Source organism: Chlorocebus sabaeus, chromosome 10 (assembly GCF_047675955.1).
Source record: "Chlorocebus sabaeus isolate Y175 chromosome 10, mChlSab1.0.hap1, whole genome shotgun sequence".
Lineage (NCBI taxonomy): Eukaryota > Metazoa > Chordata > Mammalia > Primates > Cercopithecidae > Chlorocebus > Chlorocebus sabaeus.
This window is the reverse complement of record NC_132913.1, coordinates 89654239-89783244: the sequence shown is the minus strand read 5'-3', so window position 1 is coordinate 89783244 and position 129006 is coordinate 89654239. Positions and strand designations below refer to the sequence as shown.

Genomic DNA, 129006 nt, shown 5'->3' with positions numbered 1-129006 from the left:
AAACATATACTTAGAAAATTCTGGAAAAATGTAAATCAGGCAGGAGAATCGCTTGAACCCGGGAGGTGGAGGTTGCAGTGAGCCAAGATCACGCCACCGCACTCCAGCCTGGGAAACAAGAGCGAAATTCTGTCTCAAAAAAAGAATTGTTTTTACATTAAAAAAAAAAAAAAAGTCATGATTCCTATTGCTTATAGCCAGAATGTAGAAGCTGGAGATTTTTCCATTTAAACATGGATCCTAATATGATCAGAAAATATGATTTTTCCTTTATGACTCCCCAAAAGGTCTGAATCACACCTTGTAATTTACATAGAAGTACTATGACTTAATAAAAGTTGTTAATCAGCAAGCATGCATTTATTGAATCCCTTCTGGGTATGTAACTTTGTACAAATGCTATATCAATATTAATATTTTTCTTTTCTTTTCTTTTTTTTATTTTTTTTGGAGACGCAGTCTTGCTGTCATCCAGGCTGGAGTGCAGTGGCACAATCTCAGCTCACTGCAACCTCCGCCTCTCAGGTCCAAGCAATTCTTCTGCCTCAGCCTTTTTTTTTTTTTTTTTTTTTAGTACAGACGTGGTTTCACCATATTGGCCAGGGTGGTCTTGAACTCCTGACCACCTCAGCCTCCCAAAGTGGTAGGATCACAGACGTGAGTCACCGCTCTTGGCCCAATATTAATCTCTAAAAGCTCTGTATTACAGTATGATGAGCATAGCATAGTCATCTAAAGAGAAGTGATAAAATCATAAAGCATTTTTCTGTCATTATTTCATGTACAATTATTTAATGTGTGAAAATCTTATTTCCACAGAAAGATTTATAATATCAGAGATTGATGACTAAATCATATACTGCTAAATACCCTGAAAATGTTCACAGCCACTGAAGTGAAAAGCCAGCCAGGGCCAGGCGTGGTGGCTCACGCCTACAATCCCAGCACTTTGGGAGGCCGAGGTGGGTGGATCACAAGGTCAGGAGTTCAAGACCAGCCTGGCCAAGATGGTGAAACGCCATGTCTACTAAAAACTAAAAAAATTAGCCAAGTGTGGTGGCAGCCGCCTGTAATCCCAGCTACTTGGGAGGCTGAGGCAGGAGAATTGCTTGAACCCAGGCGGCAGAGGTTGCAGTGAGCCAAGATCACACCACTGCACTCCAGCCTGGGTGACAGAGTGAGACTCTGTCTCAAAAAAAAAAAAAAAAAAAAGCCAGCCAATTGAAGACACAAAACAAGGCAAATATTTGATCCTGTGTAGGCTTATATTTCTATCTTCAGGATTAGAAAAAATCATAATGAATGTGAATAATATCATGTACTGCACATTATACAAACCTTTAATACCTTTTCAATACTTTTGCCAGTTCTTAAGCATGTCTACATTTGTCTTACTTAGCAGGTAAGGCTGTTGCATAAGCATATGAAATACATTGAAGTCAGTAAACAAGACCTTTTTGGCTGGGCGCAGTGGCTCACACCTGTAATCCCAGCACTTTGGGAGGCTGAGGCGGGCAGATCACCTGAGGTTGGGAGTTTGAGACCAGCCTGACCAACGTGGAGAAACCCCCATCTCTACTAAAAATACAAAATTAGCCAGGCGTGGTGGCGCATACCTGTAATTCCAGCTATTCAGGAGGCTGAGGCCGGAGAATCACTTGAACCCAGGAAGCATGTGTTTCGGTGAGCCAAGATCAGGCCATTGCACTTCAGCCTGGGCAACCAGAGCTAAACACTATCTCAAAAAAAAAAAAAAAAAAGGAAACAAGACCTTCTTAGGGCCTTGCTTTCTAGTTTTTCTGGCTTTCGGTAATATTTATCTGGCCCTTCATAGTGACCTCCAAATAACTGCACTGGGCTATCTGCTTGCAAAAATTACACAAATAATTTCAAGAGCAGGATTTGTGTAATAATGAAGCTACTGTAATACTCACTCTCACAGCCTTCACCCCGTGTAAGATAAGTACATATTCATCCTTTTGGAGGCCCCTGAAACACAGAAACACCCATGTCAAAACTTACTTTCTTCTTTCTTAATCTAGAATTTCCCTAGTTAAAACCGATTAGATATTTGGAGCTGAAATGTAATGGTTTTATTTTCCAAATACAAAACTAATCATGATTTAAAATTTGAACCTCTTCCACTTGAATGTATTCCTTTTCCCTTAAAATAAAAGCTGATTTTAAAACCCATGTTGCAGTAGGAAATCAAATCATACAACAAATTTAGGATAAAACTTTTGTCTAGGTTTGGTCTCAACCTTTTTCAAAAAAGCAAGATAACCTTCCACACCTCTTTATAGAGAAAAATACAAGTTTTAACTATAAAAATAATGATTAGGCTGGGAATGATGTTCACGCCTCTAATCCCAGCACTTTGGGAGGCCAGGCAGGTAGATCTCTTGAGCCTAGGAGTTCCAGACCAGCCTAGGTAACATGGCAAAACCCGTCTCTACCAAAAAAAAAAAAAAAAAAAAAGTCAGCAGGGTGTGGTGGCATGTGCCTATAGTCCTAGCTACTTGGGAGGCTGAGGTGGGAGGATTGCTTGAGTCTTGGAGGCAGAGGTTGTAGTGAGCCCAGATCGCACCACTGCATTCCTGCCTGGGCAATGGAGTGAAACCCTGTCTCAAATAATAATAATAATGATTAAAAAGAGGGCTAATCATTAGCCTCCTTTTAGGCATTTTAGGACATGTCTCTATTTAACCCAGCATGAGACTTACTGTATGTCTGGCATTTTTGGCATTCTTTTCCTTCAGAACTATGATTACCTTTTACTTACTGACTCATCCTCCTAGGGGGATTTTTCCCCATTATATAGTTATCAATCTAACCAGTTTTTTCAGTGTATATCTGTCAGAGACATTGGAACCAGAGCAACTCCATCCTAAATAGGGGCTGGGTGGCCAGGTGCAGTGGCTCACACCTGTAATCCCAGCACTTTGGGAGGCCGAGGCAGGCGGATCACGAGGTCAGGAGATCGAGACCAGCCTGACCAACAAGGTGAAACCCTGTCTCTACTAAAAATACAAAAATTAGCCAGGTGTGGTGGCCTGTGCCTGTAATCCCAGCTACTCAGGAGGCTGAGGCAGGAGAATCACTAGAACCCGAGAGGCGGAGGTTGCAGTGAGCCAAGATCGCCCCACTGCATGCCAGCCTGGGCGACAGTGCAAAACTCCCTCTGGGGGAAAAAAAAAAGCGGCGGGGGAAGCTGGGTAAAATGACGATGAGACCTGCTGGGCTGCATTCCCAGACGGTTAAGGCATTCTAAGTTACAGGATGAGATGAGATAGAAGGTTAGCACAAGATACAGGTCATAAAGACCTTGCTGATAAAACAGATTGCAGTAAAGAAGCCAGCTAAAACCCAACAAAACCAAAGTGGTGACAAGAGTGACCTCTGGTCGTCCTTACTGCTATATTCCCACCAGTGCCAGGACAGTTTACAACTGCCACCGTAATGTCAGGAAGTTACCCTATATGGTCTAAAAAGGGGAGACATGAATAATCTACCCCTCGTTTAGCATATAATCAAGAAATAGGGCCGTTGAGGTAGCTCATGCCTGGAATTCCAGCACTTTGGGAGGTCAGGGTAGGTGGATCACCTGAGGTGAACAGTTCGAGACCAGCCTGGCCAACATGGTGAAACCCCATCTCTACGGAAAATACAAAAATTAGCCGGGTGTGGTTGCGGGTGCCTGTAATCTCAGCCACTCAGGAGGCTGAAGGAGGAGAATCGCTCGGACCAGGGAGGCGGAGGTTGCAATGAGCCGAGATCATGCCACTGCACTGTAGCCTGGGCAACAGAGCGAGACTCCATCTCAAAAAAAATCTATAAAAGGCCGGTCGTGGTGATTCATGCCTGTAATCCCAGCACTTTGGGAGGCCGAGGCAGGTGGATCACGAGGTCAGGAGATCAAGACCATCCTGGCTAAGACAGTGAAACCCCGTCGCTACTAAAAATACAAAGAATTAGACAGGTGTGGTGGTGGGCGCCTATAGTCCCAGCTACTCGGGAGGCTGAGGCAGGAGAATGGTGTGAACCCAGGAGGCGGAGCTTGCAGTGAGCAGAGATCACGCTACTGCACTCCAGCCTGGGTGACAGAGTGAGACTCCGTCTCAAAAAAAAAAAAATCTATAAAAATGGACAACCAGCAACCTTTGGGGCTGCTCTGTCTATGGAGTAGCCATTCTTTTATTCCTCTACGTTCTTAATAAACTTGCTTTCACTTTACGGATTCGCCCTGAATTTTTTCTTGCCGCAGATCCAAGAACCCTCTCTAGGGGTCTGGATCGGAACCCCTTTCCTATAACATGTCTGCTACCATCCAGAAACAGACTCCATACATTTACCCTTCATAAAGTGCAGAATAAAAAATGGAACTATCAGAACTGTGAGGTGTTTTTTTTCCCCTTTCAAATATTACAGAATAATCTTTCCATACGCCAAAAATAAATGTCTTTAAGAAAATGCACCTAACACAAACTATTACGAGAATGGTTTCACAGCTAAGGATTACTCATATGCATTCTGTTTGCCAAATCTTTGTGTAGAACATCTGTAAGACATCTTATTTTTTGTCAGGGAGAAGGGAATTTTTTTCTACGTCTTAAAAGTTTCAAGTCCGCTGAAATAAACTGACAATAGATTAATAGGAGAAAAGGCAAACAGATTTATTAACATGCAAATGTGCACAGGAGCCATACAAAATATGAAACTCAAAGAAGGGCCAGATGGCTGAAGCTTTATAAGGGAGAGGGAGAAGGGAGACGGGAAAAATGTCGGCAATTTTGAGAGGTAGTAAATGATTTTGGAGAGAGCTGACTGGACCCAAAGAATAGGCAATCATTTGTAAATCATTCTATTTGAAAAGTGAATGGGACCTGAAGAACAGACAATGGCTTGTGACAAAGCCTGTCTAGATGAGGTGACTTTCCTCAGTCTTCCTTCCTGCTCTATGAGTTTCATCCTCTCTGTTTTGAAATTTCAGTGATCAAAGGCAACTATATTCCTTCTGGAGGAGCTTCAGATAAGGGAGCTTCAGAACAGGAGACATAAAGTTCTTGGTTCTGAGGCTGCTTCTAAGGCCTTTTAATTTCCTTTAGTTCAAAATGCTCAGCATGCCAAAGCACCATACTTTGGGGTATTGTTTTCTGAGCCCCAACATTTGCCATTATCTTGTCTTCTTGCATCCTCCTATAAGGATTTTTTTTTTTTCCTAACCATCAACTTTGGTCACAGAAAAATGAGGACGTAGAGGAAAATCTAGTGGGGTGATTAAGCTAAGTAACAATTTTCTTTTCCTTTTTTTTTTTTGAGACTGAGTCTCACTCTGTCGCCCAGACTGGATGGAGTGCAGTGGTGCGATCTCGCCTCATTGCCAGCTCTGCCTCCTGGGTTCATGCCATTCTCCTGCCTCAGCCTCCCGAGTAGCTGGACTACAGGTGCCCACCACGCCCAGCTAATGTTTTTGTATTTTTAGTAGAGACGGGGTTTCACCATCTTAACCAGGATGGTCTCGATCTCCTAACCTCCTGATTTGCCCGCCTTGGCCTCCCGAATTGCTGGGATTACAGGCATGAGCCACCACACCCGGCCGGGCTAAGTAACAATTTTCTAGTTAAGGGGTTAAAGAACATGCTTCCAGTTGTCAATTACCTTGCCTATCTCAGTATAACTAAGGACAATCCTACAGAAAGCAGCCCAATTCCTTAGCTTTATGAACAAAGGTCTTCACACTTTTTCCAACCGTATCCCCCTCTTTTACCTCTTATAGTCTAGACACACTGAACCTCTTAGAGTTCTCAGAATGTATCAGGCTCTTTCCCAAAGTTTATCTTCTTTCTAATTAAAGAAAAAAAGAGAGTGATTCTATCATTTCCTACTGACTATTCCCTCTGCCTTCAGTGCCTTTCCCTGCCCCTTCTCCAGGCTAAAGCCAGCATTAATTGTCACCTCCCAACTGGAGAACGTTAAGCATTCTCCAATTCCCCAGTCACCATTACTTGCCTTGTCCTCTATGTTCCCAAAGAGATTTGTTCACACTCTGGAGTAGTATAACATTCCTCTCCTATGGTTTTGGTTTGGGGAGGAAAAGAATTACGGGTGACTTTAAATATTATTTTCTTCTTTATTCTTTTTTATATGTTTTAATGTCCTAGAATTTATTTTTAGAAACAGGGTCTCACCTGGCTGGGCACGGTGGCTCACACCTGTAATCTCAGTACTTTGGGCGGCCAAGGCTGGCAGATCGCCTGAGGTCAGGAGTTCGAAACCAGCCTGGCCAACATGGTGAAACCCCGTCTCTACTTAAAATATATAAAAATTAGCTGGGCGTGGTGGTATGCACCTGTAATCCCAGCTACTCGGGAGGCTGAAGCAGGAGAATCGCTTGAACCCGGGAGGTGGAAGTTGCAGTGAGCCAAGATCATGCCATTGCACTCCAGCCTGGGGGACAAGAGCGAGACTTCGTCTCCAAAAAAAAAAAAAAAAAAAAAGAAGAAGAAAAAAGAAAAAGAAATAGGGTCTCACTTTGTCATTCAGGCTGGAGTACAGTGGCATGATCACGGGAACTTGAACTCCTGCACTCAAGAGATCTTTCCGCCTTGGCCTCCTACAGTGTTGTTTTGTTTTGCTTTGTTTTCTGAGACAGAGTCTTGCTCTCTCGCCCAGGCTGGAGTGCAGGGGCGCGATCTCGGCTCACTGCAACCTCCACCTCCCAGGTTCAAGCAATTCTCCTGCCTCAGCCTCCCATGTAGCTGGGATTACATGTGCCTGACACTGTGCCCGGCTAATTTTTGCATTTTTAGTAGAGACAGGGTTTCTCTATCTTGGCCAGACTGGTCTCAAACTCCTGACCTCGTGATCCACCTACTTGGGCCTCCCAAAGTGCTGGGATTACAGGCGTGAGTCACCGAGCCGGCCTGCTTTTCTTTTTAGACAGAGTTTCTCTCTTGTTGCCCAGGCTGGAGTGCAATGGCACGATCTTGGCTCACTGCAACCTCCGCCTCCCGAGTTCGAGTGATTCTCCTGCCTCAGCCTTCTGAGTAGCTGGGATTACAGGCGCCTGCCACCATGTGCGGCTAATTTATTTTTAGTAGAGACGGGGTTTTGCCCTGTTGGTCAGGCTGGTCTTGAACTCCTGACCTCAGGTGATCGCCCACCTCAACCTCCCAAAGTGCTGGGATTACAGGCGTGAGCCACTGCACCTGGCCTCAGAACAAAAATTATACTCAAGGTAAGGAAATTAAAAAAAAAAAATTGTGTAAACTCTGTTCATTATAAAAATACAAATTACTTCACAGATGACACTTTATTATCAGCACTAAATCTTCATATTTATTGAAGCCTCCAGGATATGTTAATATTCTATTTAGCACTCTGGTTTATCATAGATTAGGTTTGAAATGACTTTTTTCAAAAAATCATATTGTATCATTCTAGTAAGCCTCCTTGGGCCCTTGGTGGAATAGAGAGGGTTTAAATAAGCCATTCCAGGAACCAGAATTTTGATTGTCCCTAGTGGATTCCACAAGATTAACATATTTCGCTGGAATGGGAATGCTTCCTTAGAGCAAGACTTTATGAAGACAGCAAAAATGACTAACCAAGTGTCTAAAATCTGCAGTATAAAAGAGCTCTGGGTTGGGCATGGTGGCTCACGCCTGTAATCCTAGCACTTTGGGAGGCCGAGGCGGGTGGATCACCTGAGGTTAGGAGTTTGAGACCAGCCTGGCCCACATGGTGAAACCCCATGTTTACTAAAATTACAAAAATTAGCCGGGCGTGGTGACAGGCTCCTGTAATCCCAGATACTCAGGAGGCTGAGGCAGGAGAATCACTTGAACCCAGGAGGCAGAGGTTGCAGTGAGCCGAGATCATGCTATTGCACTCCAGCCTGGGCTACAGAGCAAGACTGTCTCAAAAAAAAAAAAAGAAAGAAAAAAGGCCAGGCACAGTGGCTCACGCCTGTAATCCCAGCACTTTGAGAGGCTGAGGCAGGCAGATCACGAGGTCTGGAGATCGAGACCATCCTGGCTAACATACAGAAACCTTGTCTCTACTAAAAATACAAAAAATTAGCCGGGCGTGGTGGCAGGCGCCAGTAGTCCCAGTTACATGGGAGGCTGAAGCAGGAGAATGGCATGAACCCGGGAGGCAGAGCTTGCAGTGAGCTGAGATCGGGCCACTGCACTCTAGCCTGGGTGACAGAGCGAGACTCCATCTCAAAGGAAAAAAAAAAAAGCTCTCACTTGCAGTCCACACAAACATGTCTATATGCAACATAAACAATATGCAGAAGGTTATGATATTTTGATATTTATTTTCATTTTTCTCTTCATTACAGAACAGTGAGCTGGATGTGGTGGTGCATGCCTGTAAGTTCCAGCTACCCAGGAGGCTGAGGCAGGAGGATGGCTTGAGCACAGGAGTTCTGGGCTATAGCGTGTGCTGTGCCGATCAGGTGTCAGCATAAGTTCTACATCAATATGGTGACCACCTAGGAGTGGGGACCACCAGGTTACCTAAGGAGGGGTGAAATGGCCCAGGTCAGAAATGGAGCAGGTCAAAAACTCCCTGCTAGGCCGGGCGTGGTGGCTCATGCCTGTAATCCCAGCACTTTGGGAGGCCAAGGTGGGCAGATCATGAGATCAAGAGATCGAGACCATCCTGGCCAACATGGTGAAACCCTGTCTCTACTAAAAATTTATAAATTAGCTGGGCGTGGTGGCAGGTGCCTTAAATCCCAGTTACTGGGGAGGCTGAGACAGGAGAATCACTTGCACCAGGAGGCGGAGGTTGCAGTGAGCCAAGATCACGCCACTGCACTCCAGCCTGGGTGACAGAGCAAGACTCTGTCTCAAAAAAAACAAAAAACAAAAAACAGCCCTGCTGATCAGTAGTGGTATTGTGTCTGTGAATAGCCACTGCACTCCAGCCTGGGCAACATAGTGAGACCCTGTCTCTAAAAATAAAAAATACAAATAAAAAGGAAAAAGAAAAAGAACTGTGAAAGCCCTTAGCCATACATGCCTAAGTTGTGTTTTCTATTTTAATTTCTCTTCTTGTATAGTCCAGTGATTATTTTCTTTCATGTGTCCTGTTCTCTTGCACCATATGCAGGTCTGGCTAGGATGCAAGGGGACTTCCGAGGTCAGTTCCTTTATTACTATTTGCAAAAACAGTGATACTTTATCAACCTGTAATTTCCAAATGATTACTTCAAATAAAGATTTTATGAACTGCATTGCTGAAGAGGCTTAGGCAGTGCTCTACAAAAGTTCCCAGTTTTACTTAGTACTGGGAAATTGCCTTCGTTCTGTTTGTTCTGTTCTGCAAGCTCTGCTCTAAGGCCAGCACCTCTTACTCAGCTGTCTTCATGTTTGATGTGATCAGTGTTTTCTGTACTGTGGTGACTGGTGAGAGATTAAATTTGTATACTTTGACTTTTTCCACCTTGCACAAAAACTCCATTGTATTATATCTGTAATGTTAGTTAAAACCTTCTTGTTCGTATCCCCACAGGGGTTTTGCTGTTAAGCCATTTTAATCTACTGTGAGGCCTACAACAGTATTTACAGCATTGTGTTGCAAAACATCTCCTTAGGAAGAGAGATGGTGAATTCCTTAAGGTCTCCAACTGTCGCCCAAATATTTAGTCTAAGTTGGATATATATTAGGTCCTCAATAAATGTAGTGCTTATTTGAATAAACAATGATCTAATACAAAACATACTTTCTAAGGAGCAGAGAAGCATCAGGAGAAATTATCAAATGAGTTGAATATATTAATAGAATATCCTGAACTAAAAGTGAAAATCCAAGTTAAAAATGGACAAATGGGGCCAGGCACAGTGACTCATCCTTGTAATCCCAGCACTTTGGGAAGCTGAGGTGGGAGGATTGCTTCAGCCCAGGAGTTCCAGGCTGCAGTGAGCTATGATCACACCACTACTCCAACCTGGGCAACAAGGTAAGACCTGGTTTCTAAAAAATAAAAAATAAAGATAAAATGGACAAAATATCTGAATAGACATTTCTCTAAAGAAGGATATACAAATGGCCAATAAACACATTAAAAAAAGATGCTTAACATCTTTAGCCATTAGGAAAATCAAGACTATAATGAGATACCACTTTACACTCATTAAGATGGCTAAACTAAGGCTGGGCGTGGTTGCTCACGCCTGTAATCCCGGGACTTTGGGAGGCCAAGGCAGCAGGATCACCTGGGGTCGGGAGTTTGAGACCAACCTGACCAACATGGTGAAACCTCGTCTCTACTAAAAAATACAAAATTAGCCATTGAGATTTTAGAACTTGAACTGGCTTCCTTGCTTCTCAACTTGCAGGCGGCCTATCGTGGGACTTCACCTTGTGATCATTGTGAGTTAACGCTCCCTAATAAACTCCCCTTCATATATACATCTGTCCTATTAGTTCTGTCCCTCTAGAGAACCCTAATACAACCTCATCTTTAAAAAAATTTTCTTGACCAGGCACAGTGGCTCATGCCCATAATCCCAGCACTTTGGGAGGCTGAGGCAGGCGGATCACCTGAGGTTGGGAGTTCAAGACCAGCCTGACCAACATGGAGAAACCCTGTCTCTACTAAAAATACAAAATTAGCCAGGCATGGTGGCACATGCCTGTTGCTACTCGGGAGGCTGAGGCAGGAGAATCACTTGAAACAGCGTGGTGGAGAATGCAGTGAGCCGAGACCGCGCCACTGCACTCCAGCCTGGGCAAAATTCCATCTCAAAAAACAAAACAAAACCAAAAAAAAACCTTTCAGGGGTGCATTAGGCAAGAGACAGAGAGCTATGATAAGAGGAGATTTTCCTATAATAATAGTGTACCTGCACTCTTGCTGAGACAAAATCCATTTGGTAATGGGCTTGTTTTAATTTTTCTCAAGAACTGCCAGCCAGTAATGCTATTTCACTCAATCCTATGCAACAGTTACAGCAACCAAGATGATGAAACGGATAACCAATAGTAAAGAACCCATTAGAGTGCCAAAGCTGGTGTCTATATCACAAAGGATTTCAATGCTAGGGCTAGAGAAAGAAAAATTAATGAGGCTGGACTAGAAAACAAATGACAAGACAGCAGTGAGTAAAGTGTTACTAGGATATACTTAGAAATCAGTTGACGTCTGCAACCATGTATTTTTTTATTTTTTATTTATTTTTTTTATTTTTTTTTTATTTTTTTGAGACAGAGTCTCGCTCTGCCGCCCAGGCTGGAGTGCAGTGGCCGGATCTCAGCTCACTGCAAGCTCCGCCTCCCGGGTTTACGCCATTCTCCTGCCTCAGCCTCCCGAGTAGCTGGGACTACAGGCGCCCACCACCTCGCCCGGCTAGGTTTTTGTATTTTTTACAAAAGAGACGGGGTTTCACTGTGTTAGCCAGGATGGTCTTGATCTCCTGACTTCGTGATCCTCCCATCTCGGCCTCCCAAAGTGCTGGGATTACAGGCTTGAGCCACCACGCCCGGCCCCATGTATTTTTTTAATGTCCTTACAAGAATGAATTTATTTTTAATTAAAAAATTTTCTTTTGGAGACAGCGTCTTGCAACTAAGTTGCTCAGGCTGACCTCAAACTCCTGGGCTCCTAAGGGAGCCTCCTGCCTCAGCCTTCGCAGTAGCTGGGACTACAAGTGCCTGCCAATCCTGGCTGCAAGCATATTTGCAAATAACACCACAGCAGGAACAGGAAGGTGCTTGCCTTTCAGAAGAGTTTCAGAGGATGGATTTTTACAACTTATTTTAACAATTAGTAAAAAGATATTTATTTAACTTTCACGGATTACAAATCACTGTCACATCTTTCTACACTGGAGCCTCCTGAGAGGGGGCTAAAGCAGGTATTAGTTGTCTCATCATCACTATCATAAAAAATGACGTTTATTGAATTCTTTTTTCTTTTCCTTCGTTCTTCTTTTTTTTTTTTTTTTTTGTAGAGATGGGGTCTTGATACATTGCTCTTGCCCTAGCTGGTCTTGAACTCCTGGGTTCAAGAGATACTCCTGTGCTGGCCTCCTAAAGTGCTGAGATTACAGGCGCGAGTCGTTGTGCCCAGCCTGAATTCTTATATCCCAGGCAAAAAAGAATGTTTTGACCCTACCATGTTAATCCAATGAATGTTTTGACTGTCAGAGGAAAAACTCAAATTTCATAGAAATAACAGCTATAAAAGAAGGTTCACAATAGCAGTAGTTAAAATGGACAGAGTTTGATGAGGATAAAAACCTAATGTCTAAAATAGCCCAGCATAAAGGTGCATGCCTATAGTCCCAGCTACTTTTGGAGGCTGAGGCAGGAGGCTCCCTTGAGGCCAGGGGTTCGAGGCTCTCCTGCACTATGATGGTGCCTGTGACACCCATCTCTAAATCACAAAAAAAAAGACCTAATGACTGAAATGAATCTTATTTTTAAATGCACATGGAAAAAATTTATCCTGAGCATAATTTTGGTAAAATAAAAACGAGAATAGAGACTGGGCGCAGTGGCTCTCACCTGTAGTCCCAGCACTTTGGGAGGCAAGGAAGGTGTATCATGAGGTCAGGAGTTTGAGACCAGCCTGGCCAACATGGTGAAACCCCATCTCTACTAAAAATACAAAAATTAGCTGGGCATGGTGCATGCCTGTAGTCCCAACTACTCAGGAGGCTGAGGTGGCAGAATTGCTCGAACCTGGGAGGCGGAGGTTGGAGTGAGCTGAGGTCAGGCCACTGCACTCCAGCCTGGGCAACAGAGTGAAACTCTGTCTCAAAAAAAAAAAAAAAAAAGGAAGAAAAAAAATGAGAATAGAAAAAAAATTGGAAATAGTTTCACTGTACTGCAGAGAAATTTGATCAAGAATTAAACTGGTTATAACAATAGTTTACATGGGTATATTCATAAATACAGGTTCAAAATGGCAGGTCAAAATCACATATGTGATTCAAGTTCAGAGTGCAAAAAATGAGGTGAAAATAGCAAGATCAAAATGGCATTATTGACTTGATGTTTAGAATCCTGCCTAACTTCTTACCTCCTATGTAATGTTAAATAAGTCTCACTATTGGGCTCTCTCTTTATCTGTAAAATGAGAAATATAATAGCTGAAACTACCTCACCATGTTGCGGATTGAACGAGATAATATATATAAAGTGGTTAGCATAGTGTGTGGCACCAGTGAAAGACATTTAAACCCTGTCTGTTCCAAAAATGTATCATACTCTTATAGTGTGCCAGGACAGGATCTTTAAAAATAGGTCTCCTAGTCACTAAACCACATTACTTATCTGTAAGTACATTTCTTATAATTAAAGAAATATTCAAAGCAAATCTCAGGTGAAGCTACTGCAGAGCTACTCTGATTATTTCTTTATTTTATAATATATTTTAATTTAGAAAACATTGTCCTGGCGGGGCATGGTGGCTCATGCCTGTAATCCCAACACTTTGGGAGGCCAGGGCAGGAGAATCATTTGAACTCAAGAGCTCCAGACCTTTGTGGGCAACATGGTGAAACCCCATCTCTACAGGAAAATACAAAAATGAGCCAGGTGTGGCAGCCTGTGCCTATAGTCCCAGCTATTCAGGAGGCTGAGGCAGGAGGATGACTTGAGCGTGGGCAGTCGAGGCTGCAGTGAGTCCTGTTCATGCTGCTGTGCTCCAGCTTGGGTGATAGAGCAAGACCTTGTCTCAAAAAGTGGGGAAAAAAAAAAAGAAAGAAAGAAAAAAGAAAAGAAAATGTTGTCCCAATCAACTATTTGGGTATAGGGTAAATTAAAAATGTTAAAGACTGCTTAGAAAGTCCAAAAAATAAAAATACTATCCTTGTGTGTGTGTGTGTGTGTGTGTTTTGAGACGGAGTCTTGTTCTGTCCCCCAGGGTGGAGTGCAGTGGCACAGTCTCGGCTCACTGCAACCTCTGCCACCTGGGTTCACGCCATTCTCCTGCCTCAGCCTCCCAAGTAGCTGGGACTATAGGCCCTTGCCACTATGCCCGGTTAATTTTTTGTATTCTTTAGTAGAGACGGGGTTTTACCGTGTTAGCCAGGATGGTCTCGATCTCCTGACCTCGTAATCCGCCTGCCTCGACTTCCCAAAGTGCTGGGATTACAGGCGTGAGCCACTGCGCCCGGCCTGTCCTTGTGTTTTAAAAATATTTGACAGCCGGGCGCGGTGGCTCACGCCTGTAATCCCAGCACTTTGGGAGGCCGAGGCGGGCGGATCACGAGGTCAGGAGATCGAGACCATCCTGGCTAACACGGTGAAACCCCGTCTCTACTAAAAATGCAAAAAAAATTAGCCGGGCGAGGTGGCGGGCGCCTGTAGTCCCGGCTACCCGGGAGGCTGAGGCAGGAGAATGGCGTGAACCCGGGAGGCGGAGCTTGCAGTGAGCCGAGATCGCGCCACTGCACTCCAGCCTGGGCGACTGAGCCAGACTCCGTCTCAAAAAAATAAATAAATAAATAAATAAATAAATAAATAAAAATAAAAATAAAAATAAAAATATTTGACATGTACGCCGGGCACAGTGGCTCACGCCTGTAATCCCAGCACTTTGGGAGGCCGAGACGGGCGGTTCACGAGGTCAGGAAATCGAGACCATCCTGGCTAATATGGTGAAACCCCGTCTCTACTAAAAATACAAAACAATTAGCCAGGCGTAGCGGCCTGGTGCCTGCAGTCCCAGCTACTCAGGAGGCTGAGGCAGGAGAATGGCGTGAATCCGGGAGGCGGAGCTTGCAGTGAGCCGAGATCGCGCCACCGCACTCCAGCCTGGGCGACTGAGCAAGACTCCGTCTCAAAAAAAAAAAAAAAATTTGACATGTGGCTGGGCACAGAGGCTCACACCTGTAATTCCATCACTGTGGGAGGCCAAGGCGGGTGGATCACCTCAAGTCAGGCGTCTGAGACCAACCTGGCCAACATGGTGAAACCCCTCCTCTACTAAAAATACAAACATTAGCAGGGCACGGTGGCACACCCCAGCTACTCTGGAGGAGGCTGCAGTGAGCCAAGAACATGCCATTGCACTCCAGCCTGGGCGACAGAGCAAGACTCTGTGTCCAAAAAAAAAAAAAAAAAAAAAAAAGACATGCAAATAGCTATTTTTGTTTGGTTTATTGACCCAACGTTGCTTTATCACTTCTCAAGGAAAAAAAAGCGGCCAATGAAGCAATAACAGTCTTAGTTTCAAAAATAATGGAGTACAGAATACCAGGAAACCATTTAGCCTGTCGGTTCTCTCACGTGAAAATAGGTATGATAAAATACACACACTTCACAGAGTTATTATGAGGACTAATTATTGCCCTTAAACTCTTTGAAATTCCCATGTGAAAGACATTTAACCTGATCTTTTCTAGGAGCAGATAGGTAAGGCATATATACATATGGGAAGACAACATTCATCCAAAAGTTAAAATAGGCTCTTGCTCGTGTAACTTGAATTTCTACTTGGCAAGAATGTAATTTAGCAGAGGGAATGCTATTATATAATTTTTTAAATACATGTTTCAAAAGCATATAATAGTCATTCATCTTTTTCATGATTTCATCCTCACATAGTATCTATATAGCAACAATAGTTACACAAAGTGCTCAATTCAGTATTCACACATATATAGCATATCAAATACTTTTGTATGGTCATGCTATTATTATTATTATTATTATTATTTTTTTTTTTTAGACGGAGTTTTGCTCTTGTTGCCCAGGCTGGAGTGCAATGGTGCGATCTTGGCTTACCGCAACCTCTGCCTCCCGGGTTCAAGCAATTCTGTCTCAGCCACTACGCCTGGCTAATTTTGTGTGCGTGTGTGTTTTTTAGTAGAGATGGAATTTCTCCATGTTGGTCAGGCTGGTCTCAAACTCCCGACCTCAAGTTACCGCCCGCCTCGGCCTCACAAAGTGCTGGGATTACAGGTGTAAGCCACCGTCCCTGGCCCATGCTATTATTTTTAAAACCTTTCTTGTTTTTTAGTATAACCAAAAAATATGTAATTGTTAATTGCTTTTTAACACAAGACTTCTGAAGTATTGATATGGTTTGGCTCTGTGCCCCCACCCAAATCTCATTTCAAATTGTAATCTCCACATCAAAGGAGGGACTTGGTGGAAGGTGATTGAATCATGGGGGCGGTTTCACCCATGCTGTTCCTTTTTTTGTTTTTAGATAGTGTCTCGCTCTGTTGCCCAGACTGTAGTGCAGTAGCTCGATCTTGGCTCACTGCAACCTCTGCCTCCCAGGTTCAAGTGATTCTCGTGCCTCAGCCTCTCCAATAGGTGGGACTACAGGACAAGCCACTACACCCGGCTAATTTTTATTTTATTTATTTATTTATTTATTTGAGACGGAGTCTTGCTGTGTCACCCAGGCTGGAGGGCAGTCCCGCAATCTTGGCTCACTGCAAGCTCCGCCTCCTGGGTTCACGCCATTCTCCTGCCTCAGCCTCCCCAGCAGCTGGGACTACAGGTGCCCGCCACCATGCCTGGCTAATTTTTTGTATCTTTAGTAGAGACAGGGTTTCACCATGTTAGCCAGGATGGTCTCGATCTCCTGATCTCGTGATCCACCCGCCTTGGCCTCCCAAAGTGCTGGGATTACAGGTGTGAGCCACCACGTCCAGCCTAATTTTTACATTTTTAGTAGAGAAGGGGTTTCACCATGTTGCCAGGTGGGTCTCGAACTCCTGACCTCAAGTGATCCACCCACTTCAGCCTCCCAAAGCGCAGCAATTACAGGGGTGAGCCACTGTGCCCAGTCATGCTGTTCTGATAGTGAGTTATTACAAGATCTGATGGCTTAAAAGTGGCTGTTTCTCCTGCCCGCTTGTGAAGAAGGTGTCTTGCTTCCCCTTGTGCCATGATTGTTTCCTGAGGCCTCCCCAGGCAGGCAGAACTGTGAGTCAATTAAACCTCTCTTGTTTATAAATACCTAGTCTCAGATAGTATATTTATAGCAGTGTGAAAATGGACTAATGCAAGTATATAAGAAAGTGAAACCCCCCATAATCCCATACCACAGAAATGTGATTGCTAATAGTTTGGTATCTAGTCTTCCAATATTTTCCCTTTCACTAATGTGTATATAAGCAATAAATGTTATATAACCTATATATAATAAAACTAATGTATAAATATACATATGTATATGCTATCCCAAAAGTGTGTACTGATTTATACAATTACATATATTTATTTATTTAAATAATTATTACATATAGATATGTGGTTCTATAATGCACACTATTCTGCAGGGCTGAGAGTGAGGCAACAGAAGAGAGACTAGGACGTACTATTTAAGGAGGCACTCACTCACAGGGACTGACTCTGCACTTGTACCACCCTGATTGTGAGTGTCACCTTAAGCACTGTACTGTAGGCCAAGGCCTTGCCACACCTTAGTCCCAGTCCTGCCAGCAACTGGCTTTTTATTTTTCCCACTCAAATCTTGAAAATCTTTCCATGTAGATCTATCTCTTCAGTGGCATTATAATCTTCCACTTTATGAATAGATCATAACTTACTGATCCAATCATTTTTGAAGGACATTTATTTCCAGTTTTCTGATGAACATCCTTGTGTATACATCTGTGCTCACTTTTACTAGAATTTTGGTATGCCAAATTTCTTTTTTTTTTTTTTTTTTTTTTAGACAGAGTCTCGCTATGTCACCAGGCTGGAGTGCAGTGACCTGATCTCGGCTCACTGCAACCTCCACCTCCCGGTTCAAGTGATTCTCCTGCCTCATCCTCCCCAGTAGCTGGGACTACAGGCACGCACCACCATGCCCAGCTAATTTTTGTATTTTTAGTAGAGACGGGGTTTCACCATGTTGGTCAGGATGGTCTTGATCTCTTGACCACGTGATCCACCTGCCTCGGCCTCCCAAAGTGTTGGGATTGCAGGTATGAGCCACTGCGCCCAGCCCGTACTTTCTTTTTATAACAGAAGTCACTTTGTCCTTAAAAATATTTCTACTAATTTGCATTACCATCAAAAGTGCCTTTTTCTTAACTCTCTGACCAATACTGAGTATTATAAAATGTTTAAAGCTTCGGCAGTTAGTACGTAAAAATAATTGTTTATTTTGGTTTTATTTTATTTTTATTTATTTATTTTTTGAGACAGAGTCTTGCTCTGTCGCCCAGGCTGGAATGCACTGGTGCAATCTCAGCTCACTGCAGCCTCCACCTCCTGGGTTCAGGCAATTCTCTTGCCTCAGTCTCCCGAGTAACTGGGATTATAGGCATGCACCGCCACACCTGGCAAATTTTTGTATTTTTTGTAGAGACGAAGTTTCACCATGTTGGCCAGGCCAGTCTCGAACTCCTGACCTCAGGTGATCCACCCACCTCAGCCTCCAAACGTGCCGGGATTACAGGTGTGAGCCACTGAACCTGGCCTGTTTTGGTTTTAATTTGCATTTTTTAAAGTGATGTAGGGGCATTTCTCTCTCTTAAATATTTGTAGGAGCCAGTCACGGTGGTGAGCCTGCAGTCTAGATGATCCCTTGAGACCAGGAGTGAGAGGCTGTGTTTTTATGGAGTCCAACATATCAGTCTTTTATGGCTTCTCGGTTATGTGTTCGGAGAGCCCTTCTTCATTCAAAACAATTGTTATGACAGCTTTATTGAGATATAATTCATATTTCATAAGATTCGCCTTTTTGAAGTACACATTTCAGAGGTTTTTATATAATCTATAATTCAACCTTCACCACTAATTTTAGAACACTTCATTACTGCAAAAAGGAACCCCTTACCCATTAGCAATCACTCCCCAGTGCCCCCTCCCTCTAGCCCCTGATAATCATCAACCTACTTCTGTCTCTATGGATTTGCCTACCCTGGACATTTTATATAGATGGAATTACACAATATATGGCTGCTTGTGATTGGCTTCTCTCACTTTGCATGTTTCAAGGTTCATCCATGTTGTGGCATGTATCTATACTTAATTCTCTTTTCTTTTCTTTCTTTTTTTTTTTTTTTTTTGAGACTGAGTCTCACTCTGTGAGTCTCACTCCAAGCTGGAGTGCAGTGGCGTAATCTCGGTTCACTGCAACCTCCACCTCCCGGGTTCAAGTGATTCTCCTGCCTCAGCCTCCCACGTATCCGGGATTACAGTCGCCTGCCACCACGCCCAGCTAATTTTTGTATTTTTAGTAGAGACGAGGTTTCACTATGTTGGCCAGGCTGGTCTTGAACTCCTGACCTTGTGATCCACCCACCTCGGCCTCCCAAAGTGCTGGGATTATAGGCGTGAGCCACCGTGCCCAGCCACTTAGTTCTTTATGATTGAATAATATCGTTTATCCACCTGTTCATTGATGGACAATTTTTTTTTCCAGTTTTTTAGCTATTACAAATACTCTTGCCATAAACATTTGTATATTAGTTTTTATTTGAACACCTGTTTTTAGTTCTTTAGGGCGTATACCTAGAAGCAGTATTGTTGGCTCATTTGGTAATTCTGTTTGACATTTTAAGGAACTTCCTGTTTTCCGAAGGAGCCATACCATTTTACAATTTCACCAGCAATATGTAACAGTTCCAATTTCTCCACATCCTTCTCAATACTTGTTATTGTCTATCACTTTTATTTTAGCCACCCTAGTGGGTATGAATGGGGATCTCACTGTGGCTTTGATTTACATGTCCCTAATGGTTAATGATGTTAAGGATCATTTCATGTGCTTATTGGCCATTTGTATACCTTCTTTGGAGAAATGTTACTTCTTTATTGGTTGCGCGTGGTGGCTCACACCTGTAATCCCAGCACTTTGGGAGGCCAAGGCAGGCAGATAACTTGAGGTCAGGTGTTCAAGACCAGCCTGGCCAACATGGGGAAACCTCATCTCTACTAAAATGCAAACATTAACCGGGCGTGGTGGTGCACGCCTGTAGTCCCAGTTACTTGGGAGGCTGAGGCAGGAGAATCACTTGAACCCCAGAGGTAGAGGTTGCAGCAGTGAGCCAAGATCGTGCTACTTCACTCCAGCCTGGGTAACACAGCGAGACTTCATTTCAAACAAACAAACAAACATATAACTTAACACTGTTGTCATTAAATAATTAACTGTGATTAGATTATAATGAACATAACAGGCACTCAAATACTTGTTTAATAAAAAAAGAATGAATTGAAGGAGAATAAAGCAGAGAGACTTTTTTTGGCAGTTGCTTACCAAAAAAACCAAAGTGAGAACCGATAAAGGTCTGAGCTAAGGCCGAAAGGATGGATTCTCAGATATTTGGGGAGTAGAATCTACTCCTCTTGCATTATTAAAACTTTTAGGTCAACTTTGTCCAATTCACAATGCCCTCAAGACCAAAGCAGCTCCCTCATTCACAGTGATAAGTTTTTATGTTCCAGGTATTGTTCTAAGTAATTTGCATGTGTAACTCATTTAATACTCACAGCAACTTTTCAATCCATGCTGTTGGCCAGAACTAAATCACATGGGGTTTCTATGGCCAAAGAAGGGGAGAGTAGATATTTGGACTACCAGACTCAACTACAGGCTAGCAGCCTTGTGTTTCCTGTGTGTGTTAGTCTTTGCTCTTACTTTGGAAATTAAGCTCGGCCGGGTGTGGTGGCTCAAGCCTGTAATCCCAGCACTTTGGGAGGCCGAGACGGGCGGATCACGAGGTCAGGAGATCGAGACCATCCTGGCTAACCTGGTGAAACCCCGTCTCTACTAAAAAATACAAAAAACTAGCCGGGCAAGGTGGCGGGCACCTGTAGTCCCAGCTACTCGGGAGGCTGAGGCAGGAGAATGGTGTAAACCCAGGAGGCGGAGCTTGCAGTGAGCTGAGATCCGGCCACTGCACTCTAGCCTGGGCGACAGAGCGAGACTCCGTCTCAAAAAAAAAAAAAAAAAAAAGAAATTAAGCTCAAAGTTAGCTGGAAAGCAATTTCAGGGAAAAAGCGTCAAACGTATTGTATAGGCGGCTGACTAAACATCAGGTAAAGTCATGAGCCTGGTGTGTGTGTATAAGCAAGCATGTGATGAGGAGGGTAATATATACTTGGTTTTCTAGTTACCATTGTTGCTCAACAAACTATCCCAAATCTTTGTGTCTTAAAATAATAATAATCCATGTATTTTGCTCACAAATCTGTAATTGGAGGAGGGCTCAGTAGGGATGGCTTATCTATGCTCTAGGATATCTAGAGACTCAACTAGGAAGACTTCAGGGCTGAGGGTGACTTGGCAGCTGGGACTGGAATTGTCTGAAGGCTTGTTTACTCACATGTGTGGTGGTCGATGCTGCCCCTCAGACTGGACCTTAGTTTGTGCTGTCATGTGGCTTTTCCGTGGAGTTGCTTGGATTTCCTCTCATCATAATGGCTAAGTTCTAAAAGTGAGCATGCCAAGAGGCCAAGTTGGAAGCTGCATGACATTTTCATAATCTAGCCTTGCAACACATGTAGAGTCATGATGCAGTCACAAAGACCCTCCAAGTTCAAGGAAAGGAGACAAAGACCACCACTCAATGAGTAGTTTCAAAAAACTGGGGAATATGTTTTAAAATCACCAAAACTTAGTGTATACATATACACAGCAGCCTCAAAGCCCTTTTTAGCCCTCTATTAATGGTTCAGTACAGAAAAATGGTCTCCAGAGTGTGGTAGCCACTATGAAGTCTGGATTCTTAGGTGTCCTAGCCAGACTAGCTGTACCAGCATGGCATTGAACTTTCCCAACTAACTGTAAAAGTTGCTTCAACTGAGCCTTCACAAAAACTCAGTTGCGGTAACATAGATAAATGATTAAGTATATGGGCCCTGAAATTAGATCACCTGAATTAAAGTCTCAGTTCTGTCATTTTCTAGTTTTGTGACCTTGAAAAAGTCAGTTAGCCTGTTTTTAAGTTTTGGGTTTTTGTTTTTGTTGTTTTGGAGACACGTTCTTGCCCTGTTGTCTCAGCTGGAGTGCAGTGGCATGATCATCAGTCACTGCCGTCTCAACCTCCCAGACTCAAGCATCCCAAGTAGCTGGGACTCCAGGTGGGTGACACCATGTCTGGCTAATTTTTAATTTTTTTTTTTTTTTTTTTTTTTTTTTGTAGAAAGAACGTCTTACTACATTGCCTAGGCCAGTCTCAAACTCTTGGGCTCAAGCGGTCCTCCCATCTCAGCCTCTGAACCACCAAGCCCTGACTGCTTTAAGTTCTTTATATGAAAAGTAGAGATAATGGAGGCCGGGCGCGGTGGTTCATGCCTGTAATCCCAGCACTTTGGGAGGTCAAGGCGGGCGAATCACGAGGTCAGGAAATCGAGACCATCCTAGCTAAGGGTGAAACCCCGTCTCTACTAAACATACAAAAAAATTAGCCGGGTGTGGTGGCAGGCGCCTGTAGTCCCAGCTACTCGGGAGGCTGAGGCAGAAGAATGGCATCAACCCGGGAGGCAGAGCTTGCAGTGAGCCTAGATCGCGCCACTGCGCTCCAGCCTGGGCGACAGAACAAGATGCCATCTCAAACAAAAAACAGAAAGAAAAAAAGAAAAAAGTAAAGATAATGGGTCGGGCGCAGTGGCTCATGCCTGTAATCTCAGCTCTTTGGGAGGCTGAGGTGGGCGGATCACAAGGTCAGGAGTTTTGAGACCAGCCTGACCAACATGGTGAAATCCCATCTCTACTAAAAATACAAAATTGGCCAGGCGTGGTGGCAGGCACCTGTAATCCCAGTACTTAGGAGGCTGAGGCAGGAGAATCACATGAACCCTGGAAGCGGAGGTTGCAGTGAGCTGAGATCACGCCATTGTGAGAGGTGACAGCATGCTGGCAGCCCTCGCTCGCTCTGGGCGCCTCCTCGACCCCGTCGCCCACTATGGCCGCGCTTGAGGAGCCCTTCAGCCTGCCGCTGCACTGTGGGAGCCTCTCTCCGGGCTGGCCGAGGCTGAAGCCAGCTCCCTCTGCTTGCGGAGAGGTGTGGAGGGAGAGGTGCAGGCGGAAACCGAGGCTGCGCAAGGCGCCGGCGGGCCAGCGTGAGTTCCGGGTGGGCGCGGGCTGGCGGGCCCGCACTCAGAGCAGCCGGCTGACGCTGCGCTGCGGGCCCCAGGCAGTAAGGGGCTTAGCACCAGGGCCAGCAGCTGCGGAGGGTGCGCCCGATCCCACAGGAGTGCCGGCCCTCCCGCGCAGCCTGCCGCTGCCCGAGGGCCCCCCCACCCCCGCGCCGCCACCCCTACCTGTGGGCTCCCACGAGGCCTGGCCCTCCTCCAAGGGCGGCGGCCGCGGCTCCCTGGTGCCCGCTCCCATCCACCGCCCAAGGGCTGAGAAGTGCAGGCCCACAGGTGGCGGGCAGCTCCACCTGCGGCCCAGCGTGCGAGCCACTAGGTGAAGCAAGCTGCGCCCCTTAGTGGGGACTTGGAGAACCTTTATGTCTAGCTAAGGGATTGTGAATACACCAATCAACACTCTGTGTCTAGCTCAAGGCTTGTAAACACACCAATCAGCACCCTGTGTCTAGCTCAAGGTTCGTAAATACACCTATCAGTACTCTGTATCTAGCTAATCTAGCCGGGACTTGGAGAACTTTTCTGTCTGGCACTCTGTGTCTAGCTAAAGGATTGTAAATGCACCAATCAGCACTCTGTGTCTAACTCAGGGATTGTAAATGCACCAATCAGCACTCTGTCAAAATGGACCAATCAGCTCTCCGTAAAATGGACCAATCAGCAGGATGTGGGTGGGGTCAAATAAGGGAATAAAGGCAGGCTGCCTGAGCTTCCTCTACAAAGTGGCAATTTGCTTCCGCATGGTGGCATGCTTGTTGTGGTTTTTGCAATATAGTTTGCTGCTACTCACTGGGTTCATGCCACATTTGTGGGCTGTAACACTCACCGTGAGGGTCTGTAGTTTCACGCCTGAGGCCCGTGAAACCACGAACCCACTGGGAGGAATGAGTACCTCCAGAGACGCTGCCTTAAGATTTGGAACACTCACCGCAAAGGTCTGCAGCCTCACTCGTAAAGACAGTGTAGACCGTGAACCCACTAGAAAGAAGAAACTCAACACGTCTGAATATCAGGAGGAGCAAACTCCAGACACACCATTTTTAAGAACTGTAACAGTCATCGTGAGGGTTTGTGGTTTCATTCTTGAAGTCAGTGAGACCAAGAACCCACCAATTCCGGACACAATTGCACTGCAACCTGGGCAACAAGAGTGAGACTGCATCTCAAAGAAACGAAAAAAAAAAAAAATTAGCTGGGTGTGGTGGTGGGCGCCCATAATCCCAGCTACTCAGGTGCCTGAGGCACAAGAATCGTTCGAACCCTGGAGATGGAAGTTGCAGTAAGCTGAAATTGTGCCACTGCACTTCAGCTTGGGCAACAGAGGGAGACTATCTCAAAAAACAAAACGAAACAAAAAACTAAGGCAAGCTCAGGGAGGACAAACCTCCCGTGGAGCAGAATAGCAAAAGCCCGTTTCATTTTGATTTTCAGTATGAATACAGTCTGTGAAAGCAGCATCTCACGAAAAAAAAAAAGTATAGATAAATATTATCTTCCTCATGGGCTTATGATAAAGGTTAAATTAATACATGTAAAACATTTAGAAGAATTCCTGGCATGTAGAATTACTGAATAGATGTTAGTCATTATTATCAAGGCTGCTTAACTTGGAATGTATAGAGGAACTTTTTGAATGCTCTGAAAATATTTTAAATACATTGAATAGATACGTTAAATATCCATCATCATTATTTTAAAATAGTCTGGACTGGAAGGGAACACACCAATAAATATTAATGAGAGTTATCGTGAAGTATTTGTTCATTGGTTATTTTAAATTTTATACTTTACATTTTCTGTACTTTCCAAATGTTTGGTAATCTCCAATCTTTAATAGTCAAGAGTGTTAACTATTTTAAGGACAGAAAAAAGAAATCTCAGATATTGAGACACTTTAAAAAGACTACATCAGAGAAAATAAAATATCATCATACTTCTCCACTTAAACACCAAGTGCCAAAATACGGCGAAGTAACATCTGCGAAGTTTGAGGGAAAATGATTGTGACCTAAGAATCCTATATCCAGTTAAGCTGTACTTCTCATGCAGTACCATAGAAAGTACTGTCACACCTTCATTCATTCAAGGACCCAAAGTATAGTACCCATGTATACTTTATAGAAAAATATTGTTCAGAGAAGTACTCTAGTAGACCTCCTAATTTGGAGGTTAAGTTAAATAATTTTTTAACTTAAAAAATGCTTGAAGTGAGTCGTAGTGGCTCATGCCTGTAATAATGCTAGCACTTTGGGAGGCTGAGGTGGGGGGATAACTTGAGGCCAGGAATTCAAGGCTGCAGTGAGCTATGATCATGCCACTGCATTCCAGCCTGGGTGACAGAGTGAGACCCTGTCTGTAATAAAGCAAACAAACAATGTTTGAACAGGGAAAGCTATAATAAAATAAATGGAAGTAAACAATGATCAATGCCAGGCATGGTGGTGGCTCAGGCCTGTAAGCCCAGCGCTTTGGAAAACCAAGGCAGGAGGATCACTTGAGTCCAGGAGTTCCAGACCAGCCTAAGCAGCATAGCAAAAATCTCTACCAAAAAAAAGAAAAAAAAAAAAACAGCCCGGGCACGGTGGCTCATCCCTGTAATCCCAACACTTTTGGAGACCGAGGTGGGTTGATCACCTGAGGTCAAGAGACCAAGACCACCCTGGCCGACATGGTGAAACCCTGTCTCTACTAAAATACAAAAAATTAGCCGGGCATGGTGGTGCGTGCCAGTAGTCCCAGCTATTTGGGAGTTTCAGGCAGGAGAACTGCTTGAACCCGGGAGGTAGAGGTTGCAGTAAGCCGAGATTGCGCCCCTGCACTCCAGCCTGGCAGCAGAACGAGACTCTGTCTCCAAAAAAAAAAAAAAAAAAAAAAAAAAATTAGCCAGGCATAGTGTCACATGCCTGTAGTCCCAGCTACTCAGGAGGCTGAAGTGGGAGGATCGTTTGAAACCAGGAGGTCAAGGCTGCAGTGAGCCATGAACGTGCCACTGCACTGCAGCCTGGGTGACAGAGTAAGCCTCTGTCTCGAAAAAAGAAAATAATCAAGTAATACAGACTTTAACCCAAACAAGTTATAATAAAAAAATTCAACTAAGTTTCCCCACTTATTTACTCAAAGTTTCTTGAGAAAAAGAAACAGGATAACAAAGAAAGAAACAAGGACTCCTTTGCTGTCTGCTAGGCATTTTTCAGTGAAGCTCCTTCTCAGCAAATAACACCCACTCGCTCACTCAAGAAATTTTCGTCGTAAAGCAGAAGTGGGAAGAAATCAGCCCTCAGGTGTTTGGGCTGCACTACAGCTGCTGATCAACTGCCTTTAGTGACTCAAGCCAAGTTACAAACAAAGGGTGAACCTCAATGTCTGTGCAGTACTCAACTTGATAGGAAATCAAGGGAATTCAAAAACAATCATCCAACATTACATGGTTTGGCCCTTTGTTTTTCAGAAAGCTGTACTTTTTCACAATCTTTGCCTGGAACTATTGGCTATATCCCTTCCTGTAGATTCTATTAAAAGTCTCTGATTGTCACCCTGAGGGTTAATTTGTTCCAGAAGAACAAGGAAAATAATGCTAGACCTCATCAGGATGCTTGGATTCTAGTCCAGCTTTACTCATTAGGAGAGTGATCCGTGAATTAGTGATCAAAATATTTTTGAGTCTTAGTGTCTTTATGTCTAACTACTTCAGTCAGGGTCAGGTAAATTAACGAATGCAAAAATGTCCACTGAACATTCTAAAATTCTATATGGTATGGTTTGGCTCTGTGTCCTCACCCAAATCTTATGTTGAATTATGACCTTTAGTGTTGGAGGAGGAGTCTGGTGGGAGGTGACTGGATCATGGTGTGATTGGATCAGATTTCTTTTTCTTTTTCTTTTTGAGACGGAGTCTTGCTGTGTCGCCCAGGCTGAAGTGCAGTGGCTCAATCTTGGCTCACTGCAACCTCCGCCTTCCAGGTTCAAGCAATTCTCCCTGCCTCGGCCTCTCGAGTAGCTGGGATTATAGGTGCCTGTCACCACACCCGGCTGATTTTTGTATTTTTTAGTACAGATGCGGTTTTGCCATGTTGGCCAGGCTGGTCTTGAACTCCTGACCTCAGGTGAACCGCCTGTCTCGGCCTCCCAAAGTGCTGGAATTATTGGCATGAGCCACCACGGCCCAGCCTGAATCAGATTTCCCCCTTGCTGTTCTTGTGATAGTGAGTTCTCAAGAGTTCTGGTTGTTTAAAAGTGTGTAGCACTTCCCCTTTCGCACTCTCTTGCTGCACCGTGTGAAGATTATGCCTGCTTCCCCTTCACCCTTCTGTCATGATTGTAAGTTTCCTGAGGACTCCTCAGCCATCCCTCCTGTAAACTGGGTCAACTGTGAGTCAACTGAGTCAATTTATTTTCTTTATAAATTACCCAATCTCAGGTAGTTCTTTATAAGTAGTGTGAGAACAGACTAATACACTATATAAATGTAAAATACTATTGTTACTTTTTCACTTTGGAATCATCATTATTAAAACAGTCTTGATAGGGTGATCTTGGCTCACTGCAGCCTCCACCTCCTGGGTTCAAGCGATTCCCCTGCCTCAGCCTCCCGAGTAGCTGGGACTACAGGCACGTGCCATCATTTTCACCATGTTGGCCAGGATGGTCTCAATCTCTTGAGATCCACCCGCCTCAGCTTCCCAAAGTGCTGGGATTACAGACATGAGCCACCACGCCCGGCCATCCTTAACTGGAATATTTCTATTTCAAAAAGAAATTTTATAATTAAATAAAGTTCATGCTATTCCCTCCACCTGGAAAAACCTTTTTGTTTTCACCTGGCAAAATTCTAACCATCCTTCAAATCCCAGTTATCCTGCAACCTTCCCAGTGAACCCTTTCTAGACTTGTTTAAGAGAGTTGCCATTCCCTCCTGTGGATCTCCACTCCCCTTTGCACATATCTTTTATACTTACCAATTTAGGGTTCACATATATGTTATGATGGGAAAATATTATATATGGAACAGCTGCCCCAGTATTCCTGGGGGTGAAAGGAGTAGGAGGGTTTGAGGGGGAGACCTTGAGAAGTCTGAGTGCAGGTAGAACTGTTATCCACCAAACAAAGACTGGAGTTTGTAGTAAAGTTTTCTCCAGAGAAACGAGGCAAGTAAAGGAGATACTTTTAAATAAGAAAGCATATCTGATGCTCTTCAAATCACATCGATGAGCACTGTTCCTATATAATCTTGCCTGGAATCCTCTGGCTTTTCTATAGGGACAAATTAGGATGCGGAGGACAAAATACTTTACTATTATTATTATTATTTTGAGACAGAGTTTTGCTCTTGTCACTCAGGCTGGAGTGCAATGGCACGATCTTGGCTCATTGCAACCTCTCCCTCCCAGATTCAAGCGATTCTTGTGCCTCAGCCTCCCGAGTAGCTGGGATTATAGGCATGCACCACCACACCCAGCTAATTTTGTATTTTTTCAGTAGAGACAGGGTTTCTCCATGTTGGTCAGGCTGGTCTTGAACTCCCAATCTCAGATGATCCGCCCACCTAGGTGTCCCAAAGTGCTGGGATTACAGGCGTGAGCCACCGCACCCAGCCATTTATTTATTTATTTATTTATTTGAGACAGGGTCTCACTCTGTTGCCCAGGCTGGAGTGCAGTGGCAAGATCTCAGCCCACTGCAACCTCCATCTCCTGGATTCAAGCAATTCTCCTGCCTCAGCCTCCCAAGTAGCTGGGACTATTGGTGCACACCACTACGCCCAGGTAATTTTTGTGGGGTTTTTTTTTGTCTTTTTTTTTTTGAGACAGAGTTTCACTCTTGTTGCCCAGGCTGGTGTGCAATAGCATGATCTCAGCTCACCTCAACCTCCGCCTACCAGGTTCAAGTGATTCTCCTGCCTCAGCCTCCCAAGTAGCTGGGATTACAGGCATGCGCCACCATGCCCACCTAATTTTGTATTTTTAGTAGAGATGGGGTTTCTCCATGTTGGTCAGGTAAGTCTCAAACTCCTGATGACATCAGGTGATCTGCTTGCCTCGGCCTTCCATAGTGCTGAGATTACAGGTGTGAGCCACTGCACTCGGCCTAATTTTTGTATTTTTAGTAGAGATGGGGTTTCACCATGTTGGCCAGGTTGGTCTCGAACTTCTGATCTCAAGTGATCCACCTGCCTCGGCCTCCCGAAGTGCTGGGATTACAGGTGGGAGCCACCATGCCTGGCCCCAAAACTTTAATATCTAAACACTCTCTTTTGCTGGAGGTTGCAGTGAGATCACATCACTGCACTCCAGCCTGGGCAACAGATCAAGACTCTGTCTCAAAAAAATTTTTAAAATAAAATAAACATTCTCTTTTTTAAAATTAAAAAGGTAAAGTAACCTCATTAAAGAAAATTTATAGGCCAGGCGTGGTGGCTCACCCCTGTAATCCCAGCACTTTTGGGAGGCCAAGGTGGGCGGATCACGAGGTCAGGAGATTGAGACCATCCTGGCCAACATGGTGAAACCTTATTTGTACTAAAAATACAAAAATTAAGCCAGGCACAGTGGCTCACGCCTGTAATTCCATCCCTTTGGGAGGCGGAGGCGGGCTGATCTTGAGGTCAAGAGGTCAAGACCATCCTGGCCAACATGGTGAAACCCAGTCTCCACTAAAAATACAAAAATTAGCTGGGCATGGTGGCATGCACCTGTAGTCCCAGCACTTTTGGGAGGCCAAGGCATGCGGACCATGAGGTTAGGAGATTGAGACCATCCTGGCTAGCATGGTGAAACCCCATCTCTACTAAAAATACAAAAATTAGCTGGGCATAGTGGCACGCACCTGTAGTCCCAGCTACTTGGAAGACTGAGGCAGAATTGCTTGAACGCGGGAGGTGGAGGTTGAAGTGAGCTGAGATCATGCCACCGCACTCCAGCCTGACGACAGAGCGAGACTTTGTCTCAAAAAAAACAAAACAAAACAAAAATTAACTGGGTGTGGTGGCACACACCTGTAATCCCAGCTACTTGGGAGGCTAAAGCAGGAGAATTGCTTGAACCCAGGAGGCAGAGATTGCAGTGAGCCGAGATCATGCTACTGCACTCCAGCCTGGCGACAGAGCAAGATTCCGTCTCAAGAGGAAAAAAAAAAACGCAGAAAATTTATATATGTATATTTTTTGAGATGGAGTCTCGCTCTGTCACCTAGGCTGGAGTGCAGTGACGTGATCTCAGCTCACTGCAAGCTCTGCCTCCTGGGTTCACGCCTTTTTTCTGCCTCAGCCTCCAGAGTAGCTGGGACTACAGGCGCCCGCCACCACGCCTGGCTAACTTTTTCTGTATTTTAGTCGATGGGGTTTCACCGTGTTAGCCAGGATGGTCTCAATCTCCTGACCGCCTCGGCCTCCCAAAGTGCTGGGAAAATTTATATACTCATAAGTGTATATATATAGATGAGACTGTCCTAAATTGGTTGTCTCCTCCACTAGAAGGCAATCTTCATAAGTAAAGGCACTTGGTTTATTTTGTTCACTGTTGTATCTGCATCACATAGAATAGTTCCTGGCATAGGTCCTTAGTAAATATTTGCAGAATGAATCACGAATTAAGAGCTCTATAGATTGGATGTCCATAGCTTTTGCACAGCCTTAGCTTCTCTGCAAATACTAAGAGTCAAGTAGCCCCATGCACCAGGGGACCAGAGGCTGGGAGACTACTGGTTGAGTGCAAAAGTGGAGCAAGTGGAGAAGAGGCTGCAAGGACTATGAAGGCCATTTGCAAGCTAATATGTTAGCCTGTCATTGTTTCATGGATGCTGGCAATAGTCATGACACTCCCTGGTCAGAGACAGAGGAATTCATTACTCATGGAACAGCAGATAGCATGTGTCAGCCTATTTGCATTGGTTTCCCTTGCCCTCAGGTTCTAATGGGGCAACACAATAAGCCCAGACGACACATGTATCTGCAGTGGTTTGCATTACAGCAGAGGAACCCTGGGCCAAGGGCTCAGCACTTATTGAGCAAGTAGCAAACAAGCCAATCCCCACTCCCTCTAGGGAGCAAGCAGTTACAGGTAATTGCAGTAGTTGCCTTGGCCTAGTTATATCTGTGTGAGTAGCTATAGACATTGCTCGGTATCAGGAGCCTGAAAGTCTTGTGGATTGGCCTGCTCAGCAAGAGAATGCAGGCATGTTCAGGGCCCAAGGTGGAGTGCCTCTCTCAGCACAAGGCAGCTGAGTTATCAGCGAAGGAGGGTGACATTGAATACTGCCAGCTTGACCCACGCTCACTAGACTCCAAATCCTAGCTAAGAGAAGCATTTAGCAGATACAATATTCAACCTTCTGAGGGCATCATTCAGCACACAGGTTTGAATGATCAAATTGGGGAGAAGTGTGGAAAGTAAAGAGTCTGGCCTAGCATAGTGGCTCATGCCTGTAATGTCAGCAATCTGGGAGGCTGAGGTGGGAGGATTACTTGAGGCCAGAAGTTTGAGACCAGCCTAGGCAACATAGTAAGACCCTATCTCTACAAAAAAATACAAAAATTAGCCCAGCTACTCGGGAGACTGAGGTGGGAGGACAGCTTGCGCCTGGGAGGTTGAGGCTGCAGTGAGCTGCGATGGTGCCACTGCACTCCAGCCCGGGCGACAGAGCAAGACACTGTTGAAAGAAAGAAAAGGAAAGAAAGGAAAGAAATAAAAAGAAAAGAAAAGGAAAAGGAAAAGAAAGAAAGAGAGAAAGAAAGAAAGAAAGAAAGAAAGAAAGAAAGAAAGAAAGAAAGAAAGAAAGAAAGAAAGAGAGAGAGAGAAAGAAAGAAAGAGAGAAAGAAAGAGGCCAGGCGTGTGGTGGGTCATGTCTGTAATCACATTCGGAGGCTGAGGCGGGTAGATCACCTGAGGTCAAGAGTTCAAGACCAGCCTGACCAACACGGCGAAACCCTGTTTCTACTAAAAAATACAAAAAGTTAGGTGGGCATGGTGGTGGGCGCCTGTAATCCCAGCTACTTGGGAGACCGAGGCAGGAGAATCACTTGGATCTGGGAGGCAGAGGTTGCAGTGAGCCAAGATCGCACCACTGCACTCCAACCTGGGCAATAGAGCGAGACTCCGTCTCAAAAAACAAAAAAAGAAAGAGGAAGAAGAAAGAAAGAAAGAGAGAGAGGGCGTGAAAGAAAGAGAAAGAAGGAAAGAAAGAAAAGAAGAAAGGAAAGAAGAAAGAAAGAAAGAGAGAGAGAAAGAAAGAAGGAAAGAAAGAAAAGAAGAAAGGAAAGAAAGAAGAAAGAAAGAAAGAGAGAGAGAAAGAAAGAAAGAAAAAGGAGGGAGAGAGGGAAGAAGAAAGAACTTCAAAGAGGTTGCTTGCCTTTGTAAAAAATGTATTATATGGCAGAGTTGTGTGGCAAAGCTTATAATGACTCTAGGGCTTTGCTTCAGTCATGAATAGCTACCAAGGGAAAATTGAGATGTCCTCAACTGTGGCCTTACCCCTGCAGCTTTTTAACATTGTAGGGTGCCCAGTCCTGGGGATAGAAGGCTGGGTTTCTGTCTAGCTCTACTGTTAACATGCTCTGGAACTTCGAGGCAATCCTTTAACTTTATTGGACAGAATTATCCCTAGATTAGGATAATTCTGGCTGCAACTGCCTATGTATGAGTTATTATTCCTTTTAGGACTTCTTGGCTCACACTGGTATGATTTTGTCTGATAAAAATAGTGCTGAAGTCATTGTGTGTATAGTAGGTTTAGAGAAAGATACATTTTTTGCAAGGTAGGATCTCTCATTTGAGTTTCCCTTTATTTTTCAGAAAGAATGAATGTTTAAAGCCCCGCATTCTTCTACACTGCTCCACCACTCCATCCTTGCCCATGGGATGCTTTTAGATCTCATTTCCCTTGGGTTCAGACTTATCTCTGAGGACTCAATTAGCAGATCTGTGAAAGAGAGATAATATTTGTTCTGCTGACTTCATGTGGTTAGAGTGAGAATCACATGAAATTTAACTAAAGAAAATTAGAAGTGTAACTGCCTTTAGATACCATCTAGGACCACCCTGCATTTTACAGATAATGAAACTAAGTCCCAACCAGCGTGGTGGCACCCACCTGTAGTCCCAGCTACTCAGGAGGCTGAGATGTGATGATGATCCCTTGAGCCCAGGAGTTCAAAGCTGTAGTGAGCTATGAGTGTGCCACTGCATGCCAGCCTGGGCAACAGAGTGAGATCCATTTCAAGAAAAGGAAGAAAAGGAAAGAAGAAAAAAAAAACTGAGGCCCAGAGAGGTGTCAAAGGCTTAAGAACATGAAAGTGGCTGAGCAGGTCTAGAGCACAGATTTGGCACTTTTTCCCTGTATACTTTATTGCCTCATATTATATGCAAAGCACTTTGAAAATATGTAGCCTCTTGGCTGGGTGTGTTGACTCATGCCTGTAATCCCAGCACTTTGGGAGGCCAAGGCAGGTGGATCACTTGAGGTCAGGAGTTCGAGACCAGCCTGGCCAACATGGTGAAACCTCACCTTTACTAAAAATACAAAAATTAGCTGGGCGTGGTGGCGGGCACTTGTAATCCCAGCTACTCAGGTGGCTGAGGCAGGAGGATTGCTTGAGTCCAGGAGGCAGAGATTGCAGTGAGCCAAGATTGTGCCACCTTACTCCAGCCTAGGCAATAGAGTGAGACTCTGTCTCAAAAAATTTATATATAATCTTAATTCAGGCTATTTTCTTTCATTTTTTGTTTTTTTTTTTGAGACAGGATCTCACTCTTGCCCAGGCTGGAGTGCAGTGCTGCGTTCATAGCTCACTACCACCTCCATCTGCTGGGCTCCAATCGATACTCCCACCTCAGCCTCCTCAGTAGATGAGACTACAGGTGCGTACCACCACGCTTGCCTAATTTTTAAATTTTTTGTAGAGTCAAGGTCTCACTCTGTTGCCTAGGCTGGTCTTGACCCATAGTGCCCAGCTGGCTTTTTTCACTGCAAGCAGGAGAGACATTCCTAGGAGGTAATTTATTATAAAGATACAGGGATAGGAAGTAGTCAGGGCTCAGAAGGAACTGGAACCAGAAACTAGAAAGGTATCAAGAATCATGACAGCCACTTAGTCCATGCCATCTCTGTGTCTCTCTGGAACCATGTGGTCTCCCGTTTGTTCACTTTCCTTCTATTTTTGTAGCTTCCTCTGCCTCTCTGTGCTCCTTTATTTATTTTTGTTTTAGAGATAGAGTTTCACTCTTGTTGCCCAGGTTGGAGTGCAATGGCGCAATCCCTGCTCACTGCAACCTCTGCCTCCTGCGTTCAAGCAATTCTCCGGCCTCAGCCTCCCGAGTAGTTGGGATTACAGGCGTATGCCACCATGCCTAGCTAATTTTTTGTATTTTTAGTAGAGATGGCATTTCACCATGTTGGCCAGGCTGCTCTTGAACTCCTGACCTCAGGTGATCTGCCTGCCTTGGCCTCCCAGTGCAGGGATTACAGACATGAGCAACTGTGCCCAGCCCTCTCTATGCTCTTAGTGAGAAAGGGCCACAGATATATTTTAAGTTTCATGACATTTTGGTTCAAGCACTTAATAGAAACATATTAGATCCATTAGTCCAAATGTCCAGAAGATACTTATTGGTTCGTCTTTTTTTTTTTTTTTGAGACAGAGTCTCGCTCTGTTGCCCAGGCTGGAGTGCAGTGGTGTGATTTCGGCTCACTGCAAGCTCTGCCTCCCGGGTTCACACCATTCTCCTGCCTCAGCCTCCCAAGTAGCTGGGACTACAGACACCGGCCACTATGCCCAGCTAATTTTTTTTTGTTTTTGTATTTTTAGTAGAGACGGGGTTTCACTGTGTTAGCCAGGATAGTCTCAATCTCCTGACCTCGTGATCCGCCTGCCTCAGCCTCCCAAAGTGCTGGGATTACAGGCGTGAGCCACCGCGCCCGGCCTATTGATTTGTCTTGAGTCGAGTGTTTACCCATTATCTAGTCCAGTTAGCCACAGCCAAGGCAGACAGTTCACATAATGTAAATTTAACTATAGGGCTGTACTCAGGGTTAGCCAAACTGTGAGGTTGGAGGGAACAGTCCCTACAAGATTACCCCTACTTCTGACACCAGCTGCAAGTTCAGGGGTTTCCTCAAAACACCCCAGGTTTGACAATTCTCTAGAAAGACTCACAGAAGTCATTGAAAACTGTTATACTCCCAGTTACTGTTTATTATAGAGAAACGATGGAAATTAAAATCAGCCAAAGGAAGAGACACATAGCGCAGAGTCCAGGAGAGGTTCACGTGTAGTACTTTGGTCATCTTCTGCCTGTGGAGTCATGGACAGCGTTATCTCCTCCTGGTCACGATGTGTGACAATACACACATGCATTACCAACCAAGGAAGTTCACTGGAGCCTGAGTCTGAGGTCTGCAGAGTTTTTACTGGGGCTCGATCACACACTGCTTTTGTGGCTGCCCTTGAGTATACTCCTCTCCCAGAGTCATGTTAGTACCTTTAGCCTCCAGTTCCTCCAGAGGTTAGAACTGAAACAGCATGACCCAGAGCCTAAATCCCATTGTTAGACTGCCCACTAGCCAGAACGCCAAGCAAACAGACACTCCTATCACAAAGGACATTTCTGGGGCCTGGAGGTCATCTCTCCTCTAGCCGAGGGCAAAGGCCAGGCCTCTCTTTGGGTGGTTTTGTGCTAGAGTCTCGCTCTGTCGCCCAGGCTGGAGTGCGGTGGTGTGATCTTGGGTCGCTGCAACCTCTGCCTCCTTGATTCAAATGATTCTCCTGCCTCAGCCTCCCAAGTAGCTGGGATTACAGGGGTGCACCACCACACCCAGCAAATTTGTTTGTATTTTTAGTAAAGACGGGGTTCTCCATGTTTGCCAAGCTGGTCTCGAACTCCTGACCTCAAGTGATCCACCTGCCTTGGTCTCCCAGAGTGCTGGGATTATAGGCATGAGTCATATTGCTCCTGGCCAGGGTTAAGGTAATTCTTCATTATACAGACCCACTTCCATTTTTGAAGAAGGGGAAATGTTCTCAAGAAGAAGGACATTTCAGGTAAATAAACCCCCCATAGGTCGATTCCATTGTATGTTAGATAGGTTAAATAATTCCAGCTTCTGTAATAAATAAACCCTGCGATTCCAGTAGTTTAACATAATAAAAGTTTATTTCTCTTGTTCACAGTCCAATGTGGGTTGCTGGAAGGGTATGGGGAGTGGAAGGAAGAGAGAGGGAAAGAAGTAAGAAGGGAGAGAGAGGGGATGGTGGGAGAAGGAGGTAGCATAAGGGAAGGGGTCTTGCTCCATATGATTACTCAAGGACAAAGGCTTTTTCCATCTTGTGGTTCCACCCTTTTCTTTGTCCCTTTCTTTGTCATCTCCATTCAGCAAGAGAAGGGATGGCCAAAGAGTGAAGATTGTGCTTGAGAGGTTTTTATGGACCTAGAAGTGGTGCCCACCACTCTTGCTCACATTCCACAGGCCAGCACAGTCACATGGTCCCACCTAACTGCACTGGAGGCTGGAAGAGGGACTCTGGTTGTAGGCCAGGAAGAAGAAAAGAATACAATCACTGGTGAGCACCAACAGTCTGTGCCACATATAAACTGATCATGTGACACCAACATTAGCTAAGTCAGAATTTATTTTTCTTTCTTTGGAATTCCTTCAGCAATTACATACCCTCTATATCATAATTTTGTCATATTAAATTATATATTGCCTTAGATTTATGTCTTCTGCCTCCATTTTTACATCATAAGCAGGAATCATTCTTCAGCTGCTTTGGTTTTTACCATGATGCAGGCTATAAGGTCGGCACTGTAAGTGCATTTAAAAATCATGCTGAATTATTTCAGTAAAGACTTAGGAAGCTGGAATTTGCAGTCTGGAAACAAGCTTGGTTTAGTTGCTATGGCACAAAGTAATGATTTAAATATATACAAGGATGTTTATAATCACAAAAAAACAGTAGAAAGGGAGTTAAATATCCATTAAATGTATATAGTGGGCAGTGGTTGAGGAGCAGCTGTGCTTGGGTTGTGACTGGCATTGGTCGTGTTGGGGTCTAGTGGGCAGAGAACACTCTTGGCCAGGCAGATGGCTTCTCGGTGGCAGAGAATGGGGACCTCTATGCACTGGAGATCTCTCCAGCACCAGGAGCAGCTGGAGGACAGCAAGGAGCTGCAGCCTGTGGCCAGCCAGCCATCAGGATAACTCCACGTGGGCCCTGGGGTGTCTGTGCAGACAGTTCCAAAGGAGGCTGACCCGAGAGCCATCAACCTCAACTTCTGTGCAGGCCTTTCCTGGAAATGCCTGGAAACCCCAGAGCCAGGGTAGCAGGGCTTCCAGGCTATAGCTCACTCAGCTAAGAGTGCCTTGGGTGCCATGTCCCAGAGAATCCAGGAGTCCTGCCAAAGTGGCACCAAATGGCTGGTGGAGATCCAAGTGAAGCCCAGGAGGAGGAAGAGAGGGGCACAGAAGGGCAGTGGATCCCCAACTCACAGCCTGAGCCAGAAGAGCACCCGGCTGTCTGGAGACGCCCCTGCCCACGAGCCACAGACCTCTGGGAAAAGGAGCATCATGACCTCTCTGCCCAGATAGGCTCCCATGCCTACCCATTACGGCGGTGGACGTGGGAGGCTGCCTTCTGGAGCCCCTACTCCTCAGCATAGCCCCTCTGCTCTCCCAGCCAGTCTGACAGTGACCTAGAGCCTATGGGGGCAGGAATTCAGCATTTCTAGAAGCTGTCCCAAAAGCTAGATGAAGCCATTATGGCGGAAGAGAGTGGTGCTGACATCCTCTCTCTCATTCATAGCTGAGGAAGTGGCCTGCAGGAAACAAGCCCTGTCTGATCGCCAGGGCTTCATACCCAAGGTGTCTGTGCTTCCCCATGAGCTTCCTGGAGGAAGCCCCCAGGAGTTGTCAGTACCCCTGGGCCACTGCTAACAAGGACCTGACTAACAAGGGGTCCAGAGCCCCCCCTGCTCCGGCCACATCTGGATACATCAGTGACTGCCTGCCACAGCCTTAGCGTGTCTTGGGAAGACCTTGCAGAGATGGGGAGAATTTCTCAGGGGACTCTTGAGCTTAGAAACTCATCGTACAACTCATCGTACACTTGACCTTGAGCCTTGTATTTGACTCATCTATAACTAGTGAAGTGCTAGCATCAGATGTTACAGAGCTCTTAGCTGTGCACCCAGGTGCCTGGTTTTGGGGGAGTCACCTGCAGAGTCACTCACCCGCTGTGTTTCCAGTGCCAAGGCTCTTGGGGGTCCCACTCTCATCCCTACTTTCCCTACCAGGGACTCGGAGGAAGGCATAGGAGATATTTCCGGGCTTAAGACCGTGGATTCACTGGTACCTCTGTATATGTTCAATGCAGAGCACTGTGGGTGTGCTGGGAGGGGTAGCCCTATTCAAGAGCAATTTCTGCTCTCTGTAAATTATTTAAGAAACCTGCTTTGTCATTGTATTAGAAAGAAACTGGTGTGTGACTTTTCTAGATAACACTGCTTTCTCATAATAAAGACTGTTTGCATTTGAAAAAAAATGTATATAGTGACATGGGAAAGATCTAACAATATATTGGTAAGTGGGCCGGGCGCAGTGGCTCACGCCTGCAATCCCAGCACTTTGGGAGGCCAAGGCGGGTGGATCATGAGGTCAGGAGTTCGAGATCAGCCTGGCCAACATGGTGAAACCCCATCTCTACTAAAAATACAAAAATTAGCGAGGCGTGGTGGCGGGTGCCTGTAATCCTAACTACTTGGGAGGCTGAGGCAGAGAATTGCTGCAATCTGGGAGGCAGAGGTTGCAGTGAGTGGAGATGGAGCCACTGCACTCTAGCCTGGGTGACAGAGCAAGAATCCATCCAAAAAATATATATATATCTCTATATATACATATATGTGTGTGTGTATATGCATATATATGTATGTGTGCATGTGTGTGTGTGTATATATGTATATATATGTGTGTGTGTGTGTGTGTGTATATATATATGGCCGGGCGCGGTGGCTCATGCCTATAATCCCAGCAGTTTGGGAGGTCAAGGTGGATAGGTCACCTGAGGTCGGGAGTTCGAGACCAGCCTGACCAACATGGAGAAATCCCATCTCTACTAAAAATACAAAATTAACCGGGTGCTGGGATTACCCAAAGTGCTGGGATTACAAGCATGAGACACTGAGTGCATCCTCATGTATGTAACATTAAAAATAAAGTGCCTCCAAAGATAAGTGATTATCTTTCATTTCTATGTTTTTAATATTTTATAATAAGGTGTGCATGTCAAAGAGATGTGCATGTCAAAGGACCAACTTGGAAGAGCTCCTGATGGTCAAAATTGGAACAATATGAATAACAAAATAAACAACACAGTATTGGATTATAACCCAAAGTATAAAATGAGTATAGTTGTCCCTTGGTATTCATTGGGGATTGGTTCCAGGACCCCCAGGAATACCAAATCTAAGGATGCTAAAGTCCTTGAAATGAAATAGTGTAGTATTTGCATATAACCTATGCACATGCTCCTGTATATCTTAAATCATCTATATATTAATTATAATACCGAATACAATGTGAATGCTATGTAAATAGTATTTATACTGTGTTGTTGTAAAAATGCATATTCGTTTTTATTTATTTATTTATTTATTTTTGAGATGGAGTTTCACTCTTGTTGCCCAGGCTGGAGTGCAATGGCACAATCTTGGTGCAGTGGACCCTCCGCCTCCCAGGTTCAAGCAATTCTCCTGCCTCAGCCTCACATAGCTTGGATTACAGGCATGCGCCACCATGCCCAGCTAATTTTTTATTTTTAGTAGAGACGGGGTTTCTCCATGTTGGTCAGGCTTGTCTTGAACTCCCAACCTCAGGTGATCCGCCCGCCTTGACCTTCCAAAGTACTGGGATTACCGGTGTGAGCTACCGCGCCCGGCAAAAATGCATATTAGTTTTAAATGTCACATTGTTATTTTTCATTTTCTGTTTTTTTTTTTTTTTTAATGTTTTTTTGATTCATGGTTGGTTGAATCTATGGTACAGAACCCATCCATGGATAGCATGGTCCTACTGTAAATATGAGTTCAGGTTGATGTAAATACATCAATGAATAAAAATTATTATTCTATTTTATTTTATTTTTTGAGACAGGGTCTTACTCTGTCACCCAGGTGGCACAATCTCAGCTCACTGCAACCTCAGCCTCCTGGGCTCAAGGGATTCTCCAGCCTCCTGTGTAGCTGGGACTACAGATGCAAGCCACCAATGCCTGGCTAATTTTTGTACTTTTTAAAATAGTGGCAGGGGTCTCACTTTGTTGCCCAGGCTGGTCTCAAACTCCTGAGTTCAAAGCCATCCACCTGCCTCGGCCTCCCAAAGTGCTGGCATTACAGGTGTGAGCCACTGCACCCGGCCATTAATGAATAAAAATTAGTTGAGAAGAAGAAACTAATTTTTCAGACAGAATAATCCCATTTAATATATGTAGGTCTGGCTGGGCACAGTGGTTCATGCCTGTAATCCCAGCACTTTGGGAGGCCAAGGTGGGCAGATCACCTGAGGTCAGGAGTTCGAGACCAGTCTGGTTAACATGGGGAAACCCCATCTCTACTAAAATACAAAAATTAGCCAGGCCTGGTGGTGCATGCCTGTAGTCCCAGCTACTCGGGAGGCTGAGAGAGAAGAATCACTTGAACCTGGGAGGTGGAGGTTGCAGTGAGCCACGATTGCACCACTGCATTCCAGCCTAGGTAACAGAGCGAGACTCCGTTTCAAAAAAAAAAAAAAAAATGTAGATACTCCCGCTGAGCACGGTGGCTCATGCCTGTAATCCTGGCACTTTGGAAGGCTGAGGTAGGAGGATCGCTTGAGCTCAGGAGTTGGAGATCAGCCTGGCCAACATGGTGAAACCCCTTCTCTACTTAAAACAAAAAAATAGCCAGGGTGATGCATGCCTGCAGTCCCAGCTACTTGGAAGGCTGAGGCAGGAGGACTGTTTGAGCCCGGGAGGTGGAGGTTGCAGTGAGCTGAGATCGGGCCACTGCACTCCAGCCTGGGTGACAGAACGAGACCTTGTCTGAATTTTAAAATAATAATAGTAATAACATCTGTAAATACTCCCTTTTCCAGGAAATGAGCTTAATTCCCTCCCAGTTCCCTTTCTACCTTTTTGAGGGTAGGCTAGACTTAGTGAGAGTTGCTTCCAAAGAATAGATTACAGAAAGGGAGAAACAGGAACTTCACAATGCAGAAAGCTGGTAAACTCTGCCTTAACTAAGCAGTGAAGGTTAACTTTACCATTGATGCCATGTGTATGTCATCTGCCCTGACACGATGAAAAGGGCGCTTCAGCTCTCAGGTATTCTTTCTGAAAACCCATAATCCCAATCTACATGTGAGGAAAACACCAGACAAACCAAATTTGAGGGACATTTTACACAGTATCTGACCAGACATGATGAGTAAATGTAATGTGGTATCCTGGATGGAATCTGGAACAGAAAAAGGGTCATTAGGGAAAAACTATCTGAGCAAAGTGCCAAGTTTAGTTAATAGTAACAAAACAATGTCAGTTCTTAAATGGAATCAAATGTACCATAGTAATATGTTAACAAGAGAAAATGAACAAGGGGTATATGGAACTTTCTGTACTATCTTTGCATTGTTTCTGTAAATCTAGTATTCCAAAATAAAAAGGTTATTTAAATAATTCTTATAGAAAATGGGAGAAAAGGTAATTATTTGGAGGGAACCACAGGATAAAATGCATTTTTTTTTTTTTTTTTTGAGATCGTCTCACTCTGTCGCCCAGACTAGTGTGCAGTGGCATGATCTCAGCTCAGTGCAACCTCCGCCTCCTGGGTTCAAGTGATTGTCCTGCCTCAGCCTCCTGAGTAGCTGGGACTGTAGACATCCACCACCACATCCAGCTAATTTATTTATTTATTTATTTATTTATTTTTATTTTTCATTTATTTTTTTTGAGACGGAGTCTCGCTGTGTCACCCAGGCTGGAGTGCCGTGGCGCGATCTCGGCTCACTGCAAGCTCTGCCTCCCGGGTTTATGCCATTCTCCTGCCTCAGCCTCCCGAGTAGCTGGGACTACAGGCACACGCCACCACACCTGGCTAATTTTTGTATTTTTAGTAGAGACGGAGCTTCACCATGTTAGCCAGGATGGTCTCCATCTCCTGACCTTGTGATCTGCCTGCCTCGTCCTCCCAAAGTGCTGGTATTACAGGCGTGAGCCACCGTGCCCGGCCTAGTTTTTTTTTTTTTTTTTTAATAGAGATGGGGTTTCTCCATGTTGGTCAGGCTGGTCTCGAACTCCTGACCTTAGGTGATCTGCCTGCCTCAGCCTCCCAAAGTGCTGGGATTACAGGCATGAGCCATCATGCCCAGCCTAAAATGCACTTTTGAGTAAATTATTCCTCCTTGAAAGTGGTCCTAACAAGAGATACAGAGGCCATGAGGCTGAGGTCCCCTGGAAAAGGATCTCTTAATTTTATAAACTGTGTTTTAGGGCAAAACATATTAGCATTTGGTCTATGAAATCTAGGCTAAGCATTGATAAAGAGATTTTTAGAATGCTCGCATAAGCAACCTAAGGGCCTGCCTGTCCTTGCCTACGGCTTTATTTATCTGTCCTTTTCTGAGAGAAGGTGGATTTGACATCTGAAGGAACATTTTCCCACTGATTTCTCAAGCTAGCCTAGGGCTCCCAGAGCCAGGAGGGTGAGCCTTCATGTGGCTCTGGATTTGGGGAGGGCCAGCTAGCACATGATTATGCAGACAGAGCTTTCTGCACTTTCCCTTCCTCCGCTTGGCAGCACGAGCACAAAGTGCTGAAGATAAAAGGCTTCCATTAACACCAAACCACTGGAAGTCAAAGAGATTTTTTTGGCTATGGTTAGGTCATAGCTACAATTTCTCTTTTCCTTCCTTCCTTCCTTTCTCTTTTCTTTCAAGCATGCTTGTGAATCAAAGTCAGGATTTTGACACCTCTGGGCTATTTTCCAGTCCATACTCTAGGAGTGCAGCAAAGATTCAGATGCAGTTTTAATGGTTTCCAAGGATGAGGAGAAGCAAAGGCGTTCATCCCTGGCAGCTTCTTTTCCAGCTTCCAAAGAAGGGAGGGGGCCGGGCGCGGTGGCTCAAGCCTGTAATCCCAGCACTTTGGGAGGCCGAGACGGGCGGATCACGAGGTCAGGAGATCGAGACCATCCTGGCTAACACGGTGAAACCCCGTCTCTACTAAAAATACAAAAAACTAGCCGGGCGAGGTGGCGGGCGCCTGTAGTCCCAGCTACTCTGGAGGCTGAGGCAGGAGAATGGCGTAAACCCGGGAGGCGGAGCTTGCAGTGAGCTGAGATCCGGCCACTGCAGTCCAGCCCGGGCTACAGAGCAAGACTCCGTCTCAAAAAAAAAAAAAAAAAAAAAAAAGGAAGGGAGGGACATAAGGGGGCAGGAGAAACTCTTTTTCTCTAATGCACCATCATTGTTCCATACTTCATAGACGTTTACTTTCTTCATTCACCATTTTATTTTTATTTTTTTGGGGGGATGGAGTTTCACTCTTGTTGCCCAGGCTGGAGTGCAATAGCGCAATCTCAGCTCACTGCAACCTCCACCTCCTGTGTTCCAGAGATTCTCCTGCCTCAGCCTCCCGAGTAGCTAGGATTACAGGCACCCGCCACCATGCCAGGCTAATTTTTGTATTTTCAGTAGAGACAGGGTTTTACCATGTTAACCAGGCCAGTCTCGAACTCCTGGCCTGGTGATCCACCTGCTTCAGCCTCCCAAAGTGCTGGGATTACAGGTGTGAGCCACCGTGCCCCGCCCATTCACCATTTAAGGAGCTGCCTCCACTACGCATCAGGGACTTACCCACTCTTTTTTTTTTTTTTGAGACGGAGTCTGACTCTGTTGCCTAGGCTGGAGTTCAGTGGCTTTGATCTCTGCTCACTGCAACCTCTGCCTCCCAAGTTCAAGCAATTCTCCCACCTCAACCTCATGAGTATTACAGGGATTACAGGCACACACCACCATGCCCAGTTAATTTTTGTATTTTTAGTAGAGATGGGGTTTCAACATGTTGGCCAGGCCAGTCTCGAACTCCTGACCTCAGGTGATCTGCCTGCCTCCGCCTCCCAAAGTGTTGGGATTACAGGCATGAGCCACCGCGCCGGACCCTCGAATCACCCACTCTTAACACATGAAGCTCATCAGCACTGGTCCACTTCCTTCACTAATATACTCTGTTCACAGTCTCCTTCCTTGTTTGTTTATGACTTCAGAAATGATTTATTGAGCATGTCTTTTTTTTTTTTTTTTTTTGAGATAGTTTCACTTGTTGCCCAGGCTGGAGTGCGGTGGTGCAATCTTAGCTCACTGCTGCAACCTCTGCCCCCTGGGTTCAAGCGATTCTCATGCCTCAGCCTCCAGAGTAGCTGGGACTACAGGTGCCTGCCATCACGCCAGGCTAGTTTTGTATTTTTTAGTAGAAACGGGGTTTTACCATGTTGGCCAGACTGGTCTTCAACTCCTGACCTTGGGGAAATCCTACTGCGTTGGCCTCCCAAAGTGCTGGGATTACAGGCATGAGCCACTGCGCTCAGCCCTGAGCATGTCCTCTTATACTGAATGAGGTGCAGGAGATAGGGTGATACAGAAGAGGAAACAGGTCCTGCTCTTGATTGAGAGTGATTTATAAGACCACACAGATCCTGCTTTTGGAGGTTTACAGTCTACTGGAGGAAGCAGACATAGGTAAATAATTGGTATGCTGAAAACTTTTGGGGAGAGAGATGGGGCAACGTTAGAACGGTAGCTGGGGAGGGCTCCTTTGAGGAAGTAATACAAGTACTTCAACCTGAATGATAAGGAATGAACCCTGTGAATTGGAGGAAGAGTATTTCAGACAGAGGGAGACAGAAGTCCTAAGGCCTGGAGGCAAGAATGAGCTTAAGTGCTCCAGAATCAGAAACAAAATCTGTGTGGCTGGAAGGCTGTGATCAAAGAACAGAATGAAAGGAGATGAGGCCAAAGAAATAAACAAGCAGGCTGCATATTTCAGGGATGGTGTAGGCCCTAATGAGGAGTTTTCATTTTAGTGTCACGGGAAGACATTGATGGGTTGCAACCAGGGAACTAACATGATTGATTACTTTTTTTTGGAGGGGTAACTTTTCCCATATACTCTTTACTCAAATTCACCAACTGTTTACGTTTTACCCTCATTCCTTTCATAATTCTCTCCTTCTCACATGCACACACACCACACTCATTTTATGTACACACAGTTTTTTCTCAATCATTTAAGAGTAAATTGCAGATGATCATGTCCTTTCACTCCTAAATACACTTCATGTATGTCCTAAAAACAAGGACATTCTCTTAGGTCACTTTAATTGTCAAAATTGGAAAATTTAACATGGGAACAGCAGTACTATTAATCTTATCTGCAGGTCATGTTCACATTTTAATTATCCTAGTAATGTTCCTTAGAGCTACTTGTGTCCTAGTCCAGATCCACTTCAGGACAAAGCACTGTATTCTTTCTTTTTTTTTTCTTTCGAGACGGAGTCTCGCTCTGTCGCCCAGGCTGGAGTGCAGTGTCACAATCTTGGCTCACTGCAACCTCCGCCTCCCAGGTTCGAGCGATTCTCCTGCTTCAGGCTCCCGAGTAGCTGGGACTACAGGTGCATGCCAGGTTAATTTTTGTATTTTTACAAAATCGGGGTTTCATCATGTTGGCCAGGATGGTCTCGATCTCCTGACCTCATGATCCGCCCTCCTTGGCCTCCCAAAGTGCTGGGATTACAGGCGTGAGCCACCGTGCCAGGCCACTGTATTTCATTATTATCTCTTTAGTCACCTTTAATCTAGACCAGTTCCTCTGTCTTTCTTTGTCTTCCCAACTTTGACATTTCCCCCCACCCCTTTTTGAGACAGGGTCTCTCTCCATTGCCCAGGCTAGAGTGCAGTGGGATGATCATGGCTCACTGCAACCTCAACCTCTTGGGCTCAATTGATCCTCCTGCCTCAGCCTCCTGAGTAGCTGGAATCACAGGCATGTGCTACCACACCTTGCTGATGTTTAAATTTTTCTGTAGAGATTAGGTCTCACTGTCTTGCTCAGGCTGCTCTCAAACTCCTGGCCTCAAGTGATCTTCCCACCTGAGCCTCCTAAAGTGCTTGAATTCCAGAGGTGAGCCACCACCCCCAGCCAACCTTGACAATTTTTTTTTTTTTTTTTGAGATGGAATTTCGCTCTTGTTGCCCAGGCTGGAGTGCAATGGCACAATCTCGGCTCACCGCAACCTCCACCTCCCGGGTTTAAGCAATTTTCCTGTCTCGGCCTCCCGAGTAGCTGGGATTACAGGCCTACACCACCACGCCCAGCTAATTTTGTATTTTTAGTGGAGATGGGGTTTCTCCTTGTTGGTCAGGCTGGTCCTGAACTCCCAACCTCAGGTGATCCACTCACCTTGGCCTCCTGAAGTGCTGGGATTACAGGCATGAGTCACCGCGTCCGGCAACCTTGACATTTTTAGAGTGCAGTCATTCTGTAGAATGGTCTTCCACTTTGGTTTGTCTGATGTTTCCTCGTGATTCTAATCAGATATGCATTTTTGTCAGGAAAACCACAAAACTGATGTTGTGTTTTCTTCAGTGGATCATGAGGAGGCACATGATGTTGGCTGGCACCAGAGACTTATACATAAAAAGATAATTTGAAGCTGGGCAGTGGCTTACGCCTGTAATCCCAGCACTTTGGGAGGCTGAGGCGGGTGGATCACCTGAGGTCAGAAGTTTGAGACCAGCCTGGCCAACATGGCGAACCCACCGCTCGTCTCTACTAAAAATACAAAAATTAGCCAGGTGTGGTAGTGAGCGCCTGTAGCCCCAGCTACTTGGGAGACTGAGGCAGGAGAATCTCTTGACCCTGGGAGGCAGAGGTTGCAGTGAGCCGAGATTGCACCACTGCACTTCAGCCTGGGCGACAGAGCAAGACTCCATCTCAAAAGAAAAAACAAAAAAGATAATTTTAATGTAAATGAGAAATGGATTGCAGGGTAATAAGAATTGAAGCAGAGGGATCAAGAAGGAAGAAGCCATTTCAGTGGTCCAGGAGACAGATGATCATAGTTTATAACAGGTTGGTAGCAGCGAAGATGGTAGAAGGTGATCAGATTCAGTGTATGTTTAGAGTAGAGCTGCTCAGTTATCCCCACTTCCCTAGTTCTCTGCTCTCTAGTCCATGGACCCATCTGTGTTCTCTCTCTTTGGCCCTCTCTTGTCTTTTCCCCCTCTGCATAAACTTATATTCCATGGCCCCTGACTTCACCCACTCTCTTGCCGATGTCCTGTACTCCTTTGCCCCTTTGTCTTCATTGCATCTGCCTGGCAAGCCCTGGGCCTGCATGACTCCAAATTTTAGCTTTCTAGCTGCTCATGCTTGGGCTGTTGAATGCTGCTGGATAAAAACCCACACCTGGGCAGACCAGTGCCCCCCTAAATTCACAGACACAACCCTTCACAGTGGCTATTTCCAAGCCTCCTCAAGTCCCCAATGCCTTACATACCCCCTTACTTTCAGCAGATGATCTCACTCCTTTCCGGAAAAGACAGAATCCAACTCCCACTAACAAATGGCAAAACCGTCCAAATCTTTAACCCTCATTTTCTTCAGGTGTGTTATAAAAGAGTTTCCTTCTCCTTCCTAAATCTAAATGTTGCTCCTGAGCCCTAGATTGGCTTCTCTCATATCTTCTTAGGGACCTCACACTATGCATAAGATTCTACTATGGATAAGACTGTCTCAGTCTCACCTTCTCAACTGGCTCCTTCCCATTAGACATGAGCATGCTCAAACCTCTCCCATTTTGTAAAACAAAACCATCGACAAAAACCTTTGTCTAGGGGGCACCTATGGTCCCAGCTACATGGGAGGCTGAGGCAGGAGGATCCCTTGAGCCAGGAGTTCGAGGCTGTAGTGAGCTATGATAGCACCACTGTTCTCCTGTCTGGGTGACAGAGCAAGACCCCAACTCAAAGCAAAACAAACAAACAAACAAAACAAAAAAACCTCTCCCTGAATCCCATTTTCCTTTCCAACTGCTGATCTCACTCTTCTCCTCTGGCGGTTTCTCTACCTCCAAGGCTACTTTCCTTCCATCTAGATTGCTCACCCTTTTTCTTTTCTTTCTTTTTTTTTTTGGTCGAGACAGGATCTCATTCTGTTACCCAGGCAGGAGTGCAGTGGCATGATCTTGGCTTACTGTAGCCTTGACCTCCTGGGTTTAAGGGATCCTCCCACTTCAGTCTCCTGAGTAGCTGAGACCACAGGTACACACCACCCTGCCCAGCTAATTTCTTAAAAATTCTTTTGTAGCAATGGGTGTTTCACTGTGTTGCCCAGGCTGGTCTCAAACTCCTGAGCCCACACCATCTGTGTGCCCTGGCCTCCCAAAGTGCTGAGATTACAGGCATGAGCCACCGTGCCCAGCTGATTCTTCACCTTCGATTAATATTACCTACCCTATCAATAGGCAAAGGCCTATTTTCTTCAAGTCTAAACTTAAAAGTAATTTCCTCAAGGAGACATTCCCTGACCTCTGAGTTGGAAAGTCTCTTTGCTATGTATTTGTGTAGACTCATGTACTTTCCCACCATGTCATTCCTTACACTTTGTAAATTACTCAAATACCATCTGCTTTCTCCCCTTTATGCCATGAAAACAAGGACTCTGGTTTTCCCATTCACCACTGCATCTCCAGCATCTGACACAGTGTCTGGGAGACAGATCAGTAAATAACTGCTAAGTGAGTGTATAACTAATCTTCAGTCATTTGGAAACTTGCAAGGGTAATAGGTTGCTGAAGTGAATACTATATAATAACAGTGTTTTTTTTGGAATCCAAAGGTTCTGTTAACTGTGCATATGGATGGCTAAATTAGGAGATGAGCAGCAGGTGAAGAACTTGCCCTGACTGTAGTGGACACTTGGAAATTGGGTAATTGGCAAATTTCTGGCCTTATTCTTCAGGGTAGCTAACTCCCTACTCAGAGCCTCTTCAACAGTCCAAACTGGCTCATCCTATTGTAGATGTCTGTTTCAGGCCTTCATTCAAACGCAGAAGCTTTGGGGGCACAGTTTGGACTAGGAGTTTTACTCCCTTTGGAGTGGGTTTATTCCCAGGCCCCTACCTTCCACAAGACTATGATGGATCATCCTCTTGGGTCACCTCCTCTTCTCTCTGACCCTGGTTCTTACTGTGGAATCGTGGTTATAGGCCGCAAAGCCTGAATGCCTTGAGAACTAGGACTCTGAAGTTGCATGGTTGTGGTTCCAATCCCAGCTCTTGCACTTTCTTTTTTTTTTTTTTTTTTTTTTTTTTGAGACGGAGTCTGGCTCTGTCGCCCAGGCTGGAGTGCAGTGGCCAGATCTCAGCTCACTGCAAGCTCCGCCTCCCGGGTTTACGCCATTCTCCTGCCTCAGCCTCCCGAGTAGCTGGGACTACAGGCGCCGCCACCACGCCCGGCTAGTTTTTTTTTGTATTTTTTAGTAGAGACCGGGTTTCACCTTGTTAGCCAGGATGGTCTCGATCTCCTGACCTCGTGATCCACCCGTCTCGGCCTCCCAAAGTGCTGGGATTACAGGCTTGAGCCACCGCGCCCGGCCAAGCTCTTGCACTTTCTAGCTATGTGACCTTAGACAAAGTAGCTAACCTTGCTAAGCCTCTCTGTCCTCTTGTTTTGCACGTGCCTCAATTTACAGTGGTGGTGTGAAGAAAAGAAAGAAAGAGCGCTGTTAGCACTATGCCTAGTACACACCTAGTGCTCAATAAATGTTACCTGTTATTATTCGTATAGCAGAGTGAAAGTGGATCTGTCATCTGGGTACCTTCTCCCTCCACAGTTTCCTCAGGCTGTAAGAAGTGGCACCAATGTTAGTTGAGACTAATTACCCACTTCCAAATAACCCTTCCTTAGATTCTAAATTACAAGGTATATTCACCATTATTATATTTGGACACCTCTGCAACCAACTCATTTCGGAGCTAGTCTGTACCCCTTTTATTTCTGGAGGCCTCTAGAATTCAACTCTCGAACATAGACACCTGACTTCAAAATGACTAAACATGACTTCACATCCGTTTTTATTGATTTCCCTGAAAATGGCAACTTTCATTTTCCAGCGAGTAGTACAATATTAGCTGACAGAGGCACTGGGCACCCTGCACTGGGGAGCCCAGTTTTTAGTTATGCAAATGTAGACTCTTGAAATAAACATATTTCATATTTTCTTTTTTTTTTTTTTTTTGAGACAGGGTCTCGATCTGTTGCCCAGGTTGGAGTGCAGTGGCACAATCATGGCTCTCTGCAGCCTCAGCCCCCTGGGCTCAATTGATCCTCCTGCCTCAGCCTCCTAGGTAGCTGGGTACACAGGCACACACCACCATGCTCTGCTGATTTTTTAATTTTTTATAGACATGGAGTCTCGCTATGTTGTTCAGGCTGGTCTTTAACTCCTGGGCTCAAGCAATCCTCCCACCTTGGCCCCCCAAAGTACTGGGATTATAGGCATGAGCCACTGCACACAGCCTATTTTATATTTTCTTAAGTGCTAGACTTCAGTCTTAGAAAGAATGGGTCAGAGTGTTACTGGATGACTTCTGGAAGAGAAGAGCTAACAAGGAGAGTTGGTGATCCGTGGGATGGTGAAGGAGATGGAGGGTCATGAACTCCTAGGTTTGGAAGTGAACAGTAGGTGACAGTGAAACAGGTTTAGGGAAGATGGAGAATTTTATTTTTTGGGGGGCACATAGTGTGTTTGAGTTGTCCATGGGACATAAAAGTGACAATACTGTGTATACAAATGTTTTATATATGGGCCGGGCATGGTGGCTCATTCCTGTAATCTCAGCACTTTGGGGGGCCAAGGTGGGTGGATCACCTGAGGTCAGGAGTTCCAGACCAGCCTGGCCAACATGGTGAAACCCGGGCTCTACGAAAAATACAAAAATTAGCTGAGTGTGGTGGTGCATGCCTGTAATCCCAGCTACTCGGGAGGCTGAGGCAGGAGAATCCCTGGAACCTGGGAGGCAGAGCCTGCAGTGAACCAAGATCGCACCATTGCACTCCAGCCTGGGCGACAGAGTGATACTCCATCTCAAATAATAATAATAATAATAATAATAAAATTTAAAAATTACCAAATTTTGTAATAGTAATTGTCTCTGAGTGGTAGAATTTTGGGTGATTTTAATTCTCTTTTAATATAAATATTTGCTGTGACTGACTAAAATGTATTGTCTGGGCATGGTGGTTCAAGCCTGTACTCTCAATGCTTTAGGAGACTGAGGCAGGGGGATTGCTTGAGGCCAGGAGTTCGAGACCAACCTGAGTAACACAGCACTGTATCTTGGGCAATACAACAAGACCCCTGCCTCAAAAACAAAAAACAAACATACAGGCCGGGTGTGCTGGCTCACACCTGTAAATCACAGCACTTTGGGAGGTCAAGGTGGGTGGATTGCTTGGGCCCAGGAGTTCAAGACCAGCCTTGGCAACATGGTGAAAACCCGTCTCTACTAAAAATACAAAAAATTAGCTGGGCATGGTGGCAAGTGCCTGTAGTCCCAGCTACTCGGGAGGCTGAGGTGGGAGGATCAATTGAGCCTGAGAAGTCACGGTTGCAGTAAGCCATGATCACACCACTGCACTCCAGCCTGGGTGACAGAGTGAAACCCTGTCTCAAAAACAAACAGACAAAAAAAACACCAAAAAGCCTGCGTGAGGTGGCTCGCGTCTGTAAATCCCGGCACTTCGGGAGGCTGAGGCAGGTGGATCACTTGAGGTCAGGAGTTCGAGACCAGACTGGCCAACACAGTGAAATCTCGTTTCTACTAAAAATACAAAAAAATTATCCAGGTGTGGTGCTGTGCACCTGTAATCCCAGGTACTTTAGAGGCTGAGGCAGGAGAATCGCTTGAACCTGGAAGGTGGAGGTTGCAGTGAGCCAAGATCTCACCACTGAACTCCAGCCTGGGCAACAGAGCGAGATTTTCCTGGATTCTGACCTCAGGACTTTTTTTTTTCCCACTTAGCGACTCTCTTAATCCTCTCATCAAACTTGGCCTTGCCTCTTACCTCTCTTCTAGCACTATCTGGACACTCCCTCTGGCCATGGTGCTGCTGGTGACCCTGAATAATAAGGGAAAGATGGTGGGATACATAGAATACTCTTCCATCTGGAGTATTATTTCACTGTGTGCAAATTTGTATGATTTTGGAGAGAAGGGTCATAAATACAAATTAAAGGATTGGAAAAATATGACAGACTTATGAAGTATATGAAAGGATAAGGCTTAAGATTGAGCTTTCAATTATTTAATAACTTCCTTGAGAGGCCTATAAAATGAGTTAAATAGCCGGGGTGCAGTGGCTCACACCTGTAATCCCAGCACTTTGGGAGGCCGAGGCAGGCTGATCATGATGTCAGGAGTTCGAGACCAGCCTGACCAACATGGTGAAACCCCATCTCTACTAGAAATACAAAAAGTTAGCCGGGTGTGGTGGCGGGTGCCTGTAATCCCAGCTACTCAGAAGGTTGAGGCAGAAGAACTGCTTGAACCCAGGAGGTGGAGATTGCAGTGAGCCGAGATCATGCCACTGCACTCCAGCCTGGGCAACAGAGTATGACTCCATCTCAAAAAAAAAAAAAAAAGTCAAATAACCAGCTCTTCTCCACCTGCACTGAGAGAAGACCAAAAGTAAATGGGCTAAAGTTGCAAAAGAAGGGATTCTGCTTAGGTTAGTGACTTTTAAAGTTTTGGTTATAGAACCCTTGAAACAAAATTTGAAAGGACAATATATAAAACAGAAAAAAAGGGTACTGGAAGACAGATTCCCTAGCCCAGCAAGCTCTCTCCTCAGAGGGCTTGCCAAAACACAGTTTGAAAACCAGTTGTTGGCTGGGCATGGTAGCTCATGCCTGTAATCCCAGCATTTTGGGAGGCTGAGGTGGGCGGATCACCTAAGTTCAGGATTTCTCGATGAGCCTGGCCAACATGGCGAAACCCAATCTCTACCAAAAATACAAAAAAATTTGGTCAGGTGTGGTGGTGCACACCTGTAGTCCCAGCTACTCGGGAAGATGAGGCAGGATAATTACTTGAACCTGGGAAGCCGTGGTTACAGTGAGCTGAGATCGTGCCACTGCACTCCAGCCTTGGTGACAGAGCAAGACTCCGTTTCAAAAAAACAAAAAAGGAAAACCAGTTGTTAAGATCAGGGGCAGGTCAGGTGCGATGGCTCATGCCTGTAATCCCAGCACTTTGGTTGGCTGAGGCGGGCGGATCATGAGGTCAGGAGATTGTGACCATCCTGGCTAACACAGTGAAACCTCGTCTCTACTAGAAATACAAAAAAAAAAAAAAAAAAAAATTAGCCGGGCATGGTGGCGGGCGCCTGTAGTCCCAGCTACTCTGGAGGCTGAGGCAGGAGAATGGTGTGAACCTGGGTGGTGGAGTTTGCAGTGAGCCGAGACTGCGTCACTGCACTCCAGCCTGGGAGACAGCAAGACTCCGTTTCAAAATAAAATAAAATAAAATAAAAAGATCAGGGGCCAACAAACTATATACAGCCTGCTACCTGTTTTTATACTGCCTATGAACTAAGAATGGTTCTCCCATTTATATAGGGATGGGGAAAAAACAATAATATTGCATGACATGGGAAAATAAAATCAAATTCAATTTTCAGTGTCCATAAAGAAAGTTTTATTGGAAGACAGCCACATGCGTTTGTTTTGGTATTCTCTGTGGCTGCTTTTGCACCACAATGGAAGAGTTAAGCAGTCACGACAGAGATCATATAGTCAGTGAAAACTAAAATATTAACTGGTCCTTTGGGAAAAAGTTTGCCAACCTCTGGTGTAGATGAAAGAAAAAATTTTATGATAGTGGTTTTTAACACTGAGATTCGTGATCAACAGAGTTTAGATGAGTTCTCCTTTTGGAAGGCACTAACAAAGGCTAGGTTGTCGTTTAAATGAGGTCCTGTCTGTATGGAGGATAAGTGATTGGCCTTAACCTTCATGATCCCTGAAAGTTGCTCCCTCCCAACCCTGGAGGCTGTGGTTTTACCCCTGGGCTCCAGCTAGTCGCCTGCAGACGGCTAAAGGGAAAAGGAAGAAGGCAATTACCTGGCAGTGCACCAAATTTTTTTCCCCAGTTTGGAGCCAGAAATTCCTGGCAGATAAAGAAAGGATTTCCTCCAGAAGAACACAATTGCGGTAACACTCCGGCCAGCCAGTCCCTGGATTTTACAGGGTGGGAAAACATCTGTGATTTGGGAAGAAGTAAGAAAACCTAATTCCAAGAACTGACAAGTGATTGAGGAAAGTTCTAAGGAAGACTATAAAAAAGAGAAAAACGATCTAGAACAAGGAGAGAAGGAATAGCAACATCTTAAGATTTGTACTTTCTTTCAAATCATTACAGTTCATTTAAGATCAAACCAGATCACTGGCATTAACTTAAGCTTATTATAATACAACACTGTGGTCCCCAGTCTACCATTTCACAACATTACCTTTCTCTACTAGAGAATAAGCAGGTGGAAGCTGGAATTCTAATTCTGTCCCTGTAACTCTCCTGTGATTCTAGTTCTTCTGCTATAAAATGATACCTTAATACTTTCAAAACCATGGGGTGATTTCTTAGCCTGAAGTAGAAAGAATAGTAATTGGGGCTAAGGGAGAGCTATGTGCAGGGAACTGATGAATCTCAAATAATCTGTTCATTTATACTTTACACTTTCTACTTTGTTCCTTACTGGAAAAGCCTTGGGGATTACAGTGGTGAAGCCACAAAACTGTATATATACCTCATGATTTCTTAGAGAAAAAAACAAACAACAAAACAAATAACCGGTATCCTAGCTTTAGATAAAATATATTATGGTAGTTTTTCCCTATAGCTTCACTTATTTTACATTTTTACATTTGTAAAGCATGAAAATAACACATGTGAAAATAACACAGGCGCTTTTTTTTTTTGAGACGGAGTTTTGCTCTTGTGCTCACGCTGGAGCACAGTGGCGCAATCTTGGCTCACCACAACCTCCACCTCCCCGGTTCAAGCAATTCTCCTGCCTCAGCCTCCCAAGTAGCTGGGACTACAGGTATGTGCCACCACGCCCAGCACTTTGGGAGGCCAAGACAGGTGTATTGCTTGAGCTCAGGAGTTCTAGACCAGCCTAGGCAACATGGTGAAACCATCTCTACAAAAAATAGAAAAATTAGTCATGCGTGGTGGTGCCTGCATATAGTCCCAGCTACCAAGGAGTCTGAGGCGGGAGACTCACTTGAGCTCACTTGAGCCTGGGAAGGAGAGGTGAGCTCGTGCCACTGCACTCCAGCCTGGGTAACGGAGCCAGACCCTGTCTCAAAAAGAAAAAAATAAATAAAAATGAAACAATACAGAAAGAAATGAAAAACAAACATCTTCATACCTTCCTCCCCATTCTCTGATCCCCAAATCTCTAATCCCTTTACCCAAAGGTGGGAACTGTTAATAGCTTTTGTTTGTTTTGTTTTGTTTGAGACAGGGTCTCACTCCTGTTGCCCAGGCTGGAGTGCAGTGGTACGATCATGGCTCACTGCAGCCTCGACTTCTGAAGCTCAAGTGATCCCACCCCAACCTCCCGAGTAGCTGGGACTACAGGAGTAAGCCATCATACCCAGCTAATTTTTTTTTTTTTTTTTTTGAGACAGAGTTTTGCTCTTATTGCACAGGCTGGAGTGCAATGGTGCGATCTCGGTTCACCGCAACCTCCATCTCCTGGGTTCAAGTGATTCTCCTGCCTCAGCCTCCTGATTAGCTGGGATTACAGGCATGTGCCACCACGCCCCGCTAATTTTTTGTATTTTTAGTAGAGACGGGGTTTGTCCACATTGGTCAGGCTCGTCTTGAACTCCCGACCTCAGGTGATCCACCCGCCTTGGCTTCCCAAAGTGCTGGGATTACAGGCGTGAGCCACCGCATCTGGCCAATTTTTTTGTATTTTTAGTAGGGACAGTGTTTCACCATTCTGGCCAGGCTGGTCTTGAACTCCTGGGCTAAAGCGCTCTGCCCGCCTTGGCCTCCCAAAGTCCTGAGAGTATAGGTGTGAGCCAGCCTGATAGCTTCTTGTATATGGAACAAGAAGGGGAAGGAAAAAAGAAAAACATACATATCCCTTCAAAAATTTTACACAGATGGTTTCACACTGTCCTGCACTTTGCTTTTCCCACTAAATAGTCTATCCAGGAAACACTTTTGCATTTTAATTGCTGAATTTTTTGGAAATAGGATTATTTACTAGCCCCATTTATGAGATTTATATATACATACATATATATAAATAATGCTATAAAGAACATTCTTGTACCTATATCTTAGTGACTTTTATGACTACATTCATATATTAAACTAACAGTATAATTGCCTGGTTAGCATTTTTACTTTAGCTATTAGCAAAATATCCTTCCAAAAGCTTCCACAAATTTATACTCTCCCCTACAATGGATGTCTGTTTCCCTACACTCTGGCCAACACTGGTATTATTATTACTTACTTTTGGTAATTTGATAAAGTTGTTCTTATGTTTATTGATGATCTGTATACCTTTTTTCCTTTCTATTTCAGAGAAGAGTTGCTCTGTCGTCCAAACTGGAGTACAGTGGCGCTATCATAGCTCACTGTAGCCTCAAAATCCTAGGCTCAAGTGGTCCTCCTGCCTTAGCCTCCCAAGTGGCTAGGACTACAGGCGTGTGACACCATACCTGGCCTGTATACCTTTTCTTCTTCTTGTTTTGTTTTTGTTTTTGTTTGAGATGGAGTTTTGCTCTTGTTGCCCAGACTAGAGTTCAGTGGCTCAATCTCGGCTTACTGTAACCTCCACTTCCCGGGTTCAAGCGATTCTCCTGCCTCAGCCTCCCACGTAGCTGGGATTACAGGCGTCTGCCACTACACCCAGCTAATTTTTTGTGTTTTTAGTAGAGACGAGGGTTTCACCATGGTGGCCAGGCTGGTCTTGAACTCCTGACCTCAGGTGATCCGCCCACCTCAGCCTCCCAAAGTGCTGGGATTACAGGCATGAGCCACTGTGCCCGGCCTTACCTTTTCTTCTTGAGCTGCCTGCTATTCGTAATTTTCATTTTTTCTTATTACCTTGTTTAATCTCTTTACATATTAAATAAAGTATCTGTTATATTTTGACTATTTTACAGTATTTTTGCCATACAAGAGTAATGTGGTCAATTTTATCAATTTATTTTTGTTTTCTGAATTTCATGTTATATTTTAGAAAGAACTTACTCATCCCATAATTATACATTGATCTCTCTCTTTTAAGGCCTAAACAGTTTCTTTGTTTATTAAAGGAGCTTTGTTCTTTTTGCTTTGTTTAGTTTGGTTTTAGGTTTTTATTTTGCTATGTTAATTCCAAAGGTCAAAAAAACAATGAAAAAGAAAAATATTTTTGACTGTATCACAGGAAGATATATTTGATTCAGCAATGAATTCAATTGTTTAAAACGATGTGGGCCAACATTTTGTGGAGCAAATAAAATATTTTTACACCCAAATGTGGACCAAAGGCAGACAGTTTACAATCTCTGATCTATGAGCTCAAGAATACTAATTTCCCTTCTCACTTTTGAAAATATGGCTGTTAAAAAGATTTCCTCAGGCCGGGCACAGTGGCTCACGCCTGTAATCCCCACCCTTTGGGAGGGTTGCTTGAACACAGGAGTTTGAGACTAGCTTGGGCCACATAGGGAGATCCCATCTCTACAGAAAAATATAAAAATTAGCCAGGCATGGTGCCGCACACCTGTGGTCCCAGCTACTGGGGAGGCTGAGGTGGGAGGATCACTTGAGACTAGGAAGTTGAGACTAAAGTGAGTTGAGATCATGTCACTGCACTCCAGACTGGGCAACAGAGGAGACTCTGTCTCAAAAAAAAAAAAAGGCCAGGCGCAGTGGCTCACACATACCTGTAATCCCAGCACTTTGGGAGGCCAAGGTGGATGAATTGCTTGAGCTCAGAAGTTTGAGACTAGCCTGGGCAACAGGGCAAAACCCCATCTCAACAAAAAATACAAAAATTAGCTGGGCATGGTGGCGTGCACATGTAGTCCCAGCAATTAGGGAGTCTGACGTCAGAGGATCACTTAAACCAGGGGAAATTGAGGCTGCGGTGAGCCATGATTGTGCCACTGAATTCCAGCAAAACAAACAAAACAAAACAAAGAAAAAAAATTTTTTTTTTCTCTAAGATTTTCATTTTGGAGGAATCAAAGCAAAATGTCTATTAGGTTGTACCACATGGAATGATTTTTATAGGTCAAAACCAGTCAAATATTGGCAGTTTCATGTGGTTCAACCTAATATAATTGCCTAAACATTACAAAAGTTTATTCTTTGTCTATGAAGTCCACAACAGATGTCCTTCATCAGTCGGTAGCTGTCCTTGACACCACTGGTGATTCAGTGTCCCAGGTTTCTTCTATCTTGTAACTTTTCTGTCTTTAACAAATGACTTCCAAGGTCATCATATCTGCCACATTGAGACAGAATGGGGGGATAAGGCATTGAGGAGTGTACTGGGGGATGTTTATGGAACAGGCCTCTGAGTGATGTAATCACTGCCACCCACTACCATTTCGTTGGATAGAGCTCATGCCATGGCCATACCTAACTGCAAGAAAGGCTGAGGAATATTCTAGCTAGCTGTGCCCCAAAATAAGAGAAAATAAGGCTGGTACATTCTTGCGTCTTATTTTTTTATGTAAATACATTTCCAGTAATAATAATACAATAGGCAGGGCGTGGTGGTTCACGCCTGTAATCCTAGCACTTTGGGAGGCTGAGGCAGGTGGATCATTTGAGGTCAGGAGTTCAAAACCAGCTTGGCTATCATGGTAAAACCCCATCTCTACTAAAAATACAAAAAATTAGCTGGGTGTAGTGGTGTGCACCTGTAATCCCTGCTACTCGGGAGGCTGAGGCAGGAGAATTGCTTGAACCTGGGAGCCGAGTTTGCCATGAGCCGAGATTGTGCCACCGCACTCCAGCCTAGGTGACAGAGCGAGACTCCAGCTCAAAAAAAAAAAAACCAATATATTTGTTCAGTTTACAAGGAATTTGTGCTATTTTTTGGAGTCAAGAGTCTCACTCCGTTGCCCAGGCTGGAGTGTAGTGACGCCATCTCGGTTCATTGCAACCTCTGCCTCACTGCAACCTCTGCCTCACAGATTCAAGTGATTCTCCTGCCTCAGCCTTCTGAGTAGTTGGGATTACAGGGCTGTGCCACCACACCTGGCTAATTTTTGTATTTTTGGTAGAGATAGAGTTTTGCCATGTTGGCCAGGCTGGTTTTGAACTCCTGACCTCAAGTGATATACTCACCTCAGCCTCCTAGAGTGCTGGGATTATAGATATGAGCCACCGTGTTTGGCCTGTGCATTTTTTAAATCTGAGGTTTTTTTTTTTTGGAGACAGAGTCTCGCTGTCTCCCAGGCTGGAGTGCAGTGGTGCAATCTCGGCTCACTGCAAGCTCTGCCTCCCAGGTTCATGCCATTCTCCTGCCTCAGCCTCCCAAGTAGCTGGACTACAGGCACCCGCCACTATGCCTGGCTAATTTTTTGTATTTTTAGTAGAGACGGGATTTCACCGTGTTAGCCAGGATGATCTTGATCTCCTGACCTTGTGATCCGCCCATCTCGGCCTCCCAAAGTGCTGGGATTACAGGCGTGAGCCACCGTGCCCGGCCTAATCTGAGTTTCTAAGAGCTCTATAAGATAAACAAAAAATTATTACCATTTTATAGCTGAAGAAACTGAGCCTGAAAGGGCAAGGTTGACTTGTCTAAGGACATGAACTAGTAAGTAGTGAAATCAGCTTATAACAGCAAGGATATTTTAAATAGTGCCATGTAGCTTATGCAGCACTTTCATGTATATTTTCTCTGACCAGTAGTGCAGGGCTCTTCCCATCCTGACAGTTAGCTTGTGGCCTCGCCATCATGCCCAGCTGGTTATTAGCATGTTGCTGGCCCAGCAGATTTTAGGCTATAAATAGATGTATCTGTTGTCTGAATGATTCTTTTCCTGGAGTCAGGCACATTTACCCTTGCTAGAAACCAAGCCCTCCCTGCTTCTTGGCTCAGGTTAAGAGGCAGTTTTAAGAGGCCCTGAGAAGGCACATGACTGCCTCCTTACACTTCTGTGGCACAGAAGAGCTCTCCAGGTGAGTACTAAATTGCCAAAGCTTAAAGGATGTGGAAGGCCAGTTTTGGGGTGGGGAGATCCCAACTCTATTATCTGCCAAGGGGTGGGCTTTGCTGCTTTTTTGTTTTTTGTTTTCCAGAGACAGGGTTTTGCTATGTTGCCCAGGCTAGACTCTAACTCCTGGGCACAAGTGACCCTCCTGCCTCACCCTCCTGAGTAGCTGAAACTATAGGCAAGTGTCACCCCATTCAGCTCTTTCTGCTGTTTTCTACTTTCTTCAGATGTGTAGTATTTGGTGGTTAGTAGAGAAAGGGAGAGGAATGATTTCTGTTTCATAAACTCAAATTCGACTTCACAGCTTCTGTCTTCCTAATTTCCATAATTCTAATCTTCTATGGCGATCTCTAACTGCTGCTTCCCCACATTCCCCCTTCCTCAGTTATTTATTTCAGTGAGAACATGCCTTCTTCATCAGGAGCGTCTGAGGTCTGAGGTTCACTTTGTGAATTCTCTGAGGTCAGCAACTCCTGCATCTTTCTCCTTGAGTTCTCCCTACTCGCAAGTGCCTGGCCCATAGTGGATGTCCCAAATACTTGCTGGCAAGAACTCTGCAAGGATCTTGGAAGTTTTCAGAGAGAAAGAACTCAGAATTAAAGCAAAATAAATAGCATGTTTCTGCTTTAAAAAATAAGACTTTATGATCATTTCAAGCATTCAGGAATAAAAAGGGAGAAAATAGTATGATGATCATTCATATACCCACACCACATATTTCAACAACTGTGAACATTTTGCTGTATTTGCTTCATCTATTTATATTCATAATCTCTGCTGAAGCACTGCAAAACAAATTACAGACATCAGGATACTTCTTCCCAACAGCTTGCATCTTTAAAAACTAAGGACAGGCCGGGCACAGTGGCTCATGCCTGTAATCCCAGCACTTTGGGAGGCCACGGTGGGTGGATTACCTGAGGCCGGGAGTTCGAGACCAGCCTGACCAACATGGAGAAACCCTGTGTCTACTAAAAAATACAAAATTAGCTGGGTGTTGTGGGGGGCACCTGTAGTCCCAGCTACTCGGGAGGCTGAGGCAGGAGAATTGCTTGAACCCGGGAAATGAAGGTTGCGGAGAGCTGAGATGGTGTCATTGCACTCCAGCCTGGGCAACAAAAGTGAAACTGCATCTCAAAAAAAAAAAAAAAAAACAAAAAACCTAAGGACGGCCAGCACAGTGGCTCACGGATGTAATCCCAGCACTTTGGGAGGTTGAGGAGGGCGGATCACGAGGTCAGGAGTTTGAGACCAGCCTGACCAACATGGTGAAACCCTGTCACTAGTAAAAATACAAAAATAGGGCATGGTGGCGCACGCCTGTAATCCTGGCTACTCAGGAGGCTGAGGTTGTAGTGAGCCAAGGTCGTACCACTGCACTCTAGCCTGGGCGACAGAGTGAGACTCCATCTCAAAAAAAAACCAAAAGAAAACTAAGGACGTTATCCTACATAACCCCAGTAGCCTAATCACATCTAAAAGTAATTATAACTCCCTAAAGTCACGTAATATCCAGTTTATATTAGAACTTCCCTAACTGTTCCCAGAATATCTTTTATATCTTTCATGTTTTGAAATCAGGATAAATCAAGGTTTACACATTGCATTTGACCCTTTAAGTGCCTTTTAATCCAAAACAGTGGTCAGAAAATTTTTCCAGTAAAGGATTAGACAGTAAATATTTCAGGTTTTGCAGGCCATAGTCCTTTTTAATACCTAATTGTGCTGTTGGAGCATATAGCCATGAACAGTACAGACACAGACAGCTTAAAGGAATGGGCACGGCTGTGTTCCAATAAAACTTTACTTGCAAAAACAGGCCGTGGGCTGGATCTGAACCTCAGGCTGTCCTTTGCCCACCTCTGATCTAAACGGCCCCTCTTCCTCATACCCATGTTTAAGAATAATTTTTTAAAAACAGTTTTCAAATCTAAGCAATCCATACACATCGTTTAGAGACTGAGACAACTGCTACTAAGATATAATGAAACCAGTAGTCCCTTATCCCCCATCCCACCCTCAATTCTCAGAATGTAATTCCTAACAAGCAATCACAATGAAATCCCTGCACCTTTTTTTTTTTAAATTTATTATTATTATTTTTTTAAGACAGGGTCTTGCCTTTTCACCCAGGATGGAGTGCAGTGGCGCAATCTCGGCTCACTGCAGCCTCGAACTTCCTGGTCTCAGGTGATCCTCCCACCTCAGCCTTCCAAGTAGCTGGGACTACAGACGCACACTACAATGGCTGGTTAACTTTTGTATTTTTTTTTTTGTATAGAAGGGCTTTCGCCATGTTGCCCAGGCTGGTCTGGAGCTCCTGGTCTCAAGTGATCTGCCCACCTTGGCCTCCCAAAGTAGTGCTGGGATTACAGGCGTGAGCCACTAGGCCTGCCCTTCTCCCGCACCATTTTTTTTTTTTTTTTTTTGAGATGGAGTCTCACTGTGTCGCCCAGGCTGGAGTGCAGTGGTGTGATCTCGGCTCACTGCAACCTTAGCTTCCCGGGTTCAAGCAATTCTTCTGCCTCAGCCTCCCAAGTAGCTGGGATTACAGGCGTGTGTCACAATGCCTGGCTAATTTTTGCATTTTTAGTAGAGATGGGGTTTTGCCATGCTGGCCAGGCTGGTCTTGAACTCCGACCCCAAGTGATCCGCCCGCCTCGGCCTCCCAAAGTGTTGGAATTACAGGCGTGGGTCACCTCGGCTGGCTCTCTCCCCTGCGTTCTTAATTATTCGACTTCAACGTTGCACATTTTGGATCTGATTGTTTTCTATGATGCTTTTTCTGTAAACCGAAAACTAAAAGACCAACCTAAAAGCTGAATTAAATGTGTAAACTTTCAATGAAAGAAATTGCTTTTGGCTGGGCGTGGTGGCACATGCCTGTAATCCCAGCTACTAGGGAGGCTGTGGCTGAAGAATCGCTTGATCCTGGGAGGCGGAGGTTGTGGTGAGCCGAGATCGCACCATTGCATTCCAGCCTGGGCAATAAGAGTGAAACTCCTTCTCAAAACAAAACAAAACAACAAAACAAAAGAAAAAGAAATTGTTTTCTAAGAGAAAAGACAGGCCTAATGTCTTTGGAATACACCAGCACGCTGGGTGCATGTATGAAGCTCTCTCTGGGTCTGAGTCTTCATTGTATATAGGCGATTTCCTGGATTCCTTTTAACTCTAAAATCTTCTATTGCCCTGACAACAGATCAAATTTTTGACGAATGTGATGTCATGCTCCTTGTTGTCTCATTTACAGCCATTAGCTCTCAAGTATTGTGACACCTTGAGTAATCAAGGGCTGTAGTTTTTACGAGAGTTTGTTCAGCTTTGGCTCCTTTTATACAGGATACATTCACAGCTATCCTAGTAACAGTTTACCTTCGAACTGTGAAGGCTGCATTTGCTGCTATGACATAGGAGTTGGTATGCAAATGGATGTCATGACCAGCTGAGTACCAGGGGCCCTTTGTCTCAACACTGTAGGCCAGGAATTTCCAGGCAGCCACTTCCAAAGCTAGCTACTGCTTGGTGGCTTGCCAGGTTTGGGGGCTTGGTTTAAATCAAAGTAGCAAGTACCAGCCTTGGGTCCCCAGGCTTCGTGAGAAACCTCCAGTGAGCTGCTACTCCAATCTGTCTCCACAGGGGTAGCAAGCACAACTCACTGCTAGACTCAAACTATTTATTTTTTCCAACGACAAGATTCCAATTATTTTCAGGCTACTAAAATGCTCCAACAGCTGGGTGCAGTGGCTTGTGCATGTAGTCCCAGCTACTCCAGAGGCTGAGGTAGGAGGATCACTTGAGGCCAGGATTTCAAGATCAGGGCAACGTAGTGAGACCCCCATTTTAAAAAAAATAAATATTTCTCTATTTACACAAATACCCTTTGGGTTAGCAGCACAAGGCTGGGTGGGAGTATATAATGATTTCAATGCTGTACTGATAAATGGAATCTTCTTGTACATCATGGACCACAGAACTGTGAGAGGAAAATTATCCAGGTTTAAAGCCACTAAGTTCAAATTAATATTTTAAAACATTGTTTACTACTATATGAAAAATCGCTAGTGAGCAGGGGACTGGAATAGATGCTAATAAAAAGATGATTATGAGACGGTTCCTGACATATGAGCTTTCTTTTAATGCTATTGGAGTGTAATTTACGACATTCTTTTGGAGGCAAACTGACATTATTTTACTTATATCCCCTTTGATATAGTAATTCTACATCTAAAAATTATCCTATGGAAATGCAAATACATGAAGATAGATAAATGTTCAAAGGCATTCACTACAGCCTACAAAAAAAAATTTGGAAGTACTCAAAAATACTAAATAGAAGACACTTGGATATGAAGATATGGTGAGTCTAGTATAAATAAAAATTTGATGCTAAATTGATAATTTTCTTTCAACTAGTCATATCAGACTCCTTAGAATTTTAGCTAATTAGAGCAAGACTAAGCAATGCTCAGCCACATGCACAATGTCAGGAATAGGGCATGAATTTATCTTGACATTTTTCAGATGATTTTGCATTGCACGTACACTTTTTGCTGTATGTTTTGTGGTGCTTTAATTCTGGTATTGTTCTCACAAACTTTAATAAACAACACAATGGGGCCAGGCACGGTGGCTCACAGCTGTAATCCCAGCACTTTGGGAGGCTGAGGTGGGTGGATCACCTGACATAAGGAGTTTGAGACCAGCCTGACCAACATGGTGAAACCCCATCTGCCCTAAAAACACAAAATTAGCCAGGCCTGGTGGTGCATGCCTGTAATCCCAGCTACTCGGGAGGCTGAGGCAGGAGAATTGCTTAAACCCGGGAGGCAGAGGTTGCAGTGAGCCGAGATTGCGCCACTGCACTCCAGCCTGGGCAACAAAAGCAAAACTCCGTTTCAAAAAAAGAAACAAAAAGACTAAGTTTTTTCCCTTTTATTTAATACTAAATATACATAGAACACTTGCAGTATCAGCAATTAAGTTTGTCCCTTCAAGAGCAAATTCCTATGGCCAGGAAACAATGCTAGTGATTATTTCTTGTACCCATTCAAGCTTGCGTTATCTATGTAGGAAGAGCATTGATCTGATTGTCTAGCCCTCTAGGGTGCTCAATTACCTACAGTGCAACGGCACAACACAGGCTTGACGCTGGTTTTCTGGTGCTTTTCATGTGGACAAAATGGGCAGGCCTGATTTCTTGACCAACAAATTAGGTTTTAGTTTGGAGAACTATAGGGCTAGGCAAGGTAAAAGAAGGGAGTCCTTGCAGTACAGTGGTCCAGGTACTGTCCCCCAACTATCAACTGGAATCTGTAACAAATGGAAATTCTTGGGCTCTACCCTATACCCACTAAATCAGACACTTACTCTTTCAACCTCCAGGTGTTTTAGGAACCACCATTCTAATTTACAGTTGATCCTTGACACATAACAGATTTTCTTCCGCCTCTGCCACCCGAGATAGCATGACTAACACCTCCTCTTCTTAACCCACTCAACATGAAAACAAGTATGAAGATCTTTATGATCACCCACTTCCACTTAATAACACTTTTTTCTCTAGCTTACTATAAGAATACAGTAAATAATACATAACACACATAATGTGTTTTGGCTTTGTTATTGGTGAGGCTTCTGGTCAACAGTAGGCTGTTAGCAGTTAAGTTTTGGGGGAATCATAAGTCATATGCAAAATTTTCAGCTGTGCAGGGGTCAGGCCCCCTAGTCCTTTATTGTTCAAGAATCAACTGCACTTCTTTAAATTTTTTTTTTTTTTGAGACCGAGTTTCGCTGTCACCCAGGATGGAGTGCGGTGGCACCATCTTGGCTCACTGCAAGCTCCACCTCCCGGATTCACACCATTCTCCTGCCTCAACCTCCCGAGTAGCTGGGACTATGGGTGCCCGCCACCTTGCCCGGCTAATTTTTTTTTGTATTTTTAGTAGAGACGGGGTTTCACCATGTTAGCCAGGATGTCTTGATCTCCTGACCTCGTGATCAGCTCACCTCAGCCTCCCGAAGTGCTGGGATTACAGGCATGAGCCACCGCGCCCGGCTAAATTTTTTTTAAAAGACAGAGTCTGGCTCTGTCACCCAGACTGGAGTGCTGTGGTGTGACCACGGCTCCCTGCAGCTCCAACCTCCTGGACTCAAGCAATCCTCCTGCTTCAGCCTCCCAAGTAGCTAGGGGTTAAATCTTGACTTTACCACATAAACTTCTTCACAAGCATTATCTCATGTAATTCTCAGAGAAATCCAGTTTCAGATAAGCAAACAGGTTCTGAGAGTTTAAGTAATTTATCCTAGTACTTTGCTACCATGCACATGGACCCTCACCACCTGAGCTTGTGAAAAATGAGGACATCTTGGGCTCCAACCCAGACCTGCATTTTTTTTTTCTGCTGTGGCGGCACTAATAGAGCATCAGATTTACATTTTATCAAGCAAGGTCTCTAGATAATTCCTATGCACACTAGTTAGGGTTTGAGACATTTGGCCCTACTCCATGTTATTCTAAGGGGTACAGCTGGGATAAAGGATGAGCCTGAGCCAAGTCTGAAAATGGTCACAGAGAAGCAACAGATGGATCAGAGAACCCATCAAGGGCAGCAAACAAATCTTTTTCTAAAAGAGCCCTGGGATAGCACTGAAGTTGGAGGAGAGAGGACGGCTCACTCAAGGGCCATGTAATTGTGCTGAGGAGCCAGAAGGCAATGGACAGATACAGGAGCTCTAACTGGAAAACAGAAATTTCCATTTTTGAAGGGAAATGGAGAATCAGTAGGTTTTCAGCAGAGTTTTGCAGTGCAGCCACAGAAATTCTTCAAATTTACTAATCAAAACTAGGTATATAAAACTCACCCGAGTTTCCGATTTCAAACTAAGTTCACAAGGCTCTTCATCAGAAGTGCTTCAATAGTACCAAGTAGAATAAGAACCTACCTTTTGGTAGGTTAACTGTTTTAAACAGTTAAGCCTTCAGTCCTTATGAGAGGTGGTTGCTGCAGGATTTAACTATACTTTCTCTGGGCCTGCAGAAGATTATTCAAATAACTAGAAGTTTATTATTTAGGTTTCTCAAAAACCTATCTTGTTTTGCATGTAAACCTTTTGACTGTACATCTGGGTAGGTGGTTAGACCATTTTCATCAAAAGTCGGTCATAAACTAAGTCCATTTTGTCCTAAACTAGGAATGTATCTGCGGTACAAGTGGGTGATGCAAAAATGACAATGCTCTCCTGGGAACAAGATAACCAGCTTTATTATGTAATTTGGTCTAGGGATGGCTGCATGTATTTTATCAACATTTATTTCAAGCAAATTAAATTTGAAGCCTAGTAACATCTCTGAAAGTTTATATCATTTCATTTTCTACAAACCAGTTGGGAGAGATAAAATTGACCATTATCTGTGATTTAGAAATGAGAAAACCAAAGAGGGGCTGTTGACTTGAAAAGCAAAGGCGGAACTCAAAAGCCATAGTCATTCTAGTTTCCACCCACCAACAGCGTTTACTGAATTGGGCTTCAGCAAGATGCCTATGACATACACAAACTGGCAATACGTAACAGTGCTATAAAACTCATGACTCTCATGACTATAAGGTCTACCAGGCTTCTGTTTGCATATTAAACACTACCACTCAGAAATAAAGATTTCTCTTTGGCATTCTACTGTCCTACTTTTTTGTACCTCATTCCCACTGGCACTTTTTTTTTTCTTATTTTTTTTTTCTCTATTCTCCATTCTTTATGATCACTTTGTACAACCTTTAAAAAAGTCACTTCAGGTTGACTACTTTAAAAATAAATCAGGGTATTAAGAATTATTTTGGTGTGCCTTTTAGAATTGCAAACAATAAAGGTAGGGATACTGTCTCCCACCCTTCTGAACAGATACTAAAATGTTTTGCTCACCTAATTTTAAAATTTGAACAAGAAACAATATTTAAATAAAGAGAGGTAGAAAGACAATAGGTGGAAAATAAAAAGTAGTCCAAAAAGGCAAAAGAAACACATTAGAGTAGGGTTATTGAATTGGTCCACTTAGTCACTGCCTTCCAAAAGGTCAAATTTCAAAAAAACTCTCACTTTTCAGTTATAATTATCAAAACAATAATCATCACATGGCAAACTATAGAAAGAGCCAAAGATTCTCTACTCAAGATGTAAAGAGATCACAAAATTGTCTTAAAATACAAAGAAAATTTTATTTGTATATCAAAGACTCTAAGAAATGACATAAGGTTAACAGAGTTAATGTCAAGACACAAATAGGTTTGAAGTTATAGATGATAAATCACTTTGTTTTACTGAACCCTCCCTTGGTTATGTTAGACAGCATCGCTGGTATGCTCCCAGTTGGATCTTAAGCATGATGTGCCCAGGTGATACACTTGTAATTCCTTTCTGTTAATCCTCGTTATCTCTTTTTTTTTTCTTTTTCTTCTTTTTCTCTGGACTCTGAAAATAGCCAACAAGAATGCTTTGAAAGAGCTGTAATTGTATGGGTGACTAATCACTTTTCTTCATAAAATGCAAAATCAATCTGTTTCCCTTGAAAACAAATTCAGGGAAAAGATTAAAATTGAAAATATAAAAACCCCACCTATAAAAGTAAGTTTCAGCAAATCATACTCTTCCTCTCAATGCAAACTCAATTTTTAGTAATAAATTCTAGATTTGGGAAATGGCCTTTTATAATATAAATACAACAAAGCCATTTCACTTTTACCTCCCCATCAATGAAAACCATTTTTTAAAATGCCTGCTCATTTCTGATATAGAAAATAGATTGAAATGTGGAGAACTGGCCCCTCCAAGTGACCATCGATAATTAAAAACAAACATACAGCAATTGCTGTGCTGGTACATGGTTCTTCCTCAGAAAGTGGTTCTTCCTTAATGTGTTTCTTTTTACCCTTTTTCTTCTTCTTCTTCACAGATGTTTCTTCTTCTTCTGCCACTTTTTCTTCTTCTTCCTCTTCTTCAACTGAATAGAGTAAGTGTAAAGGCACAACAAATTAACACTATATCAGATCTCACTCTTTCCAAAAACGTTTGAGTCCTAGGTTTTTTTCTGTCATTCTCATCAACTACCCAATGTTTGTTTTGTTTATTTTATAATTGGGAAGGTTCTCCAAGGCCTACCACTAACTTTAACAAACGATACAGATAGAGCTCAGGCAATTTTCTCACGAGCATGAAATTATGTATAAAAATCAGGATTAAAGCAACGGTCATCTGATCTCCAATCATTATTGGGAAGAGAGTCAATTATATTAGAAATGGTTAAGAGCTTGCACTCTGAAGTCAGAAGGCCTGGGTTTAGTCTACTCTCTACAACCCTGAAAAATTGTATTTACCCCTGGTAAAACTACATATCCTCATCTATAAAACTTAAGAATGTCTTATCTTACTGGATTGTTACCGAGACTTAAAAAGATGATGCATAGAAAGTACAAAGTATAATGCTTAGCACACATTACAATAAGGACTCAACACGTAGCTATCATTAGACATTCAGTGACCAGCTGGGTGCGGTGGCTCACACCTGTAATCTCAGCACTTTGGGAGGCTGAGGCGGGAGGATCACTTGAGGTCAGGAGATCGAGACCAGCCTGTCCAACATGGTGAAATCCTGTCTCTAATAAAAATACAAAAAAAGTTAGCCGGGCCTGGTGGCACATGCCTGTAATCCTAGCTATTCAGGAGGATGAGGCAGGAGAATCACTTGAACCCAGACGGCGGAGGTTGCAGTCAGCTGAGATCACGCCACTGCACTTCAGCCTGGGAGGAGAGACAGAGGGAGACTCTGTCTCAAAAAAAAAAAAAAAAAAGAGAGAGAGAGAGAGAGAGAGAAATTCAGCAACCAAATAATATTTATGCCAGACTCTGTTCTGGCATAAATTCGAGCAAGGCACAAAAGGCAAAAATATTCATTTCCCTATGAATCTTTATTTTAATAGTGGCAGAGTGGAGAGACATAAATGATATATTACATAATAGATATTAAAGTGATAAAAATAAAAATAAGGCAGGAAGGGGAATGTTGGAAAAGGGCAGTATATATGGCCATTTTAGGCAGAATGGTCAGCAAACACCAAAAAGAGGTGAGGGAGTGAATGAATGATACATGTATCTTGAGGGAAAATATTCCAGGTAGAGAAGAGCAGATGCTTAAGTCTTAAGGCTTTTTGGAGGGCAGATGGGATAACTGGATGGAAAATAGGTTCAGGAAATAGCAAGCAGGCCAGTATGGCTGGAACAAATTTAGATTTAAAAAGCTAGTGGTGGTTCCACTGTGGCTACTACATGCTTTCAAGTAGAACTGAGAGAATTCGCTGTCAGACTAGATTGAGTTATGAGAAAAAGTCAAGGTTGATGGCCAAAGCAACTGGAATCGTCACATACAGAAGATGGGGGAGGACTGGGTGTGGTGGCTCACACCTGTAATCCCAGCACTTTGGGAGGCCAAGGTGGGTGGATCACAAGGTCAGGTGTTTTGAGACCAGCCTGGCCAACATGGTGAAACCCTGTCTCCACTAAAAATAAAAATTTTAGCCAGGCATGGTGGTGCATGCCTGTAATCACAGCTACTCAAGAGGCTGAGGCAGGAAAATCGCTTGCACCTGGGAGGCGGAGGTTGCAGTGAGCCGAGATCATGCCACTGCACTCCGGCCTGGGTGACAGAGCAAGACTCTGCCTTGTGGGGGGAGGGGGGGGGGCGGGCGGGGGGGGGGGGAAGAAGGGGGAAATTGTGGGATGAAAAATTGACAGGTAAATCGGAAAAGCTTATTGGATACATAATGGAGGATACAAAAGACAGAGTTTGGTGCCTCAAATGCTACGGTTTAGGGATCTCCTTACTTTTCAATAAAAAGAAGCGTAAAAGTTAAATAAATTACTTCTCTATCAAGTATACTATCCACATTTGTAGAACACACACTTTTGACCACTAAGCTACTTAGAAACCAAGTTAAAGCAATCATTGTGTTAATGCTTTACTCTTTTGCTAGACTTGCTAGTAGGTGTTCAAGAAACCCAGGTTTAACTAACAATGGGGCCCCTGCTTATCAACTTCACAAGACAGCCTAGTTAACTGGTGAGCACCTACTAGATATTGTAACTATGACAGGAGGCTACCAGTATGTGTTCCTTCTAGTCTACTCCAGATAACAGAAACAATGAAGAAAATTACTGTTCCATCAATTCCACATTCATTCTTAACTATAAAACAAAAAATTTTCAACAACCAATTTAGAAAACACATTCCTTTTTTCTCTTAATTCTCAAAATAGTTCATGTAGTAGAAACTGAAGTTTTGGTACTCTTAGTAAAATACCTAATTTGACTAAACTTCTCACATTTCCTCTGTGAAGTCTGATAAATTTAACAATATCATAACTATTCCCAGAGAACATCATGGCGTTATTAAAATACCATTAGCGTTCAATGAGCAGTTTTATAATAAAGTGCAATGGCATGTACTTGGAAGACTCACAAAATCCATAGTTCTAAAGAAATGAGTATAAGTTGTGTTAAAAAAAATTCAAACTAACCTTTAACTTTAATCTTGGCTTTTTTTGCTTTCTTTTCAGTAATTTCATCCTCTCTATCTACCTGTTCTATTTTGCGTTTTTTAGAACAGGTTGGAAGTGTGGAGTCACCAGAAGGATCGTACGTCTTCACTTCACTGAAAGACCCAAAAAGTTTTAGAAAATCTCTACAAGTATCTGTAATTGAAATAATTCTCAAGAGATAAAGAAAATGCCATTAGATAATACTTACATAAGCACACAATGTTGTTTCATTTTAGTGGCTTTGGGGTAGTTTATGAAGACTAATAGTTTCCAAAAGTTAAAGGTATTAATATTTTTCAAGTAGGTCAATCACATTCAAGAGAAGTGGTGAGCTAAATGAATTCTGATTTAGTAATCAATGTAGTTACTATGGTACAGGAAAACACTCAATCAGCATGGGGGAAATGAAAGAAGAAAATGTCTTCACACCTAACTAGAAAGTGAAAAATGAACCAATCCAACTTTCAGAACACTGCGCAATTAAATGAAAAAAAAAAAAAAAAAAAAGGCAAAACAAAAAATCTAAACCAAGCTTAGTATAGAAGTCTTCATCACAAGATCACAAGCAGAACAAGAAAGGATACAAATACATACACATGGAAAAGATTCCTTAGAACCCAACATTTGCTTTTGTTCTAATGTAAGCAGAAGAAATACTGAAATGAGTGCCTAAAATGTGAACTGATGCTTTAACTGCATATGTTTAAAGTAAAAAGCATTAATTGCACAGGAACATTAAAAAAATTGGTTCAAAACAAGCTAAAAAATGTTCTGTTTCTTAAGCAGATTTGTAAACTGCATGACTATTTAATTTTTATAGGTTAAAGACATTTACAATTTAAGAAACAAAGACCCATGTTTGTCAACTAGAGATAATAAGTTACAGACTGTAAATATTGCAGAATGTATGGCTATTGTAGAAAGCTTGGAAAATTAACAAAAAAGAAAATGTGAATGCCCACAGAAACACATTTGATTTCCTTCCAGAACACACTAATTATACTTAAATATGTATTTATAATTCCTAATGTTACTATATATTGCTCTCCTCATCCACTTATAGTGTAAGATTTTACTATTAAAATTCTTGAAGGAGGCCAGGCGCTGTGGCTCACACCTGTAATCCTAGCACTTTGGGAGGCCGAGGCAGGTGGATCATGAGGTCAGGAGATCGAGACCATCCCGGCCAACATGGTGTAATTCCGGCTCTACTAAAAATACAAAAATTAGCTGGATGTGGTGGTATATGCCTGTAATCCTAGCTACTTGGGAGGCTGAGGCAGGAGAATCTCTTGAACCGGGGAGTCAGAGGTTGCAGTGAGCCAGGATCACGCCACTGCACTCCAGCCTGGCAACAGAGAGAGACTCCATCTCAAAAAAATATATAAATAAATTAAAAAACCAAATAAATAAATAAATTCTTGAAGGTTTATGAGCCCTGAAAGTATAATTTATTGGGTAATGACTGGGAACATTTTGAAGAATCTTGATACATACTGTGAAATGGCTTCCTAGAATAGCTATACCACATTCTGCCTCCACCATGACAACCTCACCAGCATTGAGCATTACCTCAAATAATAAGCCAAATACCCCTCCACATACAAATCTTTTGTTAATCTGATAGTTAAGTTTGAATGCTTTATCATGCCTCAGCCATTTTTAGACTTGTTTTCTGTCTTTATACTTTTTACAAAATAGGTTTCTGTAGGGACTAACTCTGAATGAACTTTTTTTTGAGACAGAGTTTTGCTCTTGTTGCCCAGGCTGGAGTGGAATGGCGCAATCTCAGCTCACTGCACCCCTCCGCCTCCCAGGTTTCAAGCGATTCTCCTGCCTCAGCCTCCAAAGTGGCTGGGATTACAGGCGCCCGCCACCACGCCCAGATAATTTTTTGTATTTTTAGTAGAGACGAGGTTTCACCACGTTGGCTAGGCTGGTGTTGAACTCCTGACCTCAGGTGATCTGCCTGCCTCGGCCTCGCAAAGTGCTGGGATCACAGGCAGGAGCCACTATGCCCGGCTGAATGAACTTTTTGATAAAGAACATATTATAGAGAAACTTTAGATTTAAAAATTTACTATCAATATCTGGAAATGAATAAATACGTATATGAATGAAAACTAGAAGTTAATGTGGAAAACTAAATGGCACGGAAAAAAATTAGGGGTGCACAACATGGTTAACTACAGTTAACAATGTGTTATATTCTTAAAAATTGCTAAGTAGATTTTAAGGTGTCCTCACTACAAAAAAAAGTATGTAAGACAATGCATGTTAATGAGCTTGACTTAATCATTCCTCAATGTGCACATTTTCCAAAATAACTGTACACAATAAACAATTTTTGTCAATTAAATAAATTTGAAAAACTATGGGCACATCAAAGTGAAATTTACAAAATCGTTGTCAATAATTAACATTTAAAAAAACTATTCACCCCATTCTCACTTAAATGTACTCACCTTTTGTGTTCATATTTTTCTGTTTTTGCTAATGCCTTTCCTGTTCCACTTATTTTTCTTATCTAAGACGAAAAGGAAAAATTACAAATACAATTCTAAGTCACTTTATAATACACTAAACAGTCTAGTGAATCAGTGGGCCAGCAAACAATTTCTGCTATTTTTTGTTATTTTGAATAGCATATCCTAATGGCAAATGCTATTGTATACATCAATTCTTCGTAAATAATAGCAATTGTTAATAGTAGGCACAAAAAGAATACTTTAGACATACTAACAAGGATCATAAAACTATTTAGCAGATAAAGTAACTTCATAAATTTACTCAATTTATTAACTTTTGACAGTTTAATACTTCTGGAATAGGCATGATGTGGTATTCTTACCCCTCTATCTTCCAAAGTTCTCAACCTGGCCTCTAATTTGGCTCTGTTCTCAACTCCCATTGCAGAACTTGAATCCTCACCAAAAGCATCATAACGGATAGCCAAAACAGTTTTCGCTGCCAGCATTCGAGAAATCTAATAGAAAAACATGAAGAACTATATTCCATGTTCAGATGTAAAATCCTCAGTAACTGGCTCATGAGACAGTTCCAGCAAATTATCACATTTATTCCAGGATGTTTTAAAATCAGGAGTTATAAAACTATTATGAATCATACAATTCAAATCATCCATCGTATTTCAATCTTTGCCACAATCTAATGGCCATACATCACCACCAATTCTGTGGCTGAAAAGATTTTATAGCAATTCCTGTCAAAAATTAGCTCAAACTGGATTTTGTAAAATAACTTTACTTTCTACTCACTGACATTAGTTCTGTGCCTTGAGGTCATTCACAACAAGTGCATCTTTTTCCCCATAACAATCTTAAATATGTGTGGGTTCTGACTGGGCACAGTGGCTCACGCCTGTAACCCCAGCACTTTGGGAGGCCGAGGCGGGTGGATCACGAGGTCAGGAGATCGAGACCATCCTGGCCAACATGGTGAAAACCCGTCTCTACTAAAAACACAAAAAATTAGCTGGGAGTGGTGGCAGGCACCTGTAGTCCCAGCTACTCGGGAGGCTGAGGCAGGAAAATGGTGTGAACTCAGGAGCTGGAGGTTGCAGTGAGCCGAGATCGCACTACTGCACTCCAGCCTGGGCGACAGAAAGAGACTCCGTCTCAAAAAATAAATAAATAAATAAATAATAAAAAGTGTGGGTTCTTTCTCAACCTAATTAACATTTTATGTTATTGCACCCTTTATTTCCCTCCACCACTCTGCTCTAAATTTTATCAAATTTCAGTTTAGTTCTGTTAAACAACACATCTTTCAAAAACATTGAAAGTACTTAACTTGTCTGAGCCTCAGTTTCATCATCTGTAAAACAGATACCTATATCTCATAAGGCTACTAAAGATTTAGGATGGGCACGGGTGCTCACACCTGTAATCCCAGCACTCTGGGAAGCCAAAGTGGGTGGATCACGAGGTCAGGAATTCGAGACCAGCCTGGCCAACATGGTGAAACCCGTCTCCACTAAAAATACAAAAATTAGCCAGGTGTGCACATGCGTATAGTCCCAGCTACTCAGGAGGCTGAGACAGGAGAATTGCTTGAACCCAGGAGGTGGAGGTTGTAGTGAGCCGAGATCAAGCCACTTGCACTCCAGCCTGGCAACAGAGCAGGATGCCGTCTCAAAAAAAAATGTTTAGTGAATTCTGTCAAAGTGTTTTAGCATAATGCATATACTATTTTTTATGATTCATAAATGTTAGATTTTTTTTCCTGTCAGAGATAATATTTTGTGTGCCAACCACAGGGAGATCCTAGAGGAAAAAAAAATACTAACACAATGAAGAAACTGGCTTTAAATCAACAAATAACAATTTCTTCTAACTTTATCCTTCAGTGTACACAAAGTGCTTTTTATTTAAATAACTCACCATTCTCTAACGAGAAAGAGACAATAGAAAGATTTAATGTGTACTATAGAAGAAAAAAGGGTTGTAAAAAATGAAGAAGTCCAACCTCAAAAACAAAACAAAACCCTGTAACACACCTTTCCTTTGTGTTTGGGACTTGTCTGGCCTACGAGTGAAGCATGATAAATGAGACCGTACTTAGGGGTATCCCGTCTAGATTTGAGGGCTCTGAAGAGTGCCTTTTCTGCTCCAAGAATCTGAACGGTAGAAGCTGCATGCTTGGCCAAATTCAAAAGAGAACCTATAAAAGAAAAAAGTTACAAAGAATACACCTTCAAACACATGAATGTTCCATGTACTAAAACAAAAGACCTATACAATATTGTAGCCACCATAATAAACAAAAATCACATATAATATAGAATTCTATAATCCAGAATTCCCTAAAAACCTTGATATTTCATTTGTAATTCCTTCATTAGCACAAGCAGGTTTGCAATGAATGCCTAGGACAAACTGAAGGTTAAGCTTATTAAGTCCAATGTCTCTATTCACCTGAGAGATGGTAGTACCATTCTATATTTCATTAGTGTACTATAGGAGTGACATAAATGTCACACACAGGAACACTAGGTTTTAAGTCTCTTGCCACCCCACTCAGCCCCCCCACCATCCCTATCTACCCATTAGTCACTTTTGTAGCCCTCTCCGTGGTGCAGTAGTACTGCAGTGCTTATATTCAAGTAAACAATGCACGAAAATAGTTATGCTGGCATTTTTTTTTTTTTTTTTTTTTTTTTTGAGATGGAGTTTTGCTGTCGCACAGGCTGGAGTGCAGTGGCACGACCCTGGTTCACTGTATCCTCTGCCTCTCAGGTTTAAGCAATTATCTGCCTCACCCTCCTGAGTAGCTGGGATTACAGGCGCCCACCACCACGCCCAGCTAATTTTTTTCATATTTTTAGTAGAGACAGGGTTTCACCATCTTGGCCAGGCTGATCTTGAACTCCTGACCTTGTAAGCCACCCTCCTCAGCCTTCCAGAATGCTGGGATTACAGCTTGACCCACTGCACCTGGCTGCTGGAATATTGTTATAACTGTTCTATTATTACTGTTGTTCATATCCCACTGTACCTAATTTATAAATTAAGCTTTATTGTAGATATGTATGTTTAGGAAAAAACAGTATATACAGTATAGGGTTCAGTACTATCCTCTGTTTCAAACATCCTTGGAAGGGAGAGCTTAGAATATATCCCCATAAATAGCTGGGGACTATTGTTATCAACATGCTGCTCAGTTGGATATGCTGTATAGAATATTTATTGTCAGAAAACAGACTCAATATTAATGCTATGAATTTAAGCACTAGACATAGTTTAAAAAGTGTAATAAATACATAGTTCCTTTTTTTTGAGATGGAGTTTCGCTCTTGTCGCCCAGGCTGGAGTGCAATGTCACAATCTCGGTTCACTGCAACCTCCACCTGCTGGGTTCAAGCGATTCTCCTGCCTCAGCCTCCCGAGTAGCTGGGATTACAGGCTCACGCCACCAAGGCCAGCTAATTTTTGTGTTATTAGTAGAGATGGAATTTTACCATGTTGGCCAGGATGGTCTCGAACTCCTGACCTCAGGTGATTCACCCACCTCAGCCTCTCAAAGTGTTGGGATTACAGGTGTGAATCACCATGCCTGGCCAACAAACACATACTTCTATTAACCCCTGCCACTGCTTACTGCTACAAGTTTAGCTGTACCTATGAAAATGGGTGGAGGCAATGAAATCATCTGATCTTATAGCTGAGGGCACTTGAATGAAATCTTTTTTTTTTTTTTTGAGACAGAGTCTTGCTCTGTTGCCCAGGCTGGAGTGCAGTGACCAGATCTCAGCTCACTGCAAGCTTCGCCTCCCGGGTTACGCCATTCTCCTGCCTCAGCCTCCCGAGTAGCTGGGACTACAGGCGCCCGCCACCTCGCCTGGCTAGTTTTTTTTATTTCTTAGTAGAGACGGGGTTTCACTGTGTTAGCCAGGATGGTCTCGATCTCCTGACCTCGTGATCCGCCCGTCTCGGCCTCCCAAAGTGCTGGGATTACAGGCTTGAGCCACTGCGCCCGGCCTTGAATGAAATCTTTGATTAATGATGCAGCTAAAGGATATGCCAGGTCAGGCCGAGTGGCTCATGCCTGTAATCCAACACTTTGGGAGGCCGAGGTGGGCAGATCACCTGAGGTCAGGTGTTTGAGACCAGCCTGGCCAACATGGCAAAAACCCTGTCTCAACTAAAAATGTAACAATTAGCCAGGCATGGTGGCAGCGCACACCTGTAATTCCAGCAACTTAGGAGGCTGAGGCAGGAGAACTGCTTGAACCTGGGAGGTGGAGGTTGCAGTGAGCCACTGCACTCCAGCCAGTGTAACAGACTGAAACTCCGTCTCAAACCAACAAACAAAAAAGGAGTTATGCTGTTTTAAACTCTGACGCAGATGATATAGGATCTTTTTTGATGGATTATAACAATGTCTCCAAGTAACATAAAAATGATGAATCAGCACTTCATTGTATTTGTATTCAATTACATAGCATTTTAATTATAGCATATCATCCTTATAATACTGCCATACACATATACAAAGTTTTATTATAAATCAGTTGTTGAAAATATTTTTCAAAGTCAAACATATTACATCCGCACACTCAATAGTGAAACTAAGATAATCAATTGAGGGCATAAATCCTCTACAGTGATTTCTTAAAACTGTATTCAAATCTAGGTCTAGTGAGTTTTTATTATGAAAATGTTAACTGTTTTATCCTTCTGCATGCATCTGATTATTCTAATTAACCATAACAAACTTCTAACAATGGACCACAAGTGTCTCAGAAGAGGTAGTGACTAAAGATGCCTTCATTATCCAAAAGGAAATCAGGCAAACAAATAGAAATCATCATTGAACACTTGGCCCTTAGTGATCTCCTACATACCATCTACTTTTGTGTTATTAGCTAAAATTTCTTTAATAGCTGTGGTTTAAAGATGTAAACAAAATCCTAACCAGAAAATACTTCAAACACTCATATTTACAAATTACATTAAAACCATCACCTGCATGAGCAATAAGCCGTGCTCCAACTAATTCCCCAACCATGACTGTAACATTGGGTGCAATGGCCATCATTCGATTTTGCAGATATTCATAGAGCTGGGTTCGATATTCAGAGATTTCAATCACCTAGTATAAGGAATAAAGTGAGTCACAAATATCATATGAGTAAAAACAGTATAAAATTCCTGTCTAAAACACTGGAGCCCTCAATCATGAAAGAGCAGCTACACAACCCTGGGTACATCAACTATGCCTAACATCAGTTTTCTTTTTGTTTTTTGAGACAGTCTTGCTCTGTCACCAGGTTGGAGTGCTGCAGTGGTGCAATCTCGTGACGTCGTGATCCTAATATCAGTTTTTATAAAATGGCTGTAGTAAGGACTTTCTTATGTAATGTATGTAAACCACCTAGTCCACTGCCTGAAAATGTAACTGTACTTTTAGAAGATTCTAGGCCAGGCATGGTGGCTCATGCCTGTAATCCTAGCACTTTGGGAGGCCGAGGCGAGCGGATCACAAGGTTAGGAGATTAAGACCATCCTGGCTATCACGGTGAAACCCCGTCTCTATTAAAAAATCAGAAAAACAAAAACAAAAACAAAACAAACAAAAAAAATCTAGCCAGGCCTGGTGACAGGCGCCTGTAGTCCCAGCTACTCGGGAGGCTGAGGCAAGAGACTGGCATGAAACCAGGAGGCGGAGCTTGCAGTGAGCTGAGATCGTGCCACTGCACTCCAGCCTGGGAGACAGGTGAGACTCTGTCTCAAAAAAAAAAAAAAAAAAAAATTCTAAGCTCTAAGCAGCTCCCAGGCCCAATGGTTCTCGCCTGTAATTCCAGCACTTTGGGAGGTCGAGGCAGGTGGATCACAAGGTCAGGAGTTCAAGACCAGCCTGGCCAACATGGTGAAACCCCATCTCCACTAAAAACAAAAATTAGCTGGGCATGGTGGCACGTGCCTGTAATCCCAGCTACTCGGGAGACTGAGGCAGGAGAATCGCTTAAACTGGGACCTGGGAGGGAGAGGTAGCAGTGAGCCTGAGATTGTGCCACTGCACTCCAGCCTGGGCTATAGAGCGAGACTCTGTCTCCCAAAAAAAAAAAAAAGTTTCTAAGCAATAAACATTTGTGTCATGCTCTCTTTAATTCCCATATGACTATCTTCAAATCTGAAAGAAAAAAAAAATCACAAGATATAGACATAAAACTCAGAATTAAAAAGCTCAATCCATAATTCTCTGCCATCTTTTTTGTTTTTTTTTTTTTTGAGATGGAGTTTTGCTCTTTTTGCCCAGGTTGGATGCAATGGCGCCATCTCGGCTCACTGCAACCTCTACCTCCCTAGTTCAAGCGATTCTGTCTCAGCCTCCTGAGTAGCTGGGATTACAGGTGCATGCCACCACGCACAGCTAATTTTTGTATTTTTAGCAGAGATGGGGTTTCATTATATTGGTCAAGCTGGTCTCAAACTCCTCACCTCAGGTGATTCACTTTGGCCTCCCAAAATGCAGGGATTACAGGCATGAGCCAACACGCCTGGTGTCTTCTCTGCCGTCTTAATTGATTTTTGGTTAATTCATTATTCAGATGATGATTGTAAATTACTTCCTTTTAATATGTATTTCCCCCTTTTAAGTATACAAATCATGATGGCATCAGATGAGGTAGTGACTGAACACCCTCATATTTATGTTATCAGGTGAACAACAGTAAGTGTAAATCATCATTGCCATCAGAAAAATTAGTATTATAGAGCTGGTAACACCACAACTAGATTCCCCAGAAGTAAAATTTACCTGGGTGCAAAGATGCAGAATATTGCAAATATCTTCTTCTGAAACCTCTGTTCCCATTGATATCTCTGCAGCTGCTTTCACTTCTGCTTCAACTTCTTCCGGCAGCAACTCAGAAAGTTTGGCAGAGGCATAGTTCTTCCTATCGCCTATGGAATGTTTGCAGAGGATGAGGGAGAATCACTCTTCAACAAATTATATAAAATCCAGCAAACAGTCAAAAGAAAAAGTAGAAAGCCAATGAAAAGGATGCCTAAACAAAACAAAAAAATGAAGAAGTTTGACCTAGTATAATAGTTTTCCTCATTTAAGGGTTTAAGTCTAGACATGAAATGTCTCCCCAACACCTTCCTCCAAAAAATAATCAGAGTAAAAACAAGACAAATTAGCCACAAAACTTATTAAAGAAAATAAGTAGCAAAAATTTAAAAAGACAGGACTAATAATAATGTCACAGACAATTTTATACTAAAGCTGGGGCCAGTAATTTGTAAGTCAAGTAAACCATGAATCAATCAAGTTCCTCTGCACATTAATGAAAATCAACAATCAAGTTCCTCTGTATATTAACAGTAGAGACAGCAATCCTATATGTAACACTAAATACAGCTATTTAGTATTAGGTACTAATGTCATGTCATAGGCCATCAAAATCTAAGTTAAAATTCATTTTGTTTCTTAAATTTAAGACACTAAATTGCTCCATTTCCCAAATACATAGAAATTGCAAAAACCCTGGGAATCTTGCTTAACGAAATGCTATACGTTATGTTTTAGGATGCAATCAAATTCATTTACTTTCAATGCCTTAAAGGATGAACAAATTACTCACCAACTTTCTGTAAACACTTGCAGTATGTCAAATTATCTGAAATAATTTTTCCTAATTCAGGGAAATGCCAGCCGTACCATTCTCTACATCGCATAATGTAGTTGTTTAGTTCTTTGTCCAAGTCATCTAACAAAGCTGTAGTAGATTAAAAACAAACAAAAACAAAAACAAAAGAAAACCAGGAACTTAAAGGGATTTATTGTGGTAAAATATACACAATATAAAATTTAACACTTCAGGCCGGGTGCAGTGGCTCATGTCTGTAATCCCAGCACTTTGGAAGGCCGAGACAGGCAGATCATGAGATCAGAAGTTCGAGACCTGCCTGGCCAACATGGTGAAACTCCATCTCTACTAACAATACAAAAATTAGCCAGGCGTGGTGGCTCATGTCTGTAACCCCAGGTACTCTAGAGGGCTGAGGCAGAAGAATCACTTGAACCCAGGAGGTGGAGGCTGCAGTAAGCCGAGATCATGCCACTGCATTCCAGCCTGGGTGACAGAGCAAGACTCTGTCATAAAAAATAAAAAAACAATAATAACACTTCAACCATTTTCAAGTGTACTATTCAGTAGCATTAAGTACATTTATGATGTTATGCAACCATTACCATTATCTATTTCCAGAGCAATTTTATCATCAGAAACTGAAAAATTCTGTACCCATTAAATAGTAACTCATTCCCACCTTCCCCACAACCTCTAGTTATCTCTATACTTCGGTCTCTGAGTTCACCTATTTTAGGTACTTCATATAAGCAGAATCATGCAGTACTTTGTGACTATTTCACTTAGCTAAGAAATGAAATGTGTGTCAGAATTTCATTTCTTTTTAAGGCTGGCTGACATTCCACTGTGTGTAGAGGCTGGGTGTACGTTATCCAAAATGCTTGGGACCAGAGGTATTTCAGAGTATTTGCAAACACATGTGAGGTTATTTTGAGGATGGGACTCTTTTGAGATGGAGTCTCGCTCTGTCGCCCAGGCTGGAGTGCAGTGGTGCAGTCTCGGCTCACTGCAAGCTCTGCCTCCCGGGTTCATGCCATTTTCCTGCCTCAGCCTCCCAAGAAGCCGGGACAACAGGCGCCCGCCATCACGCCCGGCTAATTTCTTGTATTTTTAGCAGAGACGGGGTATCACCATGTTAGCCAGGATGGTCTCGATCTCCTGACCTTGTGATCCGCCCGCCTCAGCCTCCCAAAGTGCTGGGATTACAGGCATGAGCCACTGCGCCTGGCTGTTTTACATAATATTTTAAATAATTTTGTGCATAAAACAAAGTTTTGACTGTGGCCTATCACATGTGGTCAGGTGTAGAGTTTTCCGCTTGTGGATTCGTGTGGTAGCACAAAAAGTTTTAGATTTTAGAGTATTTTGAATTTCAGATTACAGACATTCAAGCTGCATCCACGAGGCAGTTTATCCATTCATCTGTTAAAAGGTATCTGGGTTGTTTCCACTGTTCGGTTTTGTAAATAACACTGTTATGAACATTGGTGTACAAGGAACTCTGAGTTCTTGTTTTTAATTCTTTTGGGTATAAATCTAGGAAAGGACTTGCTGCTTGAACACATTTTTTTTTTTCCTCTTTTTGGAGATAGAGTCTAACTCCATCACCCAGGATGGAGTGCAGTGGCGCAATCTCAGCTCACTGCAACCTCTGCTTTCTGGGTTCAAGTGATTCTCCTTCCTCAGCCTCTTAAGTGGCTGGGACTAGAGGCGCACACCACCTCGACAAGCTACTATTTTGCATTTTTAGTGAAGACAGGGTTTCGCCATGTTAGCCAGGCTACTCTCGAACTCCTGAGCGCAGGCAATTCACCTGCCTTGGCCTCCCAAAGTGCTAGGATTACAGGTGTGAGCCACTGCGCCCAGCCAAATACTTTTTTGTTTTTTTGAGACGGAGTGCTGCTCATGTTGTCCAGGCTAGAGTGAAATTGTGTGATCTCAGCCGACTGCAACTGCCGACTCTCGGGTTCAAGTGATTCTCCTCCCTCAGCCTCCTGAGTAGCTGGAATTACAGGTGCCTACCATCATGCTCAGCTAATTTTTGTATTTTTTTTTACTAAAGATTGGGTTTCACCATGTTGGCCAGGTCTCAAACTCCTGACCTCAGGTGATCCACCCGCCTTGGCCTCCCAAAGTGTGCGATTATAGGCGTGAGCCAAGGCCAAATGCATTTCTAAAATAGAAATATGATTAAGATTTTGAGGTTTTTTGTTTGTTTGTTTTTTTTTGTGAGATGGAGATTTGCTCTTGTTGCCCAGGCTGGAGTGCAATGGCGCTATCTCGACTCACTACAACATCTGCCTCCAGGGTTCAAGTGATTCTCCTGCCTCAGTCTCCCGAATAGCTGGGACTACAGGCATGCACCACGAAGTCTGGTTAATTTTGTACTTTTAGTAGAGACGAGACTTCTCCATGTTGGTCAGGCTGGTCTCGAACTCCCGACCTCAGGTGATCCTCCCGCCTCAGCCTCCCAAAGTGCTGGAACTACAGGCATGAGCCACTGTGCCTGGCAGCTTTTCAGCTTTCTAAAAATCATTTAATGACACAGCAGAACATACAACTACAAAGATTCCACTTATGTTTTTAACATTTTCATGGAAAAACAGAAATGAATTAATTAATGTAATGTTAACTCTGTGATTCATATAATCTCCAAATAGTCAACCTCTGCCTCCTGGGTTCAATCGATTATCCTGTCTCAGCCTCCTGAGTAGCTGGGATTACAGGTGCACGCCACCATGCACATTTAATTTTTTTGTATTTTTAGTAGAGACAGGGTTTTGCCATGTTGGCCAGGCTGGTCTTGAACTCCTGACTTCAGGTGATTTGCCCACCTCGGCCTCCCAAAGTGCTGGGATTAAAGGCGTGAGCCACCGCACCTGGCCTCCTTTCTCTTTCTCAATAGATAGAATCATAAAAGATACAGTTTCAACAGTATGAAAACACATGAAGGACAGAGCAACAAATCATACTTTGCATGTACTATACTTACAAATTGCCTGAACAATCATTGTGTCTACTTTATCAGCGCTAAATTTCAATCTATATCGAGACAGGCTGGGAAAAAAGGGGAAAATAAATTAGTAAGATAGCATCTAGGGAAAGCATTTAAATTAACACCTTAAAGTTTTTTTTTTTTTTCACTCAAATCAGCCTGTAGTCAGAGCTATAATTGGTTTTTCTAAAAAGAAAAATCACCTAAGTAGAAATGCACCATGCAAGATCAGAAAATACACATTTTTTTTTAAAAAAAAAACTATGTATACTGCTACCACCTGTATTTCTGTAACATGAATGAGTTTATGTATGAGTGACAAATAGAATAAGCTGTGTAATACAAAAGTCATATTGGACTGGCTTTGGGAGGCCAAGGTGGGCAGACCACCTGTTAGGCGTTCGAGACCAACCTGGCCAACATGGCGAAACCATGTCTCTACTAAAAATACAAAAATTAGCCAGGTATGATGGGGCACGCCTGAATCTCAGCTACTCTGGAGGCTGAGGCAGGAGAATCGCTTGAACCGGGGAGGCAGAGGTGGCAGTGAGCTGAGATCGCATGCTACTGTACTCCAGCCTGGGCAACATAGCCAAGACTCCGTCTCAAAAACAAGCCATATTGGTTCATGCAATCTTTTATAGCACATATTAAGCTTTATACTACCAGTTAAGAACTTTGCTGGGCACGGTGGCTCACACCTATAATCCCAGCACTTTGGAAGGCAGAGGCGGGTGGATCACGAGCTCAGGAGATTGAGACCATCCTGGCTAACACGGTGAAACCCTGTCTCTACTAAAAATACAAAAAAATTAGCCGGGCATGGTGGCGAGCGCCTGTAGTCCCAGCTGCTTGGGAGACTAAGGCAGGAGAATGGTGTGAACCCGGAAGGAGTAGTTTGCAGTGAGCCAAGATTGCGCCACTGCACTCCAGCCTGGGCAACAGAGGGAGACTCCGTCTCAAAAAAAAAAAAAAAAAAATTTTGCAGCACTCTTAACATCTGAAAACAGAAAGCTGTGAAGTAACAATATTGTTTGTATATAAATGTTTTTCATGTCAGCACAATTAACATTTTGGGCCTAATTCCTTGTTGTAGGGGCTGCTCTGTGCATTATAGGACCTTTAGCAGTACTCCTAACTTTTATCCACTAGATGTTCGTGGCAGACCCCACCCCACCTCCAATTGTGACAACCAAAAATGTCTATGGACATTGGCAAACGCCCACTGAGGGGACATTTGATTGCCCTCGATAGAGAACCACTGCTATACACAATGCAGATTTACCCAAGTTTGGATTTGTGACTCAGTTTCAACATTTGTTCTCTCTTAGAAATGCTTATTACAAAGCTCTCCCTGACCTTTGTGCATTTTCGCTCTTAACTCTAACTTAGCAGCTTCAACCCTTTCAATCTATGCCCACCTTTTAATTTTAAAATAGACCTTTTTTAATTGTAGTTTTTTGTGTTTTTTTTTTTTGAGACGGAGTCTTGCTCTGTCACCCAGGCTGGAGTGCAGTGGCGCAATCTCGACTCACCGCAAGCTCCACCTCCTGGGTTCATGCCATTCTCCTGCCTTGGCTCCTGAGTAGCTGGGACTATAGGCACCCGCCACCGCGCCCAGTTAATTATTCGTATTTTTAGTAGAGACGGGGTTTCACCATGGTCTCGATCTCCTAACCTCGTGATCCGCCCACCTTGGCCTGTCAAAGTGCTGGGATTACAGGCGTGAGCCACTGCACCCGGCCTGCAGTGTTTCTTTAGTATGAACTTAAGATGTCTTTTGAACTGTGGTAATAATTTTATTAGGATTACTATTTGATAGTACTGATTACAAAACTGCATAGGTTTTGAGCAACTACCTACCATTACTTTCTTCACAACCCTGTTAACTGTAGTGCAATTCCAGAGTATTATGCTTTTCATGAACAGATATATCACAATATAGCAATAATGCCTACTCTAAGGGACTTCTAATTAAATATGATAGAGTTAAGATGCAATTAAAAACAGGGACATGGCTGGGCATGGTGGCTCACACCTGTAGCAGCGGCACTTTGGGAGGCTGAGGCAGGTGGATCACTTGAGCCTAGCAGTTCCAGCCTGGGCAGCATGGCAAAACCCCGTCTCTACAAAAAGTTAAAAAACCAGCGAGGGATGGTGGCACGCACCTGTAGTCCCAGCTACTTGGGAGGCTGAGGTGGCACTGTTTGATCCCAGGATGTCAAGGCTGCAGCGAGGCAAGATCGCACCGCTGCACCCTAGCCTGAACAACACAGTGAGACCCTGTCTCCAAAAAAAAAAAAAAAAAAAAAAAGGGCGGCCAGTCGTGGTGGCTGAAGCCTATAATCCCAGCACTTTGGAAGGTTGAGGCGGGTGGATCATTTGAGGTCAGGAGTTCAAGATCAGCCAGGCCAACAAGGTGAAAGCCCGTCTCTACTAAAAATACAAAAATTAGCTGGGCAGTAGTGTTGCACGCTTGTAATCCTAGCTACTCGGAAGCTGAGGCAAGAAAATCACTTGAGCCTGGGAGGCAGGGGCTGCAGTAAGCTGAGATCACGTCACTACACTCCAATCTGGGTGACAGAGTAAGACTCTGTCTCAAAAAAAAACAAAACAAAACAAAAGGAGACACATGAGGTCTTGCTATGTTGTCCCAGGCTAGTCTCAAACTCCTGGTCTCCTGGAGTTGAGATTACAGGGGTGAGCCACTGCACCTAGTCCTCTTTGCCTCATTAAATATCAGAGTAAAACAATCAAAACACAAATACACACCTACCCCATAAGACCATAGCAGATGACAGAATTTGGGGAAATATTAAGTAGATGGAGGAGTGGCATGACTTAGCAGAGATAAAAGAAGGAAAGCCCAAGAAATAGGGGATCCAAGATCAGAGGAGTAGAGAATTCCTTTGATGAGGTTTTGAGGTTTTAAGAATCCAGACAATGGAGCCAGACTGCCTGGGTTCAAATCCTGGCTTTACCACTTACTAGCTGTACTGATCCTGGGCATCAGTTTCATCTATAAATGAGGATATTACTATAATCGTCTTCATAAGGTTCTGATGAGGTTCAAATGAACATTTGTAATATTCTTAGAACAAAGCTATGTAAAGTGCTTATCATATAAAAGTAAGTTGACTTTATTTTCCAGTAATTCTCACCTGTGAGCCAATCCAAGACACATAGCTGCCATTTCACGTGGTTCTACTCCAGGGATTAATCCATCCATTTGTGAACGAATTCCTCTCATAAGTTCATTAACAACAGGACTATGGATACAACTGAGATTCAGCTTTTCCTACGAGAACAAGAACTTCTATATTAAATAAAGAAAAAGAAGACTTACCTGTAGTTATTATTATTATTTTTTGAGACAGTGTATCACTCTGTCACCCAGGCTGGAGTGCAGTGGCGCAATCTTGGCTCACCACAACCTCCATCTTCTGGGTTCAAGTGATTCTCCTATGTCAGCTTCCTGAGTAGCTGGGATTATTACAAGAATGAACCACCATGCCCAGCTAATTTTGTATTTTTAGTAGAGACGGGGTTTCACCATGTTGGCCAGGCTGGTCCTGACCTCAAGTGATCCGCCTGCTTCAGCTTCCCAAAGTGCTGGGATTACAGTAATGAGCCACCGTGCCCAGCCTGAAATTATTTCTTAAATATTAAAGTGGCACTGACTTAAATATATGCATTTCTCAGCTGGACAGGAAGTATAATTTCTAGTGTGTTTGTAGATTACTTGAGTGTATCATTGGTGGAAGTAAAAACTGATATAAGCTTCCAGAAGGCAGCTTGGTTATGTAAGATAAAAGCTGTAAAAAGATTAATATAATTTGATCAAGTAGTTGGTTTAAGGGGATCTTTTACTACCTGTTACTTAACTTTCTTTTTAAATTACAGGTTATGCTGGGCGCAGTGGCTCACGCCTGTAATCCCAGCACTTTGGGAGGCCGAGGTAGGCAGATCACAAGGTCAACAGATCAAGACCATCTTGGCCAACATGGTGAAACCCCATCTCTACTAAAAATACAAAAATTAGCCGGGCATGGTGGCAGGTGCCTATAGTTCCAGCTACTTGGGAGGCTGAGGCAGGAGAATCTCTTGAACCCAGGAGGCGGAGGTTGCAGTGAGCTAAGATTGTGCCACTGCACTTCAGCCTGGCAACAGAGTGAGACTCTGCCTTAAAAAAAAAAATTACAGGTTGGACGTGGTGGCTCATACTGTAATCCTAGCAATTTGGGAGGTCAGGGCATAGTGGCAGATATCTGTAATCCCAGCTACTGGGAAGGCTAAGGCAGGGGAATCCCCTGAACCCAGGAGGCAGAGGTTGCAGTGAGCTGAGATTATGCCACTGCATTCCAGCTAGGGCGACAGAGTGAGACTCTGTCTCAAATAAATAAAATAAAACAATTAGCCGGCATGGTGGCATGTGCCTGTAGTCCCAGCTACTGAAGAGGGAGGATTGCTTGAGAACGGGAGGTCAAGTCTGCGGTGAGCTGTGAGACTGCGCCACTGCCTGCGCTCCAGCCCTGACTTTCGAACTGTTCTTTTTCTTTTTTTTTTTTTTTTTGAGATGGAGTCTTGCTGTTGCCCAGGCTGGAGTGCAGCAGCGTGATCTCGGCTGACTGCAAGCTCTGCCTCCTGGGTTCATGCCATTCTCCTGCCTCAGCCTCCCAAGTAGCTGGGACTACAGGCGCCTGCCACCATGCCCAGGTACTTTTTTGTATTTTTAGTAGAGATGGGGTTTCACCGAGTTAGCCAGGATGGTCTCGATCTCCTGATTTCGTGATCCTCCTACCTCGGCCTCCCAAAGTGCTGGGATTACAGGTGTGAGCCAATGCGACCGGCCCAAATTGTTCTGCTTTCTGCATTTGGGAGGCTATTTTCCTAGTCTTTCTATCCACTCTCACATTTTATTTCATCTTCAGCAATACACCCCTACTAAAGTTTTCTAATAAACATATTTCTAAAAAATATAAGGACCCCATTTTTGTTGAAAAAAGAAAAATGTGGCTAGACAAAAATATGGCATAATATACATAGAATGTTAACATTATATATGGGTAGCAGATTTGTTAAAGACAATTTTTATCATTTTTTGTTCTTCTATATCTTCTACAACAAATAGATATTGCTTATGTGCTTGGTTCAGCAGATGTTAGGGGAAATCCATTATCATGCAGCTTAGAGAAAAGAGAAAAAAAAGTATTAAGAACTTATGATAAGCAACTTATTACAAAGGCTAGGCTTTGTAGTTGGTATGCTGTGAGATCTGACTAGCAGGCATGACCAAAAAAATCATGACTTTACCTTTATGACCCCTCCTAGTTTAGCATCAGCTACTGCCAGCGGTTCGTGGGCTTCTTTTACTATTTTCTTCAGAACTTTCTTCAGCTGCTTATTGATTTTGCCCTCCATCAGAGCTGTGAATGCTTTTCAGGAAAAAGAAAAACAAAAGCATTAACTCTCAAATTTTTAACTTTGAGACCTTGTCCTATTTGACATTTAAAAAAATAAAATAGACCTTTCAAAGGGCTTGAATTTAATGTTACTTCTGAAATGAAATGATATGTTTTATAAGTTACAAATTTCACAATTTCATTTGATCTTCCACCCTCATTTTTGCTACAGAGTCAGGGGTAAAATCAGGTACAGAGTTTCTTCCCTCTCACAAGAATCTTCTCATGAACTCAAGAGAGAATCATGAAATCTTAGAAACAATCTTTTTGGGAAGACAAAACAGATTCACTTTCCTTTGTCATTTCAAATAGACCGTCCTGAAATACCCTAAAATCACATCAAAACTAGTAAAAATGAGTGTAATCATTTTCAAAATTCTGCCACAACACAAGCGTGTTTGAGTGAAAGCCTTACCTTTGCTCCTATCTCTGCTTGTACACCTCCAGCAACGTAAAACTTTGTAGCAAAGGCTACCTATTCTATTTTGAGACTGCTGGTATTTCTGGGAAGTTCTAAATCGGCTACTTTATAATACTCATCCTTCCTTAGACCTTTATTCCCATTTTCTGGACCCACATGAACTAATACCTCTTCGGATATTTATCTGACATTTGACTGAGGTAAAAGTATGCTTGGGTTACCCAGGCATGGTGGCAGGTACCACCAGCCTGGCCAACATGACGAAACCCTCTCTTTACTAAAAATACAAAAATTAGCTGGCCCTGGTGGCTCATGCCTGTAATCCTAGTTACTCGGGAGGCTGAGGTAGAAGAATCACTTGAACCCAGGAGGTGGAGGTTGCAGTGATATCGTGACATTGCACTCCCGCCTGGGAGACAAGAGCAAAACTCCATCTCAAAAAAAAAAAAAAAAAAAAAGAAAAAAGAAAAATGCTTGGCAGGAAGGAAGTCAACAATTTCCAAGGTAAGGCAGTTTGCAGTTAATGAGTAAGGTCTTGCTCTTCCCTCCAGATTGTATATCCATTTGAATTATGATCAAATGGATAATCCCAGAACTTTGGGAGGCTAAGGTGAGCAGATCACGACGTCAAGAGATGAGACCATCCTAGGCAACATGGTGAAACCCTGTCTCTACTACTAAAAATACAAAAATTAGGTGGGCATGGTGGCGTGCACCTGTAATCCCAGCTACACGGGAGGCAGAGATTGCAGTGAGCTGGGATTGCGCCACTGCACTCCAGCGGAGGATCAGTCTCAAAAAAAAAAAAGACTTGCAAGTTGAAAACACAATCAAGAATAAAAATAAACCATTTCATGTAAATAGCATATATGAATGTCTGAAACCAATACAACTTCAATGTCATACCCCAACAGACCCAATTTCTTTCTTTTTTTTTTTTAGACGGAGTCTCGCTCTGCCGCCCAGGCTGGAGTACAGTGGTGCGATCTCAGCTCACTGCAAACTCCGCCTCCCGGGTTCATGCCATTCTGCCTCAGCCTCCCGAGTAGCTGGAACTACAGGCACCCACCACCACGCCCGGCTACATTTTTGTTTTTGTTTTTTAGTAGAGACGGGGTTTCACTGTTAGCCAGGACGGTCTCGATCTCCTGACCTCGTGATCCACCTGCCTCGGCCTCCCAAAGTACTGGGATTATAGGAGTGAGCCACCGCGCCCGGCCCAGACCCTATTTCTTTATTTAAAAAAAAAACAACTGATGGCCAGGAACACTTGCTCGTGCTTGTAATCCCAGCACTTTGGGAGGCCAAGGCAGGTGGATCACCTGAGGTCAGGAGTTCGAGACCAGCCTGGCCAACAGGTGAAACCCCGTCTCTACTAAAAAATGTAAAAATTAGCTGGATATGGTGGCACCACCTGTAATCCCTGCTACTTAGGAGGCTGAACCCAGCCTCCTGGGAGAATTGCTTGATCTTAGGAGGTGGAGACTGCAGTAAGCCAAGATCGTGCTACTGCACTCCAGCCTGGGTGACATAAAGAACAAGACTCTGTCTCCAAAAAAAAAAATTTGAGAGGGGGTCTCGCTATACTGCCCAGGCTGATCTCAAATTCCTGCCCATCTTAGCCCCTCAAAATGTTGGGATTACAGGCGTTAGCCACTGCGCCTGGTCTCATCAAACTCTAAGGCTATGAGGTTTAAAATGTACACTGTGACATTAACAGTCATTTAGTTGTAGTTCTGTCATGTCAAAACTGCTTCGTAACAGGCAGTGAGAAGTGAATTCTCAAAAAATGATTCTGCTCTCTTAATTAGCTGATGTTCATTTAACTTTCTGGTGAAAACAGATAGGAAAAGGCACTGTAAATGTTTCTATGACAGCACTCCTGACAAAATTCACTATTTTCATTCATTTTCCCCAAAGTATTTATTTATAAACCTTATATAGGAATTTGACAGTACAGAACAGTCTCTGCCCTCATGGAGCTTAGACTGGGAGGGGAGGGGGGAGTCTGACTTTAAATTCTCAACTAGTATGGCATTTTGTCCATTTACTGTACATTACTTAATTTTACATTATTTTTCAGACAGTCTCGCTCTGTTGCCCAGGCTGGAGGGCAGTGGCGCAATCTTGGCTCACTGCTACCTCCGCCTCCTGGGTTCAAGTGATTCTCCTGCCTCAGCATCCCGAGTAGCTGAGACTATAGGTGTCTGCCACCACACCTAGCTAATTTTTGTAATTTTAGTAGAGACAAGGTTTCACCATGTTGGCCAGGCTGATCTCGAACTCCTGACCTCAGGTGATCCGCCTGTCTCGGCCTCCCAAAGCGCTGGGATTACAGGCGTGAGCCACTGTGCCTAGCCTTATTGTACATTACTTTAAATAATACAAAGAAGCTAGGTAAAGGAATCTAGAAATACTGCTCAAATTTCAAGTTTTATCATCTGTAACATAGAGATGATGGTTATCTTCCTCAAAGGATTCAAGAATTAAATAACAATTATGAAATCATAAACATAAATTTGACAATCAGTATGTGCTCAATATATTAGGTATTAATAGTAAAAACCTGCTTGTTTGGGCAAAAGCTTGGCTTGTCCATTTAATACAGTTTAATAAGGACTGGCCAGAAATATCCCAAGCAGATTAAAGATCATATGCAAAAAAGAATTCAGAAGACACTCCTTGAGATCAGGACTGCAGCACACTACATCTCCACTAAGAACTGTTCATATCCCAGTGTGTGTCAACAACACCCCCTAGAGTTGGAATACAGGTAACACAATCTTGCTTGGAATTTTACCAAATTTTTACCCATACTTACAAGCTGTGATGAACAGGCTATCTTTTAAAAAATTCTCCCGGTTAATATTACCACAGTTGTTCTTTATGGCTGTATATAACTCTAATTACTGAAGGGTTGGTGAAGCCGGAGAACTATGTTTATAAAACAAAGAAACTGGCCCTATGGGTCTTCCTTCAGTCTACCCCTCTTTAGGGTGGTCTGTTATGTTCCAGAATGTTTAGTTGGATTCCCAATTTTTGAACAAAAACTATACCTTTCTCCTGTGGTTATTTAACACAGTTTTTTGCATCTGTCATATTCTTGCCCAGCTTTAAGCCATATTCTTCCTCACAGTCCTTCATTTTCAAACTACACTGCCAAAGAGTTGGCTGATTTGTGATAGAGAATTTAGGCAGTTGAAAATTCAATGATTTGGGCTTTATATCTGCTCTTCCTGTTTTCCCCAACACTTAAAAAAACAAAACTGTAAGACCTACCGCAATCAATTATAGTAAATAAACCCTACCACTCTGTTGTCCCATGATGAAATCTAGTTGAAGAGTATGAGTCATCCATTCTTCTAAATCTTTTAAAAATAACACCTCTGTCAGTTTCTGGATAAATCTGAATATTGATATGCTTTTTTTGAACTAAAAATCTATAAGCCAAGAAGAGCTTTTTAAATTATTTTTTCAACTGTGAATCCTGGCTGCTCTCAAGATTACAACTCTACCCTTGGATTAAAATGAGGAGAGAGCTGTGTACTTGACCACATTACCTTGGTCCCTTGTAGAACACCTTTTACTGAATTGTGCTTCAGCATTATGTTGCTGGTTTCCATAGGGAGATCAACTTAACCACTTCTCACCTCTCCTCACACATGGGGAAAATCAGCCCTACGGTGAAAAAAGCTAACTCAATGTTGTCTCAGTGGTAGTGACGAATGAGTCAGATCACTTAAATTCAGTTCCAGTAAGAATGCATCATTGACAACATTGAATAAGGTTAACACAGGCAACTGAAGCAAACAACCTTTTAACAAGAAAAGCAAGTGGCTAAGACTTATTTTTCAAAAAAGCAACCTTCTAGTTTTTTACTTTACCTGCTAATGCTTCTGCTGTATCCTGAAATTTCTCAAAATGTTTTAGCTTTACTCTAGAATTAAAAAAAAGAGAGAGAAGCATGTTATTGGGGGTGGGGGACAGTGCATTGATTCAAAAGCCACATAACTTGGAAAGAAGTGCTTGACTGTTTCCAAAGCACACACCAATAAAACATGCCTATCATTGTATGTCAGCGTGTGAAGTTAGATATTCTTCATAAAATTACTAGTTTTTCTAAATGTTAGACCAGAAATGCTTGGATTATTAAAAGAAAGTTGTAGGCTTTGAAGGAAACTTTGGCCAACTGTAAAGATGTTGAAGCTTTAATACAAACTCCTGTTGCATAAAGCCGTACAGAGATGACTTTATTATACAGCACAGAACTGACTCAAGAAAAAGTATGTGGGTCCCTTTTAAGAATCTCATGATATTCATTTGTCTACCCTGTACAAATGCCATTAAAAAAATAACTTATTGTCAGACCTCATTCTTGTTACATCCTACCCTTTATGTTTTTGAGACAGGGTCTCCCTTCACTGTCACCCAGGCTGGAATACAATGGTGCAATCACAGCTCACCGCGGCCCTGACTTCCCGGGCTCAAAGGATCTTCCAGCCTCACTCTCCCAAGTAGCTAGGACTACAGTGTGCACCACCACGCCCGGTTAATTTTTGTTTTTGGTAGAGTTCCCTATGTTGCCCAGGCTGGTCCTGAACTCCTGGGCTCAACTGATTCGCCTGCCTTGGCCTCCCAAAATGCTGGGATTACAGGAGTGAGCCATCACGCCCGGCCTCAGGGTAGTATTTTATGCAGAAAGAAACATATAGTTGATTCATTGTTGTCTCAGTGGTAGTGACGAATATTGAGTCAGATCACTTAGATTCAGTTCCACAAGAATACATCATTGACAACAACGAATCAGATTAACCCAACAAAGCATATAACCCTTTAAGAAGGAAAACTAGTCTTCTATTTGCCTAAAACGCAGTATCTTCTTTTTTTTTTTTTTTTTTTTTTTTTTTGAGACAGGGTCTCACTCTGCTGCCCAGACTGGAGTGCAGTGGCGCAATTTTGGCTCACTGCAACTTCCACCTCCCAGGCTCAAGGGATTTTCCTGCCTCAGCTTCCTCCGAGTAGCTGGGATTACAGGCATGCGCCACCACGCCTGGCTAATTTTGTATTTTTAGGAGAGATGGGGTTTCACCATGTTGGCCAGGCTGGTCTCGAGCTCCTGACCTCAAATGATCCACCCACCTTGGCCTCCCAAAGTACTAGGATTACAGATGTGAGCCGCCACGCCCAGCAACAGTGTCATCTTAAGCAAGGTTTTCTTACCTCGTAAAGGAACATGCTAGTGTGGTTCCTTAAATACACATAAAAATACGAAGATTTAGGCCAGATGCGGTGGCTCATGCCTGTAATCCCAGCACTTTGGGAGACCAAGGCTGGCGGATCACCTGAGGTCAGGAGTTTGAGACCTGCCTGACCAACATGGCAAAACTCTGTCTCTACTAAAAACACAAAAATTAGCTGGGCGTGGTGGTGAGCACCTGTAATCCCAACTACCTGGGGGGCTGAGGCAGAAGAATAGCTTGAACCCAGGAGGCAGAGGTTGCAGCGAGCAGAGATTGCGCCACTGCACTCCAGCCTGGGAGACAGAGCAAGACTGTCTCAAAAAACAAACAAACAAACAAAAAACGAAGATTTAAGATCTACACCAAGAATGAATCTTCCATGAAATTGTGATGAAGGAAAAAGAAGTTCATGCCAGTTTTGCTGTTGCACCTCAAAAAGCAGGTTACAACCCCTGTGTGTGGTGTTTAGTTAAGATAAAAAAGGTATTACATTTGTGTATAGAAGACATGAAGACAAATGTGTTCCTGACAGCAATCACATTTGGTACTATCCGAGGTTTAAAGTAACCACTGGGTCTTCTGGAACATAATCCCTGTAAGGGAGGGACTACTGCCTCTAAATTAATTGAGATGGCCTATACTCCAAATAAAATATTTGCAATAATTAGGTTCATACCAAAATTATTCCTGAAACAGATTTCAAAACAGAAAACTACGAATGTAACATTATATAAATCAGGAAAAAATGTAAAAAATAAAACAAGCTCTAAATGTTAACTGCTAAATTACTGATTTCAAGATTACTTACATTTTGTTTGCTTTCTCTGGAGTTTCAAATTCTTTCCATAAACTATCAACCTCTTGAAGTTTCTTCTCATTTAGAACCTATAATAAAATGTTTAGTTTTCTTTAAATGGTACAGGTTAGGCATACACAGCTGCATTCTTCAAGTATAATTTTACATGTAAAATGAGGGTGGTAGAAGCTATTTCTTTCACTAAGATAATGAACTAGTTTTCTTACCATGTACATATTTTTGGTCAAATTACTAGTTCGAATTGCCCATTTAACAGCTGAATGGAATTCAGATCTAGTCCAGTCAGATGTAGTACAGTGGCTATTCACAGTCTAGGATCTACCTGGCCTCAAGCTGGAGCTACAGGTCTTGGGGGGCAGGGTAGGGAACCTACCTTTCTTTTTATTTTTTTGAGATGGAATCTCACTCTGTAGCCCCGACTGGAGTGCAGTGGAGCAATCCTGGCTCACTGCAACCTTCACCTCCTGGGTTCATGAGATTTTAGGGCCTCACCCTCCTGAGTAGCTGGGATTATAGCCGTGCACCACTGCACCTGGTTGAGAACCTTTCTTTTAAAAGAGCCATTAATCCCTTTACAATAAAGTACTGTAATAATTTAAAACTTTTATTTGTGCCAGGTGCGGTGGCTCACACCTGTAACCCCAGCACTTTGGGAGGCGGAGGCAGGCAGATCACCTGAGGTCAGGAGTCCGAGACCAGCCTGATCAACATGGAGAAACCCCGTCTCTACAAAAAGAGAAAATATAAAATTAGCTGGGCGTGCTGGCACATGCCTGTAATCCCAGCTACTCGGGAGGCTGAGGGAGGGGAACTGCTTGAACCCAGAGGCGGAGGTTGCAGTGAGCCGAGATTGTGTGACTGCACTCCAGCCTGGACAACAAGAGCAAAAAACTCCAACTCAAACAAACAAAAAAAACCTTTTATTGTCTACTTTCAATAGATATTCATAATTTACTGCTATGATCATCCTAAATGAAAGTATTATGGATTTCTCTAAAACTATCACCAATTGTGAGACACATCTAGATGTGTGAAATTTTTTTAAATGTAGGGTAATCAACAAAATACTCATCAACATTCAGGTATATATTCTCCAAGACTTTGAATGTCTGTGCAACGCATGTTCATGCATACTTTTAGGAATCACATTAAACGTTGTTTTTTTTTTGAGATGGGATCTAGCTCTGTCACCCAGACTGGAGTGTAGTGGTGCAATCTTGGGTCACTGCAACCCCGCCTCCTGGGATCAAGCGATTCTCCTGCCTCAGCCTCCCGAATAGCTGGGGTTACAGGCGTGCACCACAACACCCAACTAGTTTTTGTATTTTTAGTAGAGACTATGTTTCACCAAGTTGGCCAGGCTGGTCTTGAGTTACCAACATCAGACGATCCACCTACCTCGGCTTCCCAAAGAGCTGGGATTACAGGCATGAGCCACCACACCCAGCCCCCTCATATTGTTCTGAAGCAAGACCCAGACATTTAATTTTACCTGTTAATATTTCAGTTTGTATCTATAAAATATAAAGACTTGTTTTAAAGCTACTATTATTGTAATAACAATGCTAAAGATTGCGATGGTAATAGTTGCATACTATTTCTACTTAGAAATGGAAATTATTCTATCTTAACTTAAAATGATAAAACTTAAAATGGATTTTTGTATACAAATATTTATCATTACCCTGGCTGAAATGATTAAAAATTTGAGACAAAAAAATTTTGAGACAAATGTAAAACAGAAAATGTAGCAATATCTCTGAGTTTCTTATTTAGATTGTCTTTATTAGCAACGTTTTCTTCAAGATGTTGTTGCACAGTTGGGAACACAGTGGTTTTGTCATAGTAATGGTTTTGGCTGTCATAACATAGTCTTTGAAAACCTTTGTGTGCTCATGAATTGCCCTGATTTTATTACATCTCCTTTGTTATTTTAACTTCAGTTTAAGAATGGTGATGGTATCTTTTATTTTATTTATTTATTTATTGAGACAGAGTCTCCCTCTGTCGCCCATGCTGGAGTGCAGTGGCACGATCTCAGCTCACTGCAAGCTCTGCCTCCCGGGTTCACGTCATTCTCCTGCCTCAGCCTCCCAAGTAGCTGGGACTACAGGCGCCCGCCACCACGCCTGGCTAATTTTTTGTATTTTTAGTAGAGACGGGGTTTCACCGTGTTAGCCAGGATGGTCTCGATCTCCTGACCTCGTGATCCACCCGCCTTGGCCTCCCAAAGTGCTAGGATTACAGGCATGAGCCACCGCACCAGGCCGACAGTATCTTTTAAATATGGCAATTTTGTTACCCAAATGTTATCTTCAAATATACTTGCTTTTCAGCTAGAAAAAATGTGAATTTTACTCATGAGTCATATCCCCTAGTTGATACATATCCTCTTAAAAATAGTGAACTTCAGTTACGGTTAGCTGCATACTCTGAACAATTTCAAAAAAATTTTTTTTTTTTTTTTTTTTTTGAGACGGAGTCTCGCTCTGTCACCCAGGCTGGAGTGCAGTGGCTGGATCTCAGCTCACTGCAAGCTCCGCCCCCCGGGTTCCCGCCATTCTCCCGGGATAGATGTACTATATTATGGACTTGATAAATAATGCTTATTAGCAAGATATAGTTTTATATTTACTAGCTGTGTTGTTTTTCCAGAGACGGGGTCTCACTTTGTTGTCCAGGCTGCAGTGTAGTGGTGTGGTCCTATGTCACTGCAGCCTCAAACTCCTGGCCTCAAGCGATTCTTCTGCCTCGGCCTCCCAAGTAGCTAGGACTAAAGGCGCACACTGCCACACCTAGCTATTTTTAAAATATTTTTGTAGAGACGGGCTTGCTTTATTGCCCAGGCTGATCTCTAACTTCTAGACTCAAGTGATCCTCTTGCCTTGGTTTTTCAAAGTGCTGGGAGTACAGACAGGAACCATGGTGCCTGACCCAGCTGGTTTTTAAATAAAAATATATGCATAATATCTGTGCATACTATATTTCACCAAATTTAATATGCTATTCTTTCTTTTGAGACAGAGTCTTGCTCTGTTGGCTAGGCTGGAGCACAGTGGCATGATCTCGGCTCACTACAACCTCCACTTCCCTGGTTCAAGCAATACTCCTGCCTCAGACTCCCAAGTAGCTGGGATTACAGGCACACGCTGCCATGCCTAGCTAATTTATTTATTTATTTATTTTGTATTTGAGTAGAGACAGGGTTTCACCCTGTTGCCCAGGCTGGTCTCCAACTCCTGAGGTCTGGCAATCTTCCTGCCTCAGCCTCCCAAAGTGCTGGGATTACAGGCATGAGCCACCGCACCCGGCTTATGCTATTCTTTTACACTCCCAATTGACCTGTCATCAATTTTAAGACATCCCAATTTTAGGGATGTTAAATATGGGGGTTGTGCATTTTAGGATTAATCCCATCCTATCCAATACTTTGGCAGCTGACACAGAATATTGGTGAGGCTGTATGGAATTAATAATTTTAATCACTTTTTTTTTTTTTGAGACAGTGTCTCGCCCTGTCACCCAGGCTGGAGTGCAGAGGCGCAGTCTTCTCACCGCAACCTCCACCTCCCTGGTTCAAGCAATTCTCCCGCCTCAGCAGGGACTACAGATGCGTGCCACCATGCCTGGCTAATTTTTCTATTTTTAGAAGAGACGGGGTTTCTCTATGTTGGCCAGGCTGGTCTCAAACTCCTGATCTCATGATCTGCCCATCTCAGCCTTCCAAAGTATTGGGATTACACGTATGAGCCACCATGCACAGCCTTCTAATTTTCACTTTTAATTGATTGCTTGAGACTTTGTGTGGTTTTCGTTTTGTTTCCTTTTTTTTTTTTTGAGATGAGGTCTCACTCTATTGCCCAGGCTAAAGTGCAGAGGCCCAATCACGGCTCACTGCAGCCATGATCTCCCTCCCACCTCAGCCTCCTGCAGTAGCTGGCACCACTGTGCCCAGCTAATTTTTTTCCCGCCATGTTGCCCAGGCTGGTCTGCAACTCCTGGGCTCAAACAATCCTCTTGCCTCACCTCCCAAAGTGTTAGGGTGACAGGCATGAGCCACTGCACCCAACCTCTATATTTGTAAATACGTGATGCTAACTTTTACTTCCCCAGACAATATGAGCAAGTAATGTTTTATGAAACTTGTTTGAATACAGGATAAAACTGATAATTAGTTTAAAATGTGCACGGCTCAAAAAGAAACAAATCCATACACGCAACAAGAGTGAAAAAGCTCTTGGGTTAGCTTCAGAAGCACTACGCTAAGTGAAAAAAGCCAAACACAAAAGACTAAAATACTACTCCATTTACATGAAACTTCTAGAAAAAATTATGCAAAGAAAGCTGATCAGTGGTTGTCTAGAGCAGGACTAACTTGAAAATGGGCATAACTTTTTGCAACAAAGTGTACTATAAAACTGGACTGCAACTAAAACCTACAGGCGAGTTATACAGTATGTAAAGTACTCCTAATAAAGTTAGAAAAAATATATTGCTCAGTGCCTAGGTTTTATAGACATTTGGTATATAAATCAAAAATCTTTCTCCAAACCTTGAGAAAACGAAGTGACACAAAATGCTATGCTACACAGCTACACTGTACAATATAACCATTAAAATTCAAATAAGTTAAAATTCACTTCCTCAGTCCTATCAGTTATATCTCATGTGAAATAGTTATACGTACTAATGGCTACCACATGAGGAGCAGCTGAAGAAAGTCTGGTATGAGCAAGACTAAAATCTTTTTTTTTTTTTTTTTTTTTTTTTTGAGACGGAGTCTCGCTCTGTCGCCCAGGCTGGAGTGCAGTGGCCAGATCTCAGCTCACTGTAAGCTCCGCCTCCCGGGTTCACACCATTCTCCTGCCTCAGCCTCCCAAGTAGCTGGGACTACAGGCGCCTGCCACCTCGCCCGGCTAGTTTTTTGTATTTTTTAGTAGAGACGGGGTTTCACCGTGTTAGTCAGGATGGTCTCGATCTCCTGACCTCATGATCCGCCCGTCTCGGCCTCCCAAAGTGCTGGGATTACAGGCTTGAGCCACCGCGCCCGGCCAACTAAAATCTTATGCTGTGTGCCACATGACACAAGGACACAGGTGTAATTTTTTTTTTTTTTTTTTTGAGATGGAGTCTTGCCTTGTCGCCCAGGCTGCAGTGCAGTGGTGCAACCTCAGCTCACTGCAACCTCTGCCTGCCAGATTCAACTGATTCTCCTGCCTCAGCCTTCTGAGTAGCTGGGATTACAGGTGTGAGCCACTGCACTCGGCCACAGGTTGAATTTTTATAATATCCTAGAATTAATCACAAAAGTTGCTTTACACAATGTCTTTATATTAATATATATACATATATATAACCCTGTTAATGAACAATAAAGTTTTGAAGTGTTTTCCTTTCGAATCGCTCTAAATACGGAAGTGGGCAGAACACTGTACCTCATGCCTGTAATCCCAGCACCTTGAGGCCAGGAATTTGGGACCAGCCTAGGCAACATAGGGAGACTCTGGCTCTTAAAAAAAAAAAAAAAAAAAAAAAAAATTTTTAGGCAGACCATTGATAAGCCAATTCCTTCCTACCATGGGAGACAACCAGTGCACTGTGCACAGTTGCTCCTCTTAACATCCGGTTCAGGACAGCATATTGTATCAATTAACGGTGAAATTCGTCGACAGACACTGACAGACCACATTGGCTAAGAGAATTTGGAGCTATGCAGAACTCTACATGAGATTTTAGATAAGATTCCAAAAAGCTGGAGAAAAGTAAAATTGACATGTTTCGTAGCTCTAAAGGGGACTAAGGAACTTAAAATCCTTAAAACTACTAACACTGCAATTACAGATAACTCCAATTAAGGTAAAAACAAGCAAAACTGCCTTTTCGGTTTTAACGATTTTATTGGTTTTCTTAAAAATAAGTATTTGACGTATCAAATGCAAACTGCGTATTTTCAAATGTCAGAAGTGAAACATGGAGAACTCCGCACCCATCTAGACCTTCTGCATCCACACCACAAATGGTTTTTTTTGGTTCACAGCTAAAATTGTATTGCATTTATTTTTATCTAGCGTTTTTTGCTTTCTACCAACACATATATACGTAGAATATACATAAAACTTTATTTTTCATTGCTATATTCGCAGAGCTAAGAAGAGTGCACGGCACAAAAGGCACTCAATCTCACTCATTCTTACTGACATCTCAACAGCATCTTGCGATACGAATGTCTTACCGTTCAACCATTTCAGTGCTGACGAACTTGTCAAACTCTCCCCATGAAAACAACCAAATCTCAAATTGACATCACCAGCCCAGATCGTTTCCCCTAAGCTTCGAATTTGAAATACTGAACTGCCCGATCTACACAACTGCATTATCAGGTCTAATAAACATTGCAAGCTTTGCACAGCCCAAACCGGAAATCTTTCGTCCTTCCCCCGCAAGAAACTTTCATAACAACTTATTTAAACCAAAACTCCAAATTCAATCTATCGGCCAATCCTTTCTGTTCTACCTTCAAAATTTCTATCGATATTTGTTTATCTCCATACCAGGCAATTTCATCTTGTCTAAATGAATGCAAAAGTATTCTTGCTGCCTTTCTTACCTCCTCGAGTCTAATCTCCACATAGCAGAGTAACCGTATTAAGACAAATTAGCAGGTCATTCCTTTGCTTAAATCCTTTCGATCGGCAGAGCACGGTGGCTCACGCCTGTAATCCCAGCACTTTGGAGGCCGAGGCAGTTGGATCACTTGAGGTCAGGAGTTCAAGACCAGCCTTGCCAACATGGTGAAACCCTGTCTCTACTAAAAGACAAACAAACAAACAAACAAAGCAACTAGCCAGGCATGGTGGTGGATGCCTGTAATCCCAGCTACTCGGGAGGTTAAAGCAGGAGAATGGCCTGAACCTGCGAGACGGAGGTTGTTGTGAGCCAAGATTGCGCCACTGCACTCCAGCATGGGCAGCAAGAGCGAAACTCCATCTCAAAAAACAAAACAAAACAAAACAAAAAAAACCTTTCGATCATTCCTCAAAACATCTAGAAGAAAATCCGAATTCCCTATAACTATACTGTTAAATTCTAACACGCCTCCTGCCCACCTCTTCAACGGAGGAAATAAAATCCTTTAACGCAGAACGGGTCTCCCCAAACGGCGGGGCCACGTGTTACCCGTAACAGGGCTCTCAGATGTAAAGGCCTTCTCCCTCCTCCCAGAGCCCGGGCCATAACAGGCACCCACGCTACCCTGAGTAGTTCTGTGCTTAAGTCTTTCCCTCTCCTCGTCTGTCCAGCACTCGCCTTCCCCCTTTAACGGCTCGCTCTCCCACCTACCTTAAAGATGGCGTAGCCCACAGACGTTTCAAACAGCACCAACATGGTGAGGCCGGGTCAGGGCGCCGCACGGCCCACCACGAGCTGTGGACTCAGTTCAAAAACACCGACTACGCGGCCCCAAAAAGTCCCCTAAGCCGCGGCGGGCAAAGCACAAACGCGCTAGTCGTCCCGCAGAGAATTAGAACACGTTCCCTAAGCCCTCCACGCTGTACTGAGACTAGGACGCAAGAACGCGCTTCTCCTTCTCTAAGGATTCTGGGATAGCGACGTCACTTCCGACAGAAGACTGCCGCAGAGATTGCCGTCACTTCCAGAATGTTCCCGCCACACCGGGCTGGGTCGGGAAGAGAAAGTTTGTATCGTGGGATCTAAGGACTGAACTGAGCCTTTGCGCCTTTTTTTCTTTTTTCTTTTCTTTTTGAGACGGAGTCTCGCTGTGTTGCCCAGGCTGGAGTGCAGTGGTGTGATCTCGGCTCACTGCACCTTCCGCCTCCCGGGTTCAAGCAATTTTCCTGCCTCAGCCTCCGGAGTAGCTGCGACTAGAGTCACGCACCACCATGCCCAGCTAATTTTTGTATTTTTAGTAGAGACAGGGTTTCAGCATGTTGGCCAGAATAGTCTGGATCTCTTGATCTCGTAATACGCCCACCTCGGCCTCCCAAAGTGCTTGAATTACAAGTGTGACCCACCGCGCGCAGCCTTTTTTTTTTTTTTTTTTTTTTTTCTTCTGTTTTGAGACAGCGTTGCTGTAGCCCAAGCTGGAGTGCAGTGCGACCATCACGACTCACTGCAACCTCCAACTCCCAGGCTCAAGCGGTCCTCTCACCTCAACCTCTCGAGCAGCTGGGACTACAGGCCTGTGCCACCACACCCAGCTAATTTTTTGTAGAGACAGGGTTTCGCCATGTTGCCCAGGTTGGTCTCGGACTCCTGACCTCAAGCGGTCCTCCCACCTCGGCCTCCCAAAGTGCTGGGTTGCAGACGTGAGCCACCCCTAGAGATATAAAGGGGAAAAATTTCACATTATTATTTTGTTAACCCTCTATGAATTATATGTTTACTTTGAGAGAAGCGTGGAGCTCTCTCGGTGCCTGTCTGTCTCAGGCATCTAGAATTTGAAATGCCAGCTACTGCCCTTAGACTTTATCTCCTTTCAAGCCCTTCCTTGAGGCGAAGGCCTCAGAATGACACCATTACTGTCACTATATTTGTGAGCATTCCTGGCCATTCTGTCTGGCCAGAAATTAATTATTAGCACAGTTTTCTCTCAGTGTTCTCCCATGTTTGCTGCATTTGTTAAAATGACCCAAGGGTGTGAATTTAGACTTTTTTCTTGTTTCTTTTTTTGAGATGGAGTTTCACTCTTGTTGCCCAGGCTGGAGTGCAATGGCACGATCTCGCTTCACTGCAACCTCCGCCTCCCGGGTTCAAGCGATTCTCCTGCCTCAGCCTCCTGAGTAGTGGGGATTACAGGTATGCACCACCTTGCCTGGCTAATTTTGTATTTTTAGTAGAGATGGGGTTTCTCCAGGTTAGTCAGGCTGGTCTCGAACTCCCGACCTCAGGTGATCCGCCCACCTTGGCCTCCTGAAGTGCTGGGATTATGGGCATGAGCCACCGTGCGCGGCTGAATTTATACTGTCTTCTTGGCATAGTGTTACTTGCTTTTCTGGAGGCTTTTCAGTCTCAGGGACTGGGATTAAATACCCATTATTTCACAAGTCTGTCTTCCAACAGGAGTAAAATTTCCTCACTCACTTCCCAGGCCCTATATGCAGATTGCTCCTAATCATTAAATTGCAACCTGCTTGGAGAATTGCTTGAACCCAGGAGGTAGAGGGTGCAGTGAGCCGAGGTGGCACCACTGCACTCCAGCATAGGTGACACAGCCAGAGTCCGTCTACAAAAACAAAAAGTTGCAACCTGCTCAAGATTGTGGAACATTAAATAGGTAGCAACTCTGCAACCTGAGATCAAGAGGAAAGAAAATCCTGGGTTGAATAACAGAAAGTCACAGGACAGAGGAATCTGGGGTGAATTTTTTTTTTTTTTTTTTTTTGAGACAGAGTCTCACTCTGTCGCTCAGGCTGGAGCATGGTGTCGCGATCTCAGCCCACTGAAGCCTCTGCCTCTTGGGCTCAAGCAATTCTCCTACTTCAGCCTCCCCAGTAGTGGGGATTACAGGCACACGCCACTGTGCCCGGCTAATTTTTGTATTTTTAGTAGAGATGGGGTTTCCCCATGTTGACCAGGCTGGTCTTGAACACTTGACCTCCAGTGATCCGCCTGCCTCAGCCCCCCAAAGTGCTTGCTGGGATTACAGGTGTGAGCTACCACGCCTGGCCTAGGGTGAATTCAAGAGCATAATTGGCCAAGTGCATGGTTCACACCTACTATGATCCTGCCATTGCATTCCAGCCTGGGCTACTAAGCAAGACCCTATCTCAAAAAAAAAAAAGCAGCATGGTTGATTATAGTTATAGCTATAATCCAGTGTGGTCAGGGAGACAAGAGAGGTGAAAATTACCTAATTGGGAGAGGGGTATGTGTGGGTGGACGAGATAGAAACAGCATGTCTGTTTATAGTGTTGCTTCACAGCACAGTATTTTTCTGTCTAGTCTCCTTAGCAGAAGTGACATCTGCTAGAGAATTGAGTATACTTTACATGTATTTGTGTCTGTATAGGATGTTATGTTGTGCTACTGATGAAATAGAATCTCATTAATTCTTAAAAATTTAATGAATGAATGTCTGCAGGAAGTAAAATTCTTTTCTTTACATCTAAAGCCTTAAATCCTTTTCCCAAAAAGAAATGAAACCACTTATTCAATGAAAAATCTCTTTACCATGGTATCTCCTAGAATTTGTCCTTGCACATTACCATTTACATAGTCATCTCCATATGATGCTTTAATCAGGAGTTCAGAGCTGACTCTGATTTTGAGTTTGTAACTTGGCCAAATAAAGTAATTAGAGATTTTTTCTTGCAAGGGAGAAGTAAGAGTCTTAGTACTTTGTTTTTTTTTTTTTTTGAGACGGAGTCTGGCTCTGTCACCCAGGCTGGAGTGCAGTGGCCGGATCTCTGCTCACCGCAAGCTCCGCCTCCCGGGTTTAAGCCATTCTCCTGCCTCAGCCTCCGGAGTAGCTGGGACTACAGGCGCCCGCCACCTCGCCCGGCTAGTTTTTGTACTTTTCAGTAGAGACGGGGTTTCACCGTGTTAGCCAGGATGGTCTTGATCTCCTGACCTCGTGATCCGCCCGTCTCGGCCTCCCAAAGTGCTGGGATTACAGGCTTGAGCCACCGCGCCCGGCCAGTACTTTGTTAAAGTACTGAGTCAAGGGGAGAGAGCACAAAGAAATATAAAAAGGAGAATATAGGAGAGTACAGATGATAGAAGGGCTTACAATTTTTTTTTTTTTTTTTGAGACAGAGTTTCGCTCTTGTTGCGCAGGCTGGAGTGCAATGGCATGATCTCAGCTCACTGCAACCTCTGCCTCCTGGGTTCAAGCAATTCTCCTGTCTTAGCCTCCTGAGTAGCTGGGATTACAGACATGAGCCATCACACCCAGCTAATTTTGTATTTTTAGTAGAGACGGGGTTTCTCCATGTTGGTCAGGCTGGTCTTGAACTCCCAGGCTCAGGTGATCTGCCCCGCTTGGCCTCCTAAAGTGCTGGGATTACAGGTGTGAACAACTGCGCCCAACCAGGGGCTTATAGTTTTACTGATGGTTAACATGGTGAAAGGACAAGGATGAGAAACATGGTTCGTGTGTCCTCTCTGTACACCCCACCTCCACCCCTGTTCCAACTAGAATATAAACTCTATAAAAGTTTGTTGCAAAATCTGCAAGTACTAGGCTAGTATCTGGCACATAGTAGAGATTCCATAAACATGACTAATAAGTAAGTAAATGAATAAATGGAATGAATGAATAGTGGGATAATTTCAAGGTGCTGGTAAAGCCTCCAGGGACTTTTAGAAACCTATTAAGATTAGCAAAAGATATCATTTTGCTCAGACACCTTCCACGTGCCTGGTAACAAGAAGGGGATGTTCTGGATGGTGAAATTTTTGTTTTTTTTTTTTTTTTTTGAGGTGTAGTCTCACTGTTGCCCAGGCTGGAGTGCAGTGGCACGATCTCGGCTCACTGCAAGCTCCACCTCTCGGGTTCATGCCATTCTTCCACCTCAGCCTCCCGCGGAGCTGGGACTGCAGGTGCCCGCCACCACGCCCAGCTAATTTTTTGTATTTTCAGTAGAAACGGGGTTTCACTGTGTTAGGTAGGAGGGTCTCTATCTCCTGACCTCATGATCTGCCTGCCTCAGCCTCCCAAAGTGCTGGGATTACAGGTATGAGCCACCGCACCAGGCCTTGTGAACATCTTTTATATATTCAACAGATATTTGAGTGTCTACTCTGTGCCAGGCATTCTTTTTCTTTTTTTGGGGGGAGGGGGTGGAGTCTCACACTGTCACCCAGGCTGGAGTGCAATGGTGGGACCTCGGCTCACTGCAACCTCTGCTTCCCAGGTTCAGGAATTCTCCTGCCTCAGCCTCTTGAGTAGCTGGAACTATACAGGTGCGCACTACCACGCCCAGCTAATTTTGGTATTTTTAGTAGAGACGGGGTTTTGCCATGTTGGTCAGGCTAGTCTCAAACTCCTGACCTTGTGATTCGCCAACTTTGGCCTCCCAAAGTGTTGGGATTACAGACATGAGCCACCGCACCTGGCCTGTGCCAGGCATTCTTACAGGCACTAAGGACACAGCAGTGAAAGAAATATGTAAAAATCTCTATACTTATTATTACTCTTACTTTCCTTCTCAGAGAAGTTAAGTAATGCAAGATCATATAATCTTCCTCATAGTTTCCTTTAGGACTACCCAGAAGATGGACTTGGAAATTGTTTCTATCATACAATCACTGACCTGCCATGTACAGTGCTATATTTTCTTTCTTTCTTTCTTTCTTTTTTTTTTTGAGACAGAGTCTTGCTGTGTCATGCAATGGTGCGATCTCAGCTCACTGCAACCTCCACCTCCCGGGTTCAAGCGATTCTGCCGCCTCACCCTCTAGAATAGCTGGGATTTCAGGCACTCGCCATTATGCCTGGCTAATTTTTGTATTTTTGTAGAGACAAGATGTCTCCATGTTGGCCAGACTGGTTTTGAACTCCTGACCTCAGGTGATCCGCCCACCTCAGCCTCCCAAAGTGCTGGGAGCTGGGATTACAGGCGGGAGCCACCGCGCAGGGTCTACAGCGCTGTATTTTGTTGCTGTGGTGTCTGCTGATATTGCAGACCTCTACTCTGTTTACTGCTCTCACTTTGTTGAACACAGGTGCTGCCCACATGATTGCCCACCTTCTCTATATCGCTACCTTCATGGGTTGATGTCCCTTTCCAGCCAACAGGGAATCAGCTTTTGTGCCTTCTAATTTGTTCTTTCAGAGTTATTGACCCCTTGTGTCACATGTCTTTCTTTTTGCCAGAGTCCTTTTTTTTCCAGAGACCATGGGTGCTTGGAGAAATCAGGCTACTAGGATAATATGTTGGGAGATGGCCAGAAATAGGCTCAAACCTCTGATCATCTGTTCTAACAGCCATCCTTTTGGTTTGGTCTGGCTCATGCAACTAGATGTGTGATGGTTTTCTCTTACGACGCTATTGTCTTTTTGGGCAGTCCAGCATTTTCTGAGGACTTCTTAACATCAAATCAGTACTAGTAGGAACCTCAATGTTTTTCCCTCACTTTACCCTGTGGGCCCTATGCAAATCAAGGATATCTGTTCCAATTGAGTTTCTATTTCAGTTTAAAAGTTTCCTGAACATGGCCGGGCGCGGTGGCTCACGCCTATAATCCCAGCACTTTGGCAGGCTGAGACGGGTGGATCACCTGAGGTGAGGAGTTCGAGACCAGCCTGACGAACATGGAGAAACTCCCGTCTCTACTAAAAATACAAAAATTGGCCAGGTGCGGTGGCTCACGCCTGTAATCCCAGCACTTTGAGAGGCCAAGGCAGGCAGATCGTGAGGTCAGGAGATCGAGACCATCCTGGCTAACACAATGAAACCCCGTGTCTACTAAAAATACACAAAAAATTAGCCGGGCGTGGTGGTGGGCACCTGTAGTTCCAGCTACTCGGGGGCCTGAGGCAGGAGACTGGTGTGAACCCGGGAGGCGGAGCTTGCAGTGAGCCAAGATCTTGCCACAGCAGTCCAGCCTCGGCCACAGAGCAAGACTCCGTGTCAAAAAATTAAAAAAAAATAAATACAAAAATTAGCCAGGCGTGGTGGCATATGCCTGTAATCCCAGTCACTCGGGAGGCTGAGGCAAGAGAATTGCTTGAACCCAGGAGGCGGAGGTTGCAGTGAGGCGAGATCATGCCATTGATTGCACTCAAGCCTGAGCAACGAGAGTGAAACTCCGTCTCCATAAACAAATAAATAAAAATAAAAGTTTCCTGAACATTTCAGCACACATGGGAGGATCATTTGAAGCAAGGAGTTTGAAACCAGTCTGGGCAACAAAGTGAGACCTCTGACTCCACAAAAAAAAAAAAAAAAAAAAGGAAAAGAAAAAGCCAGATGTGGTAGCTCACGCCTGTAGTCCTAGCACTTTGGGAGGCTGAGGCAGGCAGATCACCTGAGGTCAAGGAGTTCGAAACCATCCTTGACCAACATGGTGAAACCCTGTCTACTAAAAATATAAAAATTAGCTAGGTGTTGTGGCGTCTGCCTTAATCCCAGCTACTAGGGAGACTGAGGCAGGAGAATCCCTTGAACCCGGGAGGCGGAGGTTGTGGTGAGCTGAGATCTCACCATTGCACCCCAGCCTGGGCAAAAACAGGGAAACTCCGTCTCAAAAAAAAAAAAAAATTAGGTGGGCAAGGTGGCATGTGCCTATGGTCCCAGCTATTTGAGAGGCTGACTGGGGAGGTCAAAGCTACAATGATCTATGAACACCCCACTGCACTCCAGGCTGAGCGAAAGAGCAAGACCCCGTTTCCTGAACATTTGGACATAAAAATATGGAGGCTAGTCTACCCAGAAAAAATAGAGGCTGTCTGGTGAGTTGTGTGGTAAAGCTGCTCAAGAAAGTCTCATTTCTGCCTGACCAGCTAAAATATAGTGATATCCATTCATCGGTGTCCTGTGAGCTGGCACAAAATGAGCCATTTCCTCTGAACTAATCAATCTGGGTTAATGATAAAAATTTAGTTTCTTGGCTTGTAAAGCTAAGGTCCAGACCCTGGACCATATCATAGTATGGTCCTGAGCAGACTAATAATTAGCCTCTATTTTTGACATCACCATCTCCACTCCAACTTCAAGATTACTTGCTCTTAGGGAACTTATAATTTTTTGAAAAACAAAATCTATGCATATTAAACAATTATAGGATACTACGCCCGGTGTGATGTCTCATGCCTGTAATCTCAGCGCTTTGGGAAGCAGAGGCAGGCAGATCACTTGAGGCTAGGTGTTCGAGACCAGCCTGGGCACCATGGTGAAACCCTGTCCCTACTAAAAATACAAAAATTAGCTGGGTATGGTGGCGCATGCCTGTAATCCCAGCTATTTGGCAGGCTGAGGCACAAGGATTGCTTGAATCCACAAGGCAGAGGTTGCAGTGAACCGCTGCACTCCAGCCTGGGTGACAGAGCAACGCTCTGTCTCAAAAAAAAAAAAAAAAAAGGACCGGGTGCGGCAACTCAATGCCGTAATCCCAGCACTCTGGGAGGCTGAGGTGGGTGGATCACCTGAGGTCAGAGGTTTGAGACCAGCCTGGGCAACATGGTGAAACCCTGTCTCTACTAAAAATACAAAAATTAGCCAGGTGTGGTGGTGCATGCCTGTAGTCCCAGCTATTTGGGAGGCTGAGGCAGGAGAATCGCTTGAACTCGGGAGGTTATTTAAAGCTCTTTAAAATACTGGCCACCTTCCTCAAATTTGGCACAAATTGAAACCCAAATATGACCGTACAATAAAAAAATTATCAAATAAACAAAAATGAACAGATTCAGAAGAAAAAATGCAGTAGGTCCTCTTCAAAAACTTCTGATATTAAATTTATCACATACAGATTTTACATTGCTTAATCTGAAATGTTTAAATAAGAAAATGTGAAATCAGGAAAATAGAGCAAGATGTAAGTATTAAAATGACTTGGCATGTTTGAAAAAGAATCATATTGCCGGGCGCGGTGGCTCAAGCCTGTAATCCCAGCACTTTGGGAGGCCGAGACGGGCGGATCACGAGGTCAAGAGATCGAGACCATCCTGGTTAACACGGTGAAACCCCGTCTCTACTAAAAAATACAAAAAACTAGCCGGGCGAGGAGGCGGGCGCCTGTAGTCCCAGCTACTCGGGAGGCTGAGGCCGGAGAATGGCGTGAACCCGGGAGGTGGAGCTTGCAGTGAGCTGAGATCCGGCCACTGCACTCCAGCCTGGGCGACAGAGCTACACTCCGCCTCAAAAAAAAAAGAAAAAGAAAAAGAAAAAGAATCATATTGCACTTCTAGAATAAAACATTTAACATTGAAATAAAAACTCGATGGATTTGCTAGAAAAGAAGTTAAAACATAGGGAAAAAAAAGAGAATTAGTACTCTGCAGATAAATATAAAGAAAGTACTTCAGCCAGGCACAGTGGCTTACACCTGTAATCCCAACACTTTGGGAGGCTGAGGCAGGAGACTTGCTTGAGCTCAGTTCAAGACCAGCCTGGGCAGCATAGTGAGACTCTGTCTTCACAAAAAATTTTAAAAATTATCCAGTGTAGGGGGGAGGGGGGAGGGATTGCATTGGGAGTTATACCTGATGTAAATGATGAGTTGATGGGTGCTGATGAGTTAATGGGTGCAGCACACCAACATGGCACAAGTATACATATGTAACAAACCTGCACATTATGCACATGTACCCTAGAACTTAAAGTATAATTTAAAAAAAAAAATTATCCAGTGTAGTGGTGTGCACCTTAGTCCCAGCTACTTGGGAGGATCACTTAAACCTGGGAGGTTGAGGCTGCAGTGAGCAGTGATCAGGCCACTGCACTCCAGCCTGGGCAACAGAGTGAGACCCTGTTTCAGAAAAAAAAAAAAAAAAAAAAAAAAAAGGACTTCAAATGAGTCATAGACTCATGGAAAATACAAAAGAATAGTTAAGAAACCTAAGAAAAAAAGAGACTAAGAGAAGAGGAGGTATCAATTGAGAAGGACATGAATTCACAGATACAGGAAACACAATTCAGAGGGAAAATTCATACCTAAGCATGTTGTAGAATATCATAATCACAGAATGGTTGTATCAGAACCACAAGATATCAAAAAGAGAAAAATCTTAAATTCAGACAGAAAGAAAAGTCAGATGATCTGCAATGTACAAAGTAAACCATTAGACTAAGGGAGATCTTAACAGCAATAATAGTGTTTAGAGATTAATGGAAGAATATCTTCAAAGTGTTAGAAAAAAAGTAACTTGACTTAGAATTGTATATCCAGCAAAACGATTTTTTCATAAATAAACATGAAATAAGGACCGTCTTTTTTTTTTTTTTTTTTTTTTTTTGAGATGGAGTCTCACTCTGTTGCCAGGCTGGAGTACAGTGGCGCTGTCTCGGCTCACTGCAACCTCTGCCTCCCGGGTTCAAGCGATTCTCCTGCCTCAGCCTCCCAAGTAGCTGAGATGATAGGCATGCGCCACCATGCCCGGCTAATGTATTTTTAGTAGAGATGGGGTTTCACCACTTTGGCCAGGCTGGTCTTGAACTCCTGACCTCGTGATCCATCCACCTCGGCCTCCCAAAGTGCTGGAATTACAGGCGTGAGCCACCATGCCCGGCCAGGACTCTTTTATTTTGAGACAGCTAATTTTTTGTATTTTTTATAGAGACAGTGTTTGACGACGTTGCTCAGGCTGGGTCTCACACTCCTGAGATCAAGCGATCCACCTCCTCAGTCTGCCAAAGTGTTGGTATTACAGGTATGAGCCACCAGGCCCAGCCTAATTTTTCCTCTTGTATTGCAGAGTTTTCTCTCTCTCTCTTTCTGTGTGTGTGTGTGTGTGTTTTCTTATTGAAGTACATGGAAATTCTTTTAGTGAATCTCTGTTGGTGATACATTTTCTTAGTTTTTGTTTTCTTAGCATACCGGGCGCTGTGGCTAACTCGTGTAATCCCAGCTCTTTGGGAGGCCGAGGCAGGTTGATCACAAGGTCAGGAGTGAAACCCTGTCTCTACTAAAAATACAAAAAATTAGCCGGGCATCGTGGCAGGTGCCTGTAGTCCCAGCTACTCGGGAGGCTGAGGCAGGAGAATGGCTTGAATCCGGGAGGCAGAGCTTGCAGTGAGCCGAGATCGCGCCACTGCACCCCAGCCTGGGCTACGGAGTGAGACTTCGTCTCAAAAAAAAAAAAAAAAAAAAAAAAAATTAGTTGGGCATGCTGGCACTCCTGTAGTCCCAGCTTCTCTGGAGGCTGAGGCAGGAGGATCATTTGAGCCCACGAAGTTACGGCTGCAGTGAGCTGAGATTGCACCACTGCACTACAGTCTGGGCGGGTGGATCACGAGGTCAAGACATAGAGACCATCTCGGCCAACATGGTGAAACCCCGTCTCTACTAAAAATACAAAAATTAGTTGGGCAGGGTGGCACGTGCCTGTAGTCCCAGCTACTCAGGAGGCTGAAACAGGAGAATGGCTTAAACCCGGGAGGCAGAGGTTGCAGTGAACCGAGATCGTGCCATTTGCACTTCAGCCTGGGCAACAAAACTATACTCTGGGCAACAGAACAAGACCCCGTCTCATCAAAAAAAAAAAAAGTGAGCGAATAAATTGGTAAACCTTGAGGTAAACATAAACAAAAATGAGATGTATAAAATAATAGGAATTATAATAAAATAATAATAATACCTTTGATTATTATTTATTTATTTATTTATTTTTTGAGACAAAGCCTTGCTCTGTCACCCAGGCTGCAGTGCAGTGGCAGCATCTCAGCTCACCGCAATCTCTGCCTCCTGGGTTCAAGTGATTCTCCTGCCTCAGCCTCCGGAGTAGCTGGGACTACAGGTGCACGCCACCATGCCCGGCTAATTTTGTATTTTCAGTAGAGACAGGGTTTCACTATGTTGGCCAGGCTGGTCTCGAACTCCTGACCTTGTGATCCGCCCCTCTCAGTCTCCCAAAGTGCTGGGATTACAGGTGTGAGCCACCACGCCTGGCCTATTTGTATTATTTTTGAGAAGGAGCCTTGCTCTGTCGCCCAGGCTGGAGTGTGGTGGTGAGATCTCCCCTCACTGCAATACCGGCATCCCAAGCTCAAGTGATTCTCCTGCCTCAGCCTCCTGAGTAGCAGGGATTCCAGGTGTGTGCCACCATGCCTGGCTAACTCTTGTATTTTTAGTAGAGACGAGTTTCCTCCATGTTGGCCAGGCTGGTCTCTAACTCCCGGTCTCAGGTGATCCGCCCACCTCTGCCTCCCAAAACGTTGGGATTACAGGCATGAGCCACTTCACCAGGCCTACGTTTATTATTTAAAAACTGACCTCCTGGCCAGGCACAGTGGCTCATGCCTGTAATCCCAGCATTTTGCGAGGCCGAGGTGGGCGGATCACCTGAGGTCTAGCGTTTCAGACCAGCCTGAACAACATGGAGAAACCCTGTCTCTACTAAAAATAAAAAATTAGCTGGGCGTGGTGACGCATGCCTGTAATCCCAGCTACTCGGGAGGCTGAGGCAGGAGAATCACTTGAACCTGGGAGGCAGAGGTTGCAGTGAGCCAAGATCATGCCATTGCACTCCAGCCTGGGCAACAAGAGAAAACAAAAAAACGAACAAAAAAAAAAAAACAACTGTAAAATAAAATGACCTTCTCAACAACTTTTCTGCAAGTAATTTTTTTTTCTAAATGACTTTTTGTTTCATTCTTTAGATTCCATTGAGAGGACCACACAGATTTGCCTGTCAGTGCTTAGGAGACTGTACTTCCAGAGAAGGGAACCAAGTAGCTTATTTTCACCTATGCATAATTTTTCTAGCTCCTGAGTTGAGTCTTGTGTGGCAATAGAGTTTTACCCTAAATTTCTTTCAGTGTTTCTAGTTAATGGCCAAGTCTGGACCTAGTTCTGGTTTTGATTTGTATAACGCTATTGATGGTAGCAACATGGAATCTGGCATTTACTTGTTTGTTTATGAAATGTCCATTTGGTCTCTGCCTGATGGCCAGCAGACACAACGAATCTCTCACTGTTGGGTAGCAGAAGTCAGAGTATCTGGCTGTCTTTTTATGTTTTTTTTTTTTTAGTTGGTTTGTCTCTTTGTTTGTCCTGGCATCCTCTATGTTATTTGTCTTGTCTGCAGGTCATTATAAATTAATGAACTAAAAATATTGTATGAGTCTGTGAACAGAAAACAGCTCTTTGAGATCTGGAGCTGCTATAAGTAATTGGTGAGTTTTGTGCTCTGTGCTTCCTGTCAACCTTTGAGGTTGGAAAACTGTGGCTGCTCATTTTCTGTTTCCATACAATTGGAAAAAGCTTTCCTTCTTTCTGCAAAAGTAAGATAGCTAATATTTACAGTGGTTCATTTATATTTCTGTATCTATGGCTATGTACTCTCTGAAAACTATTTGAGATTAATTGATCATAAAAGTCTGCTGTTTGTATGCAATCCCAAAGATCACCATATAAGTGGAGAAAATGTATACAAGAAAGAAAAAATGGAAACTGTTTTCATGTGACATATAGGAGATAATTTGGCTTTGTCTAAAATGAGGTTTGGCCTTTACCCTCAGCTTCTGGGAGGTAATCTATGTCATACCTTATAGGAGGGTCTTAGTTTAGAGCAGGGGCTAGCCACAACCAATAGTTGTAGGGTAGGGGCTGGCCATGTGAGAAAGACCAACCATGTGATTTAGAGTGGGACTTTGGGTCATGCAATGTCACTCACACTGGAGACTGAGTGCAGCCGGTGGGCAATCAATCAATTAATCATGCCTATGTGATGAAGCACCAGTAAAAACTCTAAACATTAAAACTTGGGTGTAATTCTCTGGTGGCAGTACTCCACGGATAGGGTCATATGTTGATACTGAGAGGGTAACACAACTCTCCACAGGACAGAACAGTGAAAGCTTTGAGTTTGGGACCTGTCTTAGTCCGTTCCAGCTGCTATAATAGAGCACCATGAATTATGTGTCTTATAAACAACAGAAATTTATTTCTTACAGTTCTAGAGAGTGGGGAGTCCAGGATCAAGGTGCCAGCACACTCGATGTCTGGCAAGGACCCACTTCCTGGTTCAAAGATGGCTGTCTTTTCATTGTAACCTTACATGGCTGAAGTCGGGGGGGAGCTCTCTGGGGTCTCTTTTATAAGGGCACTAATCCTATGACTTACGTGATAAAGTCCAATAAAAACTCTGGACAAGGCCGGGCATGGTGGCTCACACCTGTAACCCCAGCACTTGGGAGGCCAAGGCAGGAGGATCACAAGGTCTAGAGATTGAGACCATCCTGGCCAACATAGTGAAACCCCATCTCTACTAAGAATACAAAAATTAGCTGGGCGTGATGACGGGCGCCTGTAGTCCCAGCTACTCAGGAGGCTGAGGCAGGAGAATTGCTTGAACCCAGGAGGCGAAAGTCACAGTGAGCTGAGATCGTGACACTGCATTCCAGCCTGGGTGACATAGCAAGATTCCATCTCAAAAAAATAAAAAGGCTGGGCGCGGTGGCTCACACCTGTAATCCCAACACTTTGGGAGGCCGAGGCGGGTGGATCACGAGGTCAGGAGATCGAGACCATCCTGGCTACCACGGTGAAACCCTGTCTCTGCTAAAAATTCAAAACCAAAATTAGCCGGGCATGGTAGCATAGGCCTGTAGTCCCGCTCAGGCAGGAGAATGGTGTGGAGGTGGGAGAATGGTATGAACTCCAGAGGCGGAGCTTGCAGTGAGCGGAGATCGTGCCACTGCACTCCAGCCTGGGCGACAGAGCTAGACTCCCTCTCAAAAAAAACAAAACGAAACTCTGGATATTAAAGCCCTCAGAATGCTCATAACCTAATCACCTCCCAAAGGCCTCACCTCCAAATACCACCCATTGGGGATTATGTTTCAACGTATGAATTTGGGTGGGACACAAACATTTAGTCCATAGCAGAACCTGCCCAGATTTTGCCCTATGTGCTTTTCCATTGGCTGATTTTCATCTGTATCCTTTCCCTATAATAAATTGTAACCATGAGTATGACAGCTTTCAGTGAATTATGTGAATACTTGTAGTTAATTACTCAATCTGAGGGTGGTTTTGGGAACCCCCCAAATTTGCAGTCAGTGTCAGAAGTGAGGGCAGGTTTTTGGAAGACTGTGTGCCTTCTAAACTTTGCAGTTAAGATAACTCCAGGCGTATGGAGTTAGAACAAAGGATAGAGAATTTTAAAATGGATTTACTTGGTTTAACAATAATTATATGAATGAGCCTGAATGTGTGACAGAACGAAAATCCAAAACCATGGAGCTTCACAATCTTTTGAGAAATCTAAAGGGTTCTGGAAGCATTACTTTTTTTCTCTCGTTTTTCAAAGGAAAATAGAAAAGTCCTATAGAAATATACAAATGAACTAAGTCAGATGTGACAGAAAGCTTCATGTATGGTCAAGCTTATGAACCCAAACTATCTGAGACGGGTCTCAATCAATTTAGAAAGTTTATTTTGCCGGCCGGGCGCGGTGGCTCACGTCTGTAATCCCAGCACTTTGGGAGGCCGAGGTGGGTGGATCACAAGGTCAGGAATTCAAGACCAGCCTGGCCAACATGGTAAAAACCCTGTCTCTACTGAAAATACAAACATTAGCCAGGCACGATGGCAGGCGCCTGTAATCCCAGCTACTCTGGAGGCTGAGGCAGGTGAATCGCTTGAACCCGGGAGGCGGAGTTTGCAGTGAGCCGAGATCGTGCCACTGCACTCTAGCCTAGGCGACAGAGCAAGGCTCCCTCTCAAAAAAAAAAAAAAGAAAGTTTATTTTGCCAAAGTTAAGGATGCGCCTGTGACACAGCCTCAGGAGGTCCTGACAACGTGTGCCCAAATGCGCCTAAGATGGTCAGGGTACAGTTTCCTTATATACATTTAGGGAGACATAAGACATGAGATGTCAATCAATATGTGTGAGATGTACATTGGTTAGGTGGTGGGACAACTGGAAGCCAGGCATGGGCTGGGGGTGGGGGTGGGGCGCTGGGGGGGGGGTTGGGCATTGGGGGATGGAGCTTCCAGGTCGCCAGCAGATAAGAGACAAATGGTTGCATTCTTTTGAGTCTTTGATCAGCCTTTTTTTTTTTTTTTTTTTTTTTGAGACGGAGTCTCGCTCTGTTGCCCAGGCTGGAGTGCAGTGGCCGGATCTCAGCTCACTGCAAGCTCCGCCTCCTGGGTTTACGCCATTCTCCTGCCTCAGCCTCCCGAGTAGCTGGGACTACAGGCGCCCGCCACCTCGCGCGGCTAGTTTTTTGTATTTTTTTAGTAGAGACGGGGTTTCACCGTGTTAGCCAGGATGGTCTCGATCTCCTGACCTCGTGATCCACCCATCTCGGCCTCCCAAAGTGCTGAGATTACAGGCTTGAGCCACCGCGCCCGGCCAGCCTTTTTTTTTTTTTTTTTTTTTTTTTTTTGAGACAGAGTCTCGCTCTGTCGCCCAGGCTGGAGTGCGGTGGCGGGATCTCGGCTCACTGCAAGCTCCGCCTCCTGGGTTCACGCCATTCTCCTGCCTCAGCCTCCCGAGTAGCTGGGACTACAGGCGCCCAACACCACGCCCGGCTAATTTTTTTGTATTTTTTAGTAGAGATGGGGTTTCACCGTGTTAGCCAGGATGGTCTCGATCTCCTGACCTCGTGATCCGCCCGCCTCGGCCTCCCAAAGTGCTGGGATTACAGGCGTGAGCTACCGCTCCCGTCATGATCAGTCTTTCACTAAATCCACAATTTACATGTGAGAGGGGAGTAGAGAAATAGTCACTTATGCCTTAGTCTGGCTCAGTGAATCTGCATTTTTACATAAAAATATGGCAGAGGAAGTGATCAGATATGCATTTGTCTCAGGTGAGCAGAAGGATGACTTTCTGTACTGCACCTGTGAAGATAAGCTATCAATTTACTTTGCCAGGGTGAAATTCAACAGAAATGTTTTAGGATAAAGATGTTGAAGACCGGGTGCGGTGGCTCACACCTGTAATCCCAGCACTTTGGGAGGCCAAGGCTTGCTGATCACCTGAGGTCAGGAGTTCGTAGACCAGCCTGACCAACATGGAGAAACCGTGTCTCTACTAAAAATACAAAATTAGCTGGGTGTGGTGGCACATGCTTGTAATCTCAGCTACTAGGGAGGCTGAGGCAGGAGAATCGTTTGAACCCGGGAGGCGGAGGTTGCAGTGAGCTGAGATTGCACCATTGCACTCCAGCCTGGGCAACAAGAGCAAAACTCTATCTCAAAAAAAAAAAAAAAAAAAAAAAAGATGTTGAGGCCCACAAGGAATTTCCTTGTGGCTAAATTGTAAGGGAGGTATGGAGCTTTTTTATCTTTGCAGCTATCTTATTTAAGAATAAAATGGGAGTCAGGTTTGCCTGACACAGTGCCCAGCTTGAATTTACCTTTGACTTGGCGATTTTGTGGTTCTATTTTCCTTTCACGAGGTGTTAATAAATTTTAAAGTTCGGCTGTGTGTGGTGGCTCACACCTGTAATCCCAGCACTTTGGGAGACTGAGGCAGGAGGATCACCTGAGGTCAGAAGTTTGAGACCAGCCTGACCAACATAGAGAAACCCCGTCTCTACTAAAAACACAAAAATTAGCTGGGCGTGGTGGCGCATGCCTGTAATCCCAGCTACTCGGGAGGCTGAGGCAGGAGAATCACTTGAATCTGGGAGGCAGAGGTTGCAGTGAGCTGCGATTGCCCATTACACTCCAGCCTGGGCAACAAGTGTGAAACTCCATCTGAAAAAAAAATAAAAAATTTAATAATTAAGTAATTAATTAATCCTAAAGCTGTGTCCCTAGGCTGGGCACTGTAGGTCACGCCTGTAATTCCATCACTTTGGGAGGTCCATGCAGATGTATCGCTTGACCCCAGGAGTTTGAGACCAGCCTGAGCAACATAGCAAGACCCAATTTTTATTTTAAAAAAGAGTTGGACCCTAGATTGACTCATAATCTGACTGAATGAGTATTATACAATACAGTACATGACATAGGGAAAGACCCACACTCTAGCTTTGACAACAGAGCAAGACTCTGTCTCAAATTTAAAAAAAGGAATTTTTTTTTTAAAAAAAAAAGCTCAGGGGCCAGGTGCAGTGGCTCATGCCTGTAATCCCAGCACTTTGGGAGGCCAAGGAGCACAGATCATAAGGTCAAGAGATCGAGACCATCCTGGCCAACATGGTAAAACCCTGTCTCTACTAAAAATACAAAAATTAGCTGGGCATGGTGGCATGCCCCTGTAATCCCAGCTACTCAGGAGGCTGAGGCTGAAGAATTGCTTGAACTTGGGATGTAGAGGTTGCAGTGAGCCAAGAGCGCCCCACTGCACTCCAGCCTGGTGACAGAGTGAAACTCAGTCTCAAAAAAAAAGAAAAAAGAAAAAGAAAAGAAAAGCTCAACGTCTACAAGTTAATTATATATTGTAAAAATGATATCAATTATTGATATGAGTAATGAGTATATGTTAGTAATTGGGTATATGTGTGTGTGTGTGTGTATATATATGTATTTTTTTTTTTTTAAGAGACAAGGTTTTACTCTGTCACCCAGGCTATAGTGCAGTGGCATGATCACAGCTCATTGCAGCCTCAATCTTCTGGTTTCAAGTGATCCTCTCACTACAGCTTCTGGAGTAGCTAGAATTACAGGTCACACCAGCATGCCTAGCTGATATTTATTTATTTATTTATTAGACGGAATTTCACTCTTGTCACCTAGGCTGGAGTGCAGTGGTAAGATCTCAACTCACTGCAACCTCCACCTCCCAGGTTTAAGTGATTCTCCTGCCTCAGCCTCCTGAGTAGCTGGGACTATAGGCACCTGCCATCATGCCTGGCTAATTTTTTATATTTTTAGTAGAAACGGAGTTTCGCCATGTTGGGCAGGATGGTCTCAAACTACTGACCTCAGGTGATCCGCCTGCTTCAGCCTCCGAAAGTGCTGGGATTACAGGCGTGAGCCACCACGTCCGGCAATTTTAACATTTTTTGTAGAGACAGGATCTTGCTATGTGCTGATATGGTTTGGCTGTGTCCCCACCCAAATCTCATCTTGAATTCCCAAGTGCTTTGGGAGGTACTTCATGGGAGGTAATTGAATCATGGGGGGGGCAGGTCTTTCTGATGCTGTTCTCATAATAGTGAATAAGTCTTTTTAAGGGGGAGTTTTTAAGGGGGAGTTTCCCTGCACAAGCTCTCTCTTTACTTGTTGCTATACACGTAAGACATGACTTGCTCCTCCTTGCCTTCTGCCTTGTTTGTGAGACCTTCCCAGCTATGTGGAACTGTAAATCCATTAAAACTCTTTTTATTTATTTATTTATTAATTATACTTTAAGTTCTAGGGTACATGTGCACAATGTGCAGTCTTTTTTGTTTTTTTTTTGAGACGGAGTCTTGCTCTGTCGCCCAGGCTGGAGTGCAGTGGCCGGATCTCAGCTCACTGCAAGCTCCGCCTCCCGGGTTCACGCCATTCTCCTGCCTCAGCCTCCTGAGTAGCTGGGACTACAGGTGCTTGCCACCTCGCCAGGCTAGTTTTTTGTATTTTTTAGTAGAGACGGGGTTTCACTGTGTTAGCCAGGATGGTCTCCATCTCCTGACCTCGTGATCTGCCCATCTCGGCCTCTCAAAGTGCTGGGATTACAGGCTTGAACCACCGCGCCCGGCCACAATGTGCAGTCTTGTTACATATGTACACATGTGCCATGTTGGTGTGCTGCACCCATTAACTCGTCATTTATATTAGGCATATCTCCTAATGCTATCCCTGCCCGGTCTCCCCACCCCAGGACAGGCCCCAGTGTGTGATGTTCCCACCCTGTATCCAAGTGTTCTCATTGTTCAATTCCCACCTATGAATGAGAACATGTGCATTAAACCTCTTTTTCTTCCTGGTCTTGGGTATGTCTTTATCAGCAGCATGAAAACAGGCTAATACAGTTGCCCAGGCTGGTTTGGAATTTTCGGTCTCAAACGATCCTCCTGGCTTGGCCTCCCAAAATTCTAGGATTACAATTATGAGCCACCAAGCCTGGCTTCATTGTATACTTTTCAGGTTGGATAGAAACACACTTATGTTCACAAGCAAGGACAGTGTGTTACTGGCAAAAGGTGTCTGAGTTACTGGCGGCAAATCCGTACAGGTCTGCAGCAACCTCAGTTCTTGCCTCCTCAAAAGAAATAATTCGACTGAAGGGCGTAAGGCGAAAAAGAGACCAAAGCAAATTTTAAAGCAGGAGTTGAAGTTTGTTTGTTTATTTGAGACAGAGTCTCACTCTGTAGCCCAGGCTGGAGTGCAGTGGCCTGATCTCGGCTCACTGCAACCTCCACCTCCCGGGTTCAAGCAATTCTCCTGCTTTAGCCTCCCGAGTAGCTGGGATTACAGGCATGCACCTCTACACCCAGCTAACTTTTGTATTTTTAGTACAGATGGTGTTTTACCATGTTGGCCAGGCTGATCTTGAACTCCTGACCTCGTGATCCACCTGCTTCGGACTCCCAAAGTGCTGGGATTATAGGCGTGATCCACCGTGCCGGGCCTGAGGTTTATTTAAAAAGGCTGTAGAACAGGAAACTATGCTTGGAAGAGATCCAAGCAGGCATGTGAAGGTCAAGTGCTGCCTTTAGCTGTGGTCCTAGGACTTTGTAGGCTGCCCCACTTCTGGTGTCTTCCAGCTGCATGATTCTTCCTTTAGGGTGGGCTGCATGCTGCCCTTTTAATGTTTGGGAAGTGAGCGCATGCGATGTGTTTGTATGCATGCCCATCTGAAGCTTTCTTCCCTTTTCCAGTGGAGTGTCCCAAAGGTCATACTCTGCCATTTTGTCTTTTAATGCACATGCCAGGAAAGTTCCTTCTCTCTGGTGTCTGCATTCAATTAACACTTTAGTACAACAGGTGCAGACCATCAGGAAATGGCCTCTCCCTGGGACCCGCTGATAATTTATCACTTTTAGAGAGGCAATGTGATAATTGTGAAGTCTGACATTTCTAGTGGATTAGGGGAGAGCCCTCTCCTGCCCTGCTCATGCCTGTCTAACCATCTGTAACAAGTGTAATAGATTCCTATTATTGCTGTAACAAATTACCACAAATTTAATAGCTTAAAACCACACAAATGTATTACCTTACACTTCTAGATGTCATAAGCGTGACATGGGACTCAATGAGCTAATATAGATGTGCTAATGGCACAACTCGAGTGGGGAGACTCTAGGACAGGCTCTATTTCCTCACCTTTTCCAACTTCTGGAATGTTATAGACTGAATGTTTATGTGCCCCTGAAATTCATATGTTGAAACCCTAATCCCCAATATGATCATGTTTGGAGGTAGGGCTTTTGGGAGATGATTTTGTTTAGATGAGGTCATGAGAGTAGAGTCCCCATGATGGGATTAATGTCTTTATAAGAAGAGGAAGAGATCACATGCTCTTCTCTACCATGTGAGGATTCAGCAAAAAGGCAATTGCTTGCAAGAAGAAAAAAGTCCTCACCAAGAACCAAATCTGTCAACACCTTGATCTTGGGCTTCCCAGCTTCTAGAACTGTGAGAAATAAATGTCTGTTGTTTAAACCATCCAGTCTGTGGTGTTTTGTTATGACAGCCTGAACAGACTAAGAGAAGTTTCCTGCATTCCTTGGCTCATGGCCCTACTTCCTTTGTCACAGCTCCTTCTCAGACTCTGATTGCCTTGTCTTTTTTTTTTTTTTTTTTTTGGCAGGTGTGGTGGCTCACGTTTGCAATCCCAGCACTTTGGGAGGCCTAGGTGGGCAGATCACCTGAGGTCTGGAGTTTGAGACCAGCATGGTCAACATGGATTAGCTGGGATTATAGGCGCATGCCACCATGCCTGCCTCACTCTGTTGCCAGGCTGGAGTGCAATGGCATGATCTCTGCTCACTGCAACCTCCACTTCCTGGGTTAAATCGATTCTCCTGTCTCAGCCTCCCCAGTAGCTGGGACTACAGGCATATGCTACCACACCCAGCTAATTTTTTTTTTTTTTTTTTTTTTTTTTTTTTTTTTAGTAGAGATGGAGTATCACCATGTTGGCTAGGATGGTCTCAATCTCCCGACCTTGTGATCTGCCCACATCAGTCTCCCAAAATGCTGGGATTACAGGTGTGAGCCATTGCGTCCAGCCTCTTCCCCCTTTTTTTTTTTTTTTTTTGAGACGGAGTTTCGCTCTTGTTGCCCAGGCTGGAGAGCAATGGCGCCATCTCAACTCAACGCAACCTCTGCCTCCCGGGTTCAAGCGATTCTCCTGCCTCAGCCTCCCGAGTAGCTGGGATTACAGGCATGCGTTACCACACCCAGCTAATTTTGTATTTTTAGTGGAGACAGGGTTTCTCCATGTTGGCCAGGCTGGTCTCGAACCCCCGACCTCAGGTGATCCGCCCACCTTGGCCTCCCAAAGTGCTGGGATTGCAGACATGAGCCACCATGCCTGGCTCTTTCTCTTTTTTATAAGAACCCGTGATCACATTGGGCCTACATAGAAAATTCAGCACTCCATGTCAAGATCCTTAATTTAATCTCATCTGCAAAGTCCCCTTTGCCATAAGGGGACTTTTGCCATACCTTGCCATGTAAGGTAACATATTCATTGGTTCTGGGCATTAGGACATGGATATCTTTTGGGGGATATTATTCTACCTACCGCAGCTTACCATACCACAGATTCACCATAATTGTCAACAAATTGATTGTTCTTTTTCTTACTTTTTTTTTTTTTTGAGATGGAGTCTTGCTCTCTCCCCCAAGTGGGAGTATAGTGGTGCGATCTTGACTCACTGCAACCTGCGCCTCCCGGGTTCAAGCAATTCTCCTACCTCAGCCTCCCGAGTAGCTGGGATTATAGGCTCATGCCACCACGCCTGGCTATGTTTTTGTATTTTTAGTAGAGATGGGATTTCGCTGTATTGGCCAGACTGGTCTTGAATTCTTGACCTCAAGTGATTCGCCTGCCTCGGCCTCCCAAAGTGCTGGGATTACAGGCAGGAACCACGGCACCCGGCCCTGTCCTTTTTCAAAAGAAGAATAATAGTGTTATAGGAGTTATTAAACAATTATTTTAGGTAGATAGAGAGGAAAAGGGGTCTTTAGGAAGTTTTTGTCTCTTTTAAAGCAGCTCCAGAAATGTCTGTCTAGCAGAAAAGCTCTGGTTCTTAAAACCCGCTGGCAACTTTTAATACGCAGATGTAGGCTATTAAAAGTGGGTCCACCCAAACAGGGTGATTCCCGCCTCTGTCCTCTTGCCCTTGCCCCCACATGTGCCTGGCAACATGGCCTCCCCCACATATCCCCACATGTGTAAAACATCTTGGCGGCCTGCATTTGTATATTAAAAGGCTATGCTGGAAGGGTCAGTTTTAACTCGGGCTATGTAAATAACATGCCTGGTCAAACCAATCCCCTAAGCCCTATGCAAATCAAACACCGCCTCCTCCAGCTTCCTCACATAACTGGCTGTTTTCCGCAGCACTAGGGGTTTCCTCTCTCAGTTTTAAGAGTATTGGTTTGAAGTAAAATTCTATTGTAAAAAAGCCACACCTTAGCTATATATCATTGAAACAGCAGGTGAGTGGTGGGCTGCAATGAACTTGATGTTAGTGGCTGAAAAGATGCTAAGCCATGAGATACAGTGGCAGTACATTTCACAAAATTGTTGCCTGAGGTTACTTGAGCAGCAGGCAATGTGTCTACTGAGTCATCCATCCTGGTGGAAGGAAATAGAAAGTAGAAACTTAATAGTGATTATTTTTAGCAATGTTTGGCAAGATATTACAAAGAAAGAGATGAGATCAAGAAAGAATTCCTGGGTTTGTAAGCAGAAATGAAAGGGAATAGAATAAAAAAGTTGGGGGTTTGAAAGTAGGAAATGCTGACTGCTTCTAGCCCTAATAGTACGAAATTAAGAAAAGTTTTATTTCCTCTCTTCCCCTTATCCCTTTCTCTCTTCTTCTTTTTTCTTTCTTTCCCTTTCTTAACAATTTAGTCCCATAGCCATTAGGTACGGCCAAGTTGACTAAGTGTTAACATGGTGTCACCTGGAGAGGAATGTCAGAGCCTGACTAGTGTAAAGAGGGTGTCCTGTGAAGGGAAGGCCCAGTCATGGTGTCAGAACTTGACAAGAGGGAGAACATCCATGTAGACAATTGCCTCGTGTGGAATGTTGGAGCTTGCGTGAAGTGAGGACATCCCCACGATGTGAACTCTGAGAGCCCACCAGTAGAGTTGATCCATTGTGAAGGGGGCCTTCACAATACTTACCCAGTGGAATTTCAAAACTGCTGTGGTCCAGTGACCCGTGTGTCCTCAATTCTTCCTTGTTCTGAATGAGGACGTTTTTTCCCCAGTTTTCTTGTCTATGTTGCATTATTACGGGTGTGGGCGTATACGGGCAGATTGTCTTTTTAGTTCATAGGTCACCAGATAATAGAAAGCCATATCTGAGGAGGCCGAGTGTGGTGGCTCATGATTGTAATCCCAGCACTTTGGGAGGCTGAGGCAGTCGGATCATGAGGTCAGGCATTCGAGACCAAGCTGGCCAATATGGTGAAACCCCATTTCTACTAAAAATACAAAAATTAGCCAGGTGTGGTAGTGGGTGTCTGTGGTCCTATCTACTCGAGAGGCAGGAGAATCGCTTGAACCCAGGAGGCAGAAGTTACAGTGAGCTGAGATCATGCCACCGCACTCCAGCCTGGGCAAGAGAGCAAGACTCTGTCAAAAAAAAAAAAAAAAAAAAGAAAAGAAAAGAAAAAAGAGGCCGGGCGCGGTGGCTCAAGCCTGTAATCCCAGCACTTTGGGAGGCCGAGACGGGCAGATCATGAGGTCAGGAGATCGAGACCATCTTGGCTAACACGGTGAAACCCCGTCTCTACTAAAAAAATATGAAAAATTAGCCGGCCGTGGTGGTGGGCGCCTGTCGTCCCAGCTACTCAGGAGGCTGAGACAGGAGAATGGCGTAAACCCTGGAGGCGGAGCTTGAAGTGAGCTGAGATCCAGCCACTGCACTCCAGCCTGGGCGACAGAGTGAGACTCCATCTCAAAAAAAAAAAAACACCATTTACCATTAGCATCAACCGCAATGAAATATTTAGGTATAAATCTAACAAAATACGTTAAAATCTATATGAAGAAACTTACAAAACTCTGATGAAAAAAATCAATAAAGAACTAAATAATGAAGGATTTCTATGTTATGGATAAGAATGCTCAATGTTGTTAGTTAGATGTCAGTTCTTCCCAACCTGATCTATAGATTCAGTGCAATCCCAATCAAAATCACAGCATGTAATTTTGTGCATATCAACATATCAATTCTAAAGTTCATATGGAGGCTGAGTGCAGTGGCTTTCATATGGAGGCTGAGTGCAGTGGCTCACACCTGTAATCCCAACACTTTGGGAGG

At 43.8% G+C, this 129006-nt stretch overlaps 1 protein-coding gene, 4 non-coding genes and 1 pseudogene across 9 annotated transcripts; 1 reads left to right on the top strand and 5 right to left on the bottom strand.

Annotated features, from left to right (window-relative positions):
* The first annotated feature begins 36169 nt into the window (after nucleotides 1-36169).
* LOC103217667 (protein PIMREG pseudogene) lies at nucleotides 36170-39944 on the top strand (annotated as a pseudogene).
* Nucleotides 39945-68548: 28604 nt separating this feature from the next.
* NOP58 (NOP58 ribonucleoprotein) lies at nucleotides 68549-104607 on the bottom strand. 5 transcript variants are annotated; one of them, XR_012094270.1, is made up of 16 exons: nucleotides 104334-104584; nucleotides 96987-97063; nucleotides 94823-94875; nucleotides 90369-90490; nucleotides 88217-88353; nucleotides 85053-85117; nucleotides 82052-82186; nucleotides 81223-81368; nucleotides 79428-79554; nucleotides 76460-76623; nucleotides 74792-74926; nucleotides 74406-74467; nucleotides 72149-72200; nucleotides 71920-72053; nucleotides 69211-69350; nucleotides 68549-68821 (listed from the first exon to the last, which is right to left on the bottom strand). XR_012094270.1 is itself a non-coding variant. In XM_038001740.2 (16 exons), the coding sequence occupies exons 5-16, from the start codon at nucleotides 90474-90476 to the stop codon at nucleotides 68771-68773; spliced, it is 1404 nt and encodes a 467-aa protein (XP_037857668.1). In that variant the 5' UTR covers nucleotides 90477-90490; nucleotides 94499-94616; nucleotides 94823-94875; nucleotides 96987-97063; nucleotides 104334-104578; the 3' UTR covers nucleotides 68549-68770. The 5 variants fall into 5 exon arrangements, 4 of the variants coding, with proteins under 4 accessions (XP_037857668.1, XP_007964075.1, XP_037857667.1 ...); XM_038001740.2 differs by lacking the exon at nucleotides 72149-72200 and adding an exon at nucleotides 94499-94616 and having other exon boundaries at nucleotides 104334-104578; XM_007965884.3 differs by lacking the exon at nucleotides 72149-72200 and having other exon boundaries at nucleotides 104334-104607.
* On the bottom strand, nucleotides 79197-79280 carry LOC119625534 (small nucleolar RNA SNORD11). Its single transcript, XR_005241726.1, has one exon. It is a non-coding gene; the product is annotated as a small nucleolar RNA SNORD11 (small nucleolar RNA).
* Nucleotides 81074-81161, bottom strand: LOC119625535 (small nucleolar RNA SNORD11B). Its single transcript, XR_005241727.1, has one exon. It is a non-coding gene; the product is annotated as a small nucleolar RNA SNORD11B (small nucleolar RNA).
* LOC119625528 (small nucleolar RNA SNORD70) lies at nucleotides 94636-94720 on the bottom strand. Its single transcript, XR_005241721.1, has one exon. It is a non-coding gene; the product is annotated as a small nucleolar RNA SNORD70 (small nucleolar RNA).
* LOC119625527 (small nucleolar RNA SNORD70) lies at nucleotides 95655-95741 on the bottom strand. Its single transcript, XR_005241720.1, has one exon. It is a non-coding gene; the product is annotated as a small nucleolar RNA SNORD70 (small nucleolar RNA).
* Nucleotides 104608-129006: the final 24399 nt, after the last annotated feature.

Excerpts from the sequence above, each read along its gene's own strand:
- NOP58 (XM_007965884.3), bottom strand. The coding sequence starts at position 104,378 with ATGTTGGTGCTGTTTGAAACGTCTGTGGGCTACGCCATCTTTAAG. Across the intron at positions 79,555-81,222 it reads TTCTGCATCTTTGCACCCAG|GTGATTGAAATCTCTGAATA; the intron begins GTAAATTTTACT and ends TCCTTATACTAG. Across the intron at positions 76,624-79,427 it reads ACGGCTTATTGCTCATGCAG|GTTCTCTTTTGAATTTGGCC; the intron begins GTGATGGTTTTA and ends TTTCTTTTATAG.